The 144,179-nt window shown below is 36.0% G+C and overlaps 10 protein-coding genes across 15 annotated transcripts; 9 read left to right on the plus strand and 1 right to left on the minus strand.

Annotated features, from left to right (window-relative positions):
• Positions 1–54,478: 54,478 nt before the first annotated feature.
• LOC132605350 (trypsin inhibitor 1-like) lies at positions 54,479–55,370 on the plus strand. Its single transcript, XM_060318524.1, has 3 exons — positions 54,479–54,612; positions 54,886–54,921; positions 55,038–55,370. Exons 1-3 carry the CDS (start codon positions 54,567–54,569, stop codon positions 55,238–55,240), a joined length of 285 nt encoding a protein of 94 aa, XP_060174507.1. The 5' UTR covers positions 54,479–54,566; the 3' UTR covers positions 55,241–55,370.
• A 1,912-nt stretch (positions 55,371–57,282) lies between these two features.
• On the plus strand, positions 57,283–57,969 carry LOC132608216 (uncharacterized). The gene has a single exon (XM_060322278.1). It carries the CDS (start codon positions 57,283–57,285, stop codon positions 57,967–57,969), a length of 687 nt encoding a protein of 228 aa, XP_060178261.1.
• Positions 57,970–81,995: 24,026 nt separating this feature from the next.
• Positions 81,996–82,871, plus strand: LOC132605351 (trypsin inhibitor 1-like). Its single transcript, XM_060318525.1, has 3 exons — positions 81,996–82,141; positions 82,408–82,446; positions 82,533–82,871. Exons 1-3 carry the CDS (start codon positions 82,096–82,098, stop codon positions 82,733–82,735), a joined length of 288 nt encoding a protein of 95 aa, XP_060174508.1. The 5' UTR covers positions 81,996–82,095; the 3' UTR covers positions 82,736–82,871.
• A 4,619-nt stretch (positions 82,872–87,490) lies between these two features.
• LOC132605352 (proteinase inhibitor I-B-like) lies at positions 87,491–88,576 on the plus strand. Its single transcript, XM_060318527.1, has 3 exons — positions 87,491–87,624; positions 87,746–87,820; positions 88,212–88,576. The coding sequence occupies exons 1-3, from the start codon at positions 87,579–87,581 to the stop codon at positions 88,412–88,414; spliced, it is 324 nt and encodes a 107-aa protein (XP_060174510.1). The 5' UTR covers positions 87,491–87,578; the 3' UTR covers positions 88,415–88,576.
• Positions 88,577–90,165: 1,589 nt separating this feature from the next.
• On the plus strand, positions 90,166–93,743 carry LOC132605353 (probable E3 ubiquitin-protein ligase LOG2). 2 transcript variants are annotated; one of them, XR_009569154.1, is made up of 4 exons: positions 90,166–90,761; positions 91,794–92,292; positions 93,002–93,427; positions 93,559–93,743. XR_009569154.1 is itself a non-coding variant. In XM_060318528.1 (3 exons), exons 1-3 carry the CDS (start codon positions 90,331–90,333, stop codon positions 93,116–93,118), a joined length of 1,047 nt encoding a protein of 348 aa, XP_060174511.1. In that variant the 5' UTR covers positions 90,166–90,330; the 3' UTR covers positions 93,119–93,539. The 2 variants fall into 2 exon arrangements, 1 of the variants encoding a protein (XP_060174511.1); XM_060318528.1 differs by lacking the exon at positions 93,559–93,743 and having other exon boundaries at positions 93,002–93,539.
• A 1,131-nt stretch (positions 93,744–94,874) lies between these two features.
• Positions 94,875–105,544, minus strand: LOC132606899 (probable catabolite repression protein creC). Of its 2 annotated transcripts, none has more exons than XM_060320569.1 (11): positions 105,076–105,544; positions 103,363–103,677; positions 103,172–103,280; positions 103,004–103,064; positions 100,695–100,782; positions 100,502–100,585; positions 97,008–97,101; positions 96,833–96,920; positions 96,511–96,616; positions 96,339–96,431; positions 94,875–95,657 (listed from the first exon to the last, which is right to left on the minus strand). In XM_060320569.1, exons 1-11 carry the CDS (start codon positions 105,250–105,252, stop codon positions 95,256–95,258), a joined length of 1,617 nt encoding a protein of 538 aa, XP_060176552.1. In that variant the 5' UTR covers positions 105,253–105,544; the 3' UTR covers positions 94,875–95,255. The 2 variants fall into 2 exon arrangements, with proteins under 2 accessions (XP_060176552.1, XP_060176551.1); XM_060320568.1 differs by having other exon boundaries at positions 103,004–103,097.
• Positions 105,545–112,590: 7,046 nt separating this feature from the next.
• LOC132608217 (uncharacterized) lies at positions 112,591–115,040 on the plus strand. Its single transcript, XM_060322279.1, has 3 exons — positions 112,591–113,235; positions 114,169–114,315; positions 114,969–115,040. The coding sequence occupies exons 1-3, from the start codon at positions 112,591–112,593 to the stop codon at positions 115,038–115,040; spliced, it is 864 nt and encodes a 287-aa protein (XP_060178262.1).
• A 1,546-nt stretch (positions 115,041–116,586) lies between these two features.
• Positions 116,587–120,831, plus strand: LOC132606900 (DNA-binding protein S1FA-like). Of its 4 annotated transcripts, XM_060320573.1 has the most exons (3): positions 116,661–116,744; positions 120,216–120,272; positions 120,377–120,831. In XM_060320573.1, exon 3 carries the CDS (start codon positions 120,383–120,385, stop codon positions 120,590–120,592), a length of 210 nt encoding a protein of 69 aa, XP_060176556.1. In that variant the 5' UTR covers positions 116,661–116,744; positions 120,216–120,272; positions 120,377–120,382; the 3' UTR covers positions 120,593–120,831. The 4 variants fall into 4 exon arrangements, with proteins under 4 accessions (XP_060176553.1, XP_060176555.1, XP_060176557.1 ...); XM_060320570.1 differs by lacking the exon at positions 120,216–120,272 and having other exon boundaries at positions 116,587–116,744; XM_060320572.1 differs by lacking the exon at positions 120,216–120,272 and having other exon boundaries at positions 116,619–116,741; positions 120,374–120,831.
• Positions 120,832–131,306: 10,475 nt separating this feature from the next.
• Positions 131,307–135,900, plus strand: LOC132606901 (protein IQ-DOMAIN 2-like). The gene is made up of 6 exons (XM_060320575.1): positions 131,307–131,475; positions 132,300–132,384; positions 132,480–132,800; positions 133,439–133,660; positions 134,236–134,355; positions 134,941–135,900. Exons 2-6 carry the CDS (start codon positions 132,325–132,327, stop codon positions 135,601–135,603), a joined length of 1,386 nt encoding a protein of 461 aa, XP_060176558.1. The 5' UTR covers positions 131,307–131,475; positions 132,300–132,324; the 3' UTR covers positions 135,604–135,900.
• Positions 135,901–139,123: 3,223 nt separating this feature from the next.
• LOC132606902 (mitochondrial import inner membrane translocase subunit TIM14-1) lies at positions 139,124–143,961 on the plus strand. The gene is made up of 3 exons (XM_060320576.1): positions 139,124–139,327; positions 141,100–141,278; positions 143,337–143,961. Exons 1-3 carry the CDS (start codon positions 139,325–139,327, stop codon positions 143,491–143,493), a joined length of 339 nt encoding a protein of 112 aa, XP_060176559.1. The 5' UTR covers positions 139,124–139,324; the 3' UTR covers positions 143,494–143,961.
• Positions 143,962–144,179: the final 218 nt, after the last annotated feature.

Raw genomic sequence — 144,179 nt, forward strand, 5'->3', positions numbered from 1 at the left:
AGTGAATAATGTTAAACATATGAAATATAAACTCAAACAAGTCGGTAGATTGGGTGCATATTATGTATATTCAAGTATACTTCGTGTATACACATTTGTAGCGGTTTTAAATATAGATATACCAGTAGTATGCGCAGATACACATAACCAACTGAAATATGCTTTTAGCGACGCGCAGAATTTGAACAACACCAAATGATAATATAGACTATGCATTACATAAGTGATGTACATATACATGAGGTATACTTCGTATATACGTACGCATAGATCAGGAATAAAACAGCAATGGTGCACACACATGCATTATTAGGAGTTAATTGGAGACGTACATGGAATCATACAGCGTATAGAAAGCAATATAGTAGTCATGGGGATAAAAGAAAGCAAGTGTAAGCACACAAATGAAGTTAGAAAGCAGGAGCAAACGCAGGGTCTGGAGTATTTATTTGAATTAGTGACATTTCATCAAAGTATAGAAATCTGCTTTTTCTAAAAAAGGCAGCAAATTTATAATAGCAACCATTACGTCGAGTATATCATGTATACTCATTTCCAGCACTTAATCCATTAAGAGTACTTTAAGAGTGATCAGCATGCTTGACTGCAAACAACATCAACAAAATGGCAGACAGGGAAGCAACAAGTTTATCCCGAAATGTGACAGTCACATAGAAGTCTCAAAAGCCAAAAGCTACAGTTCAGAAGACATCCCAGCTACAGACAAACAAGTCCTGGACACCTAGCATGCATAATATACTTAGCGAAACATGTATATGGGAAACCTGAAGGATCATTTGGACCTTACACATTCAAACTTTTACTCAGCTCTAATACTTATGATGTGTGATCAACTGATGACCAGATTGCAATTTGTGACACACAAGGAAAGAAAACTGGAACTAAACATAGATAAAAATGCATGTTCAAGCTTCACACTAAGACCAATCTCAGAAGTTGAAGGCAGCTGATGGCACAATGTAACACCAAAACTTATCAGAACCAACTCATGGACTAGGATAGAGACATTAAAGATAGCATAGAAACAACTCTGGAAATCTGATTCCCTTTAAACATACAGAATTAATTTTCACTCTCATAATCATACTTTACCCATCTCGGATGAAGAAATCGTGAAAGGACGAGACCCTTTATAAATAAAGAATTTGTTCATATAGGCTTAAGCTGAAACATGCAGTTAAGGAGGTTTAAACCAGGCAAAAAATACAGTCATGCTTAATTATAAAATCACTTATCATATAAGGCTTCACTGGATTAAGCTAACTTAAGCTGGCCAGATGATTCAAATACCAAGCAAACAGAAGGATCTTTCTACTTCAACTATGATTACAGTTTCAAATTGAGCAAACAAATTAGGACACTTTGGGTGTAAATTCCATACTAATTACAACACTAAGCAAGACAAACTAAATAGCTAAACACAGAACAAACTACTTATTATTATATAGGAACTAAAACCAAAGTAACAAGGGAATAGGCCAGACCTGTTTTTAGACTGATGGTGTGAAAAATGAACAATTTGCACATCGACAGGACTAGGGAGTTGAGGTGGGGAGAAATAGGGATCAATGTCTATGTATCAAGGTTGCCAGGTGGTCAAGTATGTTCAAAAGACATCTTTAGATTGTTTAAACCTGAAACAACATCTAACCTCCTTAAGACAATATATACCAAGCCTAAGAACTGAAACTGATGATGTTAATAGCTCCAAACAACACATCAATTTTACCTTATGCTAATTTTAGACCAGATTTATTTATCTTATCCATAAACCATCGCCCTTATCATAGTACAAACTGGATATGCTTTCTCTCTGTTACAATTTCAGCCCTCCATATTACTATGTCATTATTGGATTGCATTAAACAAACTTGTGTTATAATCAGAAGCAAACAGAAATCAATCACAGATTTAACCAGTAATCATGCCTAACCTAACAACAAACACTTAAACAAACTCAAATATCCTGCAAACTAATTGTCCAGATTTATATAACGATATGCGACTTAAACCAACTAGCGCGATTAACTCATGCATTTGAATTAACTAAATCCAAGTTATCACACATAGCATATGTAATTGCATAAACAGGTCCGAACTCGATAATTAAACCATCATACAAACTAATTAAGCCCGAATTAACATCAACATACAAACAAACTATCCGTTGAACCAAACTAAACCAACTAATCAGCCTGTTCTAAAAACTACATAGCGATTAAAAAACAGATAAGACGGAAAATAAAAGGGGAAGGGGAAATTACCTTCTTCGGGTGCAGCGAAATGAGTACAGGGCCTCGATATCCACTCGAACACTCTCGAATCCGAGCTTGCGATGCTCGGATTCAAAGCAATACCAATGCAAACGAAAGCAGAAAAAAATTTATTTCGTTTTCTTAACTCGATATTCAGAACTATTACCACTACAAATTCAGAATCTTTTCTTTTTTAGGGGATTTTTGGGATTCAAAGACTTAATATTTTAAAGGACTCAAGGGATTCGAGGTTTTCATTTTTTCGATCTGTTTACTTTCGAGGGATTGTGGGTTCCTTTAGCTCGTTTTTTTGCAAGGCAATCTAAGGGGTTCTCCCACCTGTCTAATTTCGAGGGATTTTTGCCGCTCCAAACAACAACAACAAAAAAAACTACAAAATAGGGGGTTTTTTTTGGGGTCCAGGAACTGTGATTCTTAGGGGGTTTCTACGATTCCAAGCCCTGTCCTAAACGATTTCAAGCCGCGCCATTTATAGGGTTTTGGCTCGTTTGAGTCGAAGAAAAAGGAGAGAGGAGCGGGGAGCAGGGGAAAGTGGGGAACAGAAGGAAGTGGGAGCGGGTGTAGGCGGCGGTGGTGGGGACGAGGGAGATGATGATGAAGAAGAGACGCGGGTGGTGGTGGGGAGAAGAGAAAGGAAGGAGCGGCGCTGAAGGGAAAGAAAGGGAAAGAAAAGAAAAGGGGGGGGGGGTTTAGGTTTAGGAAGGGAATGGGCCATCCGGGTCGGATCCGAAATTTGTGGGCTGGGTCAATTTCTTTTGGACTGGTATTAAATGAATGGGCTAGATTTTATTTTAAGTGATAATGGGCTAGTCCGAAAATAATGTTGTTGATTGGGCTTTGACTTGGGTTGGGATGAATTAACAATGGGCTGGTAAATTAAAAATGTGGACTGATTTTGTGAATTGATCCGAAAATAGTATGAGTTGGTTGGGCTACTACATTTTAAATAAAAGACCTATTTAAATAACTTGTGTTAAAATATTACTCGATATAAGACATGCAATCATTAATGCTCAGATAAAAAATGGCGTTGTAATAGCCGTGCAATAATATTTCGAAAATCCCCAGTAAAATAAATACTATTATTTAATTATGCAAAGATAAATGCGATGCGTGTGCGTAAGCTGGTAAAATGTGCTGAAATGATAAAGATGTGAATAATAATAATAATAGTAATAATAATAATAAGAATAATAATAATAATAATAATAATAATAATAATAATGGCTAGTAACTGTATAGAATAATGAAATGCCGATATTGATAAGAGGCTAATAATTATAGTAAAAAATAAATATATATATTTTAGTTTTTTCTAAAAATATTAAAAGCGTAAATAGGTATTTTGGAGGAGAGGCGGGACAAAATTGGGTGTCAACAACTTGTCCCTCTTTGCCCGGTAATGATGAAAAGAGTTGTCGGGCAAAGACGTTGACTCAATAGCCTATTTTGTCCCGGCTAAAGGAAACTTGAGAAGTATATGACCGAACTCCGGTCTCTGAGTTGCCTACATATCTCGGGCTGCACGAGAATCAGGTCGAGTGTAGTTCTGGAACAATTACGACACCTGAACCCCGATTGGCGCGAATCTTGCAAAATATTGTCCCAGTGTTGAATTATGATAACACTGGGTATTAGGATAGAAACTTGAGAATTCTTGAAAATTGAATTGCTGGAATGCAAGAGAATACTTGTAATTAGAGACGAGTGTTCGAGGTAGATCTTTGACCCGTGTCGGGAAGTCTGATTATCCTTCCCGACAAATTGCCCCAGTTCGCTGCTGAAGAAAAAGTTCCACGAGTTGATGTGTGATGCCAACTTTGATATTGTCAAAGCCACAAACTAAAAACAATTGTTAGCAATAAAGAAATAATATGTGTAAATAAGACAGGGTTGGAAAAGTTTACACTTGTAACCCCTGTTTCGAAAGTTGAATCCACAATATACTTTGGAGATTAATTAAATTTACGGCTTCCAATTGAGTCGACATTGAGATCCACTTTAACGAGAGCTAAATCCAAAATTGAATTTGAAATACCCCTAAATTGAATTTGAAAATACCCGCATTCTGAGGTGGGTGCCTGAACTGAAATATAAGATACCCGCATTCGGAGGTGGGTGCCTGAACTGATATATAAAATTCCCGCATTCGGAGGTGGGCGCCTGAACTGAAATGTAAGATACCCGCATTCGGAGGTGGGCGCCTGAACTGAAATATAAAATACCCGCATTCGGAGTTGGGTGCCTGAACTGAAATATAAGATACCCGCATTCGGAGGTGGGTGCCTGAACTGATATATAAAATACCCGCATTCGGAGGTGGGCGCCTGAACTGAAATATAAACTACCCGCATTCGGAGGTGGGTGCCTGAACTGAAATATAAAATACCCGCATTCGGAGGTGGGTGCCTGAACTGAAATATAAAATACCCGCATTCGGAGGTGGGCGCCTGAACTGAAATATAAAATACCCGCATTCGGAGGTGGGCGCCTGAACTGAAATATAAAATACCCGCATTCGGAGGTGGGTGCCTGAACTGAAATATAGAATACCCGCATTCGGAGGTGGGCGCCTGAACTGAAATATAAGATACCCGCATTCGGAGGCGGGCGCCTGAACTGAAATATAAAATACCCGCATTCGGAGGTGGGCGCCTGAACTGAAATATAAAATACCCGCATTCAGAGGTGGGTGCCTGAACTGAAATATAAGATACCCGCATTCGGAGGTGGGCGCCTGAACTGAAATATAAGATACCCGCATTCGGAGGTGGGCGCCTGAACTGAAATATAAGATACCCGCATTCGGAGGTGGGCGCCTGAACTGAAATATAAGATACCCGCATTCGGAGGTGGGTGCCTGAACTGAAATATAAAATACCCGCATTCGGAGGTGGGCGCCTGAACTGAAATATAAAATACCCGCATTCGGAGGTGGGTGCCTGAACTGAAATATAAGATACCCGCATTCGGAGGTGGGTGCCTGAACTGAAATATAAATCCACGTCCACTTCCACAGTTCAAAAATATAAATCCACGTCCGCATTTCACGATACAAAAATGTAAATCCACATCCACTTCCACAGTGCAGAAAAATAAATCCACGTCCACTTCCACAGTGCAAAAAATATAAATCCACGTCCGCATTTCACGGTACAAAAATGTAAATCCACATCCACTTCCACAGTGCAGAAAAATAAATCCACGTCCGCATTTCACGGTACAAAAAATGCAAATCCACATCCACTTCCACAGTGCAGAAAAATAAATCCACGTCCACTTCCACAGTGCAAAAAATATAAATCACGTCCACTTCCACAGTTCGAAAAAAAATATAAATCCACGTCCGCATTTCACGGTACAAAAAATGTAAATCCACATCCACTTCCACAGTGCAGAAAAATAAATCCACGTCCACTTCCACAGTGCAAAAAATATAAATCCACGTCCGCATTTCACGGTAAAATGTAAATCCACATCCATTTCCACGTGCAGAAAAATAGATCCACGTCCACTTCCACAGTGCAAAAATATAAATCCACGTCCGCATTTCACGGTACAAAAAAAATGTAAATCCACATCCACTTCCACGTGCAGAAAAATAAATCCACGTCCACTTCCACAGTGCAAAAATATAAATCCACGTTCGCATTTCACGGTACAAAAAAAATGTAAATCCACATTCACTTCCACGTCCGTATTATACGGTACCAAAAATAAATTCACATCCACTTCCACGTCCGTATTATACGGTCCAACAAATAAATCCACATCCACCTCCACGTCCGTATTATACGGTACAAAAAATAAATCCACATCCGCTTTCACAATGCAAAAAGAAATACATCCACATCCACTTTCCTCGGTGCAAGAAAATAAATCCACCTCCACTTTCACAAACTTTAAAAATAAATCCACTTGCACGTCCACAATGTTCATATGAATCCACATTCTTTCCCACGATATAAATCTACTTCTACTTCCACGTCCACATCCACAATGTAAATCCACGTCCACTAAAAAAAATAGTATTGTAGAAAGGTATCCACATTTATATCCACATCTTAATCCGTGTTCCGTTTGTGAGGGAAGTGAAATCCATAATTACCCCCACAATTTAATATACGACGCAAGATTTCAATCTTGTTATCTTATTAAAATACCACATTCTAAAAGAACTTGTTAGCGACTTGAAATAAATAAAAATGTACAAAGTGATGACAAAGTTGAGGAATTCAAACCAATAACAGGTGTCCAATGTCAGTATCCACTTTGAAGAAGGTTAAATCCACGATTATGTGCACTTGATCCATCGAGAAATGCCACGAGCTAAAACAACTGTTAGTGGTAAGAATATGTAAATAGCTGGGTTTGAAAGAATTACGCTCGCAGTCCCTGGTTGGGAAGATAAATTCATGTCCACTGTTGCGATCAAAATTTCATGAAGAGTGGAACAACGTCCATCGTTTAGCGCAGGCTGACTTTACATCCACATTGAAGAATATTTGCCTTTTGAAGAAAGCTAACTCTTTGATCACGTGCATAATTAAAATTTTAAGAAGAGTCAAATATGCACCACATTCATGTTAATGAACCTGTCTCATCAAAGAAAAATTGTGAGTTTAAAAGAAAATTGGTTGACTTGTGCAGGTCGGGGAACTTGGCCTTTGAATTGATCCTTGTTTCGGTCGCGTTCACGTTCTTCGATACCTCATTCCATATTTTGCCTTGCCTGGGGAGTTTCAGTCATAAAAGTGTATTTTGCAAAAATAAGAATAACGAGATTTGGACGATTTCGAAGGGAAATACTTAGTGGCTCTAATAGGTAAAATGATTAGGAAGACTCTATTTTTGAATTTATCCGCATTTTAGAAATATATGGATGGAATTTTATTTAAAATTGTTAAACATTTAAGACCACTTTTATGCTACTTCTAAAAAATTTGTCCCAGTTTTCAGTCCTGAAGACACTTGGCTCTAAACGATTGAAAAGTGAGAACTTATAATGAAAGTTTTTGGAAGCGATTTGACCGATTTCAAAATTTTGTCCCAGTTTCAAGTTACTAGGACATATGAATTTAAAAAGTAGGAAGGCCAAAATCTTATATAAAAATCCTTATGTATTTTATAGGAACCAAAATGGTTGGACAAACCGAAGGTATTAAAAATTTCAAAATAGAAGGGCCGAACCCGCCTCGGGTTGCCTACGTATCCCAAAGGAATCAGGCCAGACGTAGTTCGTGATAAAAATAAAGACTTTTGAGTTTGTTTTTTTTTTTTTTGATAAAAAGGGGGCCGAGCCCTATATGGGTTGCCTACGTATCCAAAAGGAAATCAGGCCACACGTAGTTCCACCCATACACAAAGATACTGAAATATTTTGAAAAAGTGGCCGAACCCGATGTGGGTTGCCTACGTATCCAACAGGAAGTCAGGCCAAACGTAGTTCGTTACAAAACAAAAATGAGAAACTCTGAATTCAAAAAGGCCGTAACAAAACATAGAGGCAGCATGACAAAAGGAACTAAATGTTCTAGTTGATGCCTCCGGCCTATTACAAAGGAAACTGAAACTCCCGGCGGGCTGGGGCTAAGATAGAAGTCCAATTCTGCAACTCAGGTCCTGGCTCAACAACCTATAAAGTCAATATTTCAGCAAAGTCTTTGATTATCACAGCATGATCATCTTCCTCTTCCACGAACAGGTTCTTGATTCCCTCCACGATATCATCATAGGCAGCCTCAATAATTAGATCTGAAGGTTTTGAGAAAGTTTGATCAATGGTAGGAATAGGTTTTGGCAATGGAACCTCTTTCTTTTTATTCTTTCGTGCTTTCTTCACTTCTTCCTCAGTTGGCTCATATCCCAAACCGAATGTAAACTGTTGCGTAGGGAGAACGACTGGCTCAACCCGCCCATTTAATGTCTTCCCTAGCCCAAATCCAGGTTGGTACCCATTTCTCAGCATTTCTTTTGCAACCATAATCGCGGCGCATGACCTTTTAAACTCTTGGGTTTGACAGACTTCACCCACTTTAGTGACATTCACAACCTCCCAAGCGTGGTAAGCTGCTCCGTCGAACCCTCCTTCTGCCTCGATGAATGGGATGGATTGCTCTCGATAGAAAGACGTATCCCCTTCTCCATGTATACATATTTGTTGCTGATCCCACTCGAATTTGACAGTTTGGTGCAAAGTAGATGGTACAGCCCCAGCCAGATGTATCCACGGTCTTCCTAACAGCATGTTGTATGTCGTGGAAATATCCAGTACTTGAAAATCCATAATGAATTCAACAGGACCAATCAACACTTTCAACTCTATTTCTCCAATAGGGCGCCTTTGAGCCCCATCAAATGCTCGAATATTCACATCACTTGTCTTGAGCTCACTAACATTATATCCGATCTTCTTCAGACTTGTTAATGGACAAATGTTAAGTCCAGAACCCCCATCAATCAACATTTTAGCCACAAACATGTTACGACACTTGACAGTTATATAGAGCGCTTTGTTATGCATGCATCCTTCTGGCGGCAGTTCTTCATTATCGAAACTGATTCGATGACTGTCAAGCACGCGCTCGATCATCCCAGCTAACGCCTCACTAGTTGTTTCACTTGGAACATATGCTTCATTCAAAATCTTCAAGAGTGCATTTCTGTGCACATCCGAACTCAAAAGCAAAGAGAGAATAGGAATTTGAGCATTGGTCTTTTTCAACTGATCCACGACCGAGTACTCACTAGCTTTAATTTTCCTCAGAAATTCTTCTGCTTCGAATTCAGTCACGACCCTTTTGGGAGGTACGTTGGTTTCCTTAACTTGCGCCAATCTAACTAGCTCTTCTGGAGAATAGCATCTTCCAGACCTCGTCATTCCTGATGTCTTAACCTTGTCAGTGATCGCGTCCTTTCCTCGACATTCCATCACAGTTTGTTGATAATTCCATGGTACAGCTTTTGTATCGAGCACTGGTAACTGATTTGGTGCTTGAACTACTTCCACAGGCGTTGATGAAGCTCCTAATATCTCGATAGGTACAAAACCCCTTATCACTATAGCCGGAGAAGCAACGGCTACAAGACCTTGATCTTCCACGCTATCCACAGGCACTATGAATTTGGCTGGATCGTCATCATTTTCATCTATTCCAATCATATTTATCGTGGCCCCATCATGGGTCGGGAGTGGATTGTTAACCACATTTGGTGCCGGTTGTTTGACCATGATCTGTTTGGCTTCAATAAGATCTTCAACCTTATGTTTCAATGCGTAACAACGATCAGTGGAATGACCTTTTACCCCCGAATGATATGCACATGTTTTGGTGGGATCAAAACCTCTAGGTAGTGGATCCGGAATTCTACCTTCCACAGGATATACTAAGCCTGAAGCTTGCAGTCTTTCAAAAACAACGCTCAGTGGCTCTCCCAATGGTGTGAAATTGCGAAACGGTTTATTTGGGCGAGGTGCGGGTGCAATGTTTGGTTGCTGAGGTTGTGATGGTGGAGCTGGATATGTTGGTGGTCGTGGAGCTCGGTGTGCTGGTTGTGTGTGGTAAACAGGGTAGGATATTTGTGGTGATTGAGGTTGGTAAGATGACAAAGCTTGGTCGTATAGATGTGGAGAATATTGGAAATATTGTGAGTGGTGAGCGTTAGAATGATATCGCGGGGGTCGTTGATGGTGGTATGATGTGTTTCCCAAAGCCATTACCGATGCTGCTTCTTTCTCTTTTTTCTTTCCGTTTCCGAGAGTACCAGTTTGTATGGCCCTACTAGTAGACTGTAAAGCCGCAAGACTTGTTATTCTCCCTGTCTTAATGCCATCTTCGATCATGTCCCCGGCTTTGATCACCTCTGCAAAAGTTTTTCCACCCATTGTCACCAAACGTTCATAGTATTCCGGCTCTAGCGCTTGAATGAAGAAAGTAACCATTTCTGTCTCCTCCATGGGTGGGTGTACTCTAGATGCTTCTTCCCTCCACCGTATAGCATATTCTCGAAATGATTCGGTGAACTTCTTCTTCAACTTTGTAATTGAGATTCTGTCAGGAGCGATCTCAACATGAAACTTGTAGTGATCCACAAAAGCATTTGCCAAATCATCCCAAGTACGCCATTTGGTTGTATCTTGCTTAGAATACCACTCCAAGGCTTTTCCACTCAAACTCTGATTGAATAGTTTGACTCTTATCCCTTCATTCTTTCCTACGCCAATCAACTTTTCACAATAGACTTTCAAATGAAAGAAAGGGTTTCCCGACCCATCAAACTTCTCAAATTTCGGAATCTTGTAACCTGGTGGCAATTCTACCTCAGGGAATGCACATAATTCTTCATATCTCACGCTTTGATTACTACCCAGTCCACGCAAACGTCTCATGGCATCTTCCAAACTTTTGAGCTTTCTATTTATCATTTCGTCATTAACTGACCGTGCCTCGTTCTCGACTTCGACATAATGATCAACATCTGTGCGACATTGTCCTTGGATTTGTGTCATGGGTGGAGCTGTGGTGTAAGTATATATGGGTGGAACTTGATACGTATTGGTAACATCATGTGTCGGCGGTATGAACTGAGCTTTTGAAGAGGTGGCTGTAAATAAAAGGGGAGCATTTTGAGTGAGGGGTTCGGAACGAACCGGCTGGGAGGTGGTAAAATAATTTGCTTGGTTAAATTCGTCCAAATTTGGGAATGGAGGTGGCATAGGCAAAGTCTGACGAACCCCATGAGATGGAGTCATATGTGGTGGCGTTTGAGAAAATGACCGGTTGTGAAGTACCATGTGACTTAATTCAGCAACTCGTCGCTCCAGACGAGCAATGATCTCCAAATGTGTTTCTGGTTCATTAGAAGATGTGGGATCACTCGTGATCGGTAAACTAAGAGATGGCTCAGATGAAGTGGTTGCATTGATCAAACTTTGCTCCATTTTAGAACGAGTCTTTTTAGTTAACCAGATGATTAGTGATGAGTCAGAGTCTGATTTTTTGGCTCTAGACCGTGTGAAATATGGATGCTCCGCCAGTTCCCCTTTAGCACAAGTCAACCTTTTTATTTTGAAAAAATAAATTTTAAAAAGAAAAAAAGATAAAACAAGAAAAAAGAAAAAAGAAAATGAGTCAGTATACGGTAAGGACATATTATTGCATATAAACACATTATTGCACATAATACATCGCGTTCTATAATGCAAGGGACCTCTTTATGCCAGAGGTAGGCCTAACGAACTTTTGAAGGACAAACATGTTTTTTGATGTGTCATTCCATAACTCTTTCTAAAACTAGTTTACAAGAGTAATAAAAATTTATTACATGTCAGTCAATAATACAATTCAAAGTTAATCTAAGATATCTAATACTTCAACTCCACTAATTTCCTTTGGCTGTCTTCAAACCTCCGGCATTAATTTTGGATGCTCCACAACAACCTGCAACAAAAGGTTAGTTTCCTTGAAATATTTATCTATAGAGTATTAGGTCCACATAATCCACATATTTGTCCTTCAAATAATGCACATAAATAGTGAATAGTATCACTTAGAGTCATAGACTCATTTGGACATTTGGTAAGGTTGACTAATGAACTTAATACCCCAAGGGTATTAAGCCTCCTAGGTTTAAAATGATGCATGTACTTATAATGTTTTGGTTTTCGCTCTACCTAGGTAGACTAAGAATGGTTTTCCTATGACACAAGGCTCCCCCAAGCGGACAACTTGGAAGTGGAAAGTCCGTGGCCGTCGACTGCACCGCCGATCGACTAAATCCACAAGACCAATCCAACTAAAAGGGGTAATTTAGTAGTGCACGGGCGCAAACTGCGAAGCCGCTTTAAGTGTGTGAATATGTGTGAGTTTTCCAGGAGTGGAAGAAATATGAGCGGAATGCCAATTTAAGGAAAGCAATAACATACATATTACATAGAAAATTTACATAAGGAATAAAATAAAAACAACCAAAAGCATATAAGGAAAAAGCAATAATAAAGGCAAAAAAAGAAAAACAAACAAAATATCCAACAAATTAACTATTAACCTAAGTTGTTATGGTTAAGAACCTAAAGTCCCCAGCAGAGTCGCCAAGCTGTCACACCCCATTTTAACCCGGAAGTTAAATTAAGGAGCACGACGTATTAGTGATTCCTATTTATTTGTTTTATTTTAAGGAGTCGCCACCTAATTGATTTAACGGTGAATTAGGACACCTAAATGTTAACTAAGGCAAAGTTATAACTAAACCTCAATTAGTAGTCTGCTTAACCAGTGTGATTCTAGGTAAGGGCTCTATATTATCCTAAAGGGAAGGGGTTAGGCATCCTTTAGAATCCGTTAACTTACGGTTATCCGACCAAACTTAGGTTAATTAATTAATGCTAAATAAGACGTTAAACCTTAAGAAAAACAAAAAAGATTAAGAAATGTTGCTAAGGTTTTTTAAGAAAAATATAAGAATGTTGTTGAAGATAAGATTTAAAGAAAATATAATAATTTGCATGAAAGAAGATTTTCAAATGCCATTTCAAACAAAATTGATAGAAATTGATAAAACTTTAAATAAAAAATGCTATTTAGAATGAGACCTGTAGAAAACGTTGATGATTTGCATAAAAGGAAATTTCAAATGCCATTCAAAATAAACTTATAAAATGTTGCTAAGACCTTAAATAATAATGCTCTTTGAAATAAAATTTACATATAATATATACATAGAAAGAAGAAATGCGAATTTGTAACATACTTTTTTTTGATAACTATATGAAACAATTTTAACAATTATGTATTAATTATCTTGGCGCTTTAGAAATACCCGAGATTATGTTTCGTTAACTACATTTGACTAAAGTGTGCATAATTTTGGATGAAACCTTAAGATGTCTACAAAATATTCTTTAGTTCCTATTTGCGTGTTAGTGACGTTTTGAAATTCCTAAGATAGTAAAACATGATTCCTATTGAAAAATTAATTATCCTAAATATTATAAATGCTTCAAATAACTTCAATATAACGGAAGAAAATGAAACTTACAGGACTAATTGTTAGTTTTCCTTAAACTAAACTACCCATTACTAAAACTAAACATATTAATTCATTAGGATTTATCTAAATTAAGAAAACAAAACAAGCAAAGAGTTAGTTGCATAATACAAATTAATATGCACAAAATAAAATAAAAGAGGGCCCATTTTTTGACTGCTGGGAACTGTCCACGCTATTGGGCCTTGGCCCAGAATTTCCATTTTTTCTTTCTTTTGGGTTTTTGCTGCGGATTGGGCTGGGCGGAGATGGTTTTGTTGGGCTTTTAGCCCAACCCCGAATATGGAAGAAGAACGAGTCCCTCGGACTCGTATGCGGTGATCATGCAAAAAAAACGAAAGGAAAAGGATCAGTATACGATCAGTGAATAATGTTAAACATATGAAATATAAACTCAAACAAGTCGGTAGATTGGGTGCATATTATGTATATTCAAGTATACTTCGTGTATACACATTTGTAGCGGTTTTAAATATAGATATACCAGTAGTATGCGCAGATACACATAACCAACTGAAATATGCTTTTAGCGACGCGCAGAATTTGAACAACACCAAATGATAATATAGACTATGCATTACATAAGTGATGTACATATACATGAGGTATACTTCGTATATACGTACGCATAGATCAGGAATAAAACAGCAATGGTGCACACACATGCATTATTAGGAGTTAATTGGAGACGTACATGGAATCATACAGCGTATAGAAAGCAATATAGTAGTCATGGGGATAAAAGAAAGCAAGTGTAAGCACACAAATGAAGTTAGAAAGCAGGAGCAAACGCAGGGTCTGGAGTATTTATTTGAATTAGTGACATTTCATCAAAGTATAGAAATCTGCTTTTTCTAAAAAAGGCAGCAAATTTATAATAGCAACCATTACGTCGAGTATATCATGTATACTCATTTCCAGCACTTAATCCATTAAGAGTACTTTAAGAGTGATCAGCATGCTTGACTGCAAACAACATCAACAAAATGGCAGACAGGGAAGCAACAAGTTTATCCCGAAATGTGACAGTCACATAGAAGTCTCAAAAGCCAAAAGCTACAGTTCAGAAGACATCCCAGCTACAGACAAACAAGTCCTGGACACCTAGCATGCATAATATACTTAGCGAAACATGTATATGGGAAACCTGAAGGATCATTTGGACCTTACACATTCAAACTTTTACTCAGCTCTAATACTTATGATGTGTGATCAACTGATGACCAGATTGCAATTTGTGACACACAAGGAAAGAAAACTGGAACTAAACATAGATAAAAATGCATGTTCAAGCTTCACACTAAGACCAATCTCAGAAGTTGAAGGCAGCTGATGGCACAATGTAACACCAAAACTTATCAGAACCAACTCATGGACTAGGATAGAGACATTAAAGATAGCATAGAAACAACTCTGGAAATCTGATTCCCTTTAAACATACAGAATTAATTTTCACTCTCATAATCATACTTTACCCATCTCGGATGAAGAAATCGTGAAAGGACGAGACCCTTTATAAATAAAGAATTTGTTCATATAGGCTTAAGCTGAAACATGCAGTTAAGGAGGTTTAAACCAGGCAAAAAATACAGTCATGCTTAATTATAAAATCACTTATCATATAAGGCTTCACTGGATTAAGCTAACTTAAGCTGGCCAGATGATTCAAATACCAAGCAAACAGAAGGATCTTTCTACTTCAACTATGATTACAGTTTCAAATTGAGCAAACAAATTAGGACACTTTGGGTGTAAATTCCATACTAATTACAACACTAAGCAAGACAAACTAAATAGCTAAACACAGAACAAACTACTTATTATTATATAGGAACTAAAACCAAAGTAACAAGGGAATAGGCCAGATCTGTTTTTAGACTGATGGTGTGAAAAATGAACAATTTGCACATCGACAGGACTAGGGAGTTGAGGTGGGGAGAAATAGGGATCAATGTCTATGTATCAAGGTTGCCAGGTGGTCAAGTATGTTCAAAAGACATCTTTAGATTGTTTAAACCTGAAACAACATCTAACCTCCTTAAGACAATATATACCAAGCCTAAGAACTGAAACTGATGATGTTAATAGCTCCAAACAACACATCAATTTTACCTTATGCTAATTTTAGACCAGATTTATTTATCTTATCCATAAATCATCGCCCTTATCATAGTACAAACTGGATATGCTTTCTCTCTGTTACAATTTCAGCCCTCCATATTACTATGTCATTATTGGATTGCATTAAACAAACTTGTGTTATAATCAGAAGCAAACAGAAATCAATCACAGATTTAACCAGTAATCATGCCTAACCTAACAACAAACACTTAAACAAACTCAAATATCCTACAAACTAATTGTCCAGATTTATATAACGATATGCGACTTAAACCAACTAGCGCGATTAACTCATGCATTTGAATTAACTAAATCCAAGTTATCACACATAGCATATGTAATTGCATAAACAGGTCCGAACTCGATAATTAAACCATCATACAAACTAATTAAGCCCGAATTAACATCAACATACAAACAAACTATCCGTTGAACCAAACTAAACCAACTAATCAGCCTGTTCTAAAAACTACATAGCGATTAAAAAACAGATAAGACGGAAAATAAAAGGGGAAGGGGAAATTACCTTCTTCGGGTGCAGCGAAATGAGTACAGGGCCTCGATATCCACTCGAACACTCTCGAATCCGAGCTTGCGATGCTCGGATTCAAAGCAATACCAATGCAAACGAAAGCAGAAAAAAATTTATTTCGTTTTCTTAACTCGATATTCAGAACTATTACCACTACAAATTCAGAATCTTTTCTTTTTTAGGGGATTTTTGGGATTCAAAGACTTAATATTTTAAAGGAGTCAAGGGATTCGAGGTTTTCATTTTTTCGATCTGTTTACTTTCGAGGGATTGTGGGTTCCTTTAGCTCGTTTTTTTGCAAGGTAATCTAAGGGGTTCTCCCACCTGTCTAATTTCGAGGGATTTTTGCCGCTCCAAACAACAACAACAAAAAAAACTACAAAATAGGGGTTTTTTTTTGGGTCCAGGAACTGTGATTCTTAGGGGGTTTCTACGATTCCAAGCCCTGTCCTAAACGATTTCAAGCCGCGCCATTTATAGGGTTTTGGCTCGTTTGAGTCGAAGAAAAAGGAGAGAGGAGCGGGGAGCAGGGGAAAGTGGGGAACAGAAGGAAGTGGGAGCGGGTGTAGGCGGCGGTGGTCTGGACGAGGGAGATGATGATGAAGAAGAGACGCGGGTGGTGGTGGGGAGAAGAGAAAGGAAGGAGCGGCGCTGAAGGGAAAGAAAGGGAAAGAAAAGAAAAGGGGGGGGGGTTTAGGTTTAGGAAGGGAATGGGCCGTCCGGGTCGGATCCGAAATTTGTGGGCTGGGTCAATTTCTTTTGGACTGGTATTAAATGAATGGGCTAGATTTTATTTTAAGTGATAATGGGCTAGTCCGAAAATAATGTTGTTGATTGGGCTTTGACTTGGGTTGGGATGAATTAACAATGGGCTGGTAAATTAAAAATGTGGACTGATTTTGTGAATTGATCCGAAAATAGTATGAGTTGGTTGGGCTACTACATTTTAAATAAAAGACCTATTTAAATAACTTGTGTTAAAATATTACTCGATATAAGACATGCAATCATTAATGCTCAGATAAAAAATGGCGTTGTAATAGCCGTGCAATAATATTTCGAAAATCCCCAGTAAAATAAATACTATTATTTAATTATGCAAAGATAAATGCGATGCGTGTGCGTAAGCTGGTAAAATGTGCTGAAATGATAAAGATGTGAATAATAATAATAATAGTAATAATAATAATAAGAATAATAATAATAATAATAATAATAATAATAATAATAATAATGGCTAGTAACTGTATAGAATAATGAAATGCCGATATTGATAAGAGGCTAATAATTATAGTAAAAAATAAATATATATATTTTAGTTTTTTCTAAAAATATTAAAAGCGTAAATAGGTATTTTGGAGGAGAGGCGGGACAAAATTGGGTGTCAACAACTTGTCCCTCTTTGCCCGGTAATGATGAAAAGAGTTGTCGGGCAAAGACGTTGACTCAATAGCCTATTTTGTCCCGGCTAAAGGAAACTTGAGAAGTATATGACCGAACTCCGGTCTCTGAGTTGCCTACATATCTCGGGCTGCACGAGAATCAGGTCGAGTGTAGTTCTGGAACAATTACGACACCTGAACCCCGATTGGCGCGAATCTTGCAAAATATTGTCCCAGTGTTGAATTATGATAACACTGGGTATTAGGATAGAAACTTGAGAATTCTTGAAAATTGAATTGCTGGAATGCAAGAGAATACTTGTAATTAGAGACGAGTGTTCGAGGTAGATCTTTGACCCGTGTCGGGAAGTCTGATTATCCTTCCCGACAAATTGCCCCAGTTCGCTGCTGAAGAAAAAGTTCCACGAGTTGATGTGTGATGCCAACTTTGATATTGTCAAAGCCACAAACTAAAAACAATTGTTAGCAATAAAGAAATAATATGTGTAAATAAGACAGGGTTGGAAAAGTTTACACTTGTAACCCCTGTTTCGAAAGTTGAATCCACAATATACTTTGGAGATTAATTAAATTTACGGCTTCCAATTGAGTCGACATTGAGATCCACTTTAACGAGAGCTAAATCCAAAATTGAATTTGAAATACCCCTAAATTGAATTTGAAAATACCCGCATTCTGAGGAGGTCGAGGAGGACATGAAGTCTAGGTATCCCTATCTCTTTGAAGAGCAAGCACAAAATGCTGAAGGTAACTAACCATTTTATTTAGATCCTTATAGTATAATCTCCATATTTTCAGTATTCAGACAATTCAGTAGATATTCAGTTTATTAATCATGTATTCATTCAGTCAGTTCAGTGATCATGTGGCTCTGTCAGTTAGTTTTAGGTATCTTAGTAACAGAATAAACGCTACAAAACTTCCATAGAGTCTAAAATTTAATCGCGATTATAACCAAGACCATAATTCGAGGACGAATGATCCCAAGGGTAAGATAATGTAACACCCCATATATTGGAACTAAGTTTAGACTCATAACATTAGAGTTTCAGAGGAAAAACTGAAGGTTTGAACGTTTTGCGAAAATGGTTAATAGGCCTACTTCGGGCAGCCGTAACTCCTTGATTAGTTGGGAATTTGGGAAAGTACCCTTAATGAAAGTTGTAGTATGTAGAAATACCTTTCTAATAATATAAGTACCAAGCCAATCAGAGATCGGAGCAAGGAGATAGGATCGTCTAAATATGGCTAATAGTAAAGCACTTAAAATTCGATATGATATAGAAATGTTATCTTCTAGGGTTGCAGTAATCTTTATAGACTTATGCATTGCTATCACATGAGTATCAGTCAGTGTATAACCAGTTATTTGCATGAGTCCCATAATCAGAAACAATTATCATGCTATCAGTTATAGCTAGTCTCAGTTTTGTATATTGTTAATTTGAACACCTATATCTGTATTTTTGGGCCCTAGGACACAATTTATGCATATGAATTGCTTGGTTCAGAGTCCACACTTTTTTTGCACATTATTTGGGCCCCAGGCCACAGTAATATTTACAGTTTTACAGGTGATTCTTCATCCAGAACAGGGAGTACTTCAGCTTCTTGCTTTCCTATTTAGTTCAGTTTCAGTTTCAGTTCCAGTATTTTATTGCTTCAGTTTCTTTACGTACCAGTACAATTCAAATGTACTGATGTCCCTTTTTATTGCTTGGAGGGCCTGCATCTCGTGATGCAGGTAGCGATATACAGGTTGACGATCCATCTACTTAGGAGTATTCGTATCAGCTATTGTGGTGAGCCCCAGTTTTTCTTTCGGGGCGATATCCGTCATGCAGTTCTTACAGCTTTCTAGATAGTTACCTTTTTGTATTCATTAGAGGCTTCATAGACACAGTTCAGACAGTCAGATATTTGTTATGTTGGCCTTGTAGACGTTATACTCAGTTATCAGTTTTTTTGGTTTAAGCCATGTTGGCTACGTTTAGATATTTCAGATTGTCTAAGTATTTTCGCATTATGATTTCAGTCAGACCTTTAGTATATCAGCGTTTGTTTAGTTGTTTACACATTTAGTTATGTTTTTTTATATCACGTGTTGATTCAGTCAGCCAGTTGGTTCGCTCGGTCACATGCAGTCAGACACCAAGTGTCGTGTTACGTCTAGGCCCAGGTTCGGGGCGTGACAGGCACCCAGCTTTTAATTCAGGTATTTTAATTAGAGTTTAGGTGCCCACCTTCTAATGCGGGTATTTTAATTCCAGTTGAAGTGCCCACCTTGTAATGCGGGTATTTTAATTTCAATTTAGGCGCCCACCTCCTAATGCGGTTATTTCAATTCTAGTTCAGGCACCCACCTCCTAATGCGGGTATTTTGATTTCAGTTAGGCGCCCACCTTCTAATGCAGGTATTTTAATTTTAGTTAGGCGCCCACCTTCTAATGCTGGTATTTTAATTTCAGTCAGGCACCCACCTTCTAATGCTGGTATTTTACTTTCAGTTAGGCACCCACCTTCAAATACGATATTTTACTTCTTATACAGGCGTCCACCTTCAAATACGGGTATTCCATTTTAAAGCTCTAGCACACAAAGCAGAGTATACATCATGATCTCGGCACACAACATGAGACTTCATTTCACTACAAGGCTCCGGCACACAAACCAAAGGATGCATCAAGGTCCTCATACACAATCCAGGACCCCTCTACATTTAAAGCTTCGCCACACAACCCGATTTTTTCACCAGGGTCCCGACATACAACGGTAGTCCATTTCAATCCATGGCTGTGAGTTCGTTCACCCCTCTCGCAATGAATCATTTTCCTCCCCAACAAGTTTTCCCGAACTACAATCGGTCTGACTCCCATCTCAGGGATCTGTAGGTAGCTCGAAATCAAGCACGACTGTTATTCGTCCTATACTTTCTAGGACCATTCTAACAATACTGGGCAAAATTTTGATCGGACGATCAAAATTTTCCACAACATCCATTAGATATCACCTTTCGAACTACATTGACCTAATTCTCGTGATTGACGAGATACGTAGGAAGCTTTATGTAGAGTTCAGTCACTTCGGGGCGAGAATCATTCCTACCCCCAACAAGTATATAATCTTGCACCCTCCCAGCTTCTCGTAGCTCGATACTGGGAAATTTTGGAAGCGATGACGTGGGTACGTGAATGTTTTCGGCCCTAAATAATCCTTCCCTTTTTATCATTTTATCTTTTTATCACAACCCTATCGAAGGACGAAGAGTATTATCAAAGGTTTATCAACGTTTGACTTATTTCTCCATATATATCCCTTTAGTAATTATTTTCTGAGCCAAAATAGGCTACACGTCAACATCCTCATCCGAAAACTCTTTCATCATCTCCAGTCGAAGAGGAACAAACTGTTAACACCTAACTTTGGCTCGTCGTGATTAACGTTTTGGGGGCCCTAATTCGTTAAAGAGCACGGAATACCATTTTTTTTACACATTTTTTCATTTTTGACACTTTATCGATAATTATCCTTATTTTAGAAATTTTATCAATTTATTGTCATTTTTAAGAATCATTATTTTTGCACATGTAAAGCGTAATACTACCATTTTTGTGCAATTAATAATTGTTTCTTTATTTTATAGCAGTAATTTTTGTATCTTATACATTAATATTTATATTTTATACATACATTATTATTTATACTTATACTAGATAACTATCTTTTATAGTTTGTCAATGCAGAGAAAGTTGGAGCAATTAATTCTTATACACAGAGCAAAAATTCGATCAAGTCAAAATCGTGTCACTTTTAAAAAATGTGACATTTGAATTGATGGATTGGGTTTTTCATCATTTGGATAATAAAGTTTTATTCTAAACAAAGGATGAAAGACCCATTAGTTAAGGACCTAAATACTACAACATTTTTTGGGGGGACAAGAAGAGGCATGCTATTATCCAATGCACAAAAGAATGGGCTTTTTGTATTATAAGAGAATAGGAGGGGTTCATTAGCTTTTTGATCCTGAGTTTTCACCTCTTTTCTAATTTTAAGATTCTCCTTTCCTCCTAAACTCTCTCAATATCTCTAAAGCCATCCTTTTTCCCACCTTCTCCGATCAACACTACCACTTGCATACTACCTCATAATTATATTTTTATTTCTCTCTACATTATTTTAGGAAGACTTGTAAACATAAGTAGTTTATTTTTCTCTACATGTTTTGCATTATATCTACAATTAATTGTAGATATTAGTCATTCACTTTCCAATATTTCATTCACATATGTACATACAATCACACTGTCTCATATTTTTCTATGATCACATATACGTTTTTTATTTCTTTACACATTCTGTATGCGTTTTAATCACCTGCACACACTAACATTAGATATAAAATTTTTACACTTTACATATATATTTCCACACTTTGTTTACATTTTTACTTACACACACACACATATAAATATACACACTCATTCTTATCAGCGTAATAAAACACGCACATACAGAGGCATAAAAGAGGAAGCTTTCACACATAGTTTGGCTTTATTTGTGCCTTCCTTCTGTTTTGGTCAAAAGAAAAAAAAGGGAAATAGTCTCTCTTTGTCTCTCCCGCAGGAAAATGAGAAGAGTATCAATTGTAGTAGCAGTACATACTCTTTTATTTTTATTCTTTCACACCTCTTTTTGCAATTTTTGTTTATCACATTAGTCAATTTGTCACCATCGTTTCAAGGATTTTGTTGTTGCTTCTTAGTTGGATATATATAATTTGAGTATAATAATATTTTGAGTTCGTAGTTGTTTGTGTGATAGATTTAACTGATTTGAACAAGATGTTAAATTTTTGGCCGATGAAGAAATTTTCGTCTAATTTCTAAGGCCTCCCATGTACAAAAGACGGGTTTTTATTTCAAGTCTATTTATCGTTTCTTTAATTCATTAGATAATTATTTATTCTCTTACTAATATTTTTATCAAGTGCTTATATAGGTACGGGGAAATACATCTCGAAGACGATACTCGGAAGGAACTCGAATCACTGTTTGTATTTACTTTCCGCATATTTTTAACTGTACAAAACATAAACTCATAGTTTAGTGAAAACTTTATTTTTTGGAATGACGGGTTGATATATTTATTTACTTGTCGCTTTGTTTGTTCAACTTAAAATTTGTCATTCGCTTTAGGCAAGACTTAGTCCGTCAATACTTATACTTTCATAACTAGATTAAATTGACTTGGTATAAATACTTTGTTAAATAAATTCACACTTTTGGCGTTTAGGCAAAACATACTTGTCCATCCTTTTTTTTATATTCCTTATACACTTTTAATACAACATATTTTTTATATTGTTTCGTATACACCGATGCATATTTTAGTTAAGTTAAATCTACATTTTTGACGCTAGGTAAATACTAGGCCGTCCATTTACAAATCTTTCATTTTTTAAAAGCATTATATCTTTTTCACTCATTTTTTATACATAATTCCTTATACTTATTTTTTTTTATCAAAACTTTTTACTATCCTTTTGTTCCTTATTCTTTTAATAGGATATTCATTAAATAAACACTCTTTTTAACTAAACGTAGAAACAAGTCAAATCAATTTCACTTTTCTTAATAATTTTGTTATATAAACTCTTTACACCAATGAATATTCGTAGATTATTTTTACATCCTTTGTGCGCTAATATACCTAGTTATACAATTCTTTAGACATTTTATGTTTGATATATGCTCTTTTATACTTGAAACATGTTCTTTATATGTTTAATATACATACATTCTTTTAATATACATAGACACACATTCTTTATATACTTTATATACCTATTTTACATACTCTTATATTTTTTATACTTCTTCTATATTGTTGTATACATTATTTACACCAACTAATATACCTTTTGTGTCAATAGATATATACTCATTTTACTAACAAATACCTACTATCAAATGAGGTATATTTTCTTTGCACTCCTTTGTACATTCATATCGATATATATTCCTTTAATGAAATCATGACATTTTGAAAACAAGTAATAATAATGATAAACATATAAACAATCTCCCTCTAGTGTTCAGTTAAACTAAGGTTAAGGACTGTCTGCGGACAGACTCTGAGAGATGCTTAATAACTTTCCCTCGGGGTAAAGAAAATCCTTATCTAGAATCTCATAGGTTTCATGAACTAAAATGGAGTAGACATACAAATACACATAGGTTTCCTGATTTTTCTAAAAAAATAAGGTGGCGACTCTAACTCTTTTTAAACCAGTTAGAAGAACCGAGAAGTTGCTAAACTATCTTGGACTTGTTGAAAATAGGGCGTAACATTAGGTTTCATGGCTATATATGTCATAGTGAAGCTCTTTCTTCTTTTATTTGCTCTTTTTCATTTTTATTATCTTTTTGTTTCATTTTCTTGTGGGATATTGCATAACTTGCATAAGAAATTGCAGGATTGGGATGAGTTCATTTCACCGAAGAAGATCCACTAACTAATAGTCATCTCTAGGTTTGTTTTAATTTTTTGGGAATATTTTATTTTTATTTATTATTGGAGATTCAGATTATATCTTGGACATATTATTTAGCCATATTTTTGTTGCATCACAATCCCATAATTTTATACTTTAGCTAACACTTTGTATGTTGTTGGATGCCAAAAAAGACGAGGCAATAACACATTGAGGCTCCTACAAAAGAATCTTCCCTTCCTCATCAAAATTTGTTTGTTCGCTAAAATAGTTTACTTTTTATATTTCAGTTTCAAAATAAATAATTTCGAAAATTATAAGTGCATGAAACTTCATGCTAACCAAGATGGTTTCAAATTTTGTACATATCCTGCTCATACTCTATTTTTAATTAAATATTTTTTATTTAGACTACCAGCTGGCCAGCCCTGCCTTGCTCAAGCCTCAAGGGCCGAAGGGGTTATTTGGGCCTGGCTAAAAGGCCTCAATCTTGAAACTAAATTATTAAATTTATATTAGGTTCTCTAATAGAATAATTTCCAACAACAGAAACATACTTATTGGTATTGATATCTTAAGCGCTAAGTTTTCTTGATGTCTTAAGAACTCTATCAAAGATAGTGTCTTCAAATTTTCAAAGCAAAACTCACAGCCGCCAATTTAAAGTTATGCATGGGATAGTTCTTTTCATGCACTTTCAACTCCTTCAAAGCATAAGCTATCATTTTTCCCTTTTGCATCAAAATCGTCCAAGTCTAGTCCGTGAAGTATCACAATACGCAATAAAACTCTTGAACTCTATAGGCATGATTTGGCTCCCTACGGAACAAGACCTCTCCATTTCCTCAATCAGACCCTTAAAATTTTGACACGTGTCCTTTTAAAGATCTAATGGATCGGATTTATTCATTTAATTAAAAGAATTTAACGATGATTTCCTTCTGTCTCTCCTCAGTTGCATAGATGAATTCCTTCTTTTTCTCTTTATCTTTTAAGAAAATTATCGTCATTCATCTTCATCCTAATATTTCAAATCTTTAGCAGCAGTTAATAAATCTTCTTCTTCAACTTTTTATACCATTTCGTCCTATATTTTTTTTTAGATTCTTAGCTGCTATGTTTCTTGTTTTTCACTTGCTGGAAGAACACCTTTCATCCTTCTCTTCTACGTCATATTTCCCATGTTCCTTGTGTTCACCTCCTTGACTTAGTTTTACATTGAATGAAAGGAGAATATTTTAATTTACAGATCTTAAACACTCGAACACAAAAATGAAATGGAGAAAGAATTTCTTCGAAACCAAAAAAAAACCACAAGTATAGATATAAAAACAATTTTTTCGAGAGAAAAAGATAAAGGGCAAAAATTGAAAAGTTTTCCTCATCACACGAAACATGCTACCGGGGATATAAACTAGAATTGACAAAGCTCGAATTTGCTTACTGTGTTTTTTGTAAAGATTTGGGAGATAAAAATCGTTTAGAGAAGGGTTTGGGAAGAGCTAATCATTTACCATCGTTAAACTCTTTTTGATTAATTGAACAAATCTGATCCATTAGATTATTTGTCAAAATTATAAAGGTCTATTTGAGAAAATAAGACATCATGTACCGGAAGGGAGCCAAATCCTATGAAACAGGCATAAAAATAGGCATATGCTATTAATGATATATTGTTGATTTTTTTGATTAATTGAATAAATCTGATCCATTAGATTATTTGTCAAAATTATAAAGGTCTATTTTAGAAAATAAGACATCATGTACCGGAAGGGAGCCAAATCCTATGAAACAGGCATAAACATAGGCATATGCTATTAATGATATATTGTTGACCATGAGATGCAGAAAACTGATAAATGGTCATTATTATTTAATTAAAATAAACAAAAAGTAGAAGTTGCGTGTCAGCTATGTATTGAAAAAGAAAACTTGTACTAAAATGTTTGCGATTAAGGCCACCACGTTATTTTTATATTTTGGTCGTTGGACTTTTAAGTTGATGACCAAAGTGTAAACAATTTTTAAAACCAATCAGGAAGTTTTTCCAAATATTCCCTCATCTCATGCTCGATCCTTGTATTACTCTAATATTTTCTTCCTCTAACCACCAAAACTTGTAATTGAGTGATAAATATTTTTCCATTCTTAATCAAAATTTTTGAGTTAGAGTCTAATGAAATCGCCGGAAAGTGTTTTATTCTCAAAATCTGAAGTTTCAATGCTATTAGTCAGACCCCAAAATGAATTTAACTAAAAATATATTCTTGTCCTCTGAAACATTATCCGAAAGCTGAAACATTATCCGAGAGCTTTTCTTTCCATTTTTTTCCTTTCCTTTTGTGTACCGTACTGGAGCTTAAATGTCACCGATAATTACAAGTTTCCAATTGCGTTATTAAATCTCTTTGGCATCGGATCTTTCAATAGGTTTGGCAGGGGAGGAGAGAGGGGATCGTAGTGAAGAATGTTCACGCCAATTTTCTAACACTTTTCAAAGACTTGTAAATCACTAATTTTGTCCCGTCGAATTTAGCTCATCTAAAAGTTGGTTTGATTTGGTCTAAATATGTAGTCCAAATTATTTGTTTGATATGTTATATATAGTCAAAATAAAAAAAGTTCTATTGGTTTTGTTTTTTAATAAAATAATTTATAGAATAAAATAAAAATTGAAACGTGGAAAGAGTATGATAGGTGACTCATGACTCATTAATTTAGCACATCTTGACCCAATTCAAACATTTGGATGGGTTAATGAGCCATCATATATAAACTCAGCTCATAGTCGATTATATCACCAAGAATTGTGGTGGGTTGGACAAAACTCACTTTACTCTTAATCAGAGGCCTCGGCTTCAAGTTCTAGCAATGAAAAGAAAATTCAGGTACGAATTTTTCTTGGGCCTTACACAACAACACATATTCAACTAGTCGTGCGGCCCAAAACGAATACCAAAAATCGGGTGGAAACAAAAAAGGGGACATAGTCAACTTGTTAAGCTTATTCTTTTAAAAATAAAATGTACAATGATTGATTAGAGAACAAGTATCCCGGATAAGTGATTTTTTTTTTAATAATCTAGACTCTGTCCAGTCATGAATCTTGTTACATTGTTCATCTCTTTCTCTTAACCTTTGTTCTTAATAACCTTCTTCTTTAACAACACCATCGTCCTTTATCATTTTTTGGACATTAAAACGGCCGCTTTATCACTTAGGAATTTATAGGTTAATCCATTGAATTTATTAAGAAGTTAAGAGAATAACCATATACTAAGTGTAACAGATTTATAAAAACATAGATTTACATTGACATAATTTACATAGTAGGGAGAGTAGTACGGAAAAATATAGTAATAAAATTTACATGATTTAATGATGGAGGGAGGTTTCCCTTTCAGGGAACCCCAGAAACTACTTCACACTAAGAGAATTATTGAAAACTAATACTATTTTACAATAGAAGATTATATTACAGGAATTTTGGTGAGGGAAAGGAGTGCAGGCATTTGAAAGAGAAACGGAATATGGATGCTGTGGCTTTTTGTCGTGAGTGTTGTTGATGATCTCTTTGCCTCTTCACAAATGGTCTTATTTATAGTCGTCTGGCGGACTTCAACTTCGGATTCCAAAATATTAAAGAATCTTTCTGAGTTCAGCCGGATGCTCTTTGAGCCCCATCGTCACGTGAAGCTTTCAGAAGAAAACTTTATATCATTGTCCTTTTGCTGATCTGTCCTTTGTTGTAGCTACTTTATTAAAACTTACTTTAATAAAGTTACTTTATCTATATTGTCTTCTAGCCGTTGCTGTTTTTTTTTCAATGGATCTTTTCTTTTCTTCTTTTGTCTTTGGCTATCATAATTATCTCTTTTACTAATTTCTTCATGTGTCTAAATTATGTAGTGCAATGGAATCAAAACTCATTCCAGAATCTACGTCATTTGGATCTTGCGAGTCTTGGAATGCACTGTTCTGAAAATTTACCATGTCTCCTTCAAGATCTGAACTATGGATTGGCGACATCCCTGGACTAGGATTTTGGATTATATGTTTATCTTGCTCTTCTTTTGTCTGAAAAAATCTTTCTAATGTCTGTTTAACTATATTCTCTATTTTCTCATTCTTTTTCTTCTTGGCAAGTATACTTTTCTTTGTAGAGGTAGCTCCTTGTATTAGTGTCTTTGGTAGTCTTCGTCTTGTCTGGAGAAATGAACATCCCTCATCTTCACTTTTTGGCAAAGTGATACCATCAACGGATTTGATAAGTCTTTACCGGCTATCGTTTGAATCGGACTAGCTGTATCCTTATCCGATACAGTGGATCTAGCTACATTCATTGGGGAATGCACACCTGTCTCATCCATTTTAGTCTGAGATAGAAAACTTTGAGATTGTGCTAACTCGAACTTGACTGCCTGTAGTCTGTGTTCTAACATCTTTACTTGCTCCAAGAGCTTCATCTTTTCTTGGATCAATGTCTTATTTTTCTGGTTTAGTCTTTTAAAGGCTTCGGTCATAGAGGAACAATGATCACAAAAAATTACTTTGTCTGTGTCTTTTTATATATTGTACTGACGAATTTTGTCTGGGTTTTGTCTGAGTGCTGGAGAAATATAGTAGTTTGGACCCAATATTCCCCTAGCATAATCTAATGCCACAATAAAATCATTAAATCCTTTAAATAGAGGTTTTTGTATATCTTTAATAGAGTCTATGACTTCTGGCTAAGTTTAGAAAATACCATTAGTCCTGCCATGACCTACGACATAATATCTAAATTTTTTGTCTAGATTCTTATCTGTAAAATATTGACAAAGTGCGTTTAGGGTGGCTACAAAATCTTTAGAATCTTTTTGGTTATGTGATATCCATATTGTCTACCAAACATGTTTGTTATCTATCTATTATGCATTCTGGTAATATTCTAAAAGTCATGTTTGTTGGTGGAAAGAATATTAAATTATGTTTAGTTCCAAATTGTATTCTTTCTAGGGCATTACTTCCTAATGAAGATATAGGTCTGAAATGAAGATTACCTTGCACCGTTTGTCTGTAAGTGTCTGGGGTTGAGGCTTGTATGCCTTTTCCCTTGTCTGTTGTCTGAGAACTTGTTGGTCTCATGCTGTCAAATGAGAAATCATGTTATTAGTTAACAGTAATATTTAATCTACTTAATTGGTCTGCTAGATTATTATCTTTTCTTTTTATATGTTCAAACTTTAAGTTATAAATTGAAATAGTATCTATGAAGTTTAGCCATCTCCTTCTACTACTATTTTTATCATTTATCTTTTGATAGAATTTAACTATAGCTTCACAGTCTGTTCTAACTAATATTTCTGATTTGTTTAAGATATATAGTTTAAAACTATTTAATTCGTATATTACAGCTAAAATTTTTGCATCTATACTACTCATGTTACCTTTTTCTTTGTACTTACCACTTTGATAAGCACATATTTTTTTCTTCACTGTTATTACTATATTTATTGGTCTTGCTTTTTATACTACCCCTCATCCCTCGAAACTACCATATGTTTCTATGATTAAATAGTCTATTTCTAGTGGCATATTTAGGTTAGGAATTTTTTTATTTTTTCTTTAATTATTTGTACTAGTTTAGTGTCTTCAGTGTTAAAATGTTTTTGACCATTAGATCATGCTTTTGAATATAATGGTCCTGCTATTTTTCCAAAGTCTTTCATAAAGTTTCCAGCATAATTTACTATTCCTAGGAATTTTTGTAATTCTGTAACATTATCTAACTTGTCTGGCATTTCTAAAGCTTTTTTAGCTATATGAGGTTGTAAATTTATCTTACCATCTCCTAGTACTACTCCTAGAAAATTAATATAATTTTTACATAATTCCATCTTTTTCTTACTAATTATTATTCTATTTTCCATAAACAGTCTAAATACCGTTTGTAGTTGTCCTAGGTGTTCTTTAATATCTCTACTAAATACTAATATGTCATCTACATATGCTAATACAAACCTTTTGTATTCTCCAAATATACTATCTATTTTCGTTGAAAAATTGGTGGAGCTGTCTTCAATCCAAATGGCATTACTAACCATTCGAAATGTCCTTCAGAACAGGTAAATGCAATTCATTCTATACTTTCTTCATGCATTCGTACCTGCCAGTATCCTGATTTACAATCAAATTTACAAAATATTTTCTTGCCTTCTACCCTGTTTATCAACTCTGTTTTATCTAGTAATTTATATCCATCAGTTCTAGTATCATCATTAAGTCTTTTATAATTTATTACCATTCTAGCTTTTTCTCTCACTATCTCACTATGATTTCTTACCATAAATGTTGCAGATTTATGTTTAGAGGTGGATCTTCTTATTACTCCTAGGTTCAGTAATTCTTTTATTTGGATTTTAAAGTCTTCTAAGTCTTGGTTAGTAGCTTCTATTGAGACTGTTTTAATTACATATTCTGGATTTATTATGTCTAATCTACATACAATCTTGTTGTTTCCCCAATATTTTAAAGGTTTTTCTCCTATAACTTCTATCTCATCCAGTATTTGTATTATATTATCTAGATCTTTTTGATTTTTTATTACTCCTATTCTTTTTATTCTTGTTTTAAAATTATATAATTTTGTTTCTATATCTATTAAAGTATAATGTTTTTCTATTAGATCTTCATCTTCTCGTATTTCTTCATCTTCTAGAATTAAATTCTTTGTTTCTATCTTTCTTTTACAACATGTATTATTTTATTGACAGTCTTCACTACAACTATCTTCTTTCTTTTGCAGGTTTATTTAGTCTGTTGTCTGTATTTTCTTATGTCGGATTCTAGTTTCAGTCTTAAGAGCTTGTACTGGTGTATGAGTAATATTCTTTAAGAAAATTACTCCATCTCTTGTAATCATACAACTTCCATTATTATGTTACATAAAGTCTAATCCTATGACAAAATCCACATTTATATTTAAGTCTCTTACCCCTATTTTATCCATTTTATAGGTTGGTTTATAAAATTCTGAACATGTATTTATAAAGCTAATGTATGCTTTATTAACATTGTGTCTATATATGTTATGAGTTCCATCCATTTGCATTGCTGCAACTGGTTTTTCTAGGATTTTAAATAGATTTAGTGGAACTATCCTTTTATTTATTATACACTTTGTGCATCCTGAATCTACTAAAGCTAAAGTCTCTATTTCATAATCCACTACAAGAAAGTATAGAAATGACAACAAAAAAATTAACATTTGGCAACAACTTAGTTTTCTTGTTGGCAAATGAACTTTTTTGTTGCCAAAGAATTTAATTTTGTTGCTATAGTATTGATTATTATTGCAAAAAGTACTTTTGGCAACAACAAAAAAAGGTTGTTGCGCGTTGTTGCAATAACAGCCGTTAGGAAAAGTCTATGCAACAAAAACAAAATTGTTGCCAAAAGTACTTTTTGCAACAATAATCAATCTACGGCAACAAAAAAAATTGTTGCTAAATATATTTTTTCTTGTAGTGATCATCTATTTTAATTCTTGCAAGTATCTTTATTGTTCCTAATTATTTATCCTCATTACATACCAATGCCTCATGGTCTTTTACGCTCATTAGTTCTTCTTGAAAATCTTCTGGTATTGTTTTTAATGGTCTAATTATTGGTTGTATATTAGATAGACTTATTTCTTCATCTTCACTATCCTCCTTTCTTTGTTTCCCCTTTTCTAATTTATATAGGTTAGTCTCTAATTCATTTATTCTTGTTTCTAATGTTATTATCCTTAGGTTAATAGTAGGACCTTCTATTTTCTTATGTTTTTATTCTTTGTTTATTTTTGTTTTTAATTCTTTTTCTATACACATTATACATCCTTCTATATAACAATTCTTACATTTAGCTTTTTTTTCTCTACTAGGGTACTATTTACAAAAGAAACAGGCATTACTATCTAACCCTTTATTCCTTTCGAATTCATGATTACAGTCTTCAAAAATATTTGCTAAATTACCAGGTTGAATTGATTCTAAATCTAATTTTTCTAATCTTATTTCATTAATTAGTTCTCTGCTTCTGAGTCTGATGAGTCTGTTTTGAGTTTTTCTTCAGTGTCTACACTTACTATGGAATATATACTTTCAATATCAGACATGTATTCGTCTACATTTTTTAAAGTTTCCTGAAAATCTTCAATTAACTGTGAATTTCTTGTCTTATTATTTATTCTTTTTGGACATGTATTTTCTAGATGTTCTATACTTCCACAAGTAAAATATTCTAGTCTATTTTTATAATTTCTCTCGGTCCTATATTTTCTTACATGTCTATTTCTATCTAAATAAGGTTTTCTGGCTGCCGACTTACTAAGATAATATTTCTTTCTATTATATTGAGGATAATTTCTATTATATTGAGTTCTATACTTTCTATGCTTTTTCTTTCTATGATTATCTTTGTCATAACATTGAGTAGTGTATACCATGCTTTTACAAAAATTCATTTCATTTTGTTTTAATTGTTTTTGTATTTATATATGAGTACATTTTTCTTGTAGTATATCCATTATATGTTGTATTCTATGTCCTATTGACCATTTTAGACTGGGGTTTTGTATTACTCTGTCCTCATTCCATCTGTCTTCTATTTCTCTTCCTAAGGCTCCTGATAATTTATTAAATGAAAAAAGCTCAAATATGTCATCCAACTATCGGAAATGGCTTATTTATGCCACTCGTCACTAGTTTGGCTCATTTATACCATCGAACTATAGAAAATGACTCATTTATGCCATCGAATTATAGCAAAAATGGCTCATTTATGCCACTCATCAATAGTTTGACTCATTTATGCCATCGCCCGTTATCAAAATGACTCGTCCATGCCATTTTTCATTAACGTCGGTTTTATAATACCAGTTATGACATGTGGCCTCCAATTAGAGGTCTATGTTGTTTAATTAAACCAACCCAATTTTAAATACCAAATTAATAAAAAATCCGACCCATACACCTTACCCACCCAAAGCGATAATCTAGTTGGCGTGTCATATATGGTATTGTAAAACCAACTTTAATGAAATATGCCATGGATGAGTCATTTTGATAACAGGCGATGACATAAATGAGTCAAACTATTGATGAGTGGCATAAATGAGTTATTTCCTATAGTTTGATGGCATAAATGAGCTAAACAATTGACGAGTGACATAAATAAGTCATTTCTAATAGTTGGATGGTATATTTGAGTCTTTTCCGTTTATTAAATAAATTTTTACCTAACTCTTGATCAAAAGCATTTCCACTAATGGTACAATAATAAAAATAATCATTTAAATTTTTTTTAATATGAAACCAACTACTTATACTTAATTATTCTAATTTTATTAATGCATTCTTTGCAACACTAGCAATCCACTATTTGGGTCTTCTCCCGTAATTAAAGTTGTATCTTGTTAGTAAAATTATATGGATTTTCTCCCATGGATACTAAGAGTTGGAATTCCATTGGGAAATTTTCTTTGTATGCTTCCCATAATGCTTCGGTTGATTCTCCTAAGAATGTCTCTAGATATTTATACATTGTTTCTGCATCCGTGTCATTGTAGCTTTTTATATAGTCAGCTACTACTATTCCTTTCCAAAGCTCTATTACTGAATTCCACCTTTGTGGATCATGAGCTGCTATATTTAGTATTTTACCTTTATTACCTCCTTCTTGGAGTGTAATAGGGTCTTCTATAGACATTCTTTTTCCTAATGGTTTTATATTTTCTATGGGTTCTCCTACTATTTTAAAAACTTTTCTTCTTGGTACATTTCTTGTACTGGTGTCTCCTGTGTATTGTTCACCAGTTGTTCTTTGGAACGGGCTTGAACTAGATGCACTAGATTCCATTAATTCTTTTTAACTTATTATTGAATCTAGTTCTATTTCTTCATCACTTTCTTGTATGTCTTCTAATATTTTATCAAATTCGCCTAATTTCTTTTGGGATATACTTTCTACTCTATATCCCCAATTATCGGTTCTAAATTCACATATTTTAAAATGGTTTATTGCTTCTTCTAATGTCAAATTTCCTATTTTGCATCCTTTACATTTAAAATTTTTATTTTTGTCTTTTTTATGGATTTCTTTTGCTCTTTCTAGGGCTATATCAACTTCAAAATCTTCTTGTATTAGTTCTATATTTCTATATTCATCAGGTTTGACTCAGTAGTGTCATTTTCATCTAAAGTACTTTCTTCTTCTATATTTCTGTGTGTTGTATAATTATAATTAGTAAATCTTACAGACGTCTCACCTCTAGAATTAGTACACATTAGATGAGATTTTGGCTGCAGAATCTTTTTCTTATTAAAGTCTTCTAAATTCCATTCTAATCCTGCATATTCTTCAGGATTTATTTTTATGGGTTTTATTAATTTTATTCCTCTATTTTTCATTATTTCCACTACATCTTCTACCTTAATTTTGAATTTTGTATTACTATATTGGGTCATTTTTCCTAGAAATCCTACGCACATTAATAGATTATTACCATCACACATTTCTTTGTATCCTTTTGCCTGTATTCCTATTTTAATATGTTTTCCGAATTCTGCTAAATTTATTATGAAGTCTGGGCTAATGTAAAAAATTCCTCCATCATTTGTCATATCTACTTCTGTTATTCCTATTATTGACTTTGTAACACCCCGTACCTTTAACGAATGTTTTGACCACGATCCTAGACTTAGAAAATCAGATAAAGAATGTGGAATTGAAATTTTCCTGTTCAGTTGTGATATGGTGGTTTACGCCCATGAACAGTGGTCGTATTTCAATTTACGACCATGAACAGTGCCCGTAAACTGAAACCAAGAATTTCTGAACATTCTGGAATTTGACATTTTGAGGTCATATGGTTAAATACGGACCGTATTTCACTTTACGGCCCGTATTTCAAACCGTGTTTGGAATTTGGGAAAACTTCCTTGATGACAGTTGTAGAGCATTGAAATACCTTTCCAACGGTATCTTACGGGGGTCAAACGGACATCTGTGCAAAGAGTTATGACCATTTTACTGAAGAGATGCAGTGCAGTCCATAGGGCAGAATACGGACCGTATTGCAGCTTACGGGCCCGTAAACTGAAATACGGCCAGTATTTTGCTGGACGTAAATTGCAATGTTCCAGAACACTATATATTCGTCCATATCATTTCAACTCATTATTTTTTACTCCCTCAAATCCTAGAACGACCTCCTACTCTCCTCCAACATCAAGAACACCAAGGTAAGTCCATTCTAATTATTCCAACTCAATTCTAACATATATCCTTGTAATCTAAACAAGAAATCATCATTCCTAATCTAGGGTTTTCAAGAAAACCCATCTCAAGATTCAAGAATCAATATTTAGGAAATCTTCTCCAAAATTCAAGTCTCTAATTCAAGTTTTGGAGCAATTAAGGTATGTAGAACTTCCATCCACATGAGGGAATCTCTATGTTCTTCCCCATGCTTCGTTTCCTTGATATCCATGAAGTTCAAATGTTAGGACATTAAACCCAACATATTGGTAGCCTGTATTTATGTACATGAATTTTGTATCTATATTCGTTGTTGTATTCCTAATCTTCCATTACGGTTATTAGGAACCCTAGCTTAATCCATGAATCATGAATTCTTCCTCATGTGTTCTCATCATGTTCATATGAAACTTTATGATTTTATTTTGCAAGTTACAAGCATGTTTTCAAGTCAATTACAAATATATGATTATGAACTATTGTATTACGCATAAATCAAGAACATGTTTACAAGCTATTTCATGAAACCATGTTTACAAGTTATTTCGTGAAATCATGATTATAAGACAAGTACAAGTTAATTCACGAAAGTCATGGGTTTCTTAGCCAACTATATTATGTTCATGTTTTTGGGAGTTGCACGAATTACCGAGAAGGCTCAGATAGCCTGAAACTATGTAGCCACCATAGGACAAGGATCGCTCCGCCCAGTTAGGACGATACCTTAATTTTTCACTAAATGGATCCATCAGGTACGTTACCACCTTATACCCTGGCAAGGTATAGGAGCTCTGCTGGTCCGGCGAGGTACCAGACTCCACGTATCCACGTGGTGATATTATGTGTCGGTTTATGAAATGCTCTCCCTACTTATTATGTTTTACTCATGTTATATATATATATATATATATATATATATATATATATATATATATATATATATATATATATATATGTACTCATGCTCATGCTCATGTTCATGTCCAAGTTTTCAGTTTCAGTTCTTATCATGTTATTCCATGTCCCATGTTGTTTCTTTCGGTTGCTTTACATACCAGTACATTCAATGTGCTGACGTCCCCTTTTATTGCCTGGGAGCCTGCATTTCACGATGCAGGTACGAATTAACAGGACGACTCTTCTGCTCATTAGGATTTGCACGTACCAGCTTATTGGTGAGCCCCATCTCATTCGGGGTTTAGACATTGTATTGCTTTATTTAGTTTTGCATCTAAAGGTATGCTGGGGGACTTGTCCCAGTAAGTATGTTTTCCAGTCAGACTCATGATAGAGGTTTCATAGTGTCACGACCCATCCCCGTAGGTCGTGACTAGTGCCCGAGCTAGGCACCCCTACGCGCTCATTTACCAGATTTAGCATACAAACGACTCGTACATAAATGAATATCAGACGTGGCTCCACACTGGTGCCTACAAACATATGTACCGCATAGAAGCCGACAAGACTGTCATACTATACATAATGTACCAAAGCATACATACACGCGGCCGATAGGGTTGCCACGGCGGATGGGCCGCCCAAACACAATTCACACAACGCGTTCAAACAAAACTGTACATTACCCACGTCTATGTCTACAGACCTCTAATACGGAACAACAGAATCAGATGGCGGGACAGGGCCCCGCCGTACCCTGAATAAACATAAGCATATACATCGGAAGAATATGTACCCAAAATGTCGGCTCCGGAACAAAGGGAGAACACCGAACCGCAGAATGGAAATCCTACGTCAGTGGGTCACCAAAACGTGAGTCTGTACCTGTGGGCATGAAACGCAGCCCCCAAAGAAAGGGGGTCAGTACGAAAGATGTACTGAGTATGCAAAGCATGAAGTACAGAAAACGAAGTCATAACCGAAGTACAATGTACAGAAGGTGAGCACAATAACCAGAATACCAAAGTGTTGCATCTGACGTACAAATCATACATAAGAGGTTTCGGAAGACAAATACGGCAATCAGAATGCTAAAATGCTTTGCTTTCTTTTGAAAAACATTTCTGTCTCATACACATAGAAAATCAAACACACAATTGTCGCGGCCAAAAATCCAGTGGTCACTATCACACATACCGCGGCCAAGTACCCAGCGGTTAACATCCCAAACCCGACATACCGCGGTCAGGAGTCCAGCGGTCAATGTCGCAAATACCGCGGTCAGGAGTCCAGCGGTCAGTGTCACAAATCCGGCATACCGTTGTCAGGAGTCCAGCGGTCAATGTCGCACATACCGCGGTCAGGGGTCCAGCGGTCAATATCACATAGTGCGCACAATAATATAACCGGCCCGGGACTTAGCGAAAGAGGTAATAACAGAATACACGAGCGAAATCGTAAATAACCATATGTATACAAATCTTTTACCACAACCCAACAGGATAATCATATCAAATAAAGCAATAGAGGGAGATATCGAAATTCGTGGGCCCACCTCGGTCAAGTGGAGGCGGCGTACCTAATTTGTGGTCATTAGGCCTTATGGGGTCATGTACGAAAGATTCAAGGCCATCCAATTCCGTTTGGGCAGGTATTAGATGTCTACACAATTGTTTCAGTAAAACATTAAGTATCTAATTCAATTCTATTGAATGAAAAAGGGCCAAATTCGAGCTCGGGTTTCTAGGAGTAGAGTCGTATCTAAGGCTCACGTCGAAGCCTATTGTGTTTAGAACAGGCCAAAGAATGAAGGGAAAGACTTTAAATACCTTATATGCGTCTTACGCTCGCTTAAGCTCAAGTCCCGTTTACTCCAGAATCTACAAATGGTCACTATTACCAAATGTAAATCATAAGCTTTAGTGATTCAATCTTAAGTCATACTTGTCTACAAAAATTTGGGCAGCACCTCCCCTGTTTATATGCCTAGCCCAGAATTACAATTCAGCAACCAACACATCAACAACAATACCAAATATATTAACATCATTTCCAACACCAACATATACCGTAAAACAGCCCGCACATTATTTTCCAAATTTTCCCAACCAACCAATTCGCGATATAACTATTTAAAAAATTTATTTCCGCAAAGAGGTCAAAATTAACACTAACAACATCAATAACAACATCCTCCGCATTCTACAAGTTAAATACATTTGTTTTCCTCCAAAATTTTCTTCAAACCCCATTCTACAATTCAACCATACCAACAAACGAATTTATCACGCTATTTTCTTCGTTCTAATCTGTTAAAACTCTAAATATACTTGTTAACAATGAAAAAGATCCTTATTCATACCTTAAGTGCACAGCCACCACGTCCACCCTCTTATTTGTGGTTGATCTTTAGCTCAAATCGAAGGCAACGCGATGTAGAACACTTTTCTCTTCATGGGCTTCGGGATTCGGGGCTCCGATTTTGGTCAAAAACTGGTTTTCTCTCTAGGCTCTCCCCTCTCTTTTTCTCTAGAGTTTTCCAGGTCCTCTTGGTCTGAAAATGAGGGAGAGAAACCGAATTTTTCTATTAAAAAGCGTGGGTAATGGGCCTGACCCGAATTGGATTCGGGTTGGGCCGGATTTACTGTTCAACTCGACCCTCCTGCCTTAAAACGTTCATATCTCCTTATCCCGATGTCACCTATAGGCCCACGACCTACCGTTGGAATGATATTTCAATTATCTACAACTTGTATTTCTGGGCGTTGTCCCAAATTCCAAACTTATAATGCCGTTTTTGCCTCTCCAAGTCAGTTCATCAGAAAACGTTTTCTCAAATCGTCCTTTTGGAGGGCTTACACTCATTTTTGGCTTATGGGTCCTTCTTATGACTTTCTCAACTTCAAATGTACTACCGATATATCTATTCATATGTCTTTTATAAGGTCCCGACGTGTGGGCCCCACCTTAACTTACTGTAACGAGGGTTTTTCGTTAAATAACTTCTGAACCAATTCACACCATATTGTCTCCAAATGTCGTATGTGTATATATTCTTAGATTTAGATCACCCAATATTCATCCTTAATCCTTGTTTGACCTAACTCCTTTTCGAGATCGTACCACGCCGTCTATGATTTTGTAGTGCGAAATTTTTCGGGGGTGTAACATTGACATATCCGAATGTACAAAATACGGGATATAACATCCTCCCCCCTTTAGAACATTCGTCCTCGAATGTTCAACTGACCTTAAGGGGTCTTACAATATTTCGGGGAGGTCTCTGTCTTTACTTCAAAATTTTCAAACGCTACCATAGTTATTTTCTTTCATGTATTACAACACCGACTGCTGGGGCCCACCGTCAATTGGTGCGGTCATAAATGGGATGTCGTACGCATGCACGTATATTTACTACCATTTTGCTCACAAGACGTTTCCGAATCACTTATTCAAACTTACTCTGATCATAGAAATGTGTTGCGCCCCTTTTCTTCACCGGCTGGGTCTGCCTTTGGCTATTCGACCTATTCAGGGTTTCTAACCGTTCAGTACATCTAATTTCCTTTGAGTTACTCCAAATTTCCCACTTGCCTTTTATATCTACATTTATGAAAATTTCGGGGTACTCCCCAGGGGGTCACCCATCCCAAAATTACTCTGGCCCCAGCACGCTTAACCTCGAAACTTTCATGCGTTTTGATGCGTTAATGCCAATATAATTGCGTCGATTGCTCCACACGACCTTTGTCACGCAATTTAGGGCAGATCGGGGTCTCAGTAAATTTTCGAAAAGTTCTCGTGGCAGGTCCCACCCCGGTCCAAACCATACAATTATCATATCGCCCTTCTTACTCCTCAATGTCCGTTTTCCTCTGTATATTTATAGCTATCTCAAATAGTTCTATTGGGTTGAATTACCTTACTTTTACTAACACCCAGAAGAAGAAAATCACATAATATGATAGAGTACAGATTTATCCATACACATATCTCTCAAGAAAAGATTAATAATATACTTGGGTCTGCACTTGGTGCCGCTTCTGGGTCCTGCCGGCTGGTCAGCGCATATAGGTGGTTCGATGGACCGCCGGAACTAGAGGCTCCGCCACGGCCTCTGCCACGGCCTGCTGGTGTCGGTGTGCCCCATCCCATCGGGCGCATAGCTACGGAAGGGGAAGACGAACTGGCGACTGACCCGGTAGGCTGAGCTGCTCCCCCGGCACTGTCCTTGAGTGGGCAATCTCTTATATAGTGGCCCTGCTGGCCGCAGGTAAAGCAAGCACCCGTGGCATGATGACACTCCCCCTCCTGGTGGTGTCTCCTACAGTGAGGACATCGGGGTAGGGGTGGCCTCAAATGGCTGGGCCTGTATACGGGCAATGTCCATCCCTGTCTGGGCCGCCATCACCGTACAGCTGTCAACCAAATAATCATCCAGCCCTATCACATACCGGTGTATCCGGTCAGTCATATCAGCGACATAAGCGGGCGCATATCTGGCCAGCGAATCAAACTCCAGACTGTACTCCCTGACACTCCTGCCCCTCTGCCTCAATAGCAGGAATCTGTCTACTCTGGCCCGCCTCACCTCCGGAGGTAGAAAATGGACCAGGAAGGCCTCTGTAAACTCTCCACATACGGATGGAGGGGCACCCTCGCCTATGGACAGCATCCAAGACTCGTACCAATTAGCTGTTACATCGTGCAACCGGTATGACGCCAACTCAACTGACTCTATCTCGGAGGCACTAATCAATCGCAGGGTACGCTACATTTGTCGGATGAACTCTTGAGGGTCTTCTGCGGGCTTTGACCCGAAAAACTCTAGTGGGCGACAAAGCAGAAAATCACGGGCCCTCTGACTATCGCGCCGGTCTACACGATCATCCCCTGCTCCTTGTCTGTAAACCTGCCCCGCTACCAATTGAGTCAATAACTGGACTGCCTCTCGCAGGGTCCCATCATCCGCCCTTGGCTGGGGGGCTGAAGGTACAGGTACTGGTGCCGCGGGAGCTGACGATGGAGCCGCCCCCTGTGCTGTAGCTATGGCTGCTCCAAATCCCTCAGATACGGGTGGCGTAGCAGAACTGGCCGTCGAGGGCACAACATCTGGCTAAATCTGGGCACGAGACCTAGTAGTCACCAGAGCTCGGCTGGTCCCACCTGCCGCTGTAGACTTGCCCTTCTGGGCGGCTGTGGCCTTTCTCGGAGGCATCGCTGAAAATATAACAATTCGTCAGGGAAGAACCATCCTGATAACACAGCTCTATCGCACGATCTAGGACCAGAAGGAAAGATAACACCCTAAATGCCCTATAGCCTCCTGTTTATAGATGTGGTGCACAACACACCGATAAACAAGACTCTACTAGACACGGTCTGTAGACAATCCGAGGACGAACCGCTCTGATACCACTTTTGTCACTACCCATCCCCGTAGGCCGTGACTAGTGCCCGAGCTAGGCACCCCTACGCACTCATTTACCAGATTTAGCATACAAATGACTCGTACATAAATGAATATCAGACGTGGCTCCACACCGGTGCCTACAAACATATGTACCGCATAGAAGCCGACAAGACTGTCATACTGTACATAATGTACCAAAGCATACATACACGCGGCCGATAGGGCTGCCATGGCGGATGGGCCGCCCAAACACAATTCACACAACGCGTTCAAACAAAACTGTACATTACCCACGTCTATGTCTACAGACCTCTAATACGGAACAACAGAATCAGATGGCGGGACAGGGCCCCGCCGTACCCTGAATAAACATAAGCATATACATCGGAAGAATATGTACCCAAAATGTCGGCTCCGGAACAAAGGGAGAACACCGAACCGCAGAATGGAAATCCTACGTCAGTGGGTCACCAAAACGTGAGTCTGTACATGCGGGCATGAAACGCAGCCCCCGAAGAAAAGGGGTCAGTACGAAAGATGTACTGAGTATGCAAAGCATGAAGTACAGAAAACGAAGTCATAACCGAAGTACAATGTACAGAAGGTGAGCACAATAACCAGAATACCAAAGTGTTGCATCTGACGTACAAATCATACATAAGAGGTTTCGGAAGACAAATACGGCAATCAGAATGCTAAAATGCTTTGCTTTCTTTTGAAAAACATTTCTGTCTCATACACATAGAAAATCAAACACACAATTGTCGCGGCCAAAAATCCAGTGGTCTCTATCACACATACCGCGGCCAAGTACCCAGCGGTTAACATCCCAAACCCGACATACCGCGGTCAGGAGTCCAGTGGTCAGTGTCACAAATCCGGCATACCGTGGTCAGGAGTCTAGCGGTCAATGTCGCACATACCGCGGTCAGGGGTCCAGCGGTCAATATCACATAGTGCGCACAATAATATAACCGGCTCGGGACTTAGCGAAAGAGGTAATAACAGAATACACGAGCGAAATCGTAAATAACCATATGTATACAAAGCTCTTACCACAACCCAACAGGATAATCATATCAAATAAAGCAATATAGGGAGATATCGAAATTTGTGGGCCCACCTCGGTCAAGTGGAGGTGGCGTACCTAATTTGTGGTCATTAGGCCTTATGGGGTCATGTACGAAAGATTCAAGGCCATCCAATTCCGTTTGGGCAGGTATTAGATGTCTACACAATTGTTTCAGTAAAACATTAAGTATTTAATTCAATTCTATTCAAAGAAAAAGGGCCAAATTCGAGCTCGGGTTTCTAGGAGTAGAGTCGTATCTACGGCTCACGTCGAAGCCTATTGTGTTTAGAACATGCCAAAGAATGAAGGGAAAGACTTTATATACCTTATATGCGTCTTACGCTCACTTAAGCTCAAGTCCCGTTTACTCCAGAATCTACAAATGGTCACCATTACCAAATGTAAATCATAAGCTTTAGTGATTCAATCTTAAGTCATACTTGTCTACAAAAATTTGGGCAGCACCTCCCCTGTTTATATGCCTAGCCCAGAATTACAATTCAGCAACCAACACATCAACAACAATACCAAATATATTAACATCGTTTCCAACACCAACATATGTCGTAAAACAGCCCGCACATTATTTTCCAAATTTTCCCAACCAACCAATTAGCGATATAACTATTTAAAAATTTTATTTCCGCAAAGAGGTCAAAATTAACACTAACAACATCAATAACAACATCCTCCGCATTCTACAAGTTAAATACATTTGTTTTCCTCCAAAATTTTCTTCAAACCCCATTCTACAATTCAACTATACCAACAAACGAATTTATCACGCTATTTTCTTCGTTCTAATCCGTTAAAACTCTAAATAAACTTGTTAACACTAAAAAAGAGCCTTATTCATACCTTAAGTGCACAGCCACCACGTCCACCCTCTTATTTTTAGTTGATTTTTAGCTCAAATCGAAGGCAATGCGACGTAGAACACTTTTCTCTTCATGGGCTTCGGGATTCGGGGCTCCGATTTTGGTCAAAAACTGGTTTTCTCTCTAGGCTCTCCCCTCTCTTTTTCTCTAGCGTTTTCCAGGTCCTCTTGGTCTGAAATGAGGGAGAGAAACCGAATTTTTCTATTAAAAAGCGTGGGTAATGGGCCTGACCCGAATTGGATTCGGGTTGGGCCGGATTTACTATTCAACTCGACCCTCCTGCCTTAAAACGTTCATATCTCCTTATCCCGATGTCACCTATAGGCCCACGACCTACCGTTGGAAATATATTTCAATTATCTACAACTTTTATGTCTGGGCATTTTCCCAAACTCCAAACTTATAATTCCGTCTTTGCCTCTCCAAGTCAGGTCATCAGAAAACGTTTTCTCAAATCGTCCTTTTGGAGGGTTTACACTCATTTTTGGCTTATGGGTCCTTCTTATGACTTTCTCAACTTCAAATGTACTACCGATATATCTATTCATATGTCTTTTATAAGGTCCCGACGTGTGGGCCCAACCTTAACTTACTGTAACGAGGGTTTTTCGTTAAATAACTTCTGAACCAATTCACACCATATTGTCTCCAAATGTCGTATGTGTATATATTCTTAGATTTAGATCACCCAATATTCATCCTTAATCCTTGTTTGACCTAACTCCTTTTCGAGCTCGTATCACGCCGTCTATGATTTTGTAGTGCGACATTTTTCGGGGGTATAACATTGACATATCCGAATGTATAAAATACGAGATATAACACATAGACTAGACAAGTCAGTTATGTCATGTCAGATATTTGGAGTCGTATAGCCATTTTGGCTCACTGATGTTTAAACAAGTACTTTATTAAGTATTATGACTTACTACGTTTTATAAAGGCTCATCATGCATTCACGTTATATTCCGCTTATATTATGTATCATGATGATTCAGCAAGCCATGTGGTTCGCTCGGTCACATGCAGTCAGGCACCGAGTGCCGTGTTACGTCCAGGCCATGGTTCGGGGCGTGACAAAGCTTGGTATCAGAGCCTAGGTTCAAGGATCTTTAGGGAGTTTATGAAACCGTGTCCAGTGGGGTCTCTTTTATATGTGTTAGGGCCCCACACATATAAACAGTTGACCACCAAGACATTCAGGATTGTCTCATTTCTTTCATATTCTAGATCGTGCAGTTAGAGCAGTATTTTTAGGATGGCTTCCTAATTCGTGCGTGTACGTGTTTTCAGAAAATGCCTTGCAAAAGATAATACAAGAATAGAAACACAGCCACCAGCCAAAGGGCTGCCGCGGAAGTAGCTCACGAAGATACTGTTCCGACTCAGGCAACAGCTCCAACCGCCCCTACCGTTACACCTCCTAGTGCTTCAGACAAGGATGTTAGGAGTGCTATCAACATGCTCACCCAGCTGGTTGCAGCTCAGGCCCAACGTCAGGAATCTGGGTCAAGTTCAGGAGGTAATGGAGAGTCTTCTAAGACGAAGGATTTTCTCAGAATGAATCCCCCAATCTTTACGAGGACAAAGAAAGATGAGGACCCTCAGGACTACATTGATGCTCTCCAAAAGATCTTCAGGATTATGACAGTTACAGAAACCGAAGTACCTACTTTTGGAGCTCATCAGCTGCAGAGCATTGCTAACATATGGTATGAATCTTGGGAATTGTCCCGAGATGAGAATGCGTCTGATGCTACATGGGATGAATTTGCTAGTGCATTCCTAGACCACTTTATGCCAGTAGAGGTCAGAGAGGCTAAGGCTGAACAATTCCTGAAGCTCAAACAAAATGGCAGGCCAGTTCAAGATTACTATTTGGAGTTCATTAGCCTGGCTAAGCATGCCCCACACATGTTACCCGATATGAGGGCAAGAGTGAGAAGATTCCTTGGAGGTATTGATTCCCATTTGTATGATGGAGCCAATATTGTTGCACAGAATGGGGCAATGACTATTTCCAAGATGGTTGCTTTTGTACAAGGCAATGAGACAAGACTAAAGGAGGAAGAAACCTTACAAAATGAGAAAGACAAGGAGTTCAACAAGAGGGTCAAGTCTACCGGACAGTTCAGCGGGAACCGAAATAGGAAATTCTTTAAGAACAGGTCAGCAGTACCTGCTCCGTCCACAGCAAGTGCCCCACTTCCTAAGTTCCGCAATGACAAGAAGCAGAATTTCAGGCCATCAAGTTCGTACTCTCAGGCTAGTGGGGGTCAGTCGACTTATACTTATCCGATGTGCGGTAAGTGTAATAAGAGACACTTAGGTGATTGTCATGTGGGTACTGATGCCTGTTTTAGATGTGGTCAGAAGGGCCATTTTCAGAAAGACTGTCCATCAGCCAGACAGGGTACTGGAGGTAATGTGACGCAATCCATAAATTTAGCAGTCCCTCGTAATAATCAGGCCCAGCAGGGGAACAATGCAGCTAGGTCTGGAAACACAAGCGGGGGACGAAACCGTTTGTATGCATTGACAGGCCGTCAGGATACAGAAGCTCGTGCAGATGTTGTTACATGTACTCTAACAGTTTTCACTTTCGACGTATATGCCGTTATTGACCCAAGATCCACCCTATCTTATGTAACCACTTTTGTTGCTAAGAAATTTGATATTGAACCTGAAAAATTGTATGAACCCTTTGAGGTGTCCACCCCAGTTGGGGAATCAGTCATAGTTAGACGTATGTATAGAGGTTGTCCAGTTTTAGTCTATCACCGCAGAACCATAGCTGATTTAGCGGAATTAGAAATGGTAGACTTCGATGTGATCATGGGTATGGATTGGTTAGCTTCATGTTATGCCACAGTATGTTGTAGAACTAAGGTGGTAAGATTCGAGTTTCCTAATGAGCTAGTCATAGAATGGAAAGGTAATTCAGTAGTACCCAGGGGTAGATTCATTTCTTACCTAAAAGCCAGAAAAATGATTTCCAAGGGTTATATCTATCACCTAGTTCGAGTCAAGGATTCAGATGCCCAGACTCAAACTCTCCAGTCCGTACCAGTTGTAAATGAATTTCCAGAGATCTTTCCCGAAGATCTTCCAGGAGTCCCTCCTGACAGGGAGATTGAGTTTGGAATTGATTTACTTCCCGATACTAAGCCGATATCTATTCCACCATACAGAATGGCTCCAGCAGAGTTAAAAGAGTTAAAAGCCCAGTTGAAGGATCTTCTTGACAAGGGGTTTATTAGGCCCAGTGTTTCGCTTTGGGGTGCACCAGTCTTATTTGTCCGAAAGAAGGATAGTTCCTTACGTATGTGTATAGACTACCGTCAGCTGAACAAGGTCACCATTAAGAACATGTACCCTCTTCCTAGAATAGATGATTTATTTGACCAGCTACAGGGCGCCCAATGTTATTCTAAGATTGACCTCAGAACAAGCTATCATCAGTTGAAGGTTAAGGAAGTTGATATTCCGAAGACCGCTTTCAGAACCCGTTATGGCCATTTTGAATTTCTTGTTATGTCATTTGGGTTGACAAATGCGCCAGCTGCTTTCATGGATCTTATGAATAGGGTCTTCAAACCTTATCTCGATTTATTCGTCATTGTCTTCATTGATGATATTTTGGTGTATTCCCGTAACGAGGATGATCATGCAGAACATCTCAGAATAGTGTTGCAAACTCTTAAAGATCGCGAACTTTTTGCAAAATTCTCAAAGTGTGAGTTTTGGCTTAAGTCAGTGGCATTTTTAGGCCATGTGATCTCAGGTGAAGGTGTTAAAGTTGATTCTCAAAAGATTAACGCGGTAAAGAGTTGGCCCAGACCCACCTCAGTTTCTGATATAAGAAGTTTCTTGGGTCTGGCAGGCTATTATCGACGCTTCGTAGAAGGATTTTCTTCTATCTCTGCTCCATTGACTAAGTTGACTCAGAAGAAAGTTAAGTTCCAATGGTCAGACGCTTGTGAACGGAGCTTTGAAGAGTTGAAGAAGAGATTGACTTCTGCTCCAGTTTTGACTTTGCCAGAGGGAACTGAAGGGTTCGTGGTTTATTGTGATGCTTCGGGAGTTGGTCTCGGATGTGTCTTAATGCAGCATGGCAAGGTTGTAGCTTATACATCTCGTCAACTCAAGGTTCACGAAAAGAATTATCCGACTCATGACTTAGAGTTGGCAGCTGTAGTTTTTGCACTTAAGATATGGCTTCATTATTTGTATGGAGTGCACGTTGATATTTTCACAGATCATAAAAGCCTGCAGTATATCTTCAAGCAAAGGGAGCTAAATCTTAGACAGAGGAGATGGCTCGAATTGCTTAAGGATTATGATGTGGATATTCTCTATCATCCGGGGAAAGCGAATGTTGTAGCTGATGTTCTTAGTTGGCATTCCATGGGAAGTTTAGCCCACGTGGACGTGGATAAGAGAGTTTTGACAAAGGAAGTTCACCGTTTGGCCAATTTTGGAGTTTGACTTTTGGACTCCGAGGATGGTGGTGTGGTTGTTCAGAATAGTGTTCTTTCCTCTTTAGTCGTTGAAGTCAAGGAGAAACAATTTAGTGATCCCTATTTATTGCAGCTGAAGGAGGGGATTCACAAGAATAAGACAACGGCTTTTGAACAAGGGGGAGATGATGGTACCTTGAGGTACCAAGGCAGAATATGTGCCCCAGATGTAGATGGACTCAGAGAGCGAATCATGTCAGAAGCTCACAATTCCAGGTATTCCATTCACCCAGGTTCCACTAAGATGTATCATGATCTCAAGGAGATTTACTGGTGCAACGATATGAAGAAGAATGTGGCAGATTTTGTAGCTAAGTGCCAGAATTGTCAGCAGGTGAAAGCCGAACACCAGAGGCCTGGTGGCTTGGCTCAGAATATTGATATTCCTGTCTGGAAATGGGAAATGATCAATATGGATTTTGTATCAGGTTTACCTCGTTCAGCTAGGAGACATGACTCCATTTGGGTGATCGTTGACCGGCTTACTAAGTCAGCACACTTTTTGCCAGTCAAGACCACAGATTCAGCAGAAGATTATGCCAAGCTGTATGTTAATGAGATTGTCAAATTGCATGGGACACCAGTGTCCATTATTTCAGATCGTGGTGCTCAGCTCACAACGAACTTCTAGAAATCCTGTCAAAAGGGATTGGGTACCAAGGTGAACCTCAGCACAACTTTTCATCCACAAACAGATGGCCAGGCAGAGCGTACTATTCAGACTCTAGAGGATATGTTGAGAGCACGTGTCTTGGATTTCAAAGGTAATTGGGATGATCACTTACCACTCATTGAATTTTCTTATAATAACAGTTATCATGCTAGTATTGGGATGGCACCATTTGAAGCTCTGTATGGACGAAGGTGCAGATCACCTATTGGTTGGTTCGAAGTAGGTGAAGCAGAGTTGTTAGGACCAGATTTGATTTATCAGGCTATGGAGAAAGTCAAGTTAATACAGGAGCGTTTGAAAGCAGCTCAGAGTCGCCAGAAGTCTTATACAAATGTGAGACGAAGGGATTTAGAATTTTCAGTTGATGATTGGGTGTTCCTTAAAGTCTCACCCATGAAAGGTGTTATGAGATTTGGCAAGAAAGGGAAGCTAAGTCCCAGATATATTGAACCTTACATAATTCTACGAAAGGTTGGTCTAGTGGCTTATGAACTTGAGTTGCCACAAGACTTAGCTGCTGTACATCCCGTATTTCATGTGTCCATGTTGAGGAAGTGTGTAGGAGACCCATCGTTAGTTGTTTCTACTGATACTATAACAGTTAAGGATGGGTTAACTTATGAGGAGATCCCCGTAGCCATTCTTGATCGTCAAGTTCGCAAGTTGAGAACTAAGGAAGTAGCCTCAGTAAAAGTCTTGTGGAGGAGTCAGAAAGTCGAGGAAGCTACATGAGAAGCCGAGGAGGATATGAAATCCAAGTACCCGCACTTGTTTCAGCCCGCAGAAGAGATTTATGATGAAGCACCCAGATTTTGAGGTATGTAAGCTTTCTTTTCATGTTTTTGGTCTTGTGTGGCCAATTTATAGTGCTATTGTGATGTAGCCCTGTGAGGCAATGATATTATGGGTTGTTGTGATAGGTTGATAGTGTCATATTACAGGGGAAACTCTGGCGAAATTTTTGTAGAATCCCGAATGTTCTCATTCGAGAACAAATGCTCCAAAAAGAGGGGGGGAGAATGTTACACCTTGGAAATTTCCCCGTTAGCGTACCACGAATAGACCCACGAAGGATATGACGTATACGACATGTTGATGAGTAAGAAGTAATATTTAATGATTCTAAATGAGATTTCAAAGACATTGGAGGTAGGAGGCAAAAGCTGTTAAGGAAAGCAAGGTATATGTTGTAGGTCGGGCAAGAATTACGAGTATCGAATTAATGATGGCTTAATGACATTTTGGAGAAGAGTTATAATGTCCCTTATGTATTCATGCCTCACGTTTCACATTCAAGTTCATGTATTCGCTATTCATGTCTCATGCTTCAGTATCCATGTTTCCATGTAATCACACATTCAGTTCTCATGATCCATGATCATGCTCCCACGTAACCATGTCAAGCTCTTATGTTTTATGTCATCTTTCTTCAAGTTCATGTATTCAAGCCATGTCCAGTCATATCCTTAACCATGACCCATCATTCGAGGATGAATGATCCCAAGGGGGAGATATTGTAACACCCCGTACCTTTAACGAAAGTTTTGACCACGATCCTAGACTTAAAAAATCAGATAAAGAATGTGGGAATTGAAATTTTCCTGTTCAGTTGTGATATGGTGGTTTACGCCCATGAACAGTGGTCGTATTTCAATTTACGACCATGAACAGTGCCCGTAAACTGAAACCAAGAATTTCTGAACATTCTGGAATTTGACATTTTGAGGTCATATGGTTAAATACGGACCGTATTTAACTTTACGGCCCGTATTTCAAACCGTTTTTGGAATTTGGGAAAACTTTCTTGATGAAAGTTGTAGATCATTGAAATACCTTTCCAACGGTATCTTACGGGGGTCAAACGGACATCTGTGCAAAGAGTTATGACCATTTTAATGAAGAGATGCAGTGCAGTCCATAGGGCAGAATACGGACCGTATTGCAGTTTACGGCCCGTAAACTGAAATACGGCCAGTATTTTGCTGGACGTAAATTGCAATGTTCCAGAACACTATATATTCGTCCATATCATTTCAACTCATTATTTTTCACTCCCTCAAACCCTAGAACGACCTCCTACTCTCCTCCAACATCAAGAACACCAAGGTAAGTCCATTCTAATTATTCCAACTCAATTCTAACATATATCCTTGTAATCTAAACAAGAAATCATCATTCCTAATCTAGGGTTTTCAAGAAAACCCATCTCAAGATTCAAGAATCAAGATTTAGGAAATCTTCTCCAAAATTCAAGTCTCTAATTCAAGTTTTGGAGCAATTAAGGTATGTAGAACTTCCATCCACATGAGGGAATTTCTATGTTCTTCCCCATGCTTCGTTTCCTTGATATCCATGAAGTTAAAATCTTAGGGCATTAAACCCAACATATTGGTAGCCCGTATTTAAGTATTTATGTACATGAATTTTGTATCTATATTCGTTGTTGTATTCCTAATCTTTCATTACGGTTATTAGGAACCCTAGCTTAATCCATGAATCATGAATTCTTCCTCATGTGTTCTCATCATGTTCATATGAAACTTTATGATTTTATTTTGCAAGTTACAAGCATGTTTTCAAGTCAATTACAAATATATGATTATGAACTATTGTATTACTCATAAATCAAGAACATGTTTACAAGCTATTTCATGAAACCATGTTTATAAGTTATTTCGTGAAATCATGATTACAAGACAAGTACAAGTTAATTCACGAAATTCATGGGCTTCTTAGCCAACTATATTATGTTCATGTTTTTGGGAGTTGCACGAATTACCGAGAAGGCTCAGATAACCTGAAACTATGTAGCCACCATAGGACAAGGATCGCTCCGCCCAGTTAGGACGATACCTTAATTTTTCACTGAATGGGTCCATCAGGTACGTTACCACCTTATACCCTGGCAAGGTATAGGGGCTCTGCTGGTCCGGCGAGGTACCAGACTCCACGTATCCACGTGGTGATATTATGTGTCGGTTTATGAAATGATCTCCCTACTTATCATGTTTTACTCATGTTATATATATATATATATATATATATATATATATATATATATATATATATATATATATATATATATATATATATATGTACTCATGCTCATGCTCATGCTCATGTTCATGTCCAAGTTTTCAGTTTCAGTTCTTATCATGTTATTCCATGTCCCATGTTGTTTCTTTCGGTTGCTTTACATACCAGTACATTCAATGTGCTGACATCCCCTTTTATTGCCCGGGGGCCTGCATTTCACGATTCAGGTACGGATTTACAGGACGACTCTTCTGCTCATTAGGATTTGCACGTACCAGCTTATTGGTGAGCCCCATCTCATTCGGGGTTTAGACATTGTATTTCTTTATTTAGTTTTGCATCTAAAGGTATGCTGGGGGCCTTGTCCCAGTAAGTATGTTTTCCAGTCAGACTCATGATAGAGGTTTCATAGACTAGACAAGTCAGTTATGTCATGTCAGATATTTGGAGTCGTATAGCCATTTTGGCTCACTCATGTTTAAACAAGTACTTTATTAAGTATTATGACTTACTACGTTTTATAAAGGCTCATCATGCATTCACGTTATATTCCGCTTATGTTATGTAGCATGATGATTCAGCAAGCCATGTGGTTCGCTCGGTCACATGCAGTCAGGCACCGAGTGTCGTGTTACGTCCAGGCCATGGTTCGGGGCGTGACAGACATCTTCATGTCTGACCACCTATCATCATAGATTACTATTAATACTTTAGTTCCAAGATTTTTTCTAGTTAATCCTTTTAATCCTATTACTATTAATCTCATATGCATTAAACTTCTTCGAGTATTTTTTTATTTGGCTTACTGCCACTGGATTTATTAAGTTTATAGTTGTAACTTTAGTTCCTATGGCTGATAATTGTTCCTCTCAATAATGTATGTATAATTGTGTTGTACTTGTGAACTTTCCTATATTATATAAAGGCTTTGGATTTAGTAGTCTTAATTGATTTTGTTGAAAAATTTGTATATCTCTATCTATGTCTATTACTTCACTTAACTATTGGTTATCTTCTTTTGGTCTTCTTCTACTTAAAATTCTTGATAGTAGATTATTACCTATTGATCTATTATCTGAAAAACTTACTCTTTGTCTTTCTTGTCTTTCTGGTCCTCCTTCGTTCTCGATCTAATCGAAAAAAGGTCCATTTTTGTGGTTTTCTACTATTTTAACTTTTTCTTTTCGAGGTGTTATTACGGCCTTTTTTAATTGTTCTATTAGTTCGTCTACTTCTTTAGTCCTTGGAGCTTCTATGTTAGTTCTGATTTCTTTATCTCTAATTATTTTATCTAATTTTGTATTAACTTCCAGTAGTAATGAGATTATAGCAATATTCTGTTTTAGTATTATTTGATCTGATTTAGCGGTAGGTATATATTCCTTATAGTCTTGTAGCAAAGGAATGGATTTTTCTGTTAATTTTGAGGCTTCTATATGTGCTAAACTTGGTTCACTCATGAAAGATAGATTTCTTTTAGCTCTTCTATTGTCTTCTTTAATTCTATAATATCACTAGTTAAAACCTCTACCTGTTGTGTTATCTGAGCTACTATTTGGTTTGTCTTTATTTCTATTTCTTTTGGTTTTTTTGTAACATCTTTGACTAGTTTTTCTATTTCGTTTTTTGTAGGTATTTTTCTAAATTAAATTTGTTATTTAAAAACTGAATTTTTCTTTCAAGCTCTAGGTCTTGTGATTTTAAGAAATCAAAATTTTGTTCTAATTTTTCTAGTATTTTCTTTTGTTTTCAATATTGCCCCTTATATATATATATATATATATATATATATATATATATATATATATATATATATATTTCAATATTTTAAAATTTCAAAGAAAGTTCAAAGAACTCAATGGAAAATTTAATGTGGTTTTTATCAAATGTTTAAACAATCCTACTCGGTACTTCCTCACTCCTAGATATCCTCTTATCATGTCTCTGTCCAGTCATGAATCTTGTTACACTGTTCATCTCTTTCTCTTAACATTTGTTCTTAATTACCTTCTTCTTTGTGTGTGTGTATATATATATATATGATTTGCAATTATTACTTGGAAAAATTCATATCTTATGACATTTGTAGCATAGGGGGAATGAGTTGTCTCCGATCCCGTGCTATTTTGGGTTACCATCAAATGTATAATTAATTTTTTGACTTGATAAACATTTTATAGGCTGAAAAATAATGTAAACAAGATAAATAATGATTTTGTAAAACATTCCACAACAACTATAACGATAAGTATTCTCGATCAAAAACTAGTTGAGGCCCTCTATATGAATAATCAATGTCTAATGTATTCCCTTTAAATCAATTCACTATATAATGATTTGGGAATCCATAACACTCTATGAACTCTTTACAGTTTCTACTGACACACATTTCTAAAGAACGGCTCATGGCAAATACTAAAATTAGTATAACCAACCATTCATAATTCAGCCTTAATCTTGACGCACTATTAAAAAATGTGAGTTGCAATTATAAAACCTTCGTCCGTTGAAACTTTCCTATTTCTAAATTCTAATGATGTTCCGATGTGAACGTTAGTCAGAAATTCACCCTCTTTAATAGTGACATTAGTATTATCCATATGGACCATTTGCTTATAGTTTTTTTTTTTTTAATACTAAGTCTAGCTGGAATTAATTTTGCAGAACATTCAACTTCTAAAAAAAAAAATCAGTGAACGTCAACGGGTGCAAAATATCAACAAATACAAAACATAGTCGGTAACTCATCAAGCTTATCTTCAACATTAAATTAGCGGACAATATGATTTGCTTAGATGAACAAGTAGCTCATGTGATTCAGGCACTAACTGCCTATAAATATCCCCATTTAACCAAATGAATCTAACACATCAAAGCCAAGAGGTTTAGATAAAAGACTATGGAGAAGTTAACTCTCGTGGTTGCTTTCTTGCTTCTCGCATCACGTACGTTAGCCCTTATTTCCCTCTCGTTAAATTCCCGCATTTATTTTTATACTTTCACTATTAAAAAAATAAAAAAATAAAAAACTCGACTTTTTGACGGAAATTGACTTGTTGGAAACGTCTTCTTATGGATTCCTGTCGAAAATTACATATTTCAGACGGGTTTCCGACTGAAATGTTCGTCAGAAATTCACGTATTTTTAATAGATTTTTTTTTAACATTTATTTCTATTTATTCAGAAAAAATTAATGTAAATTATTTTATATGGACAGTCTTTGAACCTCTCACGGCGCAGTCCGGTTGCCCAGGTTTGGTTTTAAAAACTATTCATCTCTTGCTTCTTAATTTATTCCTATATATCATTACCTAATTGTTTGAGTGTAATGTTTTTTATATTGTTTCATATATATATAACATATTACAGGAGTGAGAAAAGATACATGGCCGGAACTTCTTGGGGTACCAGCAAAGTTGGCTAGGGAAATAATTCAGAAGGAAAATTCAAGACTAACTAATGTTCCAAGTGTACAAAACGGTTTTCTAGTAACACAAGATTTTAGATGTGATCGAGTTCGTCTTTTTATTAATGTGTTGGATTTTGTTGTACAAATTCCCCGAGTTGGTTAAGGGAAAAAATTTATCCGCATCGAGTGTATACATCTATAGCCCCAAGAAAATAAATTGAAGCCGTATGGTTAATGCTTCATGCTTGTAATCAACTATTTGACACGATAAGTAAGTGTGGCTTTTTATATCATATGATCTTGCCTTTCCTTTCTAAGATGTATCACTGCATCATTTTATTTTAATCGTTCTATTATTTTTGAATTAAAGCATATTTGTTTTTTAGTACTTTTTATTCTCTAGAGGACATATACTACACACTTACAGAGGATATCTTTTATCTGTTAATTAGAATATATTTTGATTTTTGATACAACTCACAAAAATAGATCGAACTGATCGACCCCAAATTTAAATGTACGTGTGTAGACGAAAAGTGTCTGTAATTCTACAATTAGAGAAGTTTTTTAAAAAAAAAAAAAAAAATTAAAGGAAGGACTTCCCTATTATATAGTTAAAACATGTTTAAAGTTCGAGATCATATGGAAAGTAGTTCGGCAAAATTAGTGTTGCAAGTCTATTTATAAAAGATATCCACTGAATGCCCGATTTCTATTTCGGTTGTAGGACAAAGTCTTCTTTGGACCAAGAGCATTCTCATAATCATGAATCAAATATTCATTGCGATGCACATAATATCCACTGAGGCCTCATTTGTTTTCACTTAATGGAGATCTCAATCTGAATCATTCAGATTTCAGCCCATTAAATGCGTTTATTTTAATTAAAATTTTATCACTTATTGGGTCTTAACATGTCTGATTCGATCAGATCTGTGAAAGAGACTTAACTCTTAAAGCTATTCAGATGTGGCTCCTAAGTGCACTTCCTTTCTTTGTCCAAGTATCAATAGGTTATTCAGGTATTTTGTTTATCTAATTTGTGAAAGTCACAATATTTTTACTGCTTGCTTGATTCGCTAAAGTGCTATTCTTTTTTTTAATTTTATAAATAAATATTTTCAAATATTTGTTTGAAACCCTATACTCCATTATCCAATTATTAGTTCGTTATTGTTACTCTTTTTACTCATAATTTGCATTAGCGATGAGTGCATACTAAAAAGATTAGCTTTATTATTACTTTAATCCCACAAGTAGCCATATTGTCCACTACTTTCTGTAGTTATCGTGTAATCTACTTAATATTCTCTAAGTTATATTATGAGATATAATTGTTTGAAATTTATATATTCAAATATTTTTCTTATCAAATAATAATTTTACTTTGTTTATATTAATTTTTTTCTAATAATTTTTAAATGTAATGTATAATTGATATTTTATTTGAATTTTATATATATTCATGTTATGTACAAATAATTTATACCATTCAGATGCTTAAAAAATCAAATAGTCATATTCACTCAGTGTTTAGATCTATAGACAGCAACTTAATATTCAGATGTATATTCAAATTCAGACATTTTAATCTTAATAAAAACAAATGCAGCCTAACATTATCAATCACAAATTAAAGACGCTACAATCAAACCCAATATTCAATATATAAACCGCCGATGCAAGACTCGCAAAATCGATTCTACAATCCTAAAGATTAACTTGTAACTAGAGCATAACTTTAGGAATGTGTTCCAAACATCAGAATGGAAGCTGATGGAACTCAAAATGTTAAGGTATGCAAAATTAACAATGTATCATATTTAATAAGGGTAACTTAATGAAGTATGTTGTAAATAATGTGGATGTCCATAACTTTAGGAGTTAATTCACTATTATGTGCACCATTATGTGTAGTTATACCATACCTCCACTACTCCCTAATTCATCTCCCACAACCACATATTCTTCCCACCTTCTCAAGGGGTTAATGTCATATTCAAGACAATCTTGTAACCCCCTCTCTATGAAGTAGATAGAGGTATGATATGTGATGTACTACACACTTGAAAGAAAAGAAGAAAGTCATCTTTACATTATTTTATTCTATATTGTTCTCTTGTTTTAATATTTTATGTTGTTACTTTGAGCTTGCTTTACAACACGTTATCAGCACGACGCTCAAAGATTAAAGTTTTGATCATCATGTCGAATTTGTCGAAGCTTGAGTTTGTGGCACTTGATATCTCTGGAAAGAATTACCTATCATGGGTACTCGATGCTGAAATTCACCTAGACGCCAGAGGTCTTGGTGCCACGATTACCCAGGATAATACAGAATCGAGTCAGGACAAAGCGAAGGCAATGATTTTCCTTCGTCATCATCTGGATGAAGGATTGAATGTTGAATACCTGACAGTGAAAGATCCACTTGAATTGTGGACTGGTTTAAAGGAAAGGTATGACCACATTAAGATAACTGTATTGCCCAGGGCTCGTTATAAGTGGATTCACTTACGGTTACAGGATTTTAAAACTGTATGTGATTATAACTCTGTTGTTTATAGAATTACTTCCCAATTGAAATTATGTGAGGATAATATAACTGACGAGGATATGTTGGAAAAGACTCTTACGACTTTTCATACCTCCAATATGGTATTACAACAGCAGTACCATGAAAGGGGTTTTAAAAAGCATGTCGATTTGATCTCATGTCTTCTTGTGGCTGAGCAGCATAATACCCTTTTATTGAAAAATCATGAAACTCGTCCCACTGGAACTGCTCCATTCCCAGAAGTGAATGTGGTAGCAACACATGGCCCAGTCGAAAGAAGACAAAATAATCAGGGCCATAATTATGAACGTGGGCATTGCAGGGGCAAGGGATGATATAATAATCGTCGTGATGGTGGTCACCATAAAAGGGAGAACAATATGGGTTATCAAAGCAATCCTTCAAGGAACAACTGTCATCGTTGTGGTTTGAAAGGTCACTGGAAAAATGAATGTCGGGCGCCTAAACATTTTGCCAGGATTTATCAAAATTCCTTCAAAAGAAAGGCAAATAGAGGTGGTGCCTCTTCTGCTAATGCCCGGGTGGAGTCACACATGACTTTAAAAAATGACGATGAGGCAGGGCCTTCACGAAAATATGATGATAATGTTGAAGCTAATTTGGCTTTGAAAGATGATGATTTTGATGGGCTTGATGATATTACTCATTTGGAAGTTGAAGACTTCTTTGGAGATCAAAATTGAGATTTGATTGTTTCACCGGGGAATGTGTTATGTTGTTATTTTTATTTATGTGTTTTAAGTTGTCCTTATGTTGTTTCATTTTCGAGAAGTACTTAAGTTCTCTATGTTGTTTTATTTTCAAGGATTAGCACTTAAGTTTTCTGTTGTTAGTTTCGTATTTCTTACGATGTATTTTTATTTTTATGAAGATAAATAAAATTCTCCAGTCTTCAATAGGATCCAAGATGAGTAATGGAGATATGTGCCTTTTGGATAGTGCTACAACTCACACTGTATTAAGAGAAAAGAAATATTTCTCCCATTTGGTTATGAAAAAGGCTTGTGTTAATACAATATCTGGTAGTACAAAATTAATTGAGGGCTCTAGAAAAGCGACCTTATTACTACATGGAGGAACAATATTGGCCATTAGTAATGCACTATATTGCAGCGAATCTCGAAGAAACTTATTAAGTTTCAAGGTTATTCGCCAGAATCAGTGGCGGAGCTAGGAATTTTGTTAAGGGTGTTCGAATTCGTATAATCTATTTATTAAGGGTGTTCAATATGTAATATATCTCTGTAATATATAATAATTTACATGTCTACACGGTATAATTTTTCGGTGAAGGGTGTTCGGTTGAACACCCTTGCCGGGCTGTGGCTCCGCCACTGGCCATAATGGCTATCATGTTGAGACTGCCAATGAAGGAAAGGTTGAGTACCTTTATATTATTACAATGAAAGCTGGGGAAAAGTTTGTGCATGAAAAATTACCCGTACTTTCTTCCGGGTTGTACTATACAAGTATTGGTGCAGTTGAAACACATGTTGTAGTAAATAAAAGGTTTAATGGTTCTAATGATTTTATCATTTGGCATGACCGGTTGGGCCATCCCGGTTCTAGTATGATGCGCAAAATAATTAAGAATTCACATGGGCATACTTTGAAGAACCAAAAGATTCTTCAATTTAAGGAATTCTCTTGTGCTGCTTGTTCTCAAGGAAAATTGATTATTAAACCATCAGCAACTAAGGTTGGGATTGAATCCCCCGCATTTCTGGAACGTATACAAGGTGATATATGTGGGCTAACTCACCCTTGATGTGGACCATTTAAAAATTATATGGTCTTGATTGATGCATCTACAAGATGGTCACATGTGTGCTTATTATCAACTCGCAATATGGCTTTTGCGAGATTGTTAGCTCAAATAATAAGGTTAAGAGCACAATTTCCAGATAATGAGATAAAGAAAATTCGTCTTGATAATGCTAGTGAGTTTACATCTCAGGCCTTTAATGATTATTGTACGGCCACGGGAATAACAGTTGAACATTCGGTTGCTCATGTTCATACTCAAAATGGTCTGGCAGAATCAATGATTAAACGCCTACAATTGATAGCTAGACCATTGCTAATGAGGACAAAACTTCTTGTTTCGGTATGGGGACATGCTATTTTGCATGCAGCGGCCCTTGTGCGTATAAGGCCAACCAGTTATCATGAATTCTCCCCATTACAATTGGCTTTTGGTCAGGAGCCAAATATTTCCCATCTTTGAATTTTTGGATGTGCGGTATATGTTCCAATTGCTCCACCACAACGCACAAAGATGGGTCCCCAAAGAAGGTTGGGGATATATATTGGGTATGAATTTCCTTCAATTTTAAAATATTTAGAACCGATGACTGGAGATTTATTTACAGCAAGATTTGCTGATTGTCATTTTGATGAATCGGTATACCCAACATTAGGGTGAGAACATAAGCAGTTGGAAAAGGAGATAGATTGGAATGCATTATCACTGTCTCATTTAGATCCTCGAACAAATCAATGTGAGCAAGAGGTTCAAAAGATGATTTATTTGCAAAATGTCGCAAATCAACTGCCAGATGCATTTACTAATCTTCCAAGAGTTACTAAATCTCATATTCCAGCTGCAAATACTCCAGTTCGAGTTGATGTCCCGGTATGACAAACGGTTAATGCAAATGAGTCCAGGCCACGTCTAAAACGTGGTAGACCAATCGGTTCCAAGGATAAAAATCCTTGAAAAAGAAAAGAAATAAATGATCAAGATGATTATCATGTGAGGGAAATTGCTCAAGAAGAGGCCCGAGACATAATAAATGATAGCCCACAGAGAAGGTCCAGATACTTCAAAATAATGATAGTGAAGAGATCTCGATAAGTTATGTCTCGACGGGGAAAAGGTGGAACCGAAATGATATTGTGGTCGACAATACTTTTGCATATAATGTTGATGTTGAGATAATGCAACAAGATGAGGATCTTGAGCCAAAATTTGATGATGAATATAGACAGAGAAATGATTGGCCAAAATAGAAGGACGCAATTCAAGCAGAATTGACTTCACTTGAAAAACGTGAAGTTTTCAGACCAATAGTCCGAACACCTGAAGATGTCAAGCCAGTGGGGTACAAATGGGTGTTTGTGCGAAAACGAAATAAGAAAGGTGAAGTCGTAAGATATAAAGCACTATTTGTGGCACAAGGATTTTCGCAAAGGCCTGGCATTGATTATGTGGAGACATATTCTCCTGTGGTGGATGTAATTACCTTCAAGTATCTAATAAATCTGGCAGTTTGTGAAAAGCTTGATATGCAACTGATGGATATTGTCACAGCCTATTTATATGGCTCATTGGGCCACGATATTTTTATGAAAATCCCTGAAAGGATTCAAAGTTCCTGAAGCATACAAAAGTTCGCAAGAAACCTGTTCAATAAAACTTCAGAAATCTTTATATGGATTGAAACAATCAGGACGGATGTGGTACAATCGTCTTAGTGAATATTTGCTAAAGGAAGGATATAAAAATGATCCTATTTGTCCTTGTGTTTTTATAAGAAGGTGTGGGTCTGAATTTGTCATAATAACTGTGTATGTTGATGACTTGAATATCATTGGCACTCCTAAAGAGCTTTCAAAAGCTATAGAGTGTTTGAAGAAAGAATTTGAAATGAAAGATCTAGGTAAGACAAAATTTTGTCTTGGCCTACAAATTGAGCATTTGACAAATGGAATATTTGTCCATCAATCAACATACACTGAAAAGGTTTTAAAGCGTTTTTACATGGATAAATCACATCCGTTGAGTACCTCGATGGTTGTGAGATCGCTTGACATAAATAAAGATTCATTTCGACCTAAGGAAAATGATGAAGAGCTCATTGGAGATAAAACTCCATATCTCAGTGCAATTGGGGCATTGAAGTATCTAGCCAATAATACCCGACTAGATATATGTTTTGTAGTGAGTTTATTGGCAAGATTCAGCTCCTCCCCAACAAAAAGATATTGGAATGGTGTTAAGCATATATTCAGATATCTTCAAGGAATAATTGATCTGAGATTATTTTATTCTTATGAATCCAAGTCAGATATGATCGGTTATGCAGATACAGGTATTTGTCTGACCCACATAAAGCCCGATCTCAAACAGGCTATTTATTTACATATGGAGGTACAGCTATATCATGGCTTTCAATGAAACAAACAATAGCTGCCACTTCTTCAAATCATGCGGAGATAATAGCCATTCATGAAGCTAGTCGAGAGTGTGTTTGGTTGAGATCAATGACTCAACATATTCTGAAAATGTGTGGTTTTCTTTTGAAAAGGGATATTCCAACTATATTGTACGAAAATAATGCTGCATGTAATGCTCAACTGAAGGGAGGATACATTAAAGGAGACAGAACAAAAGATATTTCACCAAAGTTCTTTTTTACTCATGATCTTGAAAAGAAAGGTGAGATAGATATTCAACAAATTCGCTCGATCGATAATTTGGCGGATCTGTTCACTAAAGCATTACCAACCTCGACATTTGAGAAGCTGATGTACAAGATTGGAATGCGTCGTCTTCGAGAACTAAAGTGATCTTTTCATCAAGGGGAGAAAATACGCGCTGCACTCTTTTTTCCTTGGACAAGGTTTTGTCCCATTGGGTTATCCTGACAAGGTTTTTAATGAGGCAGCAAATAATGCGTAACGAGGCACATTATCGGACATCCAAGGGGGATTGTTGTAAATATCATAATGTGGATGTCCATAACTTCTAGGAGTTAATTCACTATTATGTGCACCATTATGTGTAGTTATACCACACCTCCACTACTCCCTAATTCATCTCCCACAACCACATATTTTTCCCACCTTCTCAAGGGGTTAATGTCATATTCAAGACAATCTTGTAACCCCCTCTCTATGGAGTAGTATAAATAGAGGTACGATATGTGATGTACTACACACTTGAAAGAAAAGAAGAAAGTCATTTTTACTGTTATATCCCGTATTTTGCACATTCGGATATTTTGAGATAATTGCGACAAGTTAAAGACAAGGCTATATTTTGATCTTGTTGGGTATATAAGTTGGTTATAAAAAAAAATTGATGCGGAAATATGAAGAAAGGCTAAGGGAAAATTTGAAATTTGGAAAATAAATCTTCATGAAGTGCAAAACCAAAAAAAAAAAAAATGGGCTTGATAAAAAATGGGCCAAGTGGCCGGCTATGTGGGATGGGCCTTGGCCCATATGGGAGCTTAATATTAATACCCAAAAGATGACTAAGTCATCATATTATCACCTCCACTTAGAAGGCTCAAGAAATTTGGAGAAGGAGAAAAATAAGGGGCCATATTCGGCCATAGCAAGAAAAATTGGAGCCTCCAAATTTGATCCAAAAAAAATATTTTCTTCTAGTATTCCCACTAATTCAAAGGTCCTCTTTAACGTGGTATAATTGTTGGGGCAAGAAAACCTCTCTTTGTTGCAAGTCCATAATTCTAGCCAAGTAAGAAGACAAGTGGAAAAGGTAAGGTTTAATCCTCTTTTTATATGTTATGGATGGTTGTGTATGTTGTTGTCTATGGAAATGAAGGAAATTCATGAAATTTGGTGTGTTGGTGTTTGGCCGTGTATATGCCATGTGTGGCCGTGTATGTGTTGATTGTGTAGACATGATGAATTGATTTTATTTAGTATTTTGATTATAGTGTTGTGGATTCTATGATGTAAAATGAGGATTTAATGGTTGGAGATGAAGTTGTAATCGTTTGCGGATTATGGAAGAAGTTAATGTGATATTAGTATGGTTCCTTATAATTATAAGAATAGAGTTGCTAATGTGTAGGTTGTAAATATAATTCATGTATTTGAAAGTGAGGCATGTGTTTGGAAGATTGTAAGTTGGGTTGTTGTAATTGAATTCGAAAGAAGGAAATGTGTTGTTATTGTTCTTGTTGAATTTGGAAGGTTTCGAGTGAATTGCTTAAAGTGTTCTTGAATCATGTACGAAGGATTTCGGATTGACATTTGAATGTGGAATCATTGGTGTTAGCTTGAATATATGCGATTAAATTGAATATAAATGAAATGCCATTGACTTGTGTGACAAGAGTTGTTAATGTTAGAATATATTTTGGGATTGATCGATGAAGTTGTTAGTATGATTGTTGGCAATGTTATTGATAATTTGGCCGAGTTGAATTCTCGGATTCTTGAATGTTGATAAATTGGCCGAGTTAGATTCTCGGGGATGGTGCAGTTACAGGGGAAATGCTGCCGAAATTTCGGCAGGTTATAAGTGAACTCATTTGAAGAATTAAGACAAGCACATGATAATGAGCCTAATGATCGTGTCAATCTTCTTGAATGTAGACTAGCGATAGCGAGCTTGGACAATTAAGCGTAGCTAATTGGACGTGGGACAGTTATGTAAGGCTTACCCTTTCTTTCTTTTGGCATGATCTTTATGAAATAAGCAGATGACGTATATGTATGGCTTCAAAAAGATTCCTATTCTTAGAGCCACTAGGATGACAGACGTTCTTGACTTCCATAAGCTGTTTCATATGATTCTGATACGTATCTATGATGTCCGAAGATCTATTTGATATGTTTCCGAATGGCAATCGAAAGATAAGTGGTATGACTAATGTCTTGATTTTCGAATGCTAGTACGTTTGATTATTCCATTGAGTCTTTGATACATTTTGATACGTACATATGGTTCCAAAAGCTCTATCTGATTTGATCCATAACGATATCCGAAAGGTTTCTAATATGATTGTTGCTTTGATTTTCCAAAAATGGCTTCTCAAAACGTTCGTAGAAGGTTCTATACTTCAAACGTTCATAACTTTCTTATACTAAACGAGATTGACCCGAAACTTGTTTCTGAGCCTTCAGGTGTCGGTAAGTATACTTATCTATCGAGTCTTGATTTATATGCATATGGTTTCTCACTATTCTGCTCGTGCATGTGTTATTTCCTCTTTCGCCGAGTCCCGGGCCGGTATATATCGTGCGCATGGTTCGTCGGGTCCCTTGCTTGAGGGTCGGGTGCCATATATGTATTCTGGAGTATGATGTGTTACGGTGTTATGATGTGTTCATGGTTCGCCGAACCATATATGTGTATATGTATATTTTGATCTTATGATGTGATATTATGATGTGTGACGGAGATTACGGAGCAAACCTTCTGGAGTATGATGTGTGTGGCGCCAAAGGCAGGGTGGCGCCACGTTCCCCGGGTCCCGCAAGGGGCCGGATACCGTTCCTGGCATGCATGATTCGTGTTTCCAGTAAGTTGTTTTTATTATTCTGCATATCGTTTGTATTGTCTGTACTATCCTTCTGCACGTTCCGCAGCAAAATAATATGTTATATATGGATCGGGCTGTACGTTCCTCGGCACTAATATGTTATATATGGATCGGGCCGTACGTTCCTCGGCACTAATATGTTATATATGGATCGGGTCGTACGTTCCTCGGCACTAATATGTTATATATGGATCGGGTCGTACGTTCCTCGGCACTATTATGTTACATATGAATCAGTTGTATGTATCTGTATATGATGACATACGATGTTGGCACGCATGGTCTGTGTTTGGAAAGTAAGCATTTTGGCACTCTGGATGATCTACCTATTTTTCTGTACTTCTCTTGACATATGGCATCGGTATACACGATTTGCATTCTGAAAAATAAACATTTTGGTATTCTGAAAATGTACTTACTTTTGTACTGCTTGTTTCGATTATGGTTCTGTTTTCTGTATTCCATGCCTTACATACTCAGTACATTTTCCGTACTGACCCCTCTATCTTCGGGGGCTGCGTTTCATGTCGCGCAGCTACAGCCAGATGAGTAGAAGCCATTATAGAGGATGTTCCAGCGGCGTTGGCAAGCTCCATTTGCTCCTGGAGTGTTGCCGAGTCAGAGTATATGTGCTATGATTTCTGATTAGTGTTAGAGACTTTGCAGACAGAGTCGTGGGTATAGAATGTCAGTTTTGTGAGCGGCTCCATCAGCCGATATGTCATTTTGTGTTATGTGATAAATTCTACATGATTTCAGATTTTGTTTGATTTGGGAATAACGATGAAAAAGAACATTTCTGAAAGTTGTACTATGTATTTCATCTTTATTTGTTTTAAAAGTCTAAGAAGTTTATGTGTGCACTAAGGGTCCGAGGGTTCGCTTGGCCCAAAGTAAGGGTTGGGTGCCCATCACACCCTAGGGAAATTAGAGTGTGACAAAGTGGTATCAGAGCAGGTTGTCCTAGGGGTTGTCTGCAAAGTCGTGTCCAGTAGAGTCCTGTTTATGGTGTGAAGCCGGCCATATTTATAAACAGGAGGCTACGGGGCATCTACGGATTGTTGACCTTCTTTCTGTCTTAGATCGTGCGATAGAGCCAAGTAATAGGAAAATGAAATTTCTTATATAAGCCTTACATACGACGGAAGGAGGGAAGTGATGATATGGAAAGTTATAGAAGTAATGCCTTGATATATTCTGTTCTTTTACCTGAAACTGGAAGCTCTGGATGGCTGGAATGTGACATATAGCCGTATGTTCTATGAGGTATTGTCGGTATTTGCTGCGAGCAGATTTTGAATAGTGAGAATTGTAAAAGAGATTCTGCCAGAATTGTTCAAAATTAGATCATTTAGATGGGTACGCCCAACAGGAGGAAACGTGGAAAGGAAATATTATAAATAGACAATAAGTGGGATGTGATGTTTTAGAGGAGCTACGGATTTGGGCACGGCGTGAAAGATAATTGTGTGAAAGACGATTAGCAGTCCAGAGGATTAAGATGGATAGCGTTCGAGGTTTAGTTAGAGCAAAGTCTGTTGAAGGATTCAGAGAAAGTCGACAATTAGTTTTGCTATAAATTATTATACAAGAATGGTAAGTGGGAATCCGAACAGACTGATATCCGAATACTTACAAGTAATGGCGACGAAGGCATATTTGTTACCATCGGGAATCTAGGAATCTAAGACGAAGAGTAGTACACATATAAGTGAAAAGTGAATATTGAGGATCGAAAAGGGTAAAATAGTAATTGTAAAGGAGAAAGACGTGTTACGAAAATGTCTCGAAATTCGTAAGACCTCGACTTGCTCCAGATCATGTAATGAAGGTCATGCGAGGAAGTGGACGCGATTATATCAGCATTAAGGCATCAGATTTCATCAAAGTTTCGAGGTTAAGCGTGCTGAGGTGAGAGAAATTTTAAGATGGGTGACCCCTGGGAAGTGAACTAAAAGTTCTATAAATTGAGACATAAGAGACAAATGAAAAGCTAGAGTGGCCTAAGAGAAACCGGAGTACATGGAATGGCTGGAGACCATAAGAGGTCGCGTAGGACGAGACAGGCTAGATTGGAGAAGAGACAGAAAGTGCGCCACAACTCTGGAGTTAAGATAGGCTTGAATAGCGTTTGGAAGTATTTTGTGAATTAGTTGATAGTAATTATATATATATATATATATATATATATATATATATATATATATGAATGCGTATGATATTTTATATGTGATTGTATCGGTGGACATGTGAGTTCCAGCAACCGGCGCTACGGTAAAGAAGGCATTACTCAAGTAATGGTACCGAAGCTCAAGTGACAACAAAAATAAATGGTGCAAGTGTTATAAGGTAAGTTGCTATTATTTCCACTACAGGTTAAGATTGGGAAAGTTCTAATACAACGATATTTGGAAAAGAAAGAAAGTGAGTAAATGGAAGGCAAAGAGACCAAAATGTCGGAAGAAGGTGAGTGGTAAGAAACCTCAGTGAGTGAAGCTCCCGAGAGAAATTACCGGCAAAGCACGAGACTATTTGGGTAAGAACTCAAAATAGGCATGTGAAAAGGATAAAGTGTGGTAATATAGAATAAAAGAGGAATGTGTGAGGCTCGAGAACCGATTCCAATAAGTAGGGCTAAAGGAATAGTGACTATGACGAGGGATGTGAAGCAAGAAAAGAATGATTAAGCCTTGCGACGATGCTAGGAGGTTTAGGTCCTTGAAAGGTATATAGAGGAATAAAATGTGCAGCTATATTAATGTGGTTTCCTCGGACATGGAAATGCTTTCCTGAAAGGATGACTTGGGAATAAGACGGATTTGCGCATTTAAGGTAAAAATTTCACGAATTTCAGAGCCGATGCCACAAATGGCAAAAAAAGAAAAGTGTCTGAGGAGGAAGGAACCTAGGGAAGGTTAACGATGAAAGTAGGAAAAGTATACTAATGGGTCGACATTGTTGATTGGGAGATTAATGGTGTGGAGCGAAAATTCATGTGAGGTCTGGAAGATTTGATCTCAAAGGAAATGGAATGCAATCCAAGGGACGTGCATGGGAGACCGCTCGGTCACAGCATCATAAACATGGTTAAAGGTTCGATGAGCGAGGATAGAGGGAATGTAATCTGTAAGGATTTTATGCTAAGGTCAAGTAGCAGGACGCTCGAGACAATATGGATGCACTGTCCCAACACAAGCGCGTAGTTAAGAAGCACTACAAGTAAGTAAGCTAAATGGGTGAAAAGAATTAATAGTGGATAGGAAGATATGGGAATGTTGACAAGAATGATAATGTATACAGAAAATGAAAAGGAAAGCTTATGGTAAGAAGTTTGATATGTTGTGCACAGAGTTGGAAAGAAAGACGAGGAGTAAGGTATAAACGAAGACTTCACAAAAGGACTGTTGGTATATAAGGAGCCCCCTTATAAAGGGGGGAGAGCATATTATATTAGCCTTAAAAGGGAATCGCAACAATTTAAAACTTCAAAGAAGGAAATTTAATAGCTCGAGGCCAGAGTTCAAAACATATCAGCATACCAAGAGAATACATAAAAGAAGTAAAAATGAATTGACAATGAGTTTACCATGAGGCCGGCATGAAGGGAAAGGATGGAAGACGCCTTAAGAGAATGCTTCATGCCAACATGAATTATGATATGTTCAGAACATGATTTGAATCCCTCATATCGGGCAAATTTGCGCCGTACCTAAGTACGCAGCGACATGTTTTAAAGAGTGATAAAAAGAGCAAGAAAGGGCTACAATCTAAGTTCATAAAGGATAATGGAGAGAATGATAAGACTCAAGGGATATTTCGGACAACAACGACTATTAAACAAAATACCAACGATTGGTAGTTTGGAAATTTTTGAAGGAAAGAAAGGACGCAGTGCCTATGAGTGAAATAAAAGAGTTCATCGGATACTAGAAAATAATTCATGGACCATTAATTATACAGAGCATGAGAATATACGCTATGAACTTATATGAATCATCGATGTGAAGCGATGCTCGATCATATTTGTAAGGAATCCCCACCGGAGAGCCAACAAGAAATAACGAAGGACGAAGTGAGCGCCAATACAAAGAAATCAAAGACAAGTATACTTGTGTCGAAAAATGTGAGGGAAGGAAATAAAGAAAGTTGTAGTAAGAACTCGAAGATGTTGCGAACTAAGAAGTTAGGTGAATTCGGATCATAAGTCACCATAAGCGCAACTGGACTGCGAAGGATAATAATTGGCAAAGAAACATTACGTACATATATTTTTGGGTAAATATTTGGAATGAAAGATTAAAAAGGATAGTGACAAAGACATAAAGAAACAGGGGGTGAAGAAAGGAGAACACCAAAAACCGATGGATATTTATAGCATGATAAGCGAGACTGCAATACTGTGGGTCCGGTAAGAGCAAGGGACAGCCTGTGGCCATATTGGATCATCAAGTGAAGATTACATACCAAAAATGTGGCTACTGTTAAGGTATTGTGGCTTTTGTTAAGGTATTGTGGCGGAATGATAACTGGGAAGAAATGACCTGGGAAGCTGAAGAAGAGATGAAGAATAAGTACCCTCACTTGTTTCCTATGCCTACAGGTAATCTAAATTCCTTATTTGATTATATTGATTGGTGATTGAATTATATGTGATGACTATAAAAGAGAACCTCCCCGAAATGCTTGTAAGACCCTATAAGACTAGTTTAACATTCGAGGACGAATGTTCTAAAGGGGGGAGGATGTTATATCCCGTATTTTGCACATTCGGATATTTTGAGATAATTGCGACAAGTTAAAGACAAGGATATATTTTGATCTTGTTTGGTATATAAGTTGGTTATAAAAAAAATGATGTGGAAATATTAAGAAAGGCAAAGGGCAAATTTGAAATTTGGAAAATAAATCTTCATGAAGTGCAAAACAAAAACAAAAAATTAGGCTTGATAAAAAATGGGTCAAGTGGCCGACTATGTGGGATGGGCCTTGACCCATATGGGAGCTTAATATTAATACCCAAAAGATGACTAAGTCATCATATTATCACCTCCACTTAGAAGGCTCAAGAAATTTGGAGAAGGAGAAAAACAAGGGGCCATATTCGGCCATAGCAAGAAAAATTGGAGCCTCCAAATTTGATCCAAAAAAAATATTTTCTTCTAGTATTCCCACTAATTCAAAGGTCCTCTTTAACGTGGTATAATTGTTGGGGCAAGAAAACCTCTCTTTGTTGCAAGTCCATAATTCTAGCCAAGTAAGAAGACAAGTGGAAAAGGTAAGGTTTAATCCTCTTTTTATATGTTATGGATGGTTGTGTATGTTGTTGTATGTGGAAATGAAGGAAATTCATGAAATTTGGTGTGTTGGTGTTTGGCCGTGTATATGCCATGTGTGGTCGTGTATGTGTTGATTGTGTAGATATGATGAATTGGTTTTATTTAGTATTTTGATTATAGTGTTGTGGATTCTATGATGTAAAATGAGGATTTAATGGTTGGAGATGAAGTTGTAATCGTTTGCGGATTATGGAAGAAGTTAATGTGATATTAGTATGGTTCCTTATAATTATAAGAATAGAGTTGCTAATGTGTAGGTTGTAAATATAATTCATGTATTTGAAAGTGAGGCATGTGTTTGGAAGATTGTAAGTTGGGTTGTTGTAATTGAATTCGAAAGAAGGAAATGTGTTGTTATTGTTCTTGTTGAATTTGGAAGGTTTCGGGTGAATTGCTTAAAGTGTTCTTGAATCATGTACGAAGGATTTCGGATTGACATTTGAATGTGGAATCATTGGTGTTAGCTTGAATATATGCGATTAAATTGAATATAAATGAAATGTCGTTGACTTGTGTGACAAGAGTTGTTAATGTTAGAATATATTTTGGGATTGATCGTTGAAGTTGTTAGTATGATTGTTGGCAATGTTGTTGATAATTTGGCCGAGTTGAATTCTCGGATTGTTGAATGTTGATAAATTGGCCGAGTTAGATTCTCGGGGATGGTGCAGTTACAGGGGAAATGCTGCCGAAATTTCGGCAGGTTATAAGTGAACTCATTTGAAGAATTAAGACAAGCACATGATAATGAGCCTAATGATCGTGTCAATCTTCTTGAATGTAGACTAGCGATAGCGAGCTTGGACAATTAAGCGTAGCTAATTGGACGTGGGACAGGTATTTAAGGCTTACCCTTTCTTTCTTTTGGCATGATCTTTATGAAATAAGCAGATGACGTATATGTATGGCTTCAAAAAGATTCCTATTCTTAGAGCCACTAGGATGACAAACGTTCTTGACTTCCATAAGCTGTTTCATATGATTCTGATACGTATCTATGATGTCCGAAGATCTATTTGATATGTTTCCGAATGGCAATCGAAAGATAAGTGGTATGACTAATGTCTTGATTTTCAAATGCTAGTACGTTTGATTATTCCATTGAGTCTTTGATACATTTTGATACGTACATATGGTTCCAAAAGCTCTATCTGATTTGATCCATAACGATATCCGAAAGGTTTCTAATATGATTGTTGCTTTGATTTTCCAAAAATGGCTTCTCAAAATGTTCATAGAAGGTTCTGTACTTCAAACGTTCATAACTTTCTTATACTAAACCGGATTGACCCGAAACTTGTTTCTGAGCCTTCAGGTGTCGGTAAGTATACTTATCTATCGAGTCTTGATTTATATGCATATGCTTTCTCACTATTCTGCTCGTGCATGTGTTATTACCTCTTTCGCCGAGTCCCGGGCCGGTATATATCGTGCGCATGGTTCGCCGGGTCCCTTGCTTGAGGGCCGGGTGCCATATATGTATTCTGGAGTATGATGTGTTACGGTGTTATGATGTGTTCATGGTTCGCCGAACCATATATGTGTATATGTATATTTTGATCTTATGATGTGATATTATGATGTGTGACGGAGATTACGGAGCAAACCTTCTGGAGTATGATGTGTGTGGCGCCAAAGGCAGGGTGGCGCCACGTTCCCCGGGTCCCGGAAGGGGCCGGATACCGTTCCTGGCATGCATGATTCGTGTTTCCAGTAAGTTATTTTTATTATTCTGCATATCGTTTGTATTGTCTGTACTATCCTTCTGCACGTTCCGCAGCAAAATAATATGTTATATATGGATCGGGCTGTACGTTCCTCGGCACTAATATGTTATATATGAATCGGGCCGTACGTTCCTCGGCACTAATATGTTATATATGGATCGGGCCGTACGTTCCTCGGCACTATTATGTTACATATGAATCAGTTGTATGTATCTGTATATGATGACATACGATGTTGGCACGCATGGTCTGTGTTTGGAAAGTAAGCATTTTGGCACTCTGGATGATCTACCTATTTTTCTGTACTTCTCTTGACATATGGCATCGGTATACACGATTTGCATTCTGAAAAATAAACATTTTGGTATTCTGAAAATGTACTTACTTTTGTACTGCTTGTTTCGATTATGGTTCTGTTTTCTGTATTCCATGCCTTACATACTCAGTATATTTTTCGTACTGACCCCTCTTTCTTCGGGGGCTGCGTTTCATGCCGCGCAGGTACAGCCAGATGAGTTGAAGCCATTATAGAGGATGTTCCAGCGGCGTTGGCAAGCTCCATTTGCTCCTGGAGTGCTGCCGAGTCAGAGTATATGTGCTATGATTTCTGATTAGTGTTAGAGACTTTGCAGACAGAGTCGTGGGTATAGAATGTCAGTTTTGTGAGCGGCTCCATCAGCCGATATGTCATTTTGTGTTATGTGATAAATTCTACATGATTTCAGATTTTGTTTGATTTGGGAATAACGATGAAAAAGAATATTTCTGAAAGTTGTACTATGTATTTCATCTTTATTTGTTTTAAAAGTCTAAGAAGTTTATGTGTGCACTAAGGGTCTGAGGGTTCGCTCGGCCCTAAGTAAGGGTCGGGTGCCCATCACACCCTAGGGAAATTAGGGTGTGACATTTACATTATTTTATTCTATATTGTTCTCTTGTTTTAATATTTTATATTCTTAGTTTGAGCTTATTTTACAACAAAGTAACTATATAAGTAGTGCATTATTAAGGGAACTGCAAATTACAAACTGAACAAATAACTGGAAATGGAGGAAATACATAACATACAAAATCTAACTCAAAACATAATTGGAAATTATGACGAACGTTATAGTACTTGATATGTATGAAAATATCACAATTACTTAATTACCTATGACTCAGTACACCTTAGCTTATCCACTAGCTAACTAGTTATTCGGAGTCAGGTAGACAGGTACTATTAAAATGTTAATATGGGTCCTATGAAATTGAAACGATGCTTAAATTTAGAGTCCGGAGCCTAAAGGGTATAAAAATACACGGTCTTTACTAAAAGGGTATGACAAAAAATTAATATACCAAAAGGGGTATATCGTGGATCAGCCCACGATATACCCCAAAAAAACAATTCGGTGTCAGACTTCTAATCAACGGAAAAAAAAAATTATTGTATAACGTGGACTGATCCACGTTATACAATATTAATTGTATAACGTGGATCAGTCCACGTTATACAATTAATATTTTTTTCCAGCGTTTTACAATTAATATTTTTTTCTCAGCGTTTTACAAATACTTGGTAAGACGTTGCCTAAATTTAAATCATATTCGGTTATGTTTTTAATTAAAAAAATTATTGATTTTTTTAATTTTTAAATCATGATTAACTCATAAAAACATAAAAACCAATAAGCAACAACAACTACTGATTTCTGTCGGGGCAGCGATTCTTTTTATGACCTGTTTGCTTGCACGTACTACACTTCATTCCTCCTTCTAGTTGTAGTCCGCGCTCTTGAACCCGAAATAAGTTTTGTTTGAAAAAACTTAGTGTTTGACACTAAGGTTATTTTAGTCAACTTTATATGTCGAACATCACGTGGGCAGCGTATGTTCCAAAATATGCTCTCTTCTCTCTCCTCTTAAACTATAACGTTATCTTACCGTTAAGGACGTCTCTTCCACGCGCCGGCTCGATGGACCCACCGGACGACGCCAGTCCGGCGCGTCTGGAAGGGAAAAAGCCTACTGCTACACAGACAACTCCCTTCACTGAATCATTTGAAGATAAAAATTCCTATGCTGCTACTATTCAACACTGTTCAGGCTCCGCCCCTACTCGTATGGTACAACAAAAAGAAATCCCTAAGGCTGCCCACTCAAACCACAATGGTGCTCCGGCAGTGCTGTTTCAAGTTGCCGACTACTATGGCGTCATGGCTACTGGGTGCAAACTCACAATTGTTGGTAGATTTCTCAAACCTAGACCTCAAATAGATCTCTTACGCTCTAAATTCAAGGAATTGATCTCGGTTAAGGGGTCAATTACCATTGGGGTTTTTGATAACTATAATGTTTTCTTAGACTTCACCAACGAGACTGACTTTAACACAGTCTGGTATAGAAGGGTCATTGAAATTATGGGACAACAGATGTGGCTTCAAAAATGGTCCCCTCATTTCAAACCAGAGGAAGATATTCGTATTGCTCCTGTTTGGGTTCTGTTGCCCAAACTCCCGTACCATTTGCACTATTGGCACTACATTAAACAGATAGTTCAATCCATAGGTACTCCTCTTGAACTGGACAGTGCCACGAAAGGAAGGACTAGGCCTAGTATGGCCAAAATTAGGGTGGAAATTGATCTTCTTAAACCCCAACCTGAGGCCATTTATGTTGGTCTGATTCATGAAAATTCCCCTCAAATAGGATTTATGCAAAAGATTGAATATGAGGGGATACCAAAATACTGCAAGCACTGCAAAAAGCTTGGTCACAGAATGATAGAGTGCAGAACTTTGGAAAGAAAGAAAGCAGCTGAGGGGGAAGCAAAGAAAGATAAAGGTACTGAGAAAGATGGAAATAGCCACAAGAATGAGGAACAAACTAAGGATTCTGAACATATTAATGAAAATACCGAGACTCAAGGCATCACTATGGGAGAGAGATTTGGCAAACAGAAATCAAAGAAAAATAAGAGAAAGCTCCCTAAAAAGAAGCCCTTAGTTGTGTTTAAACCTGTGTTCTTTCAGCCAAAAGGAAAAAAGCCTCACAAAACCAATGATATGGTGAATGATACTGATAAGCCTCCTGATAAAGGGAGAAAAGTTCAGAGTGATCAACCCATAGTCCTTAACTCTGAAGAGAAAGATCATTTTCAACATAATAAGGTTAATGATCAAGACAAGGAGAAGAATATCCAAGCCTCCTCTCAAGTTATAGGGATTGGGCAGCATATCTCTCAAATAGATGAAGGTGAAAACAGCATACCAAAAAACAATGAAAATACCTCTACTTGGGAGGAAGTTCAAGAATCCAGCAATATTCACAGCAACCTGCAGGATCACAACATGCCTCACAGTGCTTCCCCGTCTAATTACTCTGACAAGCAGGAAGGAATCTGTGAAAGCCTACCACCTGAAACTAGTGTTTTGCCTGATATTAACTTGGTGGTGGAACTTGTTCCTCACAAGCAGCAGGAGGAAATTACCAAGAAGAAACATGAAGACAGCCAACAGGAGCAAGAGGTTACTTCTCCTAAGACTGTGGAAATCCAGCATCAGAAGCAAATTCTGAACACAAACAACACTCAGCAAAATCCTCAAAAACAGACCCCAACTACTGCCACCAAGAGGTTGGATCCTGAGGAAAAGAAGAAAAACAAGAGCCATAAGGGGCAAAAACAAAATATAGAAATCTCCTCTCCTGATGGAAAGATTGTCACAGCTTGGTCACCAATACAGAATCCAAATGATTCTAATGAAGTTAAAGAGGATGATGAAGGTGTCTTCACGGTCAAAAAAGGTAAAAACAGAAACAAAAAGGTTGGAAACTCTGAACAAAAATATCCTTCCAATGCTGGAAGGAAAACAAAAAATCATTAGCTTGTTTTTTATGGTCAGGGCCATTTTTTGGAATATCAGAGGGGTCAAATCCAAAAAGTCCATCCACATGCTAAAAAAACTCATTCACATTCATAAAATTGAGATTGTTGTTATCCTGGAACCTTTTGTAAGCATTAACAAAATTGATGCCTATATGAAGTACCTTGGATTTCAATACAGTATCAACAACTTAAACGGCAAGATCTGGTTCTTCTGGAATAGCAACTACCATACCTCCATCATATCCAACACTGATCAACAAATCACCATCAAAATGTCTCATAGTGTTTCTGGAAAACACTTCTTTATTACTTCTATTTATGCTAAGTGTACTGCTGCAGAAAGAAAAGATCTTTGGCTCGATTTGGAGAATGTCTACCTACAGGTTAATGGACCTTGGTGTTTAGGTGGTGATTTTAATGTCATCCTTAACCCTTCGGAAAAACTTGGTGGCAAACCTCATAGAATGTTTAAGAGCTTAGATTTTAGTAGTTGTATGGATAATTGCGAACTCACCGATATTGGTTTTATGGCACCAAACTTCACCTGGTGCAACAATAGAAGACATGTGAAAAGAATCTAGAAAAGGCTTGATAGAGTGTTCATCAATGACTCTTGGGGTCAACTATTCCACAACAACACTGTTAGACATCTGCCTAGGACTGGATCTGATCACAGACCTCTTCTAATCAACTGTCACAATACCTATAAAAATGGTATCAAATACTTCAAGTTCTTGGATTTTAGGACGTAGCAGCCTAATTTCTATCAGTTAGTGGAGGAAACTTGGAATGTTCGGATTTTCGGTAACCCTATGTGGATACTCCAGCAAAAACTCAAAATCCTCAGCAAGAAACTCAGTCAATGGTCCAAGGATGTTATTGGTAATGTGTATGACGAAGTCAATATGTGGGAGACCAAGATGCATGATCTAGAAAACCTGGACAGCTCTATTAATACTGAACAAACTAGAGAAGACCTCAACAAAGGTAATGTTGAATACATTAGATGGCTGGATATGCAAGACAAGCTTCTAAAGCAGAAAGCCCACATAAAATGGACCGAAGAAGGGGATAGAAATAGTAAATACTTTCACTGTTTGATCAGGGACAGAAGAAGGAGACTACAACTTCACAGGATTAAAAACAGTAATGGCAACTGGGTACAAGGTGATGAGGGCATCTCAAGGGCTGCTATACATCATTTTGAACACATGTTCAATCTCAACCACAACTTCACTGATCATGACATTCTCAATGTGATCCCTACCTGTATCAATAATGATGAGAATGAAGCCCTCATTGCTATCCCTGATATGGAAGAGATCCGAAATGTTGTTTTCAATATGAGCCTTTCTAGTGCTGCTGGTCCAGATGGCTATAATGGGAATTTCTTTCATAAATGCTGGACTATCATTCAAGAGGACATTAAAAACATGGTCCACGATTTCTTCAAAGGAAGGAACTTAACTAAGTTCTATTCCCATACCTGTCTAATCTTGATTCCCAAGGTTGATTCTCCTACTAACTTTGGTGATCTTAGACCAATTAGTCTAAGTAACTTCACTGCCAAAATTATTTCTAAGATTTTGTCCATTAGGTTGAATCCGCTACTAGATAAGCTCATTTCAGAAAACCAGTCTGGTTTTGTCAAAGGCAGACTTATCACTGAAAATGTTCTTCTAGCTCAAGAATTAGCCCAAGGAGTGTCTCAAACTAATCAGGGGGGTAACATGATCATCAAGTTAGATATGGCTAAAGTTTATGACAGAATGTCATGGGATTTCCTACTTGTAGTGATGAGCAAATTTGGTTTCTCTGACAGCTGGACTACTATTATCAGAAGACTTATATCCGATGTGTGGTATTCTACTATCATTAATGGTGAGCGAAAAGGTTTTTTCACCTCCTCTCAAGGATTGAAGCAAGGAGACCCTTTATCTCCATCATTATTTATCATTGTTGCCGAGGTGCTCTCAAGATTGCTCAATAGCTTACAGCACAATGATAGATTTGTTCCTTTCAGCATGAACCCCAATGGTCCAATCATTAATCATCTTGCATATGCTGATGATATTGTTATCTTCACTGCTGGCAACAACAGATCTATCAAACTTATTCTGAAACAAATCAACAGGTATGAAAGAGCTTCTGGGCAAAAGATCAATACTGATAAGAGTTTTTTCATTACTGCACCCAATACTTGTGCTAACAGAATCAATAGGATGAGAAGAACAACTGGCTTCATGAATAAAGATTTTCCTTTTAGCTATTTGGGCTGTCCTATTTATGTTGGAAGAAAAAAAGGTTTCTATTTTGATAACATGCTCTCCAAAATTATTAAAAAACTCGATGGTTGGCAAAGCAAGATGCTTTCTTTTGGTGGGAGAATTGTCCTCATAAAGAGTGTTCTGCAGGCAGTCCCAACTTACACTCTTTTGGCAATTAAACCTCCTAAAGGCATTATCAAGCTGATGGAAAAGCATTTTTGTAACTTCTTTTGGGGTGCCAAAGAAGAAAAAAATAAATACCATTGGTGTTCATGGGAGAACCTATGCTATCCAAAAGATGAAAGTGGTATTGGAATGAGGAGAATGCAGGATATCACCGATACATTCATCCTTAAAAGATGGTGGAGGCTGAGAACCCAATCCACACTATGGGGCACTTTCCTTAAATCCAAATATTGTAGAAGATCACATCCGGTTGGAAAAGTGGCAATCTCAAAAGATTCACATGGCTGGAAAAGTTTGATGAGAATCAAGGACAAAGCAGAACCACATATGATCTGGAAAATCCAAAAAGGGGACTCCAGCTTCTGGTGGGACAACTGGTCAGGTATGGGTGCACTCGCAAAAATTCTGCCAGGACCAGGTAAATCTGCTAAACTTAATGTGAACTCTTTTATTCTAAATGGTGAGTGGAACATCAACAAGCTTAACAACACACTTCCACCTCACATTACTCAATATGTTAGCAATGTTTATATTGGTGATAATAGCAAATCTGATTATCCAGTTTGGAATTTGACCGAGAATGGTCAATTTTCTAATCAGTCTGCATGGAATATGTTAAGAGTCAAGAGTAACAAAAATCATTTTATCCGAAATGTTTGGCATAAAAACCTGGCCTTTAAGGTCTCCTTCAACTCTTGGAGACTGCTAAGGAACAAGCTACCTTTTAGTGATACTGTCGGAAGATTTGCCTCTAATCTAAGATTCGATTGTTCTTGTTGCAGGATAGCCAAGAACGAAACAAGTCACCATGCGTTTGTCACTAGTGAAACTGCTCACAGGCTATGGAATAACCTTGGCAGACCACTAGGTATTCAGCACTCTGATGCACCTGTCTCTTCTATTTTCAGGAAATGGTGGGAAGCAAAATCAGAGAACAAAGTGCACAAGATGATCCTACAAATCACGCCAACCATTATTTGCTGAGAAATATGGAAGCAGAGCAGTGCTTGTAGATACGGGACGCAGAAAAAGTTCAATTTCACCAGGATGGAACAACAATGTCTTTGGAGTCTTAAACATGCTATCAATAGTCTGGCACCTTGCCTGGACTTGGACAGACAGTGGCCTCAACTATGCCAGATGATTGAACTCCTTAGACCTTCACATATAATTACTCGAGTCCTATGGCAAAAACCTTGTCAAGGAACCATCAAAGTAAATATTGACGGTAGCTATAATCCCTCAAATGGTAAAGCTGGAATTGGAGGTATTGTAAGAGACTCAAATGAGAATCTCATAATGGCCTTCTCCATAGCTATACAGTGCAACAGTAACAATACTGTCGAAGCCCTTGCTGCTGAGTTTGGTGGGAAATGGTGTACACTGCAAGGATACAATAATTTCTCAATCGAACTTGACTCTCAAGTGATTACTAACATGCTCAAAGCAAAGGTCACCGACAACCTCAAGCTGAAGATGATCATCGATAGAACCATCAAAGTGCTAGGGAACAACAATGTCACTTTCCTCCACAACTTTAGAGAAGGAAATCAAGTTGCAGACTCTTTGGCCAAACTTGCTGCTAACATGAACCACTACAAGATGTTTTTCTCAGTTGATCAACTCCCTAATGCCTCCAAGGGACTTTTTCAATTAGACAAATGGCCAATGCCAAGTCTTAGGACTAGGTTTCATAAATCTAACTTTAGAGTTAGTTGAATATATAGTCTCTTTTGCTAATTAAGGAGGACTATGTCACCTGGGCATACCTCACTTTTTTGGGGTGAATTAATCACCAGTTGTAATGTTATATTGAGGTATGGTCGAGCCCTCCTCCTTTCATATCAATACAACACTACCCTACTCCACAGGGTAAGCTTTATAAAAAAAAAAAATATGTCGAAAAAATTAGTCAGCTTTATTTTCAAAAATTGAAACCACAGAAGTGAAATTGACATTCACAGCTACATTACCCTGAGATTTTTACGTTGAAATCTATTGCGTATCATCATCTTATAAGTACATAAAACTGAAAATTTCAGGCCAATTTGGGGGAAAATTGAAATTGAATGGGATAAAAGGTATTTTTTTCAAAAATCGGCTCGGCCATGGCGGTTTGTCTGCGTAGATCTCGAAAAAATACGCAAGTTAAAAAAAAAGGCATAAAACGGACGTCTGAGCGCAAAGTTATGACCATCTAAAGTTTGACCACTTTACAACTAGTTTTCAAACAAAACTTACTTCGGGCACCTTTTCAACCCCTAAAATGACGATCCGAACGTCTACATATCCTTGATGTATTGAGCCTACATTATTGTACGCAGAAAAAAATATCAGGTTCTATATAAAATATTGACGTTTCAGAGTCTTGACACACGACTAATCGTTGGTCAAAGTATGGAAAAATCACTAAGTTTTTTCAAACAAAACTTACTTCGGGCACCTTTTCAACCCCTAAAATGACTATCGGAACGTCTACGTATCCTTGATGTATTGGGCCTACATTATTGTACGCAGAAAAAAAATTAGGTTCTAGATAAAATATTGACGTTTCGGAGTCTTGACACACGACTAATCGTTGGTCAAAGTATGGAAAAAACACTTCGGGCATTTTGGTTCCGGACAGTCATTAATTGTAAAACGCTGGGAAAAAAATATTAATAGTATAACGTGGACTGATCCACATTATACAATATAAATTGTATAACGTGGATCAGTCCACGTTATACAAAAAATTATTGTATAACGTGGACTGATCCACGTTATACAATAATTTATTTTTTGTTGTTGCTTTTCGTTGATTAGAAGTCTGACACCGAAAAAAAAAATTGGGGTATATCGTGGGCTGATCCACGATATATCCCTTTTGGTATATTAATTTTTTGTCATACCCTTTTGGTAAAGACCGTGTATTTTTATACCCTTTAGGCTCCGGACCAAACTTGTACTATATAACGTGTTAAAGAAAAATTGTGCTACTAGAATTAATTTGCACGATTAGGGCCACTTCTTTTGTTTTTGTATTTTGGTTTTTGGACTTTTAGGTTGATAATCAAAGTTCAGACTTGAAAACCAATTAGAAAAATGTGCCATGTCTTTTTTCAAATATTCCCCCACACATAGTGCTCCTTCTATAGTTTGAACAAAAAAACAAAAAATCATGCTAAATCACTCAAAAAAAAAAAAAAATTGTACTATAATTTCTAGTGTTATTCGATGAACATTTGCTTGAAACGTCTTAGCTAAATAATGACACGAAACAAGCCTACCAGAATTCGCTATTTAAATTTGGAATTCTATAACACTAGAGGCTTTTTACAATTTCTACTGATATACACATTTTAAAGAGATAACATTACACTCTTAGCAAACGCTAAATTTAATACAAACATACTTTCATGATTAAACCTTCATCTTGAAGTTAATATCATTTATATGGATCATTTGCTGATACCGTGTTTTTCTCTTCTAAATCGATCTACAAGGAATATTGTAAAACATTCAACGATCATACAATTTTTTTAGTGAAGCCGTACTGCAAGATAAATTTATACAAAAAGTCAACAACTAAAAGAAATTAATTAACAGCCTATAGTCGGCAATTCGTCGAACTTATCTTCAACATTATATTATTGTGCTATGGTTGCTTAGAGAAACGGGCATTTCATGTGAGCCACTAACTCTCCTATAAATATCCACATAAACGAAATGAATTTAACTATTCAAAACAAGGAAATTTAGATAAAAAGACTATGGAGAAATTAACTCTCGTGGTTGCTTTCTTGCTTCTTTCATCAAGTTAGCCCTTATTCCTCTCATTAATTCCCATATTTATTTTTATACCTTCACTTTTAAAAAAGGCGAATTTCCGATGGGACCTGTCAAAACGGAAATTGACTCGTCGCAAAACTTTTGCGACGAACTTTCATTTAGAAATCCCATATTTTAACGATGTTCTGACGGGAATGCCAATTGGATATTCGCGTCTTTTTAGTCGCATTTTTTTCACATTTTTGTCTACTTATTCAAACAAAACTAATTAATGTAAATTATTCTGTGAACAGTCTTTATTCAACCTCTCACGGCTCAGTCGAGTTGCCCAGGTTTGGTTTTTACCATAGTACTAGATTACCTAATTGTTTGTGCATAATGTTTCTTATTGTTTTCATTTTATATGTATAAAGCATAGGGGTCAAGAAAGGAGCATGGCCGGAACTTCTTGGAGTACCAGCAAAGTTTGCTAGGGAAATAATTCAGAAGGAAAATCGGAGACTAACTAATGTTCCAAATGTACTAAATGGTTCTCCCGTGACGAAAGATTTAAGATGTAATCGAGTTCGTCTTTTTGTTAATGTGCTTGACTTTGTTGTACAAACTCCCCGAGTTGGTTAGGGGAAAAAATTTACTCACATCGAGCGTTCAAATACGTCTACTAATAGCCCCCAAGATAATAAATTGGAGCCGTATGGTTATTGCTCCATGCATGTAATCTACTGTTTGGTGATAAATAAGTGTGGCTTTTGTATTATATCATCTCCTTCGCTTTTTAAGATGTATCATTGCATCCTTTTATTTTGTTTTATTCTATTATAGTATCTAGGCTTTTAAGATGTACTATGACACTTCAACAAAAAGACGAAATAAATTACATGTATCGCGACCCACCCACCACCCAAGGCTGTCAAGATTTGCATGAAGGGGCGAAGGTGCCTAGATATGGATTCGATCGAACTCTTATACTTAATTTGTTAAGATAGTGTATTTATGCAAAATTTTATTAAATATATACACATAGGAGCATTAGATTTAAAACTCAATTTTTAATACTAGAAGTTATCGTTCTAAAATCCAAAACTCATAAAATTGAAATTTTGGTTTCTTCTCTATTAATTGCATGCGAAATAATCCAACAAGCCTAGCCTAATCAAAAGTGGCGGCTTCCTTGAGAAGGTGATCAAGATGAAGATTTGAAGTATTTGGTAAAATTAATTGTTAAAGTTGCTTCCGTGAAGGGCTCGTCAGTTAGGAAGAATGGAGGTCGAAGGTCCTCCTCACCGACAATGGCAACCATAGGGAAAATCATAACTAACAGAGCTAAAAGAAAATTAGCTCTTTAACTGCAAATACATTTCGTGGACAAACAAGCTCAAGGTTATTTGAAGTTCTCAATAGTGCATCCATATATTTTAACTGTGCTTGTTTTATTATCTTAAAGTTCTTCAGTTAATAGATTGAAAGAGAACATAATCCCTACAAGTTGCACTTTGATTGAGAACTTTTTTTTTTTGCTTTGATTATGATTTAACAATGGAAACCTATTGGTAGAAATTTCATAACTGAAGTGCATTGAAAACTTTTTCGTCCTTTCCAATTTGAGAGATTTGGGAGGAAATGGAAGGATTCTTGTTTGGCTATGAAGAGGAGAGAGGGGAAAGAGAGTCAACTTTTAATCAGAATTAAGGGAAAAAAATGAGTTAAACTTAAAAGAAGGCTTAATACATCGACGACCCCTCAAATTTGTCAGCAAATTTCATTTAGACACGCGAATTACGGTTTGTTTCAAATTGAGCACATCAACGCACAAAAGTTTTTTTTAAAATTTGAATCAAGAGTGTCTAATAGGGAGATTTTATCAGATGTCCGGATGCTCTTTTGAAATTTGAACCGAGAGTGTCTAATAGGGAGATTTTATCAGATGTCCGGATGCTCAATTGAAACAAGTCGTAGTTCGATCGAGTGTCTAGATGTCAATTTTAAGGGGTTGTCGATGCATTAATTAAGGGCCTGTTTGGAAAGCCACCAGATATTTGGAATTGGGTGTTATTGAGTGTAATTACACAGTTTGACCTGTTTGTTTGACCAAGTATTACTTGGTTAGGTGAGAATTGAGTGTAATTCAGAGGGTGTAATTACACTCACCAATTCTCAAGGAGGGGCTGAGAATTAGATGTAATTACACCCTGTAATTATAGGGTTCCTTTTCAGTAATTTCTTTTCTTTTTTAGTTCATTTTTATTTCTATTATTTAATTTCATTTTTATTTTCACTTTTTAATTATTTTTATTTTTAAAATATATTATTCTTTTTATATTATTTATCTTTCATTTTCTTTCTTCTCATTCCCAACATTTACTTCTTGCGGTTCCACGTAACTGCTCATATTTTTTTTTTTTTATTCTTTTAGCATAATTGTGTTATTATTCTAATTTTTTAAACTACACCTCTTAATATTAGAAAGAATGAATCATTAACAAACTTGACATATAATGAGTGATGTTATTAAAATAGAATTTCGTTGTGAATGAGGTTATCGACTTATATTTTCCCTTTCTTTTGAATTATAGTTACTCAAGTTACGCTAGGATTTACTTATGTTACGTTGGAATTTGACATAAGAGGATTATGCTAAACTTTTTCTTTTGAATTTTGAATTTAGGTTATATTTTCGATTTTAATTTTTTGCTTTAGTATTATTGACTTGTTATTTCACATTCCATGCTGTTTATTTTTACTTACAGTTGATAAATTTTTTTTTTTTTTGTGGGCAACCATTTGAATAATGTTATGGCATTATATTTATAAATATTAATCTTTTTTGTCAAACATCCAATCCATGATGTTCTCACAAAAAAGCCTGTTTTTAATTTTTATAATTAATTAAAATTAAAATATTATTAATTTGAAAAAAAAATATATCAATTATCTTTACAATATTAGTTACAAATATATGATTATTAATTAATATATTTTCAAGAAACAATGTGTTGTTAAATGCCTAACTTAATATCATTTATAAAGGCCCATATTTTTTAATTTTTAATTTTTAATTTTTGATAATTAAATTTTATTTTTAAATTAAACCAACTGTGTAATTACACTTGTGCAACCAAACAACACGCTTGTAATTACACTTTATTACGTTATGACTGACAAACAAGTCATTTTAATTACAATACTATGTAATTACTACCCTAGTAATTACACTGATTCCAATTACCAGGTGGCTTTCCAAACAGACTCTAAGTCAAGAATAAATCTGAATGGGCAATTTGGAGGATTTCCCTTCGCTAGGGGTGGTCTTTAATTTTGCCCTTCACTATAAGCCCCTTGGTTCCGGGTTCGAACCCCCGTTCAGTCAAAAATTTAAAAAAAAAAATCCAAGGCATAAGGTGGGATTCGCAGGGCATAAGTTGGGTTTCAAACTCTGCCTTAAGGCCAAAAAAAAATGTTGGAATTTTACAAACCTCTGCCTTAAGGCCTAACTTTGGGCAAAAGTTAGGCCTTAAGGTAGAGGTTTGTCTTATGTCCTAGTTTTGGATAAAAGTTTGCCTGCCTTAACGCATAAGTTGGGGTCCAACTTATGCCTTGCGAATCCCAACTTTTACCCCGAGAATCCCAACTTATCTCTTGTAAATTTTTTTTTTTTTTTTTTTTTACTGAGCCTGGGTTCGAACCCAGAATCTCTGGGTGTTAAGCGAAGGGCAAATATTAAATACCACCAATTTGAGGGGCAAAAATTAAAGACCACCCCAAAAGAAGGACAATCCGCGCAAAAAGAAGAATATAAAGCATTTATTTGTGGGCAATTCGCAGTAATGCCCTTATTTTGGGGTGGACTTAATTTTTTCGCATCAAAATGAAATAATTTAACTTTTCCCCTTCACCTAAAACATTAGGGCTTTGGGTCCGAACCCTTGATCAGGCGAAAATTTAAAAAAAAAATCGCTAGACAGAGGTTGCCTCGGGCATAATTTGCCTGCAAAACTTTACCTTAAGGCAGAGTTTGCCTGCAAACTATGCCTTAAGCTAGAGTTTTGCAAGCAAACTATGTCTTAGCAAAGGTAGAATTTGGGCAAAATTCAAGGCCCAAAATGGGAAAAAGACCAATAACAACACTAAGGCTGCATTTGTTTTCATTAAGATTAAGACGTCTGAATCTGAACACACATCTGAATGATTAAGATGTAATCTCTATATCTGAACACTGAATGATTAAGACCATTTGTTTTCAACATCTGAATATATATAATTCATCTTTATTTTAAAAAATCTACATATAAAATTTAAATAAATTAGTAATTAAATACTATATCAACAAATATTTTAGAAAATATTAATATAAAAATTAGATCAAACTTATAAAATATAATAAAAGATGATATATAAATCAACATTTTATATATTACGTAAATAAAAAATTGAAATATCTAAAGTACAAGTATTAAAGAAATGAGTGCGCACTCCCCTCTCCCCACCCACCCTCCACCCCTCTCTTTCCAAACCCTTTTCTGTGATGGGTTTCACACAGACCCATAGAATTTCAAGGGGAAGGAAATTCCATCTAAAATCCATAAAATAAGATAAGAAGTAGTTAAAGAATAAGAGATTCAGAAATATTGAAGGTTAAGGATCACAATTTGTCATGATCCTTTGGTGTCAGACACAACGTATTTGTGTTTTCATGATACTTTTCTTTTTAAATGGTAATCCACATAAAAAAAGACTCCTCTTTACTAGAAGAACAAAAATAAAAGGGATGGAGATTTGTGTTTATCCATGAAATAACAGAGAGTAGATGAAGATGTGTGAAGAAATGCCGAAATTTTTTAAAGTTTCTGTGGCTGATAAAGAAAGCTCAAGCTAAAAGCCGTGTGTTTTGAGGTCTGAATGAGAAAAAGACTTCTTTCCAGATCTGAGCGAATCAGATGTGCTCAGACCCAATAAATGCTAAAATTTTTAGAAAAACAAATGCATTTAATAGACTAAAATCTGAATGATTCAGATTCAGACCCTCATTTAGTGGGAACAAATGAGGCTAAGTACCCTTTGTAATGGGAAACATCATCTCAACTAATAAATTAGTATCATCCACATGGAATCATTTACTTCCAAGGTGTTGTTTTTCACAGATCTATATGGAAATCATAAAACAATCAATTTCGGAACAATATTTTAGTGTAGTACGTACTGTAAGAATATTATGAATTGACATAAAACTCAACAGGAAAGAAATTAACAAAGAGTGAGTCATATAGACAACTCATCAAGCTTATCTTCAACATTAAATTAGTCTACTATGGCTGCTCGTGAGAAAAACAGGTGGTTTTCATGCATGTATGAGGCAACAACTCTCCTATAAATACCCCTCTACAAATGAATCTAACACATTATCATCACAACTTGGTTTGCTTAATTTCAATTCTTCAAAGCAATTAGAAAAAATTAGCCAAAGACTATGGAGAAGTTAACTGTCGTGGTTGCTTTCTTGCTTCTAACATCACGTACGTTAGCGCTGATTTTCCTCTTCATTAATTCCGACATTTAATTTTATACTTTTTATTCACATTTATTTGTATTTATTTTTTTATAAAAAGGAACTTATGTAAATTATTCTATGAACAGTCTTTCAACCTCTCACTGCTCGAAATTTGGAAATTGATGTCTTTCAACTTGATGTTTCTCAGTCTGGTTGCCCAGGTTTGGTTCCATTCATGCATATTTAATTATAACATTATGTCCATTTTTTGTAATACCATTATTGTTAGTGCATTCAAATATATATGTTTTTTGTTCTAATGATAAAAATGAGATTTGTAGTACTTTAATCCATCAATAATCAATTATTAATTGATATAGTATTTTCTTTGTAATTTGAATAACTATATGTAATTTACTAACGTTATTGGGATCGACTAAGTCAAATATTAATGAATTTAATTAGAAGTTGGCAATAGTAGTTAAACATTTCTTCGAGGACCTATAGCGTAACTCATCTTTACCGATGATGTTTATTTATAATTATGATTATGCTTTCTAATTCTTTTCATCATAATTAATCTCTGTCTTTCTTATTATATGTACATTGTAGGAGTGACAAAGGACACATGGCCAGAACTTCTTGGTGTACCAGCTAAACTTGCAAGGGAAACAATCCAAAAGGAAAATCCAAGATTAACTAATATTCCAAATGTGTTGAATGGTTCTCCAGTGACAGAAGATTTTAGATGTGATCGAGTTCGTCTTTTTGTTAATGTGTTGGACTTTGTCGTACAAACTCCCCGAGTAACTTAATTAAAGGGGAAATTTTTTTTAAAGGGGAAATATTTTTTACCCACATCTAATGTTTAAGTAGATCTATTAGGTAGCCCCAAGAAAATAAATTGGAGCTGTATGGTTAATGTATCCAATGTATTCCACCATTTGGTGATAAATAAATGTTGTCTTATTAATATATATCATCCTGCCCATTCCGTCTATGATGTAAATCACTGCCTCGTGTAGTTTTATTTTGTCCTATTTTCATGGTTCTGTTATTAATTTGGTATGGATTTTTCACCTTTTCATTCTGTAGAGGACATATACACAGAAGATATATTTCTCTACTAGTTATAATATGAATATTACTTGTGAAACAACTCCTCAACATTGATTTAACTGACCCAAATTATATGTGTATGTGCATGTGTTGTGTAGATAAGAAGTCTATAATTCTTTAATTAGAGAGGTTGTTTAAATTTTTATGACCGAAAATCAAGCAGTCTTCTTTGTACTATGATTATGAGAATTAGCCAAACATTCATCACAAGGCACATAGTATATACTAATATCACAAACCAAAGATACTAAAAATAAATGTTCAATAGACAACCAACACAGGACTCGCAAAACTCAGTTCTACATGTTGGGTGTGCGAACAAAGTACCACATTAGTAGCTGAAAATAAAAAGGAGCTACTTAGAAGGTGTTGGATAATCTTAATGATGTGAGGCCTTTGGGGAGAACCGTGCGGGCTTGGCCCAGAGCGTACAATATTACATCATATGAAGATAGCGGAGTGTGGCGTGGGCCCTTGCTTAGTGTCTTTGCCCGTCTATGAGCCGGTTTACGACCTTTACCCATATCTTTGAAGACTCATACACAGCTTTTGGGCTTCGGTGACCGTAAATACTCTGATGATCTGGATGACACACAAATTAAACATGTTGAATCTCTGACCAGTTAATTATGGTAATGTGTCATGTGAAATTTATTTTGAGGATGGACCGTTTAGCCCAACACTACAATCCCCAAGGTTACCTTGTACTAAAGCATAACTCTAGGAATGTGGTCAAAACATCATATAAGGAAAGGACTTACAAAAACAATACAAGATAATATGCTCACACATTGACACATAGGAAGTGTTGGTCCTTACTCTGATCGACTCTCCTCTAATGTATCACGCGTTCGGAATTAAAAGTAATATTTACTTCAGCTTGTGAACTTGTAAATGATTAAAAGAGGAGATCAGTCACGGTGGATGGTGAGTAAATAACTCAATTATAACTATTTTGTTTGGGTGTATACATATATATATATAGACATATTTAATATGAGAACATGCACATTTCCAGTCGAAGTAACATGGGATAAAAATCAACATATTAAATTTTTAACTAAGTAGAGTAACATTTATGCTTTGTAGTTTTATAAAAAAAAAGTGTCATATCTCAAGTTATCGAGAAGTAATTACGAAAGCTAGAATGCAATATCGGTGTCACTCTCCATGTGGTGCACCATGATGACATGGCACCTCTCCGTTACGTTAATTCTTCATTTCCTCAAGTGCATGATCAGATGATTGTCAACTTACCAAATTTTAATATGTTTGATTTAGTCTAAGCCTCAAAAATATACATGTATTAATCATCCAAGCATGCACACGAGAAAGCGAAGAAAACATGCCACGAAGAAAAACTGTAAGCCAACCGCTCATACATACAATAAAGATTCCTGTTCCCTCCAATTTACCCATTCTTCTACTATACAATTATATACACACATATAACATGTCTTACCTTTGCCTCCTGAATTAGCCATTGACACAAAAGCAATCCCTTTTACCCATAATCGTCATTTGGTAAATAAATCTCTCTTTCAATGGGATGATCAGGGATAAATTTTGATTGTCATTTCTACGTTTGGGTAAAAAGGGTAGAAATTATTAGATGGGTAATACCGGAAGCAATGGTGTGCATGGACGACGAAGATATAACACCTTACGTAGGAGCCACCCTCCTCATCAACCGGAGATCACCAGTAACACGTATGTATTTATAGCAACGACACAATATCCATATCAGCCAAATTATAATACGACACCGTATTATCAGTACCCCGGTTATTATCCACCGCCACCACCGATAATGCCGTTGTCGTACGACCACCGGATGGACTCCACTTATGCAAATTCGGGTAATGGGAGGTATCCATGTGGACCTGTGGTACCTCAGCATGCACCGTATGTGGAGCATCAAAAAGCAGTGACAGTACGTAATGATGTTAATTTGAAGAAGGAGAGTTTAAGGATAGAGGCTGATGAGAATAACCCTGGAAAGTACCTGGTCGCTTTCGATTTCGATGCCACTGTACCAGGAAGGTAAAAATACTTGAAATTAGGAAAATAAAACGAATTTTTTCGGCTTCCTCTGCTTTTTGTTTTGTCTCGTTCCAGTGTTCTGTATCCATATTGTGTTATGTATCAATTGTCCCATGCCAGTTAAAAGAAAGAAATGGTAATCTGTTTATAGGCTAAATGAGTTCTCCCACCTATCAGATTAGTCTTTTAGCCGAGTTGGGGCTCTCCTGTTTAGTGTATAACATTGGTATCAGAGCCTTTAGCCCACGCATGGGGTCGTGACCGGAGTGGTGGCCTGGACGAAAGAGAGGGGCCAGTTGTGACCCATTGGGCCCAGCAGTGACCAATGAAGTCGTTTGTCTCTCATCTTTTAAAAGAAAAAATTTAATGGGTTTATAGGTTAAATGGACTCTCGCACCTATCTAAAGCACTCCCTAACAAAGGCGACTTCATACCTAACAAGCTTCTGGTTATGAATGAAGGAGTTACTACTCCACCATAGTCGTTCATGGTTGTTAAATTTATGTGAAGTTACATATAATGTCAACATATTGAAGCAGCAGAAAAATCTATTCATATTTATACCTTTTCCAAAACTTAAATGTAATAAAAAGAACTAGCTAGCTTGATCATAAAATAGAGATTTCGTGGGCTTAACATGATGAGGAATGCTTTCCTGGCGGTATTTGGTTATATTGAATTTTGGAAACTGTTTTTTTTTCATGTCGCCTACTATTAGCTCATGGAGTTTTAATACGATGGATTCCTTTTTCTTGACATGCATTTAAGTGTGGTCAACATGTCAATTCACTTGCTCTATACTCATTTGCCCCTTTTGTCATATGTTATGGACTCTTCAAGTGCGGAGCCAATATTAGAGCTATGGTTCGACAGAACCGAATAACTTTGGTTTAAACCTTTTATTTGTGCTAAAAATTATATCTATTCAGAACCCATTAATCAATCCTGACTCCACCTCTTCTTGCACCGGCTACACGATGAATATCAACTCTGAGATAGTAAAAGCACTTTTTGATTTTCTAACAATTGCAGCATGACAGTCATTTTCTTTGCAAAAGAAGGTGAAGATTGTTGCCTGACTCCTACAAAGAAAAGTTTACTTCCACCAATAACCATTAAATTTCAAAAAGGTTTATCTCAGAAATTTAGACAATCCTCTGGAACTGGCATTGATCTTTCCATTTTTGAAGAGGCAGAATTGCCAAAAGACGTTGATGCAGATGTATATCAGCTTGCGGTAAAGGCGGAGGCATTCCAAGACGCGCAAAGTGTATCAGAGGATGGAAATGCGGTGTCTGTGTCCACAAATTCCCAGATTACTATAGCAGTTTTCGAAAAGGACAAAGGCGAATTCAGAATTAGGGTGGTGAAGCAAATCCTGTGGATCAATGGCATGAGGTATGAATTGCAAGAGATTTATGGCATTGGAAATTCAGTTGATAAGGACTTTGATGGAAATGATAACGGGAAAGAGTGTGTTGTATGCCTTTCTGAACCTCGGGACACTACTGTACTTCCATGTCGACACATGGTATGGCTTTAAATGTTCTTAACGCTTTTATGTTGTCGAATCTTAGAAGTACTCTTCTTCGAAACAGTATAATGTTTATAATGTGACCTATCTTATAGTTCTGCAGCTGCATTTGCAACTAGTTGTCAAAAACCGTTCCTCCCAGCCCCTAAAATCCCGCCCTATCTTCTTTTCCCCTTGTTACACCTATGTTTTTTTTTTTTCTTTAGGTGCAAGACTTGGGATTTACAGCTTAGTATGAAACTATAGCGTGCATATCTGATAATTTATAGCCTGTTTGGCCGAGCTTTTAAAATTTGCTTAGTTTGAAAGTGCTTTCTGGGAGGAGTGTTTTTCGAAAAAGTACTTTTGGAGAGTAGCAATGTGTGGTTGGCTAGCTAATTTGAAAAGCATTTTTGTCAATATTAGAGTAGCAATTTGTGCTTAGGCAAGGTTCCATAAGTGCTTCAGGGAAAAAGTTATTTTTATGAAAAGTTACTTTTATGGCTTCTGAAAAATAATTTTTTTCTATTCAAAAACGCTTATTTGTTTTTCCTAAAAGCTTGGCAACACTTCATTACTGTGCATCAGTTTCATTGCCTTGCCTTATTGAAATTTATTGAATGAAGAGGCCATATATGGAATGCCTGTTGCTTTGTTTTTCTTGTTTAAGTAATCGTGATGCAACACTATTTATAGCTATTAAAACTAAGTGTGCATCTTAATCCAGTGCATGTGCAGCGGATGTGCAAAAGTTTTGAGGTTCCAGACAAACCGGTGTCCTATTTGCCGTCAGCCAGTTGAGCGATTCTTGGAAATTAAGGTCAGTGAAGCTGCTGAAGATTAAGAAAGGGAGAGTCATGACTAGGAGCGAAGACAGAATATTTTTCAAGGGGAGTCAGAATGTAACCACACGAAGAATTTAAGGGGATTTAAAGTGTACATTGGTAAATTATAAAAAATAAAAAAAAGAATTACCTATCTAAACAGTGTAACTTTCCAACGAAGGCGTGTCAATTAGACAAGGTAGCTCCGCCACTGGTCGCGACAACCACCCTTGGCCTCTGCTTCATGAATCAGAATAACCCGAAAGCAAGCCCCTCAAAACTACCCACTGACTGAAAACGATGGAGTTTTCAACAAGTCAAGAAAAGCTGTAAGTTTATAGATTTTGTATTTTTACGCCCTTTGTGTCAAGTCAAACTATGTAACGGAGGGAGTATATGCTTTGTAACATTTTTGGATGCAATTCATTTTTCTTTTTGACATTTCTTTTTCCTTTTTCAGGGGGAAAGACCAATCCATGGAGTTAAATATTGTAATGTGTATTTGTTGCCATACTTTTGAGTTTTCAGAAAATAAATGAGCATCACCAGATTGTTCATATGTAAAAACACAAAATTAGGGTTACCATAAGGAGGCAGATGGCAATTGTTGATTTTGAACTGTATGAAATTAAACAAAACGATAAATAATTATATTTACCCTTCGTTAGACTCTTTGCGCTTTTCAAGTTTTCCGTTAATAGTTGACGACAAACCTTTTAATCAAAGGAAAAAAGTTCAGATATATCCCTCGCATATGCTATTTGTCTTATATTTATCTTCCGGCTATTTGTCAGTATATTTATTTTCCGTTTACCTATCGGTCGATTAAAGTTCACACCATTATCTTTTGTCTCAAATATGTTTCTGCCACTAACAGTTTTCCGCCATGAAATTATAAGTCTGATATGGCTTATATACATAGGGCTACTGATTAAGTTGTCCATGCTACATAGGGGTATGTCCATGAACTAACTTGATAATATAGGGGTAACTTCGGATCTTTTGTTTGTCTACATGGCTAACGGTCATAGCCAAGTTGGAGAACCATCAATAAGAGCACGTTCATGACTGATAGATAAACGAAGGGTAAACGCATAAAATCGAATCGAATACTTCAAGGGCACGTACATTTGAACCTTTAGTTTGCGACAACGTAAACAGATAATATTTAGCGTTTTGACATTGCCTTTTATGAACAATTACATGTCAAAAGACAACAACATAACCAGTTTAATCCCACGGGTGAGATCAGGGAGGATAGAGTGTACGCAAACGTTAACCCTACCTCGTGAATTTAGAGAAACTGTTTCCGAAAGACCCTTGACGCGTCAAAAGACGTACAAGACAAAAGTTTGCCCTGACATCTAATGCATACACCAAATCAAGATTGTTACTTAGCTATAATTAGTTAATATAAGCAATTACCTCAAATTTTCACTTAACCATAACCAAAAAAGGTATGGATCATAGTGCAGACACCAACTCCAGGTGAAATTTTCACCTTCCAATATTACCCCAAAACTTATCCAAAAGGCCGCAGGGAGGCCATTCCCTTCAAGCTGCTGCCCAAAAGTGAATCTAAATTTCAACAATCCAAGTGTAAATGACACCACAATGACAAACCCGACTTTTTCTAAAAGCTAAACTTTGCACGAAAGTTCTGCGCCGAGGAAAAAAAGGAAATCTAAACAATCAACAGAAAGTACGGTACATCTTGAAACATGAATCCGATCATAGTCAGCTCAACCTCAACTAACCAACAGGCAAAAGAAAAAATCGATGACAAAAAGCTCTATATAAATAGATCGCCCGCATAATGTTGGTAAGATGAGGTAATCCGATATAAGTCAATTGTCAACCAACAGTTTCTTAGCAAAATTGGCTGAAGAGTAAAGGAAAAAACCAAAGGGAGGGGAGAGGTTGGGAACTAGGATTTACATATCTCAAGAAACCAACCTCAAATTATTTTTGCCTATCATACTTACAAGATGCTCGGACACTCTACTAAACTCGCGTTGCTCCCGGTAGCATCTTCATTGTTCGCTATACAATTAGTTGGTCAATAATGGTTACTGACATTTTTAAAAGGAGCCCCATTTAGAGAATCCGCCGTTTTGCAACCCCCTCCCCAAAAACACACACAAAAGGTGATAACTATTAGGTCATTACTTGTAACTTGGAACTAACAATCTTTCCTGATATTGGTGGCTTCTCCTTCAAAGTTGGACTTAGTAACGACTCCGAGTTGTTAGTTTGAGTTTCACCAAACTCCGGTCTCACCCAAACCTTTATATGCCCCTCACGGCAGATAGTAAGGACTGATTCATGAGTAAACATCACGCCAGAGAGTGGTTCGGTGTGAACACGATGAGTGACCAGTGGCGATAGCTTTGGAATATCTCGCATGCTTGGAGCAGGTTGCAGCGTACCGACAGGGCAAGCCCTATCCCAATGAGATGATTGACTCCCGATGCTGAAAGTCGGTGATCCACCATGAGGACGGCGCATTGGTACTACAATTTCATCCATTTCCAGATCCCATAAGAGCAATTGTGTGTCCTATAAATAAACATCAAGTCAAAAACATCGAAACAGATCATAGCCTTTGAAAATCATATTATGAGCAACGCGAGGAAAAAAATTGGAACCGTTGAAGTGTGTGACCATCTCATCTAAAAGCGTAAGCTGTTAGAAAGAGCACACTTTTATTATTTAATCATATTCTCAACACGCCCCTCACGTGTGGGCCTGACTCTTTTTTTCATGGGCCAAACACGTGGAAATTCTTTTTGATAATCGATGGCGGACTCAGAGGCGGAGCTAGGATTTGAAGGTTGTGGGTTCGGGGTTCTAATTCTTTTTTTTTTTTTTGAAACTGGTCGGGGTTCTAATTCTTTAAAGTTATTGGTTTTAAATTAATAATTTGTAATTATTTGACAAAAAATTTAATATAAATATATGGTTCGGACCAAAACTACTGGGTTCGGCCGAACCCACGCCCGAAGGGCTAGCTCCGCCCCTGGACTACTGGGGGTGAGATTTGATCTCGGGACCTTTGTCTACTTTAATACCATGTTGAAGTGTGTGACCATCTCATCTAAAAGCTTAAGCTGATAGATAGCACACTTTTATTATTTAATTATATTCTCAACAGGAACACAAATACTTTAATCTTGAATGAGCAAATAAAAGATCTAGACATAAACCCAATAATATGAGCTTTTTATTTTGAACATGTACCTGACCAACAGAACCGAAACGGTAGACAACATTTTCATCTGTGCCATCTGAATTTGGTGCTGACCAATATGAATCAAATGCCACACCACTGACCTGCCAGACACAAGTTAAGAGAATAAGGCGGTGAATGCCACATAGAAACCAAGGAAAGTTATAACTGCTCGAAACTCACCCAGGAGTTATGCCCCTCACCCCATGCAACAACTTTACGTTCGTCCATGCTCCAAACCTGAACTAGGTCATCTTCTCCACCAGCTAAAACGTACTTTCCGTCCATGCTGTTGGTTTATGTACTCTCAGTATACATACTCTCTCTAGCCAAAACATTAAAAACAACATACTTTGTTTGTTTGTGGGCATCTCTGTAGGTGGGGAAGGGCCCCCCCCCGGGGGGGGGGGGGGGGGGGGGAGGTGTGCTACACAGCACGGTCCACAAGGCAAAAGTGACTTCCAAGTTACAAAAATGTCATGAACAGAAAATCATAAATACTCACCTCCAAGCACAACACAACAGAGCACCATAATAACTTTTTCCACCACATATAAGCTGTTCATTTTTGTAGTCAAATATACGCAGATAACCTGCATTAGATCAGTCATACTCAGTAACGGTAAATCAACACAACAAAAAAATTAATAGCTTCACAAGTCATCTCATGAAGAAAATACCATCCCTCCCTACAGTTGCAATATACGTCCCATCAGTTGAGAAAGCAATGCTATTGATGGACCCTTGGCAAATATGCCATCTAGCTACAGGATTCTGCATATAAAAGCCAAACGGAAACATGTGAAAGGAAGAAGTTAAAACTGCATACTCTACTGCAGTAAGAAGGAAATGTAACAAACATTTTTTCAGTCTTACCTCAATCAATTAGGAGATATTAAATAAAATGCCACTAATGAATGGCTGAATAAACTAACCTAGACATTTGTTTAATTTTGATAGAGCAGAAGCAGACTAAATGTTCTTATTCCAGACAAGAATAACATAGAATGTGCTTGTTAACATATAATGGAAAAAACCAGTACAGTGTTTAGGAAGATGAGAATGGAACCATGTTTATGCTTTTACTCAGCAGTAAACTTGCTTCTTTAGGGATTATTTGTTTCGCGGACAGGTTATGTAGGGATTATTAAGCGGTGAGCTGGTGAATAATAATGTGGGGATTGCTATGCAGCAAATAATCTGCAAGAAATATTTTGCAGTAAGCAGTAATAGATTGCTATGTGGGGTCAGGGATTGCCTCTTTATGAGCATTTGTCTTTAGGTACTCTTATCTATTTTTGGCTAATACACGTATTCTTATTCTGCATCCTCCTGCGCAAAATAACACATAAATTCCCACGTATCAGCTATGGGTATGTGGAGTTTAATACTGCCAAGTAAAACATGCATTAGCGATGTGAAGTTTAGTACCATAAACCAAACATTGCATTAGTTATTCAAAGATTATTTTTCTTATGCAGTCAACCAAAATATAGTACTACTTATACAGAATTTTGCATCAACGAATGAGAGGTTAGATGATGTGATTCAAGGAAAAAGGGGGAGAAGTAGGGGAAGAAATAAGAAAAGAATACAGATTATAGACGAGATAAACGTCCTCTGATTTGTGCCCCCAATCACTAGGCAAAGAGAATTGATGCACTTTGGGAACTAAAGCCACAGCATCGAGGTGTTGTAATGGACACTAATTCTTCTGGTTCCATTGATGAATGGGGCTCATGGTGATTGGTCAAGATTACGGAAATTCAATCGAAACAGTCCCACTAATAAATTGGGTCTAAACCTGTGTATATGAGGTTATTAATCTCTTGTCTTCTTGAAGGAGATGATAAGAAAATCTCCCTCAGAAGTGAATGAAATACCAAATCTAAACCAAATAAAATAGGAACCAACAATATATGAATGTGTGCACAAAGCACATGGAACATTTCCTCTTCTGTTTATCTTAATGGTTCCTTGGAATACAAGTGCAGGTCTCAAACATGATTCCTTTTTTCCCCTTTTCTAAAATTTAAAACTAAGAAAACACAGATAAGGTCTTTGCTTACAAATCAGACCACAAAAATACACATATTCTGTTAAGAAGGGAGTAACCTAATCCCCTAATAATTTGCATATGCCTCGACTATGCTCTTAGCAATTTGCTTATAATGAAGTTCCAGGGCCAAGATCATCTAATTTGTTACATTTGCTGGTGTGTAACATTTTTGTGCAAATGCTAAGCAAAGGTGCGTAATAGATGATAACTTAAATAGTGATTCAAAATCCACTCGAATGACAGTAAAATCATTAAGCTTAAAACTATTACCTGGAGTGCAAAAATTAAAACCTTTTCCCTCATTGCACAATCTGACAATTTAACTTTATACTAATGTGCTGGATTTCAAAGAAACACTACAATCTCAACCATCGTGCAGTGTTCTTAAAGGCTTGTTTGAAGAGCGTCTAACTCCTGAATCTGGGCGAAGTCCAAGTTGCGTGCAGTGTTCTTAAAGGCTTGTTTGAAGAGCGTCTAACTCCTGAATCTGGGCGAAGTCCAAGTTGCGCACACCACTTAGGTGGTGCATTAGTACAAGCACAAGACACTGAGACACATGTCTCGTCACTATGACCTCAATATTTAAGAGAAAAATACTAGACACCAAAATATATTTGGCAAAGCTACAGACTATCGTTAACAACACATTATGAATGAAATTTATAGCTGAGGATGAACTTGGAACTAGCCCAACCTCAAAAGCTAGCTTATCAGGTAAAGACTGCCCAACACCATATAACAAGACTATAGGTAAATCCCTCAACCGTGTGGAACTCTAACCTCCACTTCCTCCGCACACTCAAGCTTTGATAGTCGGAGCATGGACACCATAATTTGGTAAACAACATTGGGTAACCCAAGAAAAGACATAGGCTTGGCACGGATAACATTTAAATAAATGGACCTTAGGCGTAACTCCACCCAGAAAGCTATCTCGAACTGAGGATTGTCAACACCATATAAGATGGTAAAGGACACTTAACAATAATGATTAGGAATAAGAAGTTAAAGAATTAAAAACTAAAACAACAAAACTTTAACTTGCATCATTACATCTAAGTCAAAATTTTAAAATTGTTTTTGAATTTGACTGACATGATTTTATTCCTATTATCAATTCTAGTTTTCTTCAATTCTTTTGTCCAAACACTTTAGTTTATGTTTATAGTTGATTTTCCTATCTATACATACTCTCTCTCTCTCTCTCTCTCTTCATAACCGTTTCCCTTCTCTAAAGCCCACCATTTTAATTTGCGCTCTACGCTTAACAGTCCAGCAGACTTGGCCGTTTTCTAAATTTTTCGCCTTTGACAACTCTGCCCTCCAGTTCTCTCAGCCTTAATTTCAATGTATAATAAAACACATACATTGAAATACTCATACTTGCAATATTAATTATTGCAAGATATGATTAATTTGTTCCATACTTTATATCTGAGAGAGAACTTGATTTATGAACAGAGACTTCATTATTTAGGTGCCGTTTGGCCATAAATACCAAAAACAAATTCACTTTTTTTGGAATTTTTGAAGTTGGAGTTGGAGTTGGAGTTGGAGTTGTGTTTGGCCATAGTTTTTGAAATTGTAGTTTTTGGTGAAATGTAGTGTAAAAAAGTGAAAAAAAATTGAAAAACAAGTTTTTCTTGTTTTTGGTATTCCGGAATACAACTCCGGAGTAGTATTCCGAATATTTATGACCAAACGCCTAAAAGTAAAAAAAGTGAAAAAAATTTCCAGAAAAAAGTGAATAATTTTTATGGCCAAACGGCTACTTAATGCCTCAACATACTGAAAGCAGTTGACTGTAATTTTATTTTATTTTTGAGATGGAAAATGAGCGGCAACAGGAGGGATGCAACACTAGGACTGTATATATGCCTTTCATCCACCTTTTTTATCTCACAGAAGGAACATGATTGTGCGTTCTGATAGCTATTCTAAAAAGGTTAGAATGAGGTTCTTAAAAGAAAAGCAGGAATATGTGAACCAAGAAATTTGCAAATGGTTGAAGCCTTGAAGGTGAACAGGAGAAATTGATAAGATCAGTATTGATAGTGATACCAGGGGCACATCATCAAACGCTGCAGAAAGGAACTATATACACAAGCAAAATACCTTATTATAACGTGCATGGGCAACTGAAAAATGAGTTTGATCTTTGATGACTGGAAATGAGGGATCAGCAGATCCATCTTTGCTCTGAAATATAACAACAAAAATGCACATTGGTCTAAGAAAGTAGGAAATATGAGGATCGCTGAAAAGGAACTGGAAATTGGTAGCACTCACAAATAGTTTCAACACTTACCTTATCATAGACGTAAAAATTTCCATCCGCATGAGCAACAACAAAAGCCCCATCACTGTTAGGCACCCAAGCGATACTAGTACATCGACTGTTGAAAGGCAAAGTAATATATTAAATCTTCTCCACCATTTTAAGAACCCATCAATATTGAAAAACTAGTACATCGTTGGTAGAAAACAAAGGAAAATATTAAATCTGAAAAAGAAAGGATTATCTTCAGTATACAAAACCCTTAAATTACTTGTCTTTTTGAAATAGGCAAAATACATAGATTGACACACAAAGTTGTCACCAACGGTCAGATAGACACTTTAACTATCCTTGTAACCAGACAGACACCTCTTGTTGGCATAAGTATGCCTCGTAACACCCGGGTACGGCAAAACTTACGTGTGAGTTACAATGGCAGATAATGTCAATTGACAAATCAAAGGATGATACGTGTAATTTTAAGAAAGAAAAAGAAAAAATGCATTTCATTTCAAAAAAAAAAAAAAAAAAAAACCACCCACACTTTCTTCTTCATCATCCAAAATAATCACCAGCTTCCTCACGCTCTTTTCTTCTTCATCATCTATAAATTCCACCAAACACCAGCTCCACTCTCATTCTTCTTCACCATCAACCCCACATAGCCATCTCCCAAACCCAAATTTTACATGTGTTGCCGAAAATTTACCACCGAAATGCCACCTACCCACATCACATATCGGAAGCAATTCCTCCATCTGAGAACTAGTAAAAGAATCTTCCATAGTGATCTCCTTCTTAGCTTTTTTTTTTTTTTTTTTTTTTGATAAGAGCGATCTCCTTCTTAGATTGGTGGTTAGAAAAAATCAAAGATGGATGGAGGTGGAGGAGGTGGTGTTGGAGTTGAAATTGTTCATTTGAATTGACTGATTTTGATTTAAACTTTTAAACAGATTGTTGAAAATTGAATATGGAAGTAATCGTGCAGGGGAAGGTGATGTCTCTGTTAACGGCAGTGACGGGGTGGTCTGCCAAATGCCAATATTTTTCCTTTTTTGTGTGTCTGATTCTGTGGTCTTTGAAGGGTGAAGCTTTCTGGGTTCTAGAGGTGATCGAGGTGGCAGCTCCAGTGGTTTATGGCAGTGGAGCTATGGTGGAGAAGAATGGTTTCTTGGCGGTTCTCTCGATGACTGAGTGTTCTGTGGAGTTAATGGAACATCATGAATGTAAGGAGACTTTGTTTCTGTATAGGAAGGCTTTAGAGTGGTGGATGATGGAGGCTAAAGGTGTTTATGGGAGATAAAATTAGTGGGTGGTGATGGCAAAGGTAAAGGTGTGCAGAGATGGAAAATGTGGATGGAAATTAAGGGTAAATAAGGAATTTCCATGTTTTTAACAGTTGCAGATAGATTATAAATGCACCCAACACGCTAAAAGGCAATTGTACTCTTACTCCAATGAGAGGTGTGTATTTGGTCATAAGGATAGTTAATGTATCTACGTCGGTGACAACTATAAGTAGCTATTTGTGTATTTCACCTTTGAAATATTCCATGAAGCAGGAAGCATTATGACTACTTAGGAAGTGGGTGGGAGGAAGGGAAGGAGACAATGTTCCAAAATATTATAGCTGTACCACCGTTCATGACGCTAATATCACGACTATAGTTGTATTTAGGTTGTGTGGAGAGCTTCAAGTTGTTTACCTTGGTGAGATCTCTAAAACTGAAAATTCTAATATAGTTATCTTTTTATCCTCATATTCCCAACTAGTTTGGAATGAGGTATAGTTGAATGGTTGATTGTTTTCATTCTCATACTACAAAGACTATCCTAATTCTCTTTCTTTTCCCTTGGTATAAACACCTAAAGGGGGTGCAGCACAGGGGTCAAAGTATGAATTATGAATATCCAACAATTACAATTAGCATCTAATGACTGATCTAAGTAAAATTGTGAAATAACGATCTCAACTGCATTCACCATCCAATTAAACTTTTACTAAGATTGCGCAAACACCCAAAGAAGGCTTCCATTTACAACCAACCAAAAACATAAGCAACTAAGAATCTAAGCTTCCAAATTTATTAGTAAGAAATTCTTGCCACCCTAATTCTCAAAGTATATTCTAGGGAACGCACAGTTATACTAGCTGTAAAAGCATACATGACGCGGCTATATTCATCTCTTTAACAATAACTCAAAAATAGGATATCAAGTCCAGACCATTAACATTATTCCAAAAAGAAAAGATAAAATAAATAAAAGCATTACAATTCCATTAATAGTATAGTATTCATAAGAATAACAAAGACAAAAGGTTGAGCTCAGAGCCTTACCTGTTGTTAACAGCACCATCCTTGTTGTAATGTTGTGCCCCAACAAGCTTCTTCCCAACATCTTGCATTTGATGACGTAGAGACACCGAATAAACTGCAAATCAGATGTTGTAGATAAAGGGTGAAGTGGAAGATTGAAGTTGTACGTCATGTAGGAAGAAATTTTACCGTCTCCGGAACTCAACCCGATGAGCAAATCATGCCCTTCTTTTGCATCCGGATCAAATGCATGGCAAACAGGATTTGAATTACTAAAGTGTATTGACTTTATAGGATCCTACATTTTTCAATAAACCTCTCAGAATTCATAGATTCGACTTTTTTCCATCTCAAAGAACAAATATAGTAGATAACCATACCTTATCTCGAGAATTCAAATCACTAATAAAAATTGTGTCGCCAACATTGAATATCAAATAAGTCCCTTTGCCATCGAAATTGGGAATACTGAGAGAGTTATTCGAACTTGTCACCCCAAATGATCCAGCTCTACCACCTATGCCACTTACAGACTTACTTCCACCATTCCCCCCGACAAAACTAAGGGACTTACTACCATTTCCACCACCTAAGAATCTCGCTGCTGCGGACTTAACACCACTGGTGACTCCAAAAGTTGATGTCGAGTGAGGCTGTGCCTGAACGGGCTTATCTTTGAGATGAGCTAGTGTTACCTGAAAATCAAAATCATTTCAGCTTCAAAAGTTGGACCATTATTTATTTTCGGGGAAAGGGTCAAATTTGTCCCTCTACTATGCAAACGGATCAATTTTACCCTCCGTTATACTTTCCATACAAAAAAAAACCCCGATGTTACCCAAGTGGCTCAAATATAAACCTTCTCCACAGGGGCTGTCCAAGATGGACACGCCATCCCACGTGGCACAAGCATTTTGCTAAGGTGGACACTACATGGCATGCCACCTCACACCCCCAACCTATTTTACCCCCTCCCCTCCACTATATTTGAGCCAATTGGGTAACGTCGGGGTATTTTTGTACGGAAAGTAAAACGAAGGGTAAAATTGATCCTTTTGCATAGTAGAAGGGGCAAATTTGACCCTTTTCCTCTCTATTTTATTTTGATATCGCGGAAAAGGATGACCAAAAGCATGAGCCACAAACTAAAGCTTATCTAGCTAGTATCGGAATGTAAAAGCAGCAACTGCGCAGATATGTTTCCTTCATTCAAAGGGTTTATTTCAGCCATTTATTAAAGAAAACTCTACAAGTAAGTCAGGACTCGAAAAATTCAAAATTGAAGACATAAGGCCTGAGAAATGGGTGTAAGCCCTAAAACCAAAGAACATCTAGTGATGTCTACACTGGATTGTCAAATTGGAGCACAAAGAAATACTTAAAAACTGAATAAACTGTGAAACTAATTCATTTCACAAGTTCTCAGTTAACTCCAATAACAACAAGGTAGAGAAAAAAAAATTAGCTTTTTGGCAGAATAATACCTTTAAAACCCCAGAATCTTAAAATTGACACCAGATTCCACTCAAAAGATTGATTTTAGAAAAAGGGTCAATCCCAAAATCCAATTTTGAGCATCATATAAAACACTAATACTGTAAAATAACATAATTGGCCTAAATTAAGTAATTAAAAAAAAACTAACTTTTGGCAGAATGATGACTTATTAAACCCCAGAATCTTAAACTTGACTCTAGATTCCTCTCAAAAGATCCATTTTAGATAAAGGGTCAATCCCAAAATCCAATCTTGAGCATCATATAAAACACTACTATTGGTAAAATAACATCATTGGACTAAATTAAGAAAGAAAAAGAACAACCCTTAAAAGTGTATAGATTTTAGATAAAGGGTCCAATCTCAAAATCCAATCTTGAGCATCATATAAAACACTACTAGTGGTAAAATAACATCATTGGACTAAATTAAGAAAGAAAGAGAACAACCCTTAAAAGTGTATAGATTTTAGATAAAGGGTCAATCTCAAAACCTAATCTTGAGCATCATATAAAACAATACTTATTCTAATATATAACATAATCTGGACTAAATTAAGAACCCTAGAAAGTGCAAGAATTAAAGTTTTTTTTTACCTGAGTAACTGTTTTACCATGTGAAAAATGAAGAAGACCAGCAGGATAAGTCTTTTCATATTGAAGTTTATATTTTCCTTCAGGGGTTTTGAAATAAGTCTTTAAACCTGGAGATTGTGTGTTGTTACTCGATGCTGATGATGGAGACATCATACTATTACTATTGTTGTTCATCATTCTTGAAAATACCAATCCAAAAGTCTCTTATAATCAGATCATTTTTGCAAATTGGATTTATTTGTTGTACCTGATGTTAATCAATTTTGGCTGTTAATATAGAGTGGAGTGAAAAGGGTGAAGATTTTGACTTTTTAAGGGACCTTTGGCTGAAGAGATGGATGGTTGGAACAATTCTAATACTAATAATAGCTAGTAGTATTGTTCTTCTTCAATGGTTTTCTCTTTCTATTTTGGTGTGTGTTTGAGAGAGTGAGTGCTTTGAGATTAAACTTGGATTAAGAGGAAGATCCAACCTTTTTCTTTTATTTTACACTGAATATAGTACATCTTGATTTATCTATGACTTCCACAAAAGAAAAGAAATAAGTTCCTAAATTTACAATTACTACTACCTCATTAAGATTAATCTTATTTGGCATTCGCGTCATGTTTTCTTTTGAGCCGAGAATCTTTTGGAAACATTTTCTTTATTTCTCTCAAAGTAGAGTAAGGTTTGCGTACATTCTATCCTTTTCAGACCCTACTTACCTCATTAGCATTAATAAGATGAGATTTTTGAAGATTATTATTAATAAAGAAAATCGTTACATATGATAGCTAGTAGTATAACAAACACTCAAATGTTTATAAGCTTTAAAAATTATAAATTGATCACCCTCAATTTTTATTTTTTAATTTATAAACACTTTTAATTTAATCGATATTTCTACTATTTTATTTTTAATATTTTTTTAAATTCTCAAAATATATTTTTCAAAACAAACTTCCTTTCTATTTCATATCCATTATTCATCCTTTTACTTATAAAGCTGTTTTTAATTTATAGTTAAGGGCATCCTAAACATTTTACTATAACAATATGTTCATTAATGTATCTTATGTGATAAGTATAAAATGGAGGAGGAGGACAAGGAGTAAAAGATTTGGCCCACCACTTCAAGGATTTTAAATATTTAGTTAACTTTTAAAAAAGGTCAACCTCATTAGCACTACTATAAAAGGTGTCTCTTCTACTTGTTAGAAGAGTATTTTGTTCCTAATTTAGGTTTTCGGTCTGCGGGAGCTTTTAGGATCGTTGGGTTGGTTGGATGGGATAGATAAGTATACATATCTCATGAAATTAGGTATTCATTTTTTTTTATGAAATAGCTAATTCGATTATTTTATTATAAATAGTGGGATAAAATAATCCTAAAACTAATTAATACTCATAACCAAATGCAAGATAAAATAATACATAGCAATTTATCCCGGAGTTATTAACCCTGCAATCCCTGGAGATATAGGAAAAGCAATGTGTAGTCTAGGTAGGGGTGTGCATATTTTGGATAAGCCCCAAATCCGAACATTTTGAATTTATATTTTGTCACTTTCAAATTCTATATTGGATTTCGGATTTAATTTTTAAAAATGGGCTCCCAACTGAAAATTTCTCTCGATCACTCTCTAAACTGCTGCATTTTGGCAACGGTTAGCTCTCTCTCTAACTAGAAATTTGATAAGAGAAGTGCCAAAGTATTGCAGGCTAGATTCAAGGTATGTCAGTTGTCCACATTTTGGATTTTGGATCGGATTTTGGATTTGGAGCTTCGGATTTTTGGATATTCGAAAATTGAATTTCTTATACATTATGCTTAAGTCTACCCGACTATCCATTAGATATTAGCACATTACTTATATGTAGGGGTGTCAATGATACGGTTCAGACGCTTATTTTATAAAATTTATATCATACCAATTTTTTTATTTTTTTCATTTTGGATAGCCAAAATTACAGTTTTCGAAACCATCCCATCATATCGGTTTTTCTGCAATATCGGTATGATTCGCTTAATTTCGATATTTTTTTAAAAACATCACGTAAAAGTCACTAATAAAAGTTAGGACACGATACATGCATACTTCTATAGGACTTTGATTTAAAAAAAAATCTCCAGACATTGTTACTATTTAAAGGAGATGAATCAAGAAAAGACATAAAGACGACAAGAATAGAGATTCATCCCATTATTATACGGTAGCGTTTAACAATGTTAAGCAACGACAAAAATATAATTTAGATCGCCCGAGCGGGAAGAAATCAATCAAGATGAGACTCAAGAACTAAGTCCACTAAAATTAAGTATCCAACAAGAAAAAAAAAATCATACGATATCTTGTAGCTTGCCACCCAAAATCGTTGGAATACCTCGTAGCTTAATAATTACTACTCGAGATGCTAGACTAATTTGATTTCAATAGGATTAGTGCTATATGCTTCAGAGTTGGGACTTTGGGTGTTAATGATGTTGCCGGCTTGTAGTTGTTTTCATCACCCAACGTAAGGCAAATAAAATTTTATTATATAAATATTTATAATTTCATTTAGTACGGTTTGGTATTTTTTTGGTTTATTTTTTTAAAATTAAAAACCTACCTAATTATTTGGTACGGTTATAAGTTTATATAAAAACCATCGGTTTTATTAAAAGAAACCTAAAAATCGGTTCGGTCGGTTAAGTCAGTTTTTCAAAAACCTTTTACACCCCTACCTATATGTCCAATCTAATAAGTCAAATACACCCTAATCTTACTTGTTATTATTTTTATTTTATTTTATTGCTGAAAAAATATACCTTACTCATTTACACATCAACCCATATATTCAAAAATATTACCTGGTTGCTTGTATGAATGCTTTATTTATATGATTGTTATAGCAACAAGGAACTACAAGCCCGTTTGGATTAGCTGAAAAAAGTGACTTTTAAGCATGAGTGCTTAAAGTACTTTTTAAGTGCTGGAATTTATTTTTTAAATAACAGTTACATGTTTAGATAAACGTGCTTAAAGGGTTTTTAGAAGTAAGGGTAATATTGAAATTAATAGAAAATATAAGGGATAAAAGAGTAAAGTTGTTGGTCAAACCAAAATGGCTTTTAAGCTAAAAAAAAATAAGTTGGGGTTGAGCAACTTCTTGGTTTTGGCTTATTTTAAGCACTTTTTGACTTAATCTAAATTGTATTCTATTTTTGTCAAACACCCAATAAGTTAAAAATGGCTTATAATCTGATTTGACCAACTTATAAGGCAATCCAAACGGGTTATATATATTAAGGCAATCTGGTATGAATATTTTATTTGGTTGTTCATTTCGTAAGAAGAAGCAATTCACTTATAAACGGAATTATCCAAAATTGATTTATCCGAAATAGAATTTAAAATCCGATCCAATCTGAACTATTTGGTTCGGATTTGAATTACATTTTGCGAAATCCGAAAACCGAAATTATAATCCGAAATATGCTAAACCCGATCTGATCGAACCGATGAATAGGCTTAGTCTAGATCTGATCGAACCGATGAATAGGCTTAGTCTAGATCTGATCGAACCGATGAATAGGCTTAGTCTAGAGACAAACTATATCTTACTCTTCATAAGTCATACGTTCTAGATAATTGAAAAATCAAACCCAACTTAGAAATATATTTGACTGACCTTTAATTGGCGTGATTGAATAAAAATTTATCTAAGCCGATAATATCTGTATAAGTTTCTGTAATTTTCTATACATATAAAAAAAGGTTTTCAGTATAAATTTTGTGTGGTTATTCAGGGAGCGGTTTCAATTGTCTGGAATGAGAATGAGCTTATAGACAGTTTGAGGAGTTGACGTAGGGAGAGACGAGTATTTCATATAAGGTCAAGCAATTCGTAGATAAATTGGAACAGAAATGAGACAGATAGGAGGACATCGATCCAATATTTGTTATAGATATTCTTATACCATATGCTTCGAAAAAAGACATATATGCACTTTTTGATACTTTGCATATTCGTGTGTATTTTCATACTTTGCATATCAACTATAAAATGACCTTGAGTTCAGGACAATCTTCTTCGTATTACTAAAGTAGGACAGCATATAGTTGTTTATCGTGTCTACTAGGGTTGTGCTAACACAATTTAGGATAAGGCATGACGAGTAACATGATTTGAGTATCATAGATAGTTGACTTTGAAGTGATTACAAAAATGATTTAATTGGCTTCACGCCATATTACACTTGTATCACATCTTACCCAAATCAATATTCATATTAAAAGTACGGAAAAGGGTCAAATGTACCACTCGTTACACTTTAGGTTTAAATATACCCATATCGTTATATTTTAGACACAAATATATCCTTCATTTTAATAGAGGGACACGTATCATCATTCTACTGAATACAAAAAAAAAATACATAAAGAAACACTGTATTTTACACTAAAAAATTAACAAATACACTCAAACTATTGAATACAAGAAATAAAATATACCCCCAAACACTGAATTTTGCACTAAAAATTTAACAAATTCATTCAAATACTGAATACAAGAAATAAAATACACTCCAAACATTGGATTGTACGCTAAAAAATTAACGAATACACTTAAATGTAACCTCCATCTTAGATACAAGAAAATAAAATACACTCCGATTTGAACTATAAAAAAATAAAAAGCTCAGATCTGAACCGGCATGCCGGAAAACGACCGAATCTGGAGAGCGCCGACAGTTGTGACAGTAGCAGATCTGGAGAGATGCACCGGCGGTGGTCAAGACGGAACTTCAGCGGCCATGGGCGGATCCACATGGACCGCGCCGAGGGCTCGAGCACCCATTGACCCGACATGAACTTCGTATTATTTAAATAGAAAATATAAAAAAAACAGGTATAATATATTAATAAGCACCCAGAGAACAAAACTGCTGGTGGGTGCTTTGGTATTTGGCTGAACTGTTCAGCGTGCGCGAGCCTTAGGTCGCATGTTCGATTCCCGCTGTGAGTGTTTATTCTTTACACATTAAAAGCACTTTTCCTCCCAGAGCTGTGCTGACTGTATTTTTTTTTTTTTTTAAAGGTTGAAAAAGCTGACCTTTTCTATTCAAACTCTAATATTTTAATTTTTTTTCCCTTGTTGACTTTAGGTTTTTATTTACTATTTCTACTTTCTAGATCTCCTTTCCTAAAAGGTTACAACTTTCTCTCTACACAAAACCCTTCTTCCTCTTCCCCAAATCTCAACAACTAGTAAGCTTCTCAACAACTAGCAAGCTTTCTTCTTCTTCTTCCCAAATCTCAACAATTTCAAAATCAAAGTACAAAAAGCAACGTAATAAGATTTGGTGTTTTGATTAAAGTTAGATATTGAAAAAAAAGAACTTTGGGTTGGGGATTTTCAATGCTAATGCTTTAAATTCAGATTAGGGGAACTTTTTCTGTTATTTGATGAATATATTATGATTGGTAAATGGTAATTTCTTGTTTTCTTTCTTTGGACTTGTGGTTCCTCATAGTTACCAATTTAAATGTTACTACTTTTCTCCCCAGATATCTGAAAGTAAGTCCTAGAGCATTTTAGAAATCATAGTTTCTAGGCATGCTCCTTGCATTACTGTTGTTGACTATGTGCACTTCGTCCAAAAATTAAATAGCAAAAATTTGATGAAGTATTGCCGAAAGAATTAATGGATAAATAGATAAACTAATCATTTGGAAGAGAAACTTAGAACATAATTCTTCAATGACTATTGGTAAAGGTATTTTGACTAGAAACATACATGTAATATTTTCTTAGTATTGATTCTCATCTGGTTAAGAGAAACACTCTGTATTTTTGTGCCTTGTCTATAACCTAATTTAGGAATTATGTGAATCTTGTTTTTGTAGGAATTATCTTTGTGAATCGAGATGGATAAGTATATCACGAGATGGAAAATTGGGCAACCAAGTTCTAGTTCTACTCATCCATATGTTACTTTATCCGTAGCTCCAGAAATTCAAAGGGAAATCATGGCTCTAGAAATTCGAAGGGAAACATTTCCTTTGGGTGTTAATTTAGAATCTCTTGAAGCTGATCCGGGAATTAGAACGCCTATTGTAGAATATAACCCTAATATACGTGATGAAGTTTAGGAGATATTATATTCAAAAAGAGCCTTGCCAACCTGAGGTTCATGATTTTCCTAAAACTAAGTTTGGGAAGGAAATGCGCCAGTTTAGTCCTAATTGGTATAAGGGATATCGTAAGTGGTTGGAGTACAGTATAACAAAAGATGTTGCATATTGTTTGTGTTGCTATTTGTTCCAAAATGAACATGAAAGTAATGGAAATACAAGTGAAACTTATACAAAAGTTGGCTTTAAAGCTTGGAACAAGGCTCTTGAAAGATTTAGAGCTCATGTTGGAGAGGTAAATAGCATCCACAACAAGTGTTTTAACAGGATGCTTAATTTAATGAATCAATCACAGTAAATTCAAACTGCCTATGAAAAGAAACTCGAAAAAGACAAAAGTGAATCGCGACGTCGCTTGAGTGTTTCAGTCGATGTGACAAGGTTTCTCTTGAGACTAGAATTATCATTCCGTGGGCATGGTGAGAGTCAATTTTCTTCAAATAGAGGTATCTTTCTTGAACTTTTGCAATGGTATGGAGATATTAATGAAGATGTTGGAAGCATTATATTAGAAAACGCCCCAAAAAATGAAATGATGTATTCTCCAAGTACAAAAGGACATTATTCTTGTGCTAAAGAAACAATCAAAGCCATCATTGAAGACCTGGATGGGGATTATTTCGAGATACTAGTTGATGAATCAAAGGATATATCACACAAGGAGCAAATGGAAATTTTTCTGAGATATGTTAATAAATAAGGTGAAATAGTAGAGCGATTTGTTGGTATTATTCATATTAGTGATACATCTGCTCATTCATTAAAGGAGGCAATCTACTCTTTTCTTTCAGATCACTCATTAAGTCTATCACAAATACGGGGCTAGGTTACGATGGAGCTAGCAACATGCAGGGAGAGCTAAATGGTCTTAAGACTTTGATATTGAATGAGACTCCATTGGCATATTGCATTCATTGTTTTGCTCGCCAATTGCAGTTAACACTTGTAGCTCTTGCAAAGAAGAATTCGAATGTAGATGATTTTTTTTTTGTATAGTTACTAATGTGTTAAATATTGTTGGAGCATCTTTTAAGCGCAGAGATTTGCTTCAAGAACATCATGCTGAAAAATCAGAGGAATAGCTCAAATCAGGTGAAGTGCATATTGGGAGAGGATTAAATCAAGAACGTGGACTTCAAGACCAGGTGATACTCGTTGGGGTTCTCAACTTCTCATCATAGAACATTAGATAATCTCATTGTCCTATTTCCATCAATCATTCATGTTCTTGAATTTACTGGACATAAGTGTCCTAATTATACTGACAGACTTGTTGCTACAAGTCTTGTGAGTATGATTAAGGAATTTGATTTTGCTTTTATGTTGCACTAGATGTGAAAAGTTATAATGATGACAAATGAGTTGAGCTCCTCATTACAAATGATGGATCAAGCTATTGTCAATGCTATGGGACTTCTTGCTCTTACAAAGCAAAGATTGCAAAAAATCAGGGATAGTGAATTCGAATTATTAATGGATGATGTCTCTTCCTTTTGTGATAAATATGATATAATCATTCCGAATATGGACTCTAGCTATCCTGGAAGATCGAAACGTAGATTTCTTGATCTTACATATTCTCATTATTTACGTGTTGATATTTTTTATGCTGTTATTGATTTACATCTTCAAGAGCTTAAGAATCGTTTCGATGCTGTGAGTAGTGACTTACTTCTCAGTATGGCTAGTTTGAATCTAGTTAATTCATTCAGAAATTTTGATAAGAACAGGATAATGAGGTTGGCTAAATGTTATATGAATGAGTTTGATAATAGTAAGCTTGGGGATCTCAGTTGTCAGCTTGATAGTTTTATAGTTTATGCTCGTGATTCTGACAAGAGGTACTTCAACTTGAAGGGAATTAGTGACCTTGCAAAATTGTTGGTTAAGTCAGATTTGCATCAAAGCTGGCCACTTGTTTATTTGCTTATCAAGTTGACTCTCATTCTTCCTGTTACTACTGCGTCTGTGGAACGGGCTATAATGACCCGTCCGGTCATTATTTAACACTTTGTGAACCCATGCCCAATCTAGTTCTAGGATCATAAATAATAAGCCCTATGGAGTATTTTAAGGATTAATGGTGGGAAAAATCAATTTCTGATAGAATTAGAAATCATGGGCCCAGGGAAGGAAATGAATCGCTATAGCGGTCAAGCGACCGCCACAGCAGTCCCGCTATAGCGGACACACGACAGCCGCAGCCGTCGAAGCGGGGCAATGACCGCGTTTTTGGTTCACTTAGTTTATTTTACCCTCTTTTTTAATAAAAGACTCTCCAAGGCTGCTATTAGGTTTCCACATGAAGGAAAACCCTTAACATCAAGAAAAGAGACTTTTTCTATTTCCTCTACACCATTCCCCGCGGCTATCACCTCTCATGGATTCGGATGAAGGTTAGGAAGGCGAGCAATTCATGGGGATTCAATTGGCTGTTCTTCAACGAGGTAGGCTATGATTTACTTGAGTTAGACTTTGATTAGTGAATCGTATATACTTTTAGAGTTAACGGGAGATTGCATGATTAGGTCTACGGACATGGAGTTTGGATGGACATATTCTAAAACTTAACTAAAACTATGTATTAATATTAGCTAGGGTAACAATGAATATTGATTGAGTGGTGAGTGCTATCATCATTGAGGGGTAGGTGTTATAGAATGGGGAATGGGTTATGTATCAGGGCTGGAAGGAGGTATTTCGTTGTTTAGATTATGCATCCCTGGGAATACTTGATTTTCGTCCTTATTTCCAGATGTATTGAAATATTCGCATGATTGTCACTCTTGTTAACAAGAGGTTTGTATTGAGAGGACTGAGGGAAATCGTGATTAGTACTACGCCCATCAAGGGCATGATTCATGACTTGTTTGATTTATTGCATCCTTTCATTGCATTGCATGTGTTATGAGGAAATACATGGAGCAGGAAAGACGAGTATGGGCAGTTGTGTTATCTGGTTATATGGCTGTTTCAGTTGAATACGAGAAATCTATACGATGTGGATCCTCAGATGAGGATCTTTTTGGAGTGGAGGATTTATGGCTCGGGTTCGATGAGTATTCGGAACGAGTGGTACATAGACACCATGGGTCCTCTGCAGGTCATGACTACTGAGCAATGACATCAGTTAGCATCTATGTACAGTATGGCTGGGCCCTTGCATTGCATTCTGCATTACACTACATCTCATAATTCTATGTCATGTATGTGTGTACTGCCCATCGGTTATATTACTTATGCATCTTTATGATTTCGTTAAGATTGTGTGTGGGGTGGTGGCTATTATAAAGGTAAGTGTAGTAGCGAATTTCAGATGGTAAGCCATTGCCTAGGTGTATCACATCGTAGTAGGTAAATTGAGTAGATAAACTCTACGGATAAAAGGGTAGAAATTAGAGGATAGGGTGAACGTGGAGACGAGATTTAATAAGTTGGATGGAAGGAAGGGATCGGTTATGATTAAATAGAAAACATGTAATTCTTGGGAATAAAATAGCTGGAGTAGGGAGATAAGAGGGTGATAGTAAATGAATCTATATTGAGAATCCCAAGAGCCTTGACTTATTTGTTATCTTATTGACTTATATTGTGTTACGTGAACTAATCTTAGTCGACCTATGATGCTTACCAGTACGTATGATGTACTGATACTACTCTTGCTACATCCCTTTGGGGTTTAGATATGTTGCAGGTTTAAGTTGAAGTTTCTTCATGTGGATTTCCAGGCATTCTCCTACAGCTTTGCTTATCTCATTCCAGGCAAAGGCTGGGTCATTTATTTTGTCTTCCTTGTATAGTAGGAGCTCTTGTACCTGTCTAGACAGATCATGGGAAATTCTTTTTAGTTTTATTGTATTTGAAACAGAGTCTGTATGAAGCTTGTATTTTAATCTTGTGAGTTTTAAGAAAGTATTTGTTATAAAATGGATGAGTATTTGGGTGGTTGGTCAGGGTTCGCCTACTAGCTAGTAATATGCTAGGTGCCCGCACGACCCGCTAGTTGGGGTCGTGACACGGGCTTTCTCTTCCATGAAGTACATAAAAAATGAGCTTCATAACAGTATTGGTGATGAATTTTTGAATGGTTGTTTAGTTTGCTATGTAGAGCGTAAGATATTCGCAACTGTAAGATATGATACTATTACTCATCATTTTCAACATATGAAAAGTCGTCGAGCACTGTTATGACTTATGACTAGATGTGTCTTTTTATAATGATAACTTTATTAGTAACTCATGTGACTTGAGATTAGAAGTTGCTTTTTGTGATGATAATATTAACCGTTGTTTTTTCATTAACTTTTCTTATTGCCGTGTTCGAGTGACTGTATATTTATACTATGTGATTACTAGCAACCCTATGTTTAAGGAAATGAGCACCCACGACCTTCAATTCCTAGATCCGCCACTGTCGGCGGCGACGGGAGGCATGGCGTCGTTGCTAGATCTGGATAATAAAGTGTATCACCAGAGATTAGAGAGAGACCAGATGTTACAGTTGAATAGAAAAAGAGTTTCTATGGTGTTTACAGTTGAATGGTGGATTCACGAATATTATTGATTATTATATCATGAAGAAATGTGTGAGTTACAGCTTAAATTATATTATTTTCCGTTGTTACATAATATCACACGTCAACAATGTGTATTAACATGTAAAAAGATGTTACACTTTGACTTTGAAGTGATTACAAAGATAATTTAATTGGCTTCACGCCGTATTACACTTGTATCACATCTTACCCAAATTAATACTCATATTAAAAGTACGGGAAAAAGGTCAAATGTACCTCTCGTTATATTTTGGGTTCAAATATATCCTTACAGTTATACTTTAAGCACAAATATATCCTTCATTTTAACGGAAGAACACGTATCATCATCCTATTGACCTAGTTTAACTATCTCCTAATTAATTAAAATCTAACCAATAACCCGATATCCAATTAAAAGACTCATAATCATATCCAAAAAATTAAAGCAAGCTCCATCAATGGCGACTGCCGATCCACCATCTGTCATCATCGCCGCTACCAATCACCGGGGTACTTATATATAACTAAATATTCCCTTATGTATCTATACTTGTAACATTTGGTTTATCACTACTTCGATTCAAAAGCTAATCCAAAATTTTATTTTCCCCTCTTTTGGAACCGTTACCTCTTGTTATTTTGATCATTTTATCTCCAAATCTTTTTATATTTTAAATAAGCAAAAAAAATGAGCATAATTGTCAATATATATTCATTACTTTCATTATTCATTATTTCCTTTTTTTCTTTTTTTCTTTTTCATATTGCGTTGACTTCGTGGGTTTATCCAACAAAACCAAAGACTTTGGGTCCTAAAAAAGAAAGAAATATTTTACAATCCAACTTATTGTTATGAAACCACCCACCCAACCACGCACCCACCGTATTTAAGCTGATCGAAAGTCCATTTTTGTCCTTCCGTTTCATATTCGACAAAATCGTACATCACAATATTCCGATCGCGTGGTATGTTCCTCTAAATCTAACATTTGCATTTCTTTTTTTCTTTTTTCTTTTTTAGCAGATCTGTGTTGTTCTAGTTCAGATTTTTATTTTTCTGTTATTTTAGTTGCGTGGAATCGTGAGATTTTTGTTTTTATTTTCAATTTTTGGGTCTATGTTTTTAGCCTCGTTCAATTTGTTGCGATTTTGTGATACACTGCTGGTTATTTGTTTTTTTTTATGAGATCTGGAGTCAAATTTGTTGTAAGCTCGTTATTTCTTTGAAAAAAAAAATGAGATATCATGTCATGCATTTAGAAATTTTGGGAAAATCTATTTTTGAAAATATTTACGCCAGGTAGCCCATACTTTGTGTATAAACACCCGATTTTGCTAGGTAGCCCAGACTTTGTGTATAAACACCCGATTTTTTCGATATATTTGTGTAGACACCTTTTATACAAGGTTGATACATTATGTATAATGCTCTCCGCTGGGTATATTGTTGTATAATATTGTATATTGGGCTACGTTGTGTAAATATTTTCAAAAAGCTGTATATTTTTTAAAATTTTCAATTTTTCTCATGGTCTCATATTAGCATAGATTCAGGACAAAGCATCACTTGCTATACTGACGTACAAATCTTTCCTTATCGGAAAAAAAAAAAAAAAAAAAAGAAAAATTGACTACCAACTCTATACACTATATTGTTTTTGGGGTTGGAAAGAGTAGCTGAGCTTGGTTTATTCCCAGTTATAGAAATATTGAAGATCAATCTAAAAGAGCGAAATAATTCAAGAGAATTTTTTGATAAATATGAAATGAGTGTAAAGAAGCCATTTTCAGGAAGCCATCTTTGTGATGGTTATTTTCCCACATGGTGCAACTAGTTAATCGAAATTCTATTCTCAGAGGACAATGACTACTCAAGAAATCAAAGTTGCACTCTTTGATTTCTTCATATTAAGAACTAAACTCAATAGAAAGAAGGAATAGAGTTTGAGTAGAATGTTGAAGAAAGAGGAATATCTAAATTTTTCAACGTTGAAGAAGAGTTGGCTGAGTGGTGTTCGATGAATGTTTCTTCTTTATATGGCTGATTTCATTTTCCGGGTGCTATAGGAAGTCCATATATATAAATAAAGATTTTGCTTGTATATTTTTAAAGCCAACCAACAGAGGCTTTTAAAAAATTCGGAAAAGGTAATTACTCTTTGAAGGAACACAACTTTTAGAAAAGACACTTCAAATTAGTTTTCTTCTATTTATTTAAATCTTATTGTCAATATAAATGCCCAATGTTGGTGATCCTCTTAATCTAGAAGAGTATGCTAAGATAATTACTAGTTAAATATATGCTATGAATTATACCATTCCTAATATTGCACTTGCTATTGCGATGCTTTGTAGATTTACTAGTAATCATAGTCATTAGTGTAGGAAAGCCATTAGTTAACTTATGAGATATTTGAAGCATACTTTGAACTAATTTTTGCATTATAACTGCACTGTCCACATCTTTTTTGAAATGTTATAAGTGATGCTAGTTGGGCTTTTGATAGAAGTAACTCTTAAGTCTACAAGTGGCTGGTTATTCACTATAAGAGAAGCCATAATGGCATGGTACTCTAAGAAACAGTCTTGTGTTGCATTATTGTCTATGTATCTGATTGTTATGTCTCTTGCTAGCACATATATTCTATGGATTTAGAGATTCATGAAGTGCATACAATTTTTTAATATACCGAAGGATCTATTACTTTATATTGTGATAATCTAGCTGCGATTCGCAATACAAAGAATGAGAGGATGTGGGGTAGAAGAAATTGAAGAATCTAAAATTTGACTTTTTGAGTAGACATTGTATCTTGGGTATTAGCCGAGGGTCTTTCGGAAACAGCCTCTTTGCCCCACAAAGGTAGGGGTAAGGTTTGCATACATTCTACTTCTACCCTCCCCATACCCCACTTGTGAGATTTCACGGGGTATGTTGTTGTTGTTGTTGTATCTCCAGGGGATAAAATTTTCATTTGACCATTTGCACCATGTTGGGAAATTGATATTTTAAATATAGTTTCCTGAAAGGGCACTATACTTATTACTTCCTCCGTCCCAAAAAGATTGTCTTAGTTTGACTTGACACGGAGTTTAAGAAAAAAAAAAAGGAAGATGTGTGGTCCAAAACAAGCCTTAGATATTTGTATGATTATAAATCATCTCATAAAGTTAAATTATTTCTAAATATAGAAATGTGTCAATCTTTTCGGGACAAACTAATAAGGAAAGTAAGACAATCTTTTCGGGACGGAGAGAGTACATATTTTTCATAAATTTCTCTTGCATTATTTCACTCTTTTAAATTATTTTTCAATGTTTCTACAACATTCCCTTGTTTGGTTAGGGAGGAAATGTGAATGGGGTATGTTGCCTTTTCGTGTACCATTTTCAGCTCTAAAACTAGAAAAAGAGGAGGAATTAATTGTTTTTAACATTCCTTCTACCTATACCAAACAAGTGGAGCAGTTTAAATACTTAAAGTATCCTCCAGTTCCACTTTCCTGTCTTCCCTAATTCCTATATACTTACTTTAAAGGTAACTCCTCTATATTATCAAACCTTAACTTTTCATTGCACACCTATTTTAGATTAAGATAGAACCAACTTCTTGCTGTTCTTGGGTCATTGTGAATTATTTTGGTTTGCTTGAATCTTCAACACCTGCCTTAACTAGCGTAAGAAGTTTAGACCAAGTTGTAGTTGACTCAACTGCAAAGCAGTCTAGACTTACGCCAATGCATTCTTATTCATATGGCCTCTCTTGTCCAGCATCATAAAATTTGTTAAATTGTTTATTGATTCTTTACATAGCTGGTTTTCGAGTCCTTCCTCAAACATGTTTTGCTACTCTTATTTTTCGAAACCTCACATTTCTAAATTAACCTCCTCCGTGAGTGTGCTATTTTTCTCTTATTGACGGGTTCTTTATAACTTGTTCGTTGATAATTTTCATGATCATGTTATATGGGCTATGTTATTATATTTGTAAATGTTGCCATACAACATTTTGACCTAGAGCCCGTTTGGATTGGCTTATAAGTTGGCTTATAAGCTGTTTTCAGCTTTTTTGAGTGTTTGGCTGGCCAGCTTAAAGTCATTTTATGCTTAAAATAAGCTCAAAAAAATAATTGGACCCATTTGACTTAGTTTATCTAAAGCAGCTTATAAGCTGAAAACAGCTTATAAGCCAAAAAAAATAAGTTGGACTACCCCAACTTATTTTTTTCAGCTTATAAGCTGCAAACAGCTTTAAGCTGTAAGCCAATCCAAACGGGCTCCTAGTAGACACTTCATTGAAAAATTGGTCTATGTAAGTGTGTACATAGTTCGGTTTGAGTCTATATTTTTCTTGAAAAATCAAATTAGTTAACTCAGCTTGTTAATATAAATCAAAGAAATAATACAAAGCCCATTTTTCGGTTTATGTTTTTGAAGGTCTCTTCTGAAGTTGGATAAAAGCTGACATGTGACTGCATCACAGAACAATTCAAAGTTGGGATTTGGATTGTTTTTTTTTTTGTGTGGTCTTTGTTCTGTACCCACTTATACACATGAATCTAAATTGAAATGATATTTATTATTGTTTGGTTAAGCAGAAAAATATGGCCAAGGATGTCGAAGTTAACGGATTCAACCCAGGATTGATTGTCTTACTTGTTATCGGTGGGCTCGTGCTAACCTTTCTTATTGGGAACTATGTCCTTTATGTGTATGCCCAGAAAACTCTTCCTCCAAAGAAAAAGAAGCCAATCTCCAAGAAGAAGATGAAGAAGGAAAGACTGAAGCAGGGCGTCTCAGCACCCGGAGAATAGATGTTTTAGACACTGGGTGACATTTCCGTTGTTCATGTTGACGAGAGAATATGTCTGAGTTCATGTCCAGCAGCATTTCAATCAGATGGTTGTATTTTTTAAGGTTACATTTTCCTGTCAAGATATGTAGAACTTCATCGAAAGATGCTGCCTTTTATTGTGCTTGCTGACTGAGAAATTTTCATAGAAGCTACTGATTTTCAGTTTAACTTCTAGCAAATCTATTGGTTTTCTGTTCTTCTCTTTGGTAACGTGAGGTTTATGCTTAGTGCTGCTATCTTGGGTTGCATAATTGTGAAGTCGTTGATTTTAGCCCTCGAAACTATAATAGCAGTGAGGTGAGGTGGCAGGTACCCGTGTAATTAGTCGAGGTGGGGGCAAGTTTGCCCTGACACCATGTTATCAAAAACAACATAGCAGTGAAAGAAATGAATAAAAACTTAATCAACTGCTAGTATTTGTTAAGAGTTGTGATAGTCGTTTAATAATAATGGGTGCTCACTTGATCTTGCCACATACAAAAGGAGAGGAACAAGTTTGCACCCTTGATTCGTCTTCCCTCTTGCAGTGCTCACATTTTACTCTCTTTGACTCTTTGTTAACAAATATGATAAAAGTTAATTTGATCCCCCATAAAATGCCATCTGTTGTAACGAAATGAATATATTATAGGGTAAAACGTAGAAAAGTAGGAGGATAAGGTATAGGTTACCAAAAGATGGATACGGGAAAGATCTCTAATTTTAATAATTTCATTGATTAAAAATAAAGGTAATTGCAGCAATCAATTGGTAAATATTTATTCACACCTGGGTTTACACCAATCCATGGTAAGTTACTACAAGTAAGTGAATATAATGCTCATTTATGGTAGAGTATATATTTTTAAATAGGAGCAATTGAATTAATCAAATTCAAATTTACCCCGAAAATTAGTCAAATTGATTCTCGAAAAACGAACATGACAAGTAAAAGTGAACGGAGAGAGCATATACAAATTAAGAACCAAATTGTTTCTTGAGTTTCTTTTTTAATGATTAATGAATTTTGATTTTTTTTTCTTGAAGTTCGTCTAAGATTAAATTTAGATCATCACATTTAACTACCATAAATCTTTGCCACATGAAATTTTGAGTGAAAATTTACTCCGTCCATTCCGTATTATTTGATTTTTAAGTTGTTTGCACACATATTAAGAAAGTTACTTGAAATATTAATTAAGAATGTTAAGACAATATTAACCTTTAGCTTTCCTCAGATTTACTCGTAGGAAGTTGCAAATACTTTGTAGAAAGTTGTTTAAATCATCTGTTAGCAAGGATAATTTTTTAAAGAAAAATTAATACCTTCTTAATTTTTGAGAAAATCAATTATTTTGAAATAAATAAAAACTGTTTAAAAATGAAATAAAAGGGAATGGAAGTAATATATAACAAAAGAGTTTAATTTCCATGTACAACTAAATAAATTATATGCTCATATTCATAAATGTCAAAATATTTTCAAATTTATGTTCTTTGCCAAGTTAATTTTTTTTTAAAAAATCGTGTTAGGTTATAAAAAATCGAATCACTTGTGGTCTTTGATATTTGCTAATTTCATACCAAACTTGCTTCCTAAAAAAAGTTTCTTTTAATTTTTTTCTTTAGGTTTCTCGTTTGGTGTCCGATACCCACTTTGGGCCCGATTAATCTGAATTCACGCCAGAAAGTCTCTACTTTGAGAGTAAAGCAGTCCCTATGAAAGACGACTCCATATCCAAGGCTCAAATCGTATACCTCTGGTTAAGGATGGAAGAGTACTTATCGCTTTACCAACTTTAATGAAAAGAAATTATGTGAATAAGAAATTTTAATAATTGTAAAGACTTATCCACTGCGTCAAATTAATTATGCAACAGAAAAATATGACAAAGTTATATACTTTTTTAAGTAAAGTTACAACTCTTACATATTGAGTTTGGACCTGGGCTTAGCACGGGCCTCCTGCAACTAGTATGCAATTACATGTACATACACTTTTGCAGTTTAGGAACATCCTCATTTATTTTATGATTGCTTATCCAAATTTCCTGAATTCCCAAATAAATCAAACTTTGTTCAAACTCATCCATGAATTTTCTTCCCCTGCAACAAATTAAGCAAAATAGTAACATTAAGAAAATAAAATCCATGGATTACTATTTCTTGTGTAAGTAGGAAGAGAATTTCTCACATGAGTTTGGCCAGGCTTACTAGCTTTAAAGCCTTCAGATTTGCAACCGTTATGCTGTCCCTTGGATCGATTTGGTGTAGGAATGTGAGTGTGAGTTTCAGGACCTCTATAATCGATATCGTAAATCCTTGAATCCACGTTCGATAAATTCCTTTTCCCTATCAAGAAAATAACATTTTGATTAGTCATTAAATCCCACATCACACCCCTGAGCAGCGGCCCTTCTTCGAACCCTGTGTGGACATTAGATGCTTCATGCACCGGTTACCCTTTTATAAATCCACATCAAGTGAACAAAAAAGGAGAAATTAACATAAATAGCCGTTCACGCAAAAAGAAAATAGCCGGCAATAATATACAGTATAATACATGTATATATTATGTATATTAGCTAGAGACGGTAAGTATTCTTGGTCGAACGCCCAAATGTATAAGTTCCCAAAAAAGAAAACCTATTTCATTATAAACAAACCTGAAGAAGAGCAAGGTGCTAGGAGGAGAAGAAGAAAGACAATGGGAGTGAAGCTAGCCTTAAGCTCCATGAGAAAGAGGATATCAAGACTGAAATAATTAAGCTACCTAGCTTTGAGAATTTTTCACAAACTCAAAAGTCAAATGTGATGAGAAGAAAGTTTTATATTGGGCCAAGGGAACAAGAAACTATTCCTAAGTCACGTGGAAATGGATCCTGGAAGAAGAATGGAGGTATGAAAGGGGCTATTGGAGGATGGAGTTTGGAGTACACGAGTTAATGAACTTCACAAGTTTTGGCAATATTTGAAAGTGTCGTTATCTTCGCAACGAATCGAATCCGCGACTTTTGTAGGACAAAAAAAAAAAGTTGAACCAAACTAACACAAAAAAAAAAAAAAAGATCATAAGTAGGTTTCACGCACTAATTTAGTGCGTGAAAGGACCAAATTGTAAAAATAAAAGTTTGGCCTTTCAGCACGAAATTCGTGCGTGAATGAGGCCAACAAAAAGGTCAACAAGGAAAAGAGTCATCACTTATATTAACGTAATGTTATATTTTCATTTCAAAATTCAACTCGTCAACTAATATATTATAACCAAAACATACATCCAAATGCATGCAATACCCATGTTATTATTCAAAATCGAATCTTTAGAAGTCAATTTTGAAATTAAGTTCCAGAGACTACGTAAATGCTTATTGATTTTTTTGTTAATTTGTTACAGGCAGAAATGAGATCATATAACTAAATTAATGCATAGAGAAAAAATTTGGTCGTATGGCTTGGGCGTAAAGGTGGCAATTTGAGCCCATATTTAGAAAATTAGCCCATTTTACCCACCTGTTAGTGAGTTGGGTCACTCATATTTCAGGTGGGTAAATATGAGATTCAAGTCTCACTTTAACCAATAAAAATATGGGCAAATATGGGTAAAATATGGGTATTCATATAAGAACACACTAGACCCAATAATAACTCATTTTGAAAATGAGAAATTTCTTTCTTACCTCCCACCCCAACCCTTACCCCACCACCCACCCCGCCATGCCCCCATCCCCACACTTTTTTTTTTATTTCATATACTTTATTTTTCTTTTATAAAAAGCTTATAAAAAAAGGAGAATTTTTTTTCTTACCTCCTACTCCAATCCCTACCCCCACCCCCGCAAAATTCAATTTCATATATTTTACCTTTATAAAATTTTATAAAAATGGAAAAAAAAATTCTTACCCCCACCCCACCCCTCCACGACCGCCCCCCACCCCACAAATTTCAATTTCAAATATTTTACTTTTATAAAAAATGAAAAAAAATTCTTACCCCCACCCCACCCCTCTCCGACCCTCCCCCCCAAAAAAAAAATTTCAAATATTATACTTTTTATAAAAGTTTTATAAAAAATGGAAAAAAAATTCTTACCCCAGCCCCCCCCCCCCCTCCACGACCCCCCCCCCCCCCCCCCACAAATTTCAATTTTCATATATATTACTTCTATAAAAAATTTATAAATAATGGAAAAGAATTTCTGGTCCCCCACCCCACCCCTCCCCTACCTCCATAGCCCCCCCCCCCCCCCAAAAAAAAAAACAATTTCATATATTTTACTTTTATAAAAAAATTATAAAAAATGAAAAAAAAATTCTTACCCCCACCCCACCCCTCACCCCTGAATTTATATGAAAAAATTAATTTAACTTGACAAAAGAAAAAAATTATAAACATACACTTGAAATAATATTACACTTGCATAATATGGGTTAACCCATAACCAACTCAGTCATTTATCACCCAACCCATATTTACCCACATAAAATATGGGCGGTTTGAAACCCAGCCCATTTTTGTTCAAACCATTTTCAACCAAACCAAATCCACCCATTTGCCACCCCTACTTGGGCGGAACTATAACCGGCAAAGAGACAATTCATTGAACATCCTTTGCCGAAAAATTATGTTGTATTTATAGATATGCTGAGGAAAGTGCCACATCTTGTAATGACGAGTTAATATGTTTATAAATAATATGTCTTCTTAAGCAAAACAAATATTAAAATTTGAATACTCTTAGTGAAATTTCTGACGTCGTAGTTGTGTATGAGAGAAAAGTATAGAGATAGATCAAAATTGTGTTCCGTCTTAAACAAAAATGACATTAGCAGGTATAAATGTACAATGCTTTAGATATTGTAATCGGATTGGAAAAATAGAAAGCACATATTTTGTGGTCAACCCATAACAAGAGGCAGATATTGCATGACTTTTTGTTGGCCTCATTCACGCACGAATTTCGTGCGTGAAAGGCCAAACTTTTATTTTTGCAGTTTGGTCCTTTCACGCACTAAATTAGTGCGTGAAACCTACTTATATATATATATTTTTTGTGTTAGTTTGGTTCAACTTTTTTTTTTGTCCTACAAAAGTCGCAGATTCCAACAAATCAGCTACAAGGTCCTGACATGTGTCCGGCTGGAACATTTATGTTGTGAACAGTTCCATGTGTGTGTTATTGAAAATTGTCCAATAACTTATGCTAGCGCCTAGAAGGACACGTCAAGAACAGAGCCGTCTCAACAACATTGAGGGCCTAAAGTCAAACTTTAAATAGAGGCCTAATTTTCTTTTAAAGGAAAGATCGTCATATATATTTTTATTTAACGTCTATTTTTCTAGCGTTTTTAGATGCGAAGTCATTAATTACTGTTTTATAATCGATTTGTTCTAACAATTCCTTTTCAATTGATAATATATCTCTTGAGATATTACTGGTCTTATATAAGATTTTATCAATTGTAATTTTGAAAAACTTCTTTCGGTTGAGGCAATAGTTTCTATATAAAATACATCTTTAAGAAAAATAATGGGGCCCCAAAAAATTGGAGCCCCAACTGATTGCTTTATTGGCCTTATAGTCGAGCCACCATTGCTCAAGAATTTCGAGGGGTGTGTGTAGGCAGGGGTAAATATACCTTACCTTAAGCGGTGTCATTCGACATAGGGTGAAGCTAGAGTAGAGCTTACAAGTTCGGCGGATCGACCTATAGTAGCTTTGGTCCAAATCTTATATTTCTCTTAAAAAATTCACTAATGTGTACAAATTATTTATGTAGAACTCACTAACTTAAAAGAACAAAATTTCGAACTCATAAGCTTTAAATTTTAGGAGCCAATTTAGACATAATTTAAAACTATGAGATGAATACATAATTGGACATGTAATTTGGATTTCTGAAGTTGTATTTTTTCTTATAGACATAAAAATCCCACAAGTTGTGAAAACTATTAAATTTTTTCCAATTATTATACAATATTACCAAATGAGCAAGTCATAATTCATAACAAAATTAATACGTTACTAGAAGACATTTCTAAAAAATATAACATCAATTGATCAAACTTTAGTTCAATAACAAAGAAACTTTTACATGAATAGTACTCCCTCCGGATCAAAAAAAGAGTCCACTAAGCTATTTGCACACCCCTTAAGAAAATACTAACTCCTAGACAAAAATAGGTAATTTGACTAAACTACCCCTAATTAAATAAATAGGCATTGAGATTTGATCATATAACACTTAATAGGGACAAATATGGAAAAACAAGGTTAATTCTTTCTTGATTTGCTAAGTGGACTCTTTTTTTGATCCAAGAAAACAAGGCTAAGTGGACTCTTTTTTTAATCCGGAGGGAGTAGTGTAACTGCTCTTTAATATAATCTTCCCACATGATACAAACATAAATAATGGTTGATAGAAGTTAATGAGGTTGGTAAATGGTTGGTGGGGGTAAATGGTTAGTGAGAGTAATTGTTAAAAATATCTACCAACTTATGAGTCTTTTTTTACAAAATATAAACTTATGGATCAAGTTTTACATTTAAATATTTTAAAATCATGATTTGAAATCCCAAATCATGCCTTTTTGGATGATTTGAGATTTCATCTCATGAGATGAAATCGCATGTCGAAGTGCTGATTTCATCTCATGACTTGAAATCATGACATGAAATCGCATGTCCAAATGCCTACTTAGGAGCCGTTTGGACATGGTTTGAAATCATGTTTGGACATGCAATTTGAATTTCTTAAGTTGTATTTTTTCTTATAGACATAAAAACCTCACAAGTTGTGAAAACTATCAAATTATTCTCAATTCTTAAAAAATCTTACCAAATGATCAAGTCATAGTTTATAACAAAATTAATACGCTACTAGAAGGCCTTTCTAAAGAAATACAACATCAATTAATCAAACTTTAGTTCAATAAAAAAGAAAATTTAACATGAATAGTAATGTAACTACTCTTTAATATAATCCTCCCACATGGTAGACATAAATAAAGGTTGGTAAATGGTTGATGGGAGTAATTGTTAAAAATATCTATCAACTTATGAGTCTTTTTTTTACAAAATATAAACTTATGAGTCAAGTTTTATATTTAAAATTTTTCAAACCATGATTTGAAACCCCAAATCATGCCTTTTTGGATGATTTGAGATTTTAAACCATGGTTTAAAACAATGAGATGAAATGCATGTTAAAACGCTGATTTCATCTCATAATTTCAAATTGCATGTCCAAACGCCTACTTAGCTTCATCTCTAATCCAACACCATTTCATTAGAAAATTTTACAAGTAAAATGACACCATATGTCATGAGAAGCTTCTTAGCTCGCATGGTGAAGCGCTTCAATTTTCTAAAGGAAGGTCATGTCTTCTAACTTCTAATCTCGATAGCAACACTAGTATTAATTACTATATAGGTAAAGCTAAACTTTTAACTTTATAGATTAGAATTCGAGATCCTACCATAGTTGATTTGATTATATCACATCTATCGAGAAAATAAGATGAAACAATATCTATCATCATAGTCGCGTGTATATACATTTCTGGTGTAGCATATAGTAAAGACTAGGTGAGACTGGTCTGTGCCGGCCCAATATTTTACAAATTAAACGATAAATATATCTTTATCAAAATAACCTCGTAGACTATTGATGTTCTAAATTCTAAACTCTTAATTTAGATCCAGGAATATAGCAAGCAGTGAGCAAAGATGTTTTTTAACCTTACAGTTGATTACCTCCCGAGAGTACAGGCCCACGCCCACATTTAAAAAGTTGAATTTATTACTTTTTTCATTTTATACGATATAAATTTTTTAGATTTAAAAAAATCACTATTTATATTTAAACATAAAGATAATTTAACTTTGAAGATCTTATTTTATCAAGATCTTGTACATTGAAAACCATTCTTATGGACTCGAAATTGTTAATATGAAACTTTTTTTTTTCAAGTGAAATTTCCTAGTATATGAAAGAGCGAAATAGTGTATGTCAATATTTAGTCAAATTACATCATAAGTTTAAATGAAAGAAGTAAATCTTCTTGTGCTCTTGTTCTTTCTTTTCGTAACATCATTTTATTTATAAGAAAATAATTTGATATATTTTAAATTGAAAAATTTCTTATTGATCCTATAAAAATATTTGAAAGTTGAATAAACTAACTTTTTCTTTTTTTACTTCCAAAGAAAAATGTTATAAGTTCTTATCCTTTTTATGTTAATAAATTTTATTTAGAATATAAACTCTGATAAGTTCATGAAACTCAGAGTTGAGCTTTAATATATGTAATATCAATATCTCATAGGAGCAGTAGTTAGACTTAATAAAACATTGGGTGGTTTGTTTTGCGTATAAAAGAATGATGAATTGTTACATGTTATTTAATAGCGAATTATGTTTACCCCCACAAAGGTAAAAACTTATTCATATTCGATATTTACCCTCCGTTTTTTTATTTAGTTATGTTGCCCTGATACTCTCTTAAGAAATATTTATTAGGGGTTGATTTTACTAAATTAAACTTATTAATTATGCTTTGAAATCTAAATTTGACTATTGATAGTATTAGAAGAAAATAATAAAATCTCTCTTGATTTGCTAAAATGGACAAGTAAAATATTTTTTAATTTCAAGGCTAAATAAAAAGGAAGGGAGAGAATTCAGGACTTGTATTTATACATAAAATATTAGTATTTAATAAGTAATACTATAAATTATCTCCTCATCAAAATTACTTAGCAATATAATAAGCATGGGTATATATAAGTATTTATCCTAATGGAGGAAATTAACATAAAATTTTAGTATTTAATAAGTAATGATTAATTAATACTATAAATTATCTCCTCATCAAAATTACTTAGCAATATAATAAACATGGGTATATATAAGTATTTATCCTCATGGAGGAAATTAGATTAGAGTATGACATCATTATTGTTAGATTAAGGGCCACATGTCAATTTAGAAAAATCTAATGGCCCCACCTCTTTAAATGACATTTATTTCAAATGAGGGCCTGATTTGTAATTACAGTGGAAAAGGTGGGCTTTTGCTAGAGGTATTGATAAGGTCCAACAAACAAACGAGAAAATACAACCTCCCAAAGCAAGCTTTTTGCATTGATGTGTTTTAAAGACTATAATACCCTTAATTTTTTCATTATTGATAAAAAACAGACATGTTGAAACCACTCTTTATAATATAATATATAGAAAAATATACTATGTGACAGTTGCATGCAAAACATCGTGTGTGATACGATTTACTGATGGCATGATTTTTAGCTTTAATTAATTGAAACATGACAGACATGTGAAGCCGCGTGAGCCAAGTTTAAATCTTGTACTACAATCCTGCCACATGTGCATGTGTGTTTATCTTTCTGTTAAACTTATACTTGCATAGTTTATCCTGCTACACTAAAAACAATCAAATCAAATGCATGTTTTAAGGATAAAGTTTTATTTACTTTTCACGGGAAAGGTGGTAAAAGCCCAGAATTTAGGAAGGGGAGTGGAAGAATCCAATGAAACTCAAACACTTGTCCTTTTCTCCTTGACAATATAGTTAAATAAAGGGTAAAGGGTCAAAAATACCACTCCACTTTGAAAAAAAGGCTAAAAATATCCTCCATCACAAATTTGGGTAAAAAATACCCCTCCAGTCATTAAAGTTTTCAAACATATCCCTGTCTTAATCGGAATCCCCAAAATAATCCGATTTCATTTTTAAATCCGCTCTCTTTAAACCCGACTCAACTAAATAAAAAACTCATATGAGTTACCCGCTCTTGTGCCTAGTGGCTCCAGATGTAGGACTCGAGAACAAGTTGGTCGCACATGAGTTTTTTATGTAGTTGGGTCAGGTTTAAAAATGAAATCGGGTTACATTGGGGGATTTGGGAATTTCCGTTAAGGCAAGAGTATATTTGAAAACTTTAAAGATGAGAGGGGTATTTTTTACCCAAATTTGTGACGGAGGATATTTTTATCCCTTTTTCCAAAGTAGAAGGATATTTTTGACCCTTTACCCTTAAATAAATTCAAATATTGGATTAAATAATCATATATTTCAACAATAGAAATTATGAGTTAGTAAATAATCTTTAAAAGTGAAATAGTGAGATAATTAGAAGTAATAGTAAATCAATTAGTAATCTTTATACTTTCTTTCCTTTGTTTCAATTCATGCGGCACTTTTTGCATTTCTGAAATTCAAACAAATATTTCTTTGGTCGTGATTTTTTCATATGTCATTGAGATACTTTAAGTTATAAATTATTATGACTTATAGTATTTTTACATAATTTTTAAATATATAATCAAAATAAGTAAGTTTGATTCTCGAATTCGACCCGTGCACCTAAATTGAAGTAGAGGGAGGAACAAAAGGTAAGTTCTTTTTTCCTAACTCCTCTATGGGTGTGGATGCTTTTCTTCTCTAATGTAAAAATGCTTAATTAACATTTAACAGTGTCGGTTTCATGAGTTGTTATTATTAAAAGCAAACCTAAAAAGACATAAACTAAGAAGCATCTAATAATTATATCTGCCGGATAACAAATAAAAACAGTGACATAATTACAAATTAGAAGTGTGGGGTCTACTTACTCAGTGGGACCCAAAACCAGCTGGTCTTTTTTCATGCTCTTTCATTCTTCAACTTCATCAAGATCTGATTTTTATCTCACTGCAAGTACTAACGTAAAGAGGGGTCCAACACTTTACTAATCTCTTTTGTTTTTCCTGTACATGTATTGTGAGATAAAGCTACATTCTTTCAAGAACAAAAATTAGATATTTTTTCTGAGATCTGAACAAGGTCCATATTTTTCTACAGGTATTTCTTTATATACTTCAGATCTTTCTTTAACTTCAATATAAAAAAAAATATGTATATTTTTCATTTCTTGATTTTTTTTTTTTGCTGTCTTTGTTTCTTGTTAGTTATTTCTTTGAACTACAATCATTATGAAAATTGAAGATAGTTGCAGGGTCATTTTCTTTAATGTGATTTGGTGGGCTGTTACTATTTTGTTAATATATTAGCTTCCATGATTTTTCTATTATATATTCAACTGGATTAGTAGTTATGTTATCTGTTTAGTTGTTAAGATAAGTATTGAGATAAAGAGCCAATTTTGATCTATCAGTGTGATTTTTGACCACTATGGGACTAAGGATTGAGAATCTTTCTTGATTTTTATTCTTGTTTGAGAAATTAGATTAGTAGTGTAGGTTCATGATAACTTGGGAATCTTGGTTAGATATTACTGTTTTATTTATAGATCATGCAGTTTTATTACATCCTTTTCCTTAATGATCTTTAGGTGATTTTTGGTTCTTTTCTCACCCTTGTACTCTTTGAAGACTTATACATGGAAAATATATATACATTTGTGTATAATTGTGATCTTCCACGTAGAGGCGTAGCTAGGATTTATAGTTTATGAGTTCTGAACCACAGTTCTTTTTGCTTACTGGGATCTGAATAGATTATTTGTACATGTTAAATAAAAATTTAAATACAAATACAGAGTTTTAGCTAAAGCTAAGTTTTGAAGGGGATTAGTTTCCTGTTAATTGTTTGACTTACGTTGATGAATCTCTCACCAAAAAGGTTAAGCTAGCCATGTAATGTGCTTTGCTTTGTCTGTTAAATAGGGAGAATTGAGGAATGAATTGAAAAATGGGGAAGAAAGGAAGCTGGTTTTCTTCCATAAAGAAGGCTCTGAGCCCAGATTCTAAGGTGAGAAGTCAGACAAGGTTTCGTGAAATAAGTACAGCTTTGAAGGCTTTTTTTCTTGTTTAACAGTGACTAAAGTTTTTTGAGCTTAATTTCAGAAAGCAAGTAAATCAAAGAAGAAATGGTCTGGGAAAGGAAAGGATCCAGTTGCAGATTCTTTGCCCCCGGTTGCTTCCTCAGTGCCTCCTCCTCGTCCTGTTCCTTATGTGGAAGAGATCGCACTGGCTGAAGTGGAAGAGGAGCAGACGAAACATGCATATTCCGTTGCAGCTTCCACTTCTGCAGCTGCTGAAACTTCTGCTGCAGCCACCGAGGCTGCTGCAGCGGTCGTTCCGTTAACTAAAGTGACTCGGTTTGCAGGAAAATCTAAGGAGGAAGTAGCCACAATCAGGATTCAGACTGCATTTCGAGGATATCTGGTATGCATCTGTACATTCTAGCAGGTGTTTGGACGTGAACTTGAAATCATAATCTGAAATTATTGATTTGGGTAAAGGTTGATTTGAAGTTGCAATTTGTTTGGACATGCAATTGGTATTTTACAAGTACTTTTTTCATAAACATGAAAACCTCACAATTTCTGAAAACTATCAATTTTTTTTCAAATATGGGTTGGGCATTTGTGTCTGTTTGAAGAAGGAGCTGGTTTTTGGGTTTGGAGAGGGAAGCGGTGGTAAGAATTACGTTTTCAATAAATATGGGTTGATAAAGTAGGCTTGAGTGATTACTTTTGATTTTTTTTTTTTTTTTGAAAAAATTTAAAATTATGGGGCAAGTTTTAAATTTTAGAAAATTTGAAATCACAGATTTGAAGTTGAAATTCTACCTTTGAGGTAAATTTGGGATTTGAAATCAAAACTTGAAATCATGATTTGAAATCGGATGTCCAAACGGCACCTTATGTTCATTTTGTTCTAAATGAATTTCCCATATGTGGAAGTATTTTTTTCAGCTAGGTTACGATAAGGTTGATACTTTTCCTTATTAGATCAGTACAGCTACTAATGAATGTTTTGATACTGAGAAGGAACTTGCTGTTGTGGTTTATGATATGCAGGCTAGGAGGGCATTGAGGGCTTTAAGAGGGCTTGTGAGACTCAAATCACTTGCTGATGGACCTACAGGGGAACGGCAAACTGCACATACTCTAAAATGCATGCAAACACTATCTCGTGTGCAGTCTCAGATTAGTTCTAGAAGGATCAGAATGTTGGAAGAGAATCGAGCTCTCCAGAGGCAGCTTATGCAGAAACATGCAAAAGAACTTGAGAGTTTGCAGGTCAGTATGCTTCCATTATTCCACCTTTTTCCCTGAAAGAAGGGCTGTAATGGAATTTGATCCTCAATTTGACACCACCTGAGATCTATCTGTCTTTCAAGAGAACTAAAACTGTCACCCAATCAGTGCTTAGTGTTTTAATAAAGCTCATTAGGAAATGTTATATGCCAAATTATGGAAATGTTGACTTCAAAAGATGCTGCAATATGGAACTTGATATCTACACTTGGCCGCATCAATAATTACTTACTGAAAGTTTAATTTGCTTGCAGATTTCACTATATAAAAGTTAAGCGGCTGATCTGTTTTGTTTCAATTTTGTGAATGTTCGTTCTTGGTTTAACTTTGTCAGTGCCTTTTTGTATTTTTCCTTAACCCCTATATTTCTCTTTCTTGCTATAGCAATGAACTGAAATGCTTGGCATCTTGTAGGATTTTGTCAGCCGAACTGACTCCCCTTTTCTCCCTTTGGGGGAGGGATTTGAATACTATGCATCTATATGTGCACAATAGGAAGTTTTGAAATGGATTGTTTGCTTTTTTAGTCTAATAGCATTTCTTGTTTGTTTTGATAGAGAGGGGAAGAATGGGATGACAGTGTGCAATCAAAAGAGCAGATTGAAGCAAGCTTACTCAGCAAATATGAAGCTGCAGTTAGACGAGAAAGAGCACTAGCTTATTCATATTCACATCAGGTAATTAGCTACTCTTTTCATTTATACTAAAAAATTAGCAGTTGGAAAGAGTGCAGTCGATACATATTGGTATATCATGGAGTATGTGAAGGTTAGATGTATGCGAGCCCAGTTGTGGTGGAAGATGCTGATTCTAGGAATCAATTAATAGTATTTTTGGTCCCTTAATTATTGGTAAATTATAATTTTGATCCTTGTGATTTCTGAATTAGCACATACCATTCAATTAATTGAAATGTGCACTTTGATCCCTTTCCTTATTTACAATTTACCATAATTATTAGTTGTTCCACCACTTAATTAGCCAGGTGTTATGTTAAGCTTAAGCTTGCACTATTACTCCATATTTGACAGTAATATAGTTCTAAAAGTAGTTCAATTACAACATACTTCTTACATAAAAGGACTAAAAACACACATTTCGATTAAGTAATATAGTTCTAAAAGCAGAATGACTTTTGCATGTGTCCAAAATCTAATGAATTACTTCAGAAGAATGACTTTTGCATGCGTTTAATATTTACAATTTCACAGCTAGTTAGAAGATATTTAGTATTGCTTGTGACAAAAACTTTGCCTGAACAGAAAACCTGGAAGAAGTCACCCAGATCTGCCAACTTGTTGTTTATGGATCCAACAAATCCTCAGTGGGGTTGGAGCTGGTTAGATCGCTGGATGGGCGCTAAACCGTGGGAAACACAAAATGATCAAATGTCCGTTCGAAGTGCCAGTATTGCTGGAGGAGAAATTACCAAGGCATTTGCCCGGCATCAGCTGAATTCTGACCTCCCTTCTCCAAAGCCAAGTCACCAATCTCCTACTACCCCTTTCAAGCCAGCCAATTCAGTAGCATCCAGAAAACCGAAATCGGCAAGAGTAGCTGCAATAAGCCAAGATGACGATGCGCGAAGCATGTTCAGTGTTCAATCAGAACGTAACAGGAGGCATAGCATTGGGGTATCATCTGTTAGAGATGACGAAAGTTTGGCAAGCTCCTCATCTGTACCAAGTTACATGGTACCTACTAAGTCAGCTAAAGCAAAAACACGGTTGCAAAACCCTTTAGGCGTGGAGAACGGTATCCCAGAAAAGGGACCAGCAGGATCTGTCAAGAAGCGGCTCTCTTACCCGCCTTCACCTGCTAGACCAAGGCGGCATTCAGGCCCACCGAAGTTGGAGAATACCTCCATGAACACCTCTATGAATACATCCATTGCCGAGGACAACGTGAAAGAGGTCATCAACTAATTATTCTTGCCACAAGTAAGAAGCTATCCTGCTGCCCTACCACATGAGCTAAATCCAGATAAGAAATAAAGATTAGACAAGGCATTATTGATTTGTGGAATTCATCTTTCTTCGATATATTTCCTTCTCCCAGAGTTGTTGAGCACGTGATGTTGTGATAGTTGTGAATCATTTTACAGAAAAACATTCTCCTTGATTGTGATTACATATGATTGTATCCTTATTATGTATTCTACATAGTGAAAAAGATTACAAATTTACAATATTTATTTATTCAGTTAAAGGTATATTATTTTCTGTGCTTCTCAAGGTAGGGATAAGGTCTGGGTACACTCTACCCTCCCAGGCCTCACTTGTGAGATCACACTGGGTTGTTGTTGTTGTTGTTGTTGTATATAACTTTCCGTCTTCAAATTAACCTGTTGTTTTTCCCTACCTCCCAAGGTAAGGGTAAGGTCTGCATACACTCTACCCTCCCCAGATCTCATTTGTGGGATTACACTGGGTATGTTGTTGTTGTAAATTAATCCGTTGTTTTCCTACTTGAATTCCAGGGATGGTTGACAAAAATATAGCCTCGAATATTCATCGATCAAATCATTCACTCCAAAGGTAGATCTTTTGAAGAACTGATTAATCGGATGAGAATAAAGCTAGAGTCCGTCATGCCATATTGTGTCTTTGCTGGGTCAGTTTGAACCTCAACCAACAGCAGAAAACATCAGCATTTCTTGAGGCTAAATGCTGTTGTCTTGAAGTAAATATCACTGCAAGGAGGAGCCTAAGTAGGAATAAGGTCTCTGTAATTGGAAATGAGTTCTGAATGAGTGTATATCACGTAATGGATTGCAAATGATGAAAGATAATATGAAAAGCCAAATTCCATGGAATTGTGATGCTGTTGAGAATCCACAATATAGGAGCAGCAAATGGTTACAATGGGTGACTGCTAGTTTCATCATTCATCTGCTTTGTTCTTGATAATATCCTCTATCAACATCAATCAAATCCTTTAAGCACTAAAATGTCCATGCATACTTTGCTTAGGAAGTCTCTCACGCCCCAAAAGTGGAGGACGACTGGCATACAATGCCGTAAACTGGAGCAAATATTGCTTTAAGAAAAGTTTTTAAATGACATGTTACCATGCCCCAATTATTTCTTGTTTTCGTGTGGGTCCATTTAAGCCTGTAATTAATACAAGTTACTTGTAAAATTTACGGGATTTTACGGTCTTCGCTCATATTTTTTACCCAATGTTCTTTGTACTGAACATACTTTATTGGACTTTACACAACGTGAATCCGGATTAGCTGGACCGACATTCGAATACTGAATGGGTAGGGAGAAGAAAGCACTGGTCAATACTATTGTAAACAGAGGGAAATGTTAGAAGATTATGTTCTAGGTGGTTTCTTCTCATCTAGCTAAATTTTTGTTATGACTAGTTGATCCGGATTCTACAATTATAAAAAATAAAAAATATATGCCTCTTGTTTTCACTCTTACAACTAGACGACTCGACTGACTAACTAATCTAATGAACTAAACCCAAGGTACTATTCTTAATAGGGAAAAAAGTCAAATTTACCTTCCAAGTATAGTTTATTGTTTAAATTTGCCCTTCGTCAAAGTTGGGATCAAATTTACCCTTTCCGTCAAAGTTTGGGATCAAATTTGCCCTCCGTCAAAGTTTGGGATCAAATTTGCCCTCTTCGTCGAAGTTTGGGATCAAATTTGCCCATCCATTAGGATACTTGATAAATTTGCTCTTATATGGATGGAATTCTGACTTGGACTCCACAACACAAAAAAAATTAGCCATGAGGGATCCACATAGGCTCCAAGTAGACTCCCAAACCCAATTCTCTTTTTAACCCGTTTCCCAATCCCAATTCTCTTAACCCGTCTAGACTATTGCTGACACAAGGCACATGTGGTAATGTGAAAAGCCGGAGTTTTAATCGCATCGAGGTACACACGTAATGCATAAAATATGAGGCATGTAAGAAATTTTTTGCAGCAACAACAACAAATGTTTAATACGACAAAGGATTCGTTGTTCTCTCCAGAAACATAGAATTTATCTGACCAGCAAAACTTTCTTGAACATGACATCTATCTTAGGTGAGCTTCGATGGAGCTAACTTAACTCATTGTTGTCGCCTCCCTGTCAAAAGCTCTAAAAAACTATTCAAGAGAACTGAAAATGGATTTTCGTTGAAGAGAACTGAAAATGGATTTTCAAAGCTGAACTGCACAAATATATTTTGTTGTCTTGTTATCACTTTTGCAGGATTATAACTTTTCTGATCTTACTTCGGTATACGTTTAGGAATGTATTCTGAGAAAAAATGTTTTCCTCTATTCAGAAATGCTCTGAAGAGTTCATGAAGAAACCTTCACTGTGACAAAACAAATGTTGTAGGAGCACTTTTTTTTTTCCAAAAGAGAATTGGGTTAAGAGAATTAGGATTGGGAGACTACGTGAAGCCTATGTGGATCCAACGTGGCTAACTTTTTGTGTTGTGGACTCCAAGTCAGACTTCCATCCATATAAGGGCAAATTTATCAAGTATCCTAAAGGGGAGGGAAAATTTGATCCCAAACTTCACAGAAAGGGCAAATTTGATCCCAAACTTTGACGGAGGGCAAATTTAAACTATAAACCATACTTGGAGGGTAAATTTGACCCTTTTCCCTTCTTAATAACTAAAGCCAATATGTAGAATTCATGAAAGCCATAAATAGTACTCTCATCTTTAGCTTATGTGACAATATTTCTTTTTTAATTTGTTACGAAAAGAATGTCAGCTTTCGAAATTTGAAAATAATTTAACTTCAACTTTCTATTACCCTATTGACTAGCTTTTATAAGCACTCCATCCCCATCCCCACCACCCCTATTCCCACCCTTAACTTTCATAATGTTTGTCTAAATTATACACAAATACTTTCGGGATAATATTCTCTTTTGACATACCAAACACAAAAAAAATAAGTATGAAAACTACTTATTTTCGTGAAAAACATTTTCCTTAATTCATACCAAACACATTCTGAGTAGACTTCTAAATAAATTATATCTAAAATTATACAAGAAAACTGAACTACCTTTAAATTTTTTGTGATATTCAGCTTTTTTTCCCCCCAAAACCTGTAAAATGAATTTTTTCATTCTTTAGTTTGACAAGTGTTAGAGACTGTTTGGATGGGGTTATGACTTTTGACTTATAAGCCAAAAGTTATAAGTTAGGAATTCTAGCTTATATTTTTTGATTTATTTTTGTCATTTTAGCTTAAAAACAAATGTTTAAGAACACTTTTATTTTTATTTTATCCAAACGCTATAAAAGTACTTAACAATTATTTTGGCTTAAAAACACCTAAAATAAGCCAATTCAAGCAGGCCCTTAGGTTATATTTGCAAAAAATCTTAGAACATAAACAAACATTAAACAGTGGCCCAAAAAAGGGTCATATGAGTAAAAAATCTGCCAATGAAACTAGGTCATGTTTGGCTTGGCCCATAATCATTTTCCAGAATATTCCCTTCTTCCTCATCTCTCTCATTTTTCTTCTTTCTTTTCATTGCTTCAAAGAGAAAACCCTAACAAGAAAAAAGGGCCCATAGATATCAAAATATTGAGAAAAGACATGATTTTTTCTTTGTTCTAAATTATTCTATAAAGCCCTTGGGAGAATAACCCTTCTGCATAAAATGGTAATGAATCTTTTTGTGCTTTGAATTCTTTTATTACAAAAAAAAAAAAAGATTAACTTTTTTTTTTTTTTAATCTCAGTAATTGTCCCCTTTGCTTACTTATTTTATATGAATCTTGATTTGAGTCTGAAATAATTAGCTGTAAGTTTTGTACTTGTTGTTTGTCTTCTTTCTTCTCCTTAATTGTTAGTTGTGTTGATAAAGTTTGAATTTTTACTTATTATCCATCAAAAGATTTGATTTTTTTTAACCTTTGAACTTGGATTAAGTTTATTGCTGTTGGTGTTTGATCTGCTTAAGCATATATTTTTTTAAAAAAATATCAGTTCTGCTGGACCATGCTAGCTTGGATTGATGAGTAGCTATTGTTGTTTACACCCAAGTTCACTCCTTTTTGCTATTGTCTGTTTAAATAATATATTGTCTAATTGTTGGATTTCTAATATTGCTCCTAAACCCAAGCAAGAGAGAGTTGAAGTTTCTCAAAGCGTCATGTTTTAAAAAAGACTATCAATGATGACCCTCCATGGATTCACCTATATAAGCCGCGGCTAATGTTACAAAAAGTAGAGGTTGAATACCATTTGTAAATAATCCAAGGAGCATGACAGGTATAGGAACTACTATAGGTACTAAAGAAGCAAGAACAACTACTAATTTCATCAGCTAAGATATTCCTGAAAAGTCGAAATCCGTTTTACGTCAAGCAATACGTGGAGTAACTCCCGATGTAACAGCAAAAGCAAGACGTGTAGGTGATTGACTCATCAAGTTCCCATTGAAATAGGATCCACAAGGAAAATTACTTGCAATTCGGTGGTTATTAACGGCATTCCGAAAACGTCCGGGTCGAAATATGGCCTTTGATTTAGATCATTTTTTCCTTTCTAGTTGGGATAACCATTTTACCAGTTTTCTTCATGGAATTATTAGGGTGTTTTAACCGAATTGGAATAGACAAGTTTTGAGAGTGGGTTGATGAAGAGGACGGAGAAAGGCCCTCATTGGTAGGAAATACACGGGAGGGTTATTGATGTTCAAACGAGGGTGTTGGTGTTGAATAGCATTATATTTGTGCCCATTTGTGTTCATATAGTGTCTTCTATTTGTTGTTGGATTTGCGTTAACCCTTTTGTTGTAAGCCGTTTACTTACTTAATTAGGTGCAACACTTGCATTATTTTCAAGAAACTCGCTATTTGTTGTTAAACTTACTTAGTCTACGATGTGGCCTTTGGAACATTCACATACATGTTTCACATTTTAATGTTTAGTTTCCATATTCTTTTTCTCACTTTCACGTAGTTCTGCATTCTTTTTTGTCTCCCTTCAGTTACCATTGTTTTTCCATATTTTATTCTCAAGTATTTTGCTTTATCTATTTGTATATATGTCAAATGTATTACATGAATTTAATCAGTAGTAGACCCTGGGGCTTTGTTCGAGTGATAAGAGAGTAGTGCAAGATCATTTAATAAATAAATAAAAAGAGTGTGTGTTATATGTGGTTAGGCGCATGTCACGAGTTCGTATCTTGCTGCAGATAAAGCCTGGTATTTAAGTGGAGAAGGATAAAGTGGTTGGCCATTATCCACCGAGTATCGAGCTGTGCACTAGCTGGCCCTTGGATTTTTGTCTGTTGTGGTTTCAATACATTAATTTTTTATGTTTGTTAACATGCTTCTTTTTCCGTCTGTTGTGGTTTCATTACATTATGTTTTAGCAATTATAATTAAGAATTAAGATCATACTTATCTCCAACTTGTGCATCAGGCCACACCATTCATAGCAGGACTGACTGTTGCTACTGCTGCATTGGCGGGAAGGTATGGCATCCAGGCTTGGCAAGCGTTCAAGGCCAGACCACCCACTGCAAGAATGAGAAAATTTTATGAAGGAGGTTTTCAGCCTAAAATGACGAGGAGGGAAGCTGCTCTTATTCTTGGAGTCAGGTGTGTTTTATCATTCTTGTTAAGGTTTAGTGGGATTGCCATTGCTTAATTATAGAATACATTACAAATGTGAAGATGTTCATTATTTGCATAGATGGAGATATTATGTATGGTTATTTTGATGGTTAGTGTATTAATGTAGGCTATAAGAAATAACATTATAATGAGTATGCATAGTATTAAGAGCTGCATCAATGTTGTACCGGAGGCTGTGACCTAGTGAACCCCAGTGGGTGCAACCTAAGTCTTGTTAAGCAGAGTTACCCTGTACCTATGCTGGTGGAGAGGGTAGCAGGTACTTAGTGGAATACTCGAGGTGCGCACAAGCTGGTAGGTATACCATCAATATAGAAAAAGGAGTAGTTTCAGTGTGTTCCTTGCTAAAGGGTAAAAATTATGGTGAAAATTAGTCTTTCGTGGTAGATTCTGCACATTTATTGTTTTCTTGTTGCACGTTCATACTGACCATTCATTTCATTCTAACTTACTAAATAAATCTCATAATATTGACTATTTATTTTAACTAGAGAAATATCATTATATGTCCCTTAGTCGGGAAGCAAATATGAAGTAAAGCAAATATTGATGAAAAATGAGTTTCCTTTATTGGACTTTGGACATTTATTATTACTCCCTTCCTTCCAATTTAAGTGATGCACTTTGACAGGGCACGGAGTTGAAGGAAGAAATATTTTTGAAACTTGTAGACTAAAATAAGCCATAGATATTTGTGCGGTTATAAATCATCTCATTAAGGGTAACATGAGAAGTTTAATTTGGAACTGAGGTGTAGTTGTTGTTGTAATAGTTTTGTATCTTTTTTAACCATATATACACTAGCCTTCTAACTCACATCCCTTGTTAACCATAACTATCAGACTAGCCGTACTTGTGCATTCTTGAAACTTCGAGATCAGAATAAGTTAGAGATGTCAGATCACAATTGATCTACAAGAACGGCCCCTTTGGAGGATTAATTACTCAAATCTTTTGGAAAGTCTCTGATAGATGTAAGAGCTGGTCTATAGCATCAGTATGGTGGTTCTTCATTTCCCTTTTTGTTTTCATGGACTCTTCTTTGTCAAGTGTTCTGCAAGAGTGAAATTAGTTTGACATGGTAGCTAAGTAAAAAGCTATTATTCTGGAACAAGTCAAAAGTGTATGCTGGCATCAGGTTTTGATGCTTTTGCACTGAAGACAACTGTTAGGGATATCTTTGAGATTAAGGGGACGAAATGTCCAGATCCATCTTTCCTTGCTTCCTTTCCATAGATCATATAGGCAGTAATATTTGTCTCCTCTTCTTCATCCAAAAAAAATATTTGTCTCCTCTAAGAAGGCTATATTTAGATACTTTGATCTCTTTTTATATCTCCGATGAGACTCATCTAGTACTTTGTTATGTATGAGGAGATGATTTGTGACATGAGGTGGGTAGACTTTGATTTCGAAGTAGAGTATATGGGCAAATAGCATATTTGATTTGTTTTTCGTCATCCCCTCATGTTTTCATTTCCTGACTTTGGTCTAGATGCTCTGCCTGCCAACACCCCCCCCCCCCCGGGCCCCCCGCCCCGCCTCTTTTTCCCTTTAAGCTTGTGGTTTGGTTGATTGTAATTATATAGCATACTTGCTAAAGTGGAGAAAGTTATTTCAACTCTTTTTGCAATATGGGTGTGTTTGGTATGCAGGTTTCCAGTTTTCCGATGTTTGGTTGGTCAAAATGTTTTGGGAATATTTTCTCTAGGAAAACAAGTTTCTAAAAATGAGGAAAATGACTTTCCTAATGGAAGTAGGGAAAACAAGTTCCATAAGTAACATTCCAAGTTAATTGTCTCCTCCCCACCCACCCAACTGCCACCCCCGTAGTGTTTTAGTAGATTACACACAAATGCTCTTGGGATAATATTTTTTTCTTACTTACCAAACACTAGAAAATAAGTACTTTTCTAGGAAAACATTTTCCTACATACCAAACACACCCTATGAATGTGCACTTTTAGCAGATAAGAACTGCAGGAAGATTCATCTTCTCCTTTATTGAATTGATATCAACAGGGAAAGCACTCCAGCAGATAAAGTGAGGGAGGCACATAGGAAGGTGATGGTAGCCAACCATCCAGATGCAGGGGGCAGCCACTACCTTGCTTCTAAAATTAATGAAGCAAAAGACATAATGCTTGGAAAGACTAAAAACAGCGGTTCTGCATTTTAATTTCAACTGAGTCTCTTTAGAAGTTACAAAACGCATGGTAACTGGAGGCGGATCATGCTTTCCGGCACTAGACTAAAATTTTAAAGTGAAGTGGATCATCTATTTTTGACCAAAAGGATGTACATTAGTTAGCTAGAGAAGGCAACATCTGTCGGTTGTACGAGTTCACTAAATGTGAAGAAATTCCAGGCAAGAGTGCTGATCTATTATGTACTTTATCAATTGATGAGACAGATTCATGGTTAATAATCTGTTGGTTTCTTCTTTGTTTGGATGCTGGAAACAAGCGCGATATCAGATTATGATGATACAAACCTGATAGTTCATGAATTCTTCCATTATCTTTATGTAATTTATCAATTGATGAGACAGATTCATGGTTAATAATGTGTTGGTTTCTTCTTTTTTTGGATGCTGGAAACAAGCGCTCTATTGGATTATGGTGATATAAGCCTAGTAGTTCGTGAATTCTTTCATTATCTTAATGTTATCTTTTTCTAAATGAGAGCAAGTGTCCTGTAACCTAGTCCAGTTTAGGAGTGATTCCTAAAATTTACGAGCCATGTCTATTGGTTGCATGACATCTGTATTTGTACTATGTTTTAAGCAAATAATGGTAGCATGTATCAGGACTTCAACCACTCAATGCAACAAGAATTGTAAATGCTTAAATCGTGTTATGTAGG

The sequence above is a fragment of the Lycium barbarum genome, chromosome 8 (genome assembly GCF_019175385.1).
Source record: "Lycium barbarum isolate Lr01 chromosome 8, ASM1917538v2, whole genome shotgun sequence".
NCBI lineage: Eukaryota > Viridiplantae > Streptophyta > Magnoliopsida > Solanales > Solanaceae > Lycium > Lycium barbarum.

What these genes read in the sequence shown, in the direction of transcription:
- LOC132605350 (XM_060318524.1), top strand. Translation starts at nt 54,567, where the DNA reads ATGGAGAAGTTAACTCTCGTGGTTGCTTTCTTGCTTCTCGCATCAC. An exon ending in TTTCTTGCTTCTCGCATCAC is followed by an intron (nt 54,613 to 54,885) that starts GTACGTTAGCCC and finishes TTATATGGACAG; the next exon opens with TCTTTGAACCTCTCACGGCG. An exon ending in GGCGCAGTCCGGTTGCCCAG is followed by an intron (nt 54,922 to 55,037) that starts GTTTGGTTTTAA and finishes AACATATTACAG; the next exon opens with GAGTGAGAAAAGATACATGG.
- LOC132606902 (XM_060320576.1), top strand. An exon ending in GCTCTTATTCTTGGAGTCAG is followed by an intron (nt 141,279 to 143,336) that starts GTGTGTTTTATC and finishes TGATATCAACAG; the next exon opens with GGAAAGCACTCCAGCAGATA.
- LOC132606900 (XM_060320570.1), top strand. Translation starts at nt 120,383, where the DNA reads ATGGCCAAGGATGTCGAAGTTAACGGATTCAACCCAGGATTGATTGTC.
- LOC132605351 (XM_060318525.1), top strand. Translation starts at nt 82,096, where the DNA reads ATGGAGAAATTAACTCTCGTGGTTGCTTTCTTGCTTCTTTCATCAA. An exon ending in TTTCTTGCTTCTTTCATCAA is followed by an intron (nt 82,142 to 82,407) that starts GTTAGCCCTTAT and finishes TTCTGTGAACAG; the next exon opens with TCTTTATTCAACCTCTCACG. An exon ending in GGCTCAGTCGAGTTGCCCAG is followed by an intron (nt 82,447 to 82,532) that starts GTTTGGTTTTTA and finishes TATAAAGCATAG; the next exon opens with GGGTCAAGAAAGGAGCATGG.
- LOC132608216 (XM_060322278.1), top strand. Translation starts at nt 57,283, where the DNA reads ATGTCGAATTTGTCGAAGCTTGAGTTTGTGGCACTTGATATCTCTGGA.
- LOC132606899 (XM_060320568.1), bottom strand. Translation starts at nt 105,252, where the DNA reads ATGATGAACAACAATAGTAATAGTATGATGTCTCCATCATCAGCATCG. An exon ending in ATGGTAAAACAGTTACTCAG is followed by an intron (nt 103,678 to 105,075) that starts GTAAAAAAAAAC and finishes TTTGATTTTCAG; the next exon opens with GTAACACTAGCTCATCTCAA. An exon ending in CGGGTTGAGTTCCGGAGACG is followed by an intron (nt 103,098 to 103,171) that starts GTAAAATTTCTT and finishes TCTGATTTGCAG; the next exon opens with TTTATTCGGTGTCTCTACGT.
- LOC132606901 (XM_060320575.1), top strand. Translation starts at nt 132,325, where the DNA reads ATGGGGAAGAAAGGAAGCTGGTTTTCTTCCATAAAGAAGGCTCTGAGC. An exon ending in CTCTGAGCCCAGATTCTAAG is followed by an intron (nt 132,385 to 132,479) that starts GTGAGAAGTCAG and finishes GCTTAATTTCAG; the next exon opens with AAAGCAAGTAAATCAAAGAA. An exon ending in CTTATTCATATTCACATCAG is followed by an intron (nt 134,356 to 134,940) that starts GTAATTAGCTAC and finishes TTGCCTGAACAG; the next exon opens with AAAACCTGGAAGAAGTCACC.
- LOC132605353 (XM_060318528.1), top strand. Translation starts at nt 90,331, where the DNA reads ATGGGTAATACCGGAAGCAATGGTGTGCATGGACGACGAAGATATAAC. An exon ending in GATGCCACTGTACCAGGAAG is followed by an intron (nt 90,762 to 91,793) that starts GTAAAAATACTT and finishes TAACAATTGCAG; the next exon opens with CATGACAGTCATTTTCTTTG. An exon ending in TACTTCCATGTCGACACATG is followed by an intron (nt 92,293 to 93,001) that starts GTATGGCTTTAA and finishes ATCTTAATCCAG; the next exon opens with TGCATGTGCAGCGGATGTGC.
- LOC132608217 (XM_060322279.1), top strand. Translation starts at nt 112,591, where the DNA reads ATGACAAATGAGTTGAGCTCCTCATTACAAATGATGGATCAAGCTATT. An exon ending in GGGCTATAATGACCCGTCCG is followed by an intron (nt 113,236 to 114,168) that starts GTCATTATTTAA and finishes TACATGGAGCAG; the next exon opens with GAAAGACGAGTATGGGCAGT. An exon ending in ATGAGTATTCGGAACGAGTG is followed by an intron (nt 114,316 to 114,968) that starts GTACATAGACAC and finishes GTGGATTTCCAG; the next exon opens with GCATTCTCCTACAGCTTTGC.
- LOC132605352 (XM_060318527.1), top strand. Translation starts at nt 87,579, where the DNA reads ATGGAGAAGTTAACTGTCGTGGTTGCTTTCTTGCTTCTAACATCAC. An exon ending in TTTCTTGCTTCTAACATCAC is followed by an intron (nt 87,625 to 87,745) that starts GTACGTTAGCGC and finishes TTCTATGAACAG; the next exon opens with TCTTTCAACCTCTCACTGCT. An exon ending in TTCTCAGTCTGGTTGCCCAG is followed by an intron (nt 87,821 to 88,211) that starts GTTTGGTTCCAT and finishes TGTACATTGTAG; the next exon opens with GAGTGACAAAGGACACATGG.